Here is a 144,179-nt window from a genome sequence, read left to right as displayed (position 1 = left end):
GCTCATCACTAGTAAACAATGTAAATAGAAAAAAAATCTAAATGCCAAAATTATTATTTTTTGACAGCGTAACTACAAAAAAATGTATAAAAAAGCGATCAAAACATAAAATCTACCCAAAAATGTTACCAATAAAAAAATCAGCTCAGGGCACAGAAAAACAAGACCCATACAGCTACATATTCCAAAAATTGAAAATGTTACAGCTCTCAGAAAACAGCGATAGGATCTGTTTTTTTAATTTATTTTTAACAAGTTTTTGAATTTGTTTTCAACATTTAAAAAAAAACAAAAAAACAACTAACTAAAACTATGCATGCTTGGCATCTTCATAGTCGTACTGACCTGGAAAATCATATTGCCAGGTCATTTTTACCATAAAATTAATGTTGTAAATAAAAACCCAAAAAACAATTGCTGAATGGCACCTTTTTTGCTATTTCTGTACACGTGGAATTTTTTTTTCTCTGATTTTCACTATATGACATGATAAAAACGATGATATGATTCAAAACTACAACTCGCTCCATAAAAACAAGCCCTCTCATGGCTATGGGGATGGTAAAAATAAAAATGTTATTCCTCTTGGAATAAGGGGAGGAAAAAAATGATAGCGCAAGAACTAAAAAGATCTGCACAATTTCTAAATATCCTCTTTTATCTTCTTTTGCTTCCTTATTCAAGTAACTTGACACATAGGTTCAGGATCTGGACTTCTGAATGCAGGCAGGTTGCATAAATAAGGAAGCAAAGTGAGTTCTGGAATTTCTTGTATGTCAACCAAGATTATAGACTGGTCTATATACGTCTTACATTTCCTGTTGACCTCCCACAAATACTTTACATGAGAACATTTTTTTTAATAATTTTACTGTTTATTAGTCCATTCAGGTATCTACAGTAATGTGGAAACGAATAATATCCTGAATAATAACAAGCGATGCCTAACTTTACCTTGTAAAATACAGGATAAGTGAAAGACTTTTTTTGTATGATAATCTAATATCGACTTCAAGTCATAACCAGTTTTGGTCTTACTGAAAAGCACATTTTCCTAATCTTTATATCTTTATGTGATAATAACAACTTTAGATTGCTACTGCATATCGTAGTGATTCTGAGATGTCTTTTCTTGATACATTGTACTTTATGTTAGCATCAAATTGTTAAATTTAGCTAGACAAGGTGTTTACTCATGAAAAAAATCAAAATTTTGCCAAAAATGTTTAAAATTTGCTATTTTGAAATTTTTGGCAAATTTTAAAGTTTCGTATTTTCCTGCATCAAAACACGGCGTCTTTTAGTTACATCAAAGTAAATGGGATTTATAGAATCTCCTGCCCACTTGGATTTTTATGTACACAGTGTAATCTAACCTGCGGTGATTGTGTCAAATCCGCAACATGTCAATTTCTCTTGTGGGTTTTATGTACAGATTTTTCCCATAGAATTGCATAAGATGCAGAAAAAATCAAGTAAATATTGCACAAAAAATGCTGCGGAAACGCATAAAAAACACATGACTAATATGCACATGTCTATATCAATAAAGTTTTGTCAAAGCCAAATAACAGCAAAAATCAAAAAACAAAGCAGCTTTATATAAAAAAATGACAGATCAACAAGAGACTAAACCGCAATATCAAAAATGCGACAAAAATGCATGTAAATAATCGCACTCATCAAATCGCCCAATCAAAAACTGCAAGAAATCTAATTTTCTTAATAGGTACAGAAATTTTGCTGAAAATTCCTGAGTCAAGATGATTATTTTTTCTTGTTTTTTATTTTGTTTCTATTTTGTTATTTTAAGTATTTTTCTATCCCCATTTGATTGCAAGAAATTTATCCTGCTCTTACCCACATTTTGTTTCATTTTGCAGCTCCCTTGCCCTTAGTATGATAAGTTTACTGCCATTTCAGTCCCCACTGACTTCTATTGGGTTTGGGTTCGGGGTCAAGTTTGGGTCAAGTTCCGAGGTCCTAACTGAACTTTGAAACTGACAAACTCAAAACATCCATGGGTCCGCTCACACCTAGTTTCTATTATACTTTTCCTCTGATTGTTCCACTCCTTCTTTTCACTTAGAAATACTGATGTAAAATACTGACCAAATATTGAACGTGTGAAAAACAATTTTTTATAAAATACTTTTAAATACTTTTAGTTTGAAAAAATAGCAAAAGAGAAAAACTGTATAAATCTGGTGCCACTGTATTCAAAGTGATCCAAAGAATACAGCCATCATATATAAAATAAAGCAGTTCTTGTACCGCTGTTTACCTGTTAATTTTCCTAAAAATCAGCAAAAGGCTTGAATCACATTTATCTTGTCCTCTTTGCTGAGCATTTATGTTGGTTTTCCATTGAAATCCCCAAAGAGCACAAACCCACAATGGATCCATTTGCTATAAAGAGGCAGATGGCCACACTTAGGATTCCGTATGGCCCCTATTCTTGCAATGTCCATTTTTTAAGATGTCTTTTTAACGCACCAAAGTGTGGTCGATCACAGTTGTGTGCAACCCTAAAAAGACAGGATACCAATCAAAAAGAAGTCAGGCAAGAGTCCAAAGTGATTCCATCTGGCTCATTTTAGTGAATGGATCCATTTAGTCTGAATATTACTTTTTACGGATATAGACAAAATTCCTGATGTACATGCTTAGAATACAGCACAGGATAGATGTCTTTTAGAGATTGGGCGGACACCTGGATGTTCGGGTCCGGCAAGTTCGGCCGAACAGTTAAAAAAGTTCGGATTCAGGTACCAGAACAGTACCCAGACCCGAACCTGGATCCCATTCACTTGACTGGGGGGCCCAAACATCCAGTGTTTGCCATGCTGTCATGTGCATGACAGCGTGGCAAATATAGCTTCTGATCGGCTTGAAATCATCCTCGACGGTCATAAAGCCACGGTTCCCACACTGTCAAAAGCTTACCTCTGGTCACTGGTGTCAGCTGATGGGACTACTTATCCCATCATCCAACACCATCTACCGCTAATTACAGTAAGAGCAGGAGCGGCTGATGGGTGTATCATCCGCCGCTCCTGCGCTGTAAATAAATAATTTGTTTAAAAAACGGCGTGCGTTCCCCTGTATTTTTGCTAACCAGCCAGACAAAACTCACAGCTGAGTGCTGCAACTCTCAGCTGTCAGCTTCAGCAATGTTAGTTATCAAGAATAGAGGGGTCCCCACACTGTTTTTTTAAATTATTTAAATAAATAATTTAAAAAACTGCATGAGGTCCCCCCATTTTTTACAACCAACCTTGCTAAAATAGGCAGCTGGGGGCTGGTATTCTCAGGCTAGTAAGGGGCCATGGATATTTCCCTCCCCAGCCTAAAAATACCAGCCCACAGCTGCCCAGAAAAGGCACATCTATTAGATGTGCCAATTCTGGCGCTTAGCCCGGCTCTTCCCACTTGCCCTGTAGCGGTGGCAAATGGGATTCATATTTGTGGGATTAATGTACCTTTGTATAGTCAGGTGACATCAAGCCCACGGCTTAGTAATGGAGAGGCATCTAAAAGACACCTATCCTTTACTAATCCTAGAGTTACATGGTAAATAAAGACACAGCCAGAATAAAGTCCTTTATTAGAAATAAGACTAAATACAGTTTTCCTTTAATTAAAAATCCTAATTCGACCGAAGCCCTCATTCTCCTGTAATAAACCTAAAATAATAAAACAACAATATACCATACCTGTACGTCATTCTGTCCCACGCCATAATCCATGTTTGGGAAATAAACAGTTTTTAACCTGGAGGTGCCAAGATGCGACCGTCCAGGCTGAGAACCACTGGTGATTGAGCGGCTGTGAAAGCGGCCTCAGTGACATGTGATGATGTCATAGAGGTTACGTCCACTTACTGAGGCTCCGTTCCCAGCCAGGCTGAACTGCGGCGACCTCGGTGAGATCCCCACTAGCACCGTGAGCAAAAATATCTAAAAAGTGACATGGGTCACCCTACCAAATACCATCCAGTAAAATATTCATTCCCATATCCATATGTGTATTGCAGTGCATGAGACCAGTGATCAGAGACATAAAAGTTTAAAAGTTGACGTCCCATACTAAGTAAAAAAGTTAAAAAAAATCACAAAATAAACCAAAATAAATTAATATATATGTATATTTTTGTATAAGCAAAAATAAACCAAGAAAAGTACACATATACGGTATCGCCATGTCTGGAATGACCCGATCTACAGTGGGTACGGAAAGTATTCAGACCCTTTTACATTTTTCACTTTAAATTTTTAACGATCTTTTTAATTGCAGCCATTTGGTAAATTCAAAAAAGTTCATTTTTTTCTCATTAATGTACACTCTGCACCCCATCTTGACTGAAAAAAACAAATGTAGAAATTTTTGCAAATTTATTAAAAAAGAAAAACCGAAATATCACATGGTCATGAGTATTCAGACACTTTGCTAAGACACTCATATTTAAGTCACATGCTGTCCATTTCCTTGTGATTTTCCTTGAGATGGTTCTACTCTTTCATTGGAGTCCAGCTGTGTTTAATTAAACTGATAGGACTTGATTTGGAAAGGCACACACCTGTCTATATAAGACCTCACAACTCATAGTGCATGTCAGACCAAATGAGAATCATGAAGTCAAAGGAACTGGCCAAGGAGCTCAGAGACAGAATTGTGGCAAGGCACAGATCTGGCCAAGGTTACAAAAGAATTTCTGCAGTACTCAAGGTTCCTAAAAGCACAGTGGCCTCCATAATCCTTAAATGGAAGAAGTTTGGGACCACAAGAAGTCTTCCTAGACGTGACCATCCAGACAAACTGAGCAATCGTGGGAGAAGAGACTTGGTAAGAGGGGTAAAGAAGAACCCCAAGATCACTGTGGCTGAGCTCCACAGATGCAGTAGGGAGATGGGAGAAAGTTCCACAAAGTCAAATATCACTACAGCCCTCCACCAGTCAGGTCTTTATGGCAGAGTGACCCGACAGAAGCCTCTTCTCAGTGCAAGACATGAAAGCCTGCATAAAGTTTGCTAAAAAACACATGAAGGACTCCCAGACTATGAGAAATAAGATTCTCTGGTCTGATGAGACAAAGATAGAACTTTTTGGTGATAATTCTAAGTGGTATGTGTGGAGAAAACCAGGCACTGCTCATCACCTCCCCAATACATTCCCAACAGTGAAACATGTTGGTGGTGGCAGCATCATGCTATGGGGGTTGTTTTTCAGCTGCAGGGACAGGACGACTGGTTGCCATTGAAGGAAACATGAATGCGGCCATGTACAGAGATACCCTGGATGAAAACCTCTTCCAGAGTGCTCTGGACCTCAGACTTGGCAGAAGGTTCACCTTCCTACAAGACAATGACCCTAAGCACACAGCTAAAATAACAAAGGAGTGGCTTCAGAACATCTCTATGCCATTCTTGACTGGCCCAGCCAGAGCGCTGACTTAAACCCAATTGAGAATCTCTGGAGAGACCTGAAAATGGCTGTCCACCAATGTTCACCATCCAACCTGACGAAACTGGAGAAGATCTGGAAGGAAGAATGGCAGAGGAACCCCTAATCCAAGTGTGAAAAACTTGTTGCATCATTCCTAAGAAGACTCCTGGCTGTACAAGCTCAAAAAGGTGCTTCTATTCAATACTAATCAAATGGTTTGAATACTTATGACCCTGTGATATTTCAGTTTTTCTTTTGTAATAAATTTGCAAAAATTTCTACATTTCTGGGGTTTTTTTCAGTCAATATGGGGTGCAGAGTGTACATTAACCCCTTCACCCCCAAGGGTGGTTTGCACGTTCATGACCGGGCCAATTTTTACAATTCTGACCACTGTACGTTTATGAAGTCATAACTCTGGAACGCTTCTATGGATCCCGGTGATTCTGACATGGTTTTCTCGTGACATATTGTACTTCATGTTAGTGGTAAAATTTCATTCAAATAACTTGCGTTTATTTGTGAAAAAAATGGAAATTTGGCAAAAATTTTGAAAATTTCGCAATTTTCCAACTTTGAATTTTTATGCCCTTAAATCACAGAGATACGGCGCACAAAAAACTTGATAACTAACATTTCCCACATGTTTACTTTACATCAGCACAATTTTGGAACCAAAATTTTTTTTGTTAGGAAGTTATAAGGGTTAAAAGTTGACCAGCGATTTCTCATTTTTACAACACCATTTTATTTTTAGGACCACATCACATTTGAAGCCACTTTGAGGGGTCTATATGATAGAAAATACCCAAAAGTGACACCATTCTAAAAACTGCACCACTTAAGGTGCTCAAAACCACATTCAAGAAGTTTATTCACCCTTTAGGTGAGTCACAGGAATTTTTTTGAATATTTAAAAAAAAATGAACATCTAACTTTTTTCACAAAAAAAATACTTCAGGTTCAATTTTTTTATTTTACCAAGGGTAACAGGAGAAATTGGACTGCAAAAGTTATTGTGCAATTTGTCCTGAGTACGCTGATACCTGATTTGTGGGGGGAACGACTGTTTCGGCGCATGGCAGAGCTCAGAATGGAAGGAGCGCCGTTTGACTTTTTCAATGCAAAATTAGCTGGAATTCAGATCGGACGCCATGTCACGTTTGGAGAGTCCCTGATGTACCTAAACAGTGGAAACCCCCTACAAGTGACCCCATTTTGGAAACTAGACCCCCCAAGGAACTTATCTAGATATGTGGTGAGAACTTTGAACCCACAAGGGCTTTACAGAAGTTTATAACGTACAGCGGTACAATTAAAAAATCATATTTTTTCCACAAAAATGATCTTTTCACCCCAATTTTTATTTTCCCAAGGGTAACAGGACCCTAAAAGTTATTGTGCAATTTGTCCTGAGTATGCTAATACCCCACATGTGGGGGTAAACCACTATTTGGGCGCATGGCAGAGCTCAGAAGGGAAGCAACGCCATTTGACGTTTTTGGCTGGAATTGAGATCGGACATCATGTCGCGATTGGAAAACCCCTGATGTACCAAAACAGTGGAAACCCCCCACAAATGACACCATTTTGGAAACTAGACCCCCTAAGGAACTTATCTAGATGTGTGGTGAGAACTTTGAACCCACAAGGGCTTCACAGAAGTTTATAACATAAAGCCGTACAATTAAAAAATCATATTTTTTCCACAAAAATGATCTTTTCACCCTCAATTCTTATTTTTCCAAGGGTAACAGCACCCTAAAAGTTATTGTGCAATTTGTCCTGAGTATGCTGATACCCCACATGTGGGGGTAAACCACTATTTGGGCGCATGGCAGAGCTCGGAAGGGAAGCAGCGCCATTTGACGTTTTTGGCTGGAATTGAGATCGGACACCATGTCGCGATTGGAAAACCCCTGATGTACCAAAACAGTGGAAACTCCCCACAAATGACACCATTTTGGAAACTAGACCCCCCAAGGAACTTATCTAGATGTGTGGTGAGCACTTTGAACCCCCCAGTGCTTCACAGAAGTTTATAACGCCCGGGCGTGAAAATAAAAAATTCGTATTTTTTCCACAAACATGATCTTTTAGTCACCATTTTTTATTTTCCCAAAGGTAACAGGAGAAATTGGACCCCAAAAGTTGTTGTCCAATTTGTCCTGAGTATGCTGATACCCCATATGTGGGAGAAAACTACTGTATGGGCACACGTCGGGGATCGGAAGGGAAGTAGTGACGTTTTGGAATGCAGACATTGATGGAATGGTCTGCGGGTGTCATGTTGCCTTTGGAGAGCCCCTAATGTACCTAAACAGTGGAAACTCCCCACAAATGACCCCATTTTGAAAACTAGACCCCCTAAGGAACTTATCTAGATGTGAGGTGAGCACTTTGAACCCCCAAGGGCTTCACAGAAGTTTATAATGCCAGGGCATGAAAATAAAAAAATCGTATTTTTTCCACAAACATGATCAATTATTCCCCAATTTTTTTATTTTCCCAAGGGTAACAGGAGAAATTGAACCCCAAAAGTTGTTGTCCAATTTGTCCTGAGTAAGCTGACACCCCATATGTGGGAGAAAACTACTGTATGGACACATGTCAAGGCTCGGAAGGGAAGTAGTGTCGTTTTGGAATGCAGACATTGATGGAATGGTCTGCGGGTGTCATGTTGCCTTTGGAGAGCCCCTAATGTACGTAAACAGTGGAAACCCCCCACAAATGACCCCATTTTGAAAACTAGACCCCCTAAGGAACTTATCTAGATGTGAGGTGAGCACTTTGAACCCCCAAGGGCTTCACAGAAGTTTATAATGCCCGGGCATGAAAATAAAAAAATCGTATTTTTTCCACAAACATGATCAATTAGTCCCCAATTTTTTCATTTTCCCAAGGGTAACAGGAGAAATTGGACCGCAAAAGTTGTTGTCCAATTTGTCCTGAGTACGCTGACACCCCATATGTGGGAGAAAACTACTGTATGGGCACACGTCGGGTCTCGGAAGGGAAGTAGTGACGTTTTGGAATGCAGACTTTGATGGAATGGTCTGCGGGTGTCATGTGCGTTTGGAGAGCCCCTGATGTACCTAAACTATTGAAACTCCAAACAAGTGACCCCATTTTGGACACTAGACCCCCCCACGGAACTTATCTAGATGTGTGGTGAGCACTTTGAACCCCCAAGTGCTTCACAGAAGTTTATAACGCTCGGACGTGAAAATAAAAAAATCATTTTTTCCACAAAAATGATATTTTTGCCCCCAATTTTTTATTTTCCTAAGGGTAACAGGAGAAATTGGACCCCAAAAATTGTTTTGCAATTTGTCCTGAGTAGGCTGATACCCTACATGTGGGGGTAAAACACTGTTTGGGCGCATGGCAGAGCTTGGAAGGGAAGGAGCACCATAGGACTTTTTCAACTCAGAATTGGCTGGAATTGAGATCAGACGCAATGTTGCATTTGGAGTGCCCCTGATGTGCCCAAACAGTGGAAACCCCCAATTCTAACTCCAACCCGAACCCCAACACACCTCTAACCCTAATCTCAGCCCTAACCCAAGCCCTAACCCTAGCCCTAACCCTAACCCTAACCCTAGCCCTTACCCTAACCCTAGCCCTAACCCTAGCCCTAACCCTAGCCCTAATGGAAAAATGGAAATAAATACATTTTTTTAATTTTATTATTTTTCCCTAACTAAGGGGGTGATAACGGGGGGTTTGATTTACTATTTATGGCGGTTTTTATATTTGGCAGCTGTCGCACGCTAAAAGACGCTTTTTATTGTAAAAATAGTTTTTGCATCACCACATATTGAGAGCTATAATTTTTCCGTATTTTGACCCACCGAGTCATGTGAGGTCTTATTTTTTGTGGGACGAGTTGACGTTTTTATTGGTACCATTTTCGGGCACGTGACATTTTTTGATCGCTTTTTATTCCGATTTTTGGGACGCAGAATGAACAAAAACCAGCGTTTCATGAATTTCTTTTGGGGGAGTGCGTTTACACCGTTCCGCGTGCGGTAAAATTGATAAAGCGGTTTTATTCTTCGGGTCAGTATGGTTACAGCGATACCTCATTTAGGTCTTTTTTTATGTTTTGGCGCTTTTATGCAATGAAAACTATTTTATATAAAAAATAATTATTTTTGCATCGCTTTATTCTGTGAGCTATAACTTTTTTATTTTTTTGCTGATGATGCTGTGTGGCAGCTCATTTTTTGCGGGACAAGATGACGTTTTCAGCGGTACCATGGATATTTATATGTGTCTTTTTGATCGCGCGTTATTACACTTTTTGTTTGGCGGTTTGATAATAAATCATTATTTTTTGCTTCGTTTTTTATTTTTAATTTTTTAGGAGTTTGCTAAAGGGGTTAACTAATGGGACAGTTTTATAGGGCGGGTCGTTACGGACGCGGCAATACCTAATATGTGTACTTTTATTGTTTTGGGGTTTTTTTATTTTCAAAAAATGAATTTATTGGGGAATATTTTTTTTTTTTTTTCTAATTTATTTGGCGATTTTTTTAAAATTATTTTTACACTTTTTTTTAATTTTTTTTTTACTTTATTACATAGTCCCAGGTGGGACATCACTGTCCTGTGACAGATCGCTGATCTGTCACATCACAGATCGCTGTGACAGATCAGCAATCTGTCACAGGCAGTGCACAAGGCTTCCTCATGCCTGCGCTTTGCAGGAAAGGAGTCCCCCGCAGCAGCGCTGCACATTGCACTGCCGTGGGGGGCTCAGGGAAGCACGGAGGGAGCCCCCTCCCTGCCGATGCTTCCCTTTAACTCCCGGTACACCGCGATCATGTTTGATCGCGGTGTGCAAGGGGTTAACGTGTCGGGGGCGGTCCGTGACCGCCCCTGACACATAGTGCCGGGTGTCAGCTGTGATAATCAGCTGACACCCGGCCGCGATCAGCGGCGCTCACCACGTGGGCGCCGCTGATCGCGCTAGACGTACTATCCCGTCCATGGGCATAGGGGCCCGCGTCCCATGGACGGGATAGTATGTCTGATGTCAGGAAGGGGTTAATGAGAAAAAAAATGAACTTTTTTTTAATTTACCAAATGGCTGCAATGAAACAAAGAGTGAAAAATGTAAAGGGGTCTGAATACTTTCCGTACCCACTGTATAAAATTGTCACATTAATTAACCCTTTCAGTGAACAATGTAAAAAAAGTTGCAAAAATTGATGCTTTTTCATCATATTGCCAAACATAAAGTGCAATAAAACACAATCAAAAAGAGAAATGTAAACTAACATGATACCATTAAAAACATCATCTTGTTCTGCCAAAAACAAGCTGCCATACAGCTCTGTCAGCAAAGAAATAAAAAAGTTATACATCTCAGAATAAATAGATGCAAAAAGATTTTTTTTTCCATAAAATAGTTTTTATTGTGTAAAAGCAGCAAAATATAAAACAATTGTATAAATGTGGTATGGTTGTAATCATACTGACCAGAAGAATAATGCGGTCTTATAACTTTTACCACAAAGTGAATGGCATTAAAAAAACAACAACCTGAATTGTTGGTTTTTGTTCATACTATCTTCCAAAAATCTGAATAAAAAGCGCTAAAAAAAATTATGTGGCCGAAAATGGTACCAATGAAAAATTCAACTCCGCCCGCAAAAAACAAGCCCTCACATGATTATAACTACATAAAGAATACATAAATTAGCAGAGAAGAAGGCAAAAATTCAGAATCAGATAAACAAGAGGAATTACCAGTATAAATTACCAATAAAAACTAAAGTTTATTATTCATCATTAAACAAAATAACAAAAAATAAATGTAAAGACAGGCTTGCTGCTAACCAAGCAGGGACATATCACATGTGGCCACAGATTAAATAAAGTGCATATAAATCTGATAAGATCTAGGCATGTAGTGCAAGTATGTGTGCAAGGGATACTATGTTCCCAATAGTATTTGTTAATTTTGGTTCCCAAAGATCGCAGTAAGACTCGGTGCACATTTATCCTGTGCTCTATGCTGAGCGCATACACTGGGGTTTCCGTGTAAATCTCTGAAATACGTGATTCAGACACAACATCTGGTGGAAGATTCCCTATAATGATGCAGAAGGAGTCAATATGGACGCAATCTCCCCTTTGATCGTGTGGTGTCCTTCTTTTTAAGTGTGCATAAAAGCGTGGTTGGCCATAGTTTTGTGCACCTCTGAAAAGGACACCGCTGAACAGATGCCAGATGGAATCCAGAGTAACTCTGCTGCCTCATTATAGTGAAAGGATCCCTTTGGGGTTTCATTTGAATCTCATCATTCAGAGATTTAGATGGAAACCCTGATACAAGTGCTCAGTGTAGAGTGGAGGAAAAATGTTATCGAAAATGTTATGTAAAATGTTTCCAACAGAAGCATATTATTTATTTTTAAAGCGCTATTTATTCCATGGTGCTTTACATGTGAAAAAAGGTGTACATAACAAAAAACATGTACAATAATGTTGAACAAAGTGAGTCACCGACTGGTATGCAAGGAGAAAGGACCCTGCTAGCAAGGGCTCACAGTCTACAGGGGATATGTGAGGATAAAGTAGGTGAGGGCAGAGCTGGTCATGCAGTGGTATGGTGGAATGAGGGTTACTGCAGGTTGTAGGCTTCTCAGAAGAGGTACGTCTTCAGGTTCCTTTGTTCCTTTTGAAGGTTTCCACGGTAGGCAAGAGTCTGATATCTTGGAGTAGAGAGTTCTAGAGTAGTGGGGATGCACAGGAAAAATCTTGTATGAGATTATGGGAAGAAGAGATAAGCACAGAGCAGAGAAGGCAAACTTGTGAGGTAATTACGGGAGACTAGGTCACAGATGTATGAAAGATAGGGATGCACATCACTCTGTGTAAAAATCGGGTGCTCAGATAGGATACCACTCCTTGATCAAATAGAAAATAGTACTTGGCACTCTTTCACAACTGTAGAATATATTTATTTAGTGAAGCAATCCCAATAAAGTAACATTTCGGTCATAAACATCGATCTTGATCAGACTGTAATATACAATAAAAACAGACAAATGGGAATTTATATAAGAAAAGAAAAAATTAAAAATAAACAATAATGGTAATAAATACCATATTAATCCATAGGGAAGGCAAAATAGTCATAATATTGATTATATAGAATAGAATCAATTGATGCGTATTTAGGCATAATTATATTTAACGAACAAGTCACACAAAAAGAGTGGTATGAAGGTATGGAACAATTGATGGTTCAATAAAGTGTTTCAACTCAGTACAGATATAAGATGCCTAGGGTAGAAAAGATATAAAAAAAATATAAAAAAAAATTAATAAAAGAAAAAAGTGAATGATCATATGCCTCTGAATGAGGATCTTCTCACCAAAAATGCAGGACTAAGTTAAGAGAAGATATATAAACCCCCCATGATGTACCAGTCCCACAGGGATTACAACCATACCCAGCTTTCACTGTGCTGTCTCTCTTTGGAGCATTGTGTTCTTCAGCAATCTGGTAAGCTAAGCACACTATGGGCATTTCTTTACAATGGTCCTTTTCATACTGTTATTTCTGTACCATTTTACCACAAGTATCTTACCCTCTTTTAGATAGTAGTACTTCATGGGGGTTTATATGTCTTCTCTTAACTTAATGCGGCATTTTTGGTGGGAAGAGCCCCATTCAGATGCACATGATCATTCACTTTTTTTGTTTATTCATTTTTCCTTTTTTTATTTTATTTGTTTTATTATTATTTTTTAAAATATTTTTCTTTTTTTTCTTATTTTTTACATCTTTTCTACCCTAAACATCTTATTTCTGTACTGGGTTGAAACACTTTATTGAACCATCAATTGTTCCATACCTCAATACCACTCTTTTCGAGTGACTTGTTCGACATATTAAATATAATTATGCCTAAATACGCATCAATTGATTCTATTCTATATAATCGATATTCTGACTATTTTGACATGGGAGGACAGTTCAAAATGGACGTGTTGTGCCAGTAGTCTTGAGGCATAGGGAAGAAATGAAATTGGGCAACAGCTAGACAGAGAGGATGGGTCAAGAGAGGGCTTTTTGAGGATGGGTGTGATTGATGCATGTTTGAAGCATGAGGGGAAGACAACACTTGTTAGTGACAGGTGGAAGAGACGGGTTAGGTTAGCTTCAACTCAATCCACAAATAAACAAGTCCCCACTCAGGTCCATTGGTCCATTATCTGTTAACGGAAATATACGGGGCTTCCATCTTACTAGTCACACAAAGTTCTGGAAAAGCACTATGGCTCCTTCCCCCTAAAAACAAATCTTACGAATTCTGTGCTCCCGAATCCAAATGCTCCCCTCTCTTCTGAGTCCCACACTGTGCCTAAACCACATTTAGCATGCACATGTTTGGCATTTCTGTAACGACGAGAGCCCATCTAATTTGCGTGTCTCCGCAAACAAGAACTGGTCACAATCTATGGGCAATTCAATGCAATGTGCACTACAACCTATTGGGCACTACAATGTACTGTGCACTACAATGGCAGATTTGCAATTATCACTAAGCATTGCTGTTTGTTTCTGGACAACATTTATTGAGTCAAAATCGTCACTACACCTGTAGATATATTCCCGGAGGGGTATAGTTTCCTAAATGAGGTTACGTGAGGGGGGATTTTGCTCTTATCGCAGTTAGGGACTTTCTATATGGAGTCTGCAAACTATTCTACAAAAATGTGTTCTCCAAGAGTCAAATAATGCTCCTTCCCTCCCGAGTCTTGCCTTGTGGCTAAGCAGTACTGTACAGCTACAAATGGAGTATTGCCAAGTTGAGAAGAAATTGTGTGACAAATTTTGGTGCCATTTTTACCCATTTTTCCTTGTGAAAATGTAAAATCTGTGGCTAAAACAATTTTTGGTGGTAAAAATGTAATTCATTTTTTTCTTCACCAATGGTATGAATTTCTGTGACACACCCGTGATGTCAATATGATGGCTGCACCCCTAAATGAGTTAATTAAGAGGTGTACGGTAGGGGGGCTCTGCTGTTTTGCGACCTCAGGGATTCTGCCAATGTGATATTAAACCAGGGCTGGCTCCAGGTTTTTATGGGCCTTCGTCGAAAGAGTCTCAGTGGGCCCCTTTAGCACATACCATGATTCATGATGCACAGTTAAGAAATATAGGTATAGTACTGTACAATACCCAAGATTTCACTTACTTCTTACATTACATGAGCGATATCTATTGTAAGTTCTACAATAGCTCAGAAAATGGCGAATCCTCGCAGCACACAAAATGTGTGCTGTTTTTTTCCCCAAAGTCTGCAGTCACACAGAGTGACTGCAGACTCTTCATTTTAGACTGAACAGTATAGCTGTCACGATTCATTTTTGTATCTGCGGCAGACCTGGCTTCATGTCAGTTTTTCCCCGCTGTCCTGCTGGTGTAATTGCATTGCTGCTGGGTCAGCTGATGTGGGTGGTGACCCCTCCCACCATCCTTCAAGAGGTCACCTGATGCATCAGCTGACTGTTGGTGTTAGAGTAATCTGCAGTGACTGTGCTGGAGACAGGAGTTTCCTGTGTGCAGTGGTGCTTCAGCTTTAAACGTTGTATCTGGTGTCTTTATTCTGCTGTGCGGTGCTTTGCAGCAGAGAAAGCTAAGTGTTGCATTTTTTGTTACGTTGTCTGTTATGAACGGGTCACCGAGGAGGATAGCAGGCCCAGGCTAAGCCACAGAAAACCAGAGAGGTTGGTAACTAAGCGGATGCAGACCCCTGATCCTGTCCACACAACTATCAGTAGCCGTGGATTGAACCTACGGTGATCCTAGACGCCTCAGCACAGCCGGAGAGCTAACTAAGCCTAAAGCAAGAAAGGGGAAATCTAAACTGCCCCAGAGCAGACCCCAAAGGAATAGATAGCCCCCAAACATATATTGTCGGTGAGAAAAGATGAAACCACAAACGCAGGTAGAAAAATAGACTGAGCAAACGATGGGGCCCACACTGACTAGACAGGACAGGAAAGGAAAGACACTGTCTGCAATCACGCAAAAAACCCTGCAGAAGTCCAACACGTCTGATGCAAAAAATATGACTTCGCCCCCCACTATATCAGCACTATGGTATATCCTGAAAGCAAAGCAAAAAGAGACCAATATAAAAGGGGACAAAACAAACTGGCACATCCAGTAAGATATGGGTGGTGATTCAGCACAGCCCCAGCCGGAGCTAGCTGACCTGCACAAAGCAGAGATAAACAAAACCAGATCAAATGCAAACAGAATAGCAAATGAACCACTTAGCTGAACATGCAGGGAAAGAGCAGGAGACATCAGACCTCAGGCGCACAGGAAAAAAATCACCAGCAAGGATAGAGGGAGTCAGCTGTCTTAAATCCCAATCAGAAACCCCAGATCTCCAATCGTCTACCTCATTATCAGGTGGCAAGCCTCTGTCAATCAGATCAGCTCCACTACCTCCAGTAACCACCAGAGGGAGCCCAGAAAGAGAACTCTCAATCTGACCAGCTCCACTATCTTCAGTAATCACCAGAGGGAAGCCAGAGAGAGAATTCACAACAGTTGTCCCTTTTGGTGTCTGTCTTTTCATCCCTTCTTGTTGTATTAGTGCAGCGGTGGGAAGTGCTCTCACCTGTCAGCTCCCTTCTTAGGGATAAGAGCAGGGCAAGTGAGGGATTAGGTATCCTGATTGGTGACAGGGTTAAAGGACCCATATAGGGGTGATAGGGAGATCGGGGCACATCCTCAGGTGAGTGCAGGAAGCATCCATTCCCCCATTCCCTATCAACAGGGCCCACCGTTGTTATTGTTTGTTGGGTGGTGTCACACTGGGTCAGTCACTCTGTGACAATAGTAATCCATACAATAGTATGGGTACCACATAGTCCTCCATACAGTATTATGGGCACCACATAGTCGTCTCTGTAGTATTGTTGACACCATATATTGCTCCATACAGTTAAATGTGCCCCATATAATGCTCCATACAGTATATTTGACCCATAAGGTTCAATACAGAATAATGGGTCTCTTATATTGCTGCACACAGTATAATGGGCCACATATAATTCTCCATACAGAATATTGGGTATCATATAATGCTCCATACAGTGTAATAGGCCCCATATAATGCTCCATACAGTATAATGGGCCCAATATTTTGCTCTATAAAATATATATAGGCCCCATATAAAGTTTCATACAGTATAATGGGCCACAGATATTGCTCCTTACAGTATAATGGGCTTCATATAAAGCTCCATACAGTATAATGGCCCCATATATTGCTCCATACAATAAATAATATCCACATATAATGCTACATACAGTATAATGGGCCACATAGGATGCTCCATACAGAATAATGGCCCCATATATTGTTCCATACAGTATAATGGCCTCATGTAATTCTCCATACAGTATAATTGCCCCATATATTGGTAAATAAATAAAAATATAAATAATAAAATACTCACCTCTCCTCATTCCCCGCTGCTGCAGCTGCCTCAGCATCTTCTGACTGTCTGCACTGCTCGGCAGAGGGCGCGCTGTAGTAACGTCATTGCGCCCTATGCCCTGAGACATCACAGAGAGTCAGAAGACACTGAAAAGACTGGAGCAGCATGGAATGAGGAGAGGTGAGTGAGTTGGGGGGCATGTTTGAGCGCTGGCACCGGGCTTCCCTGGCTAACGCTTGTCCAGGGCCCCGACATTTGCTCGGGAGCTCCAGGTGGTGATGCCAGCCCTGTATGGCACCCACAAACCTTTCAAACAAAATATTCAACCTAATATGGTGCTCCTTCCCTTCTGAGCTTTGCACTGTACCTCAAAAGTAGTTTTCAACCACGTATGGGGTATTGGCATGCTCAGGATAATTGGCGTAACAAATTTTACTGTTCATTTTCTCCTATTACACCCTTTGAAAATTACAAACATTTTAGTTGAAAAAAATGGTAATATTTCATTTGCTCAGCCCAATGTTATACAATTCTGTGAATAGCCTTAGGATTAAAAAATACTCTAGGCACTTCTAGATGAATTCTTCTAGAGGTGTAGTTTCCAAAATGGGGTCACTTGCTGGGGTTTTCTCCTGTTTTGGCATGTCAGGGGCCCTACAAATATGACATGGTGTTCACAAACTATTCAAGCCAAAATTGTGCTTTATCCATTCCGAGCCCTGCTGTGCGCCCAAGCAGTAGTTTTCTACCACATATGGGTATCGGTGTACTCAGGAGAAATTGCACAACTAGCTAAATGGCCTGTTTTCTCCTGTTACCCTTGTGAAAATAACATTTTGAGGGCTAAAGTAACATTGTTGTGTCAAAAAATATAATTTTCATCTTTACCTTCCACATTGCTTTAAGTCCTGTGAAGTATCTGAAAGGGAAAGTAAACTTCTTGAATGTGGCTTTGAGCAGTTTGAGGGGTGCAGTTTTTAGAATGGTGTCACTTTTGGGTATTTTTTGTCACATAGGCCAGTCAAAGTCACTTTAAATATGATGTGGTCCCTTAAAAAATTGTTTTGTACATTTTGTTGGAACAATGAGAAAATTGTTGATCAACTTTTAACCCTTCTAACTTCCTAATAAAGAAAAATTATGTTTTAAAAATGATGTTATAAAGTAGACATGGGAAATGTTATTTATTAACCATTTTGTGTGACAAAATTCTCTGGTTTAAGGGCATAAAAATTAAGAGTTTGAAAATTGCAAAATTTTAAAAATGTTAGCAAAATTTCTGATATTTTCACAAATAAATGTAAAAAATATAATCTTAATTTTACCATTAGCACAAAGTACAATGTGTCAGTAAAAAACAAACAATCTCAGAATCTCGGGGATCCGATGAAGCATTCCAGAGTTATTACACCATAAAGTGACACTGGTAAGAATTTAAAAAAATTGGCCTGGTCGTGAAGGCGAAAACAATCTCCGGTGTGAAAGGGTTAAGATGTTCCAAGGACTTTTAGCATTGTGAATTGCATGTAAAACAAAATGGGTACAGTAAACTAGCTGAGAATAAGCTGCTCAGCACATATGTAAAATACAGTCCTCCCACTTAGCTGGAATTATATCAAGCTGCTGTATCCATGTAATTAGTAAGGAAAGAAAATTACATTTTTGTTCTGTCCTTTATTTTCACTGTGACATGCGGCATTAATTGCCCGCCCTACCCACCAGCAATATAAAAATAGATCTAGCTTTGTATACTGATTGAAAGGCGCATCGTGAAACACAAGACTAAAAACGGCCCAGCACCCTTCTCCCGCAGCCAAAGAAAAATTACTACCAAAGTATTGAATGTTCATAAGCAGCAGGTACATCACATTGTTTTTCTTCATTATTCAAATTGTTACGTAAGTTTGCTGTCAGAAACGTGTAACAACATCATTCCTATATTTAGAAATGCAGTGGTATAAAAATAATCTGATTTCACGTTGTGGAGGTGAATGCGTCACACAGCCACAAGTTTTCTTTTTTCATTGCATACCTGTATATCAGCTGTACCAGCTTACACCTGCCAGTGCCTGCTTGTATACCAGCTGTACCAGCCTGTATCTGCCAGTTCCTGTGACACGCCCCAGAGGCCGTGGGATACTCGGTACCGGGCCGGTCGTCTTAAAGGGATGTATCACAGTGGCGGTGACCCGGTCCGTGGCCCCAGGCGGTCATGTAAAAGGGGAGTATTTATTAGGGGTAAAGTTTATGTAGTGATTCGTGATGACAGTTGGAGTGTTCGACTGTAGTATAGCCAACACTGCAGATGATCCCTGGGGGAGTAGATGGTGATGGCAGTGCAGATGTTTAACCCTCTCCAACCAGGGCTGACCCCCAGAGATTGTGATGGAAGTAGAAAGCACGGAGTAATAGATCAGAGGAGATATTACAACTCTCACCAGGTTACAGTCTGTTCTGCAGAATGGGAGTTATCCTTCGCTCTGCTGTGACTCAGTGTATGCTTCCTGCTATTCTAATCCTTTCAGGGACCAAGGCTTCCTGGAGTTTAGAAACTTCCAGTATAGCACTACTCACTGTGTATTTCCCCTTTGGCAACTTGCAGTTTGGGTCCTGTGTGAAGCAGCTCAAGTTCCCTGTTGCACAATCCTCCACTGATCCTAGTCGCTGCATTATTCCCGGGGAAAAACACTCTGCTGTTGGTTGCATAAATCCACACAGTGTAGGGGCTGATTCCCTGATGCTTCTTAGCTTTTACTCCTGGATGAAGCACATGTGTAATGGCTTCCAAGAGCGTTCGTCTTCTCCTCCTTCTTCACTGAAAACAACAACTCTCAACTCCTCCCCCTCACAGTTAGGGTTTGTCTGCAAAGTTCTAAGCTTCAGACAAGTAAGGGAGTGAAGTAAAATTGTGTGTGTGTGTTGTGGTCTCTAGCAGAGAACGCATAACTCCCATTGCTTACAAAACACATGCAAAACAGTAGATATTTAACCCTTTTGTGGCGGCAAAGACGCAGGGCGCCACCCCTGCCTGTACATCAGCCACACCTGCCAGTGCCCACCTGTATACCAGCTGTACTTGTCTGCACCTGCCTGTGTCTGTCTATATACCAGCCGTTTCTACCAGCACGTGCCGTGCCTGACTGCACCAGCTGAAATCTCCTTCTGGGATGTTCCAGCTTCCTGCCCATTGGGGGTCAGCTGCCATGTGTCCGAGGTCCATCCTGGTGTAGCACCTGGTGTCCATCTGGAGCCAAGTCTATCTTCACCATTAGGGTGAAGAGTCAGGTGTTCACTTAGTTATGCCCCTCCAGGCTCTCATGAGACCATGGCACAGAGGTTCTACCACCCCCATTACAGTTTGCTCAGGCAAAGGAATTCGCTGGCTCTCAATCTTTCTCTGTCTACAACCTGTGCCAGGAGGTCTGTCGCTAGAACCAGTGGATTTATCCGGAAGTGTTCCTCCATGACTGGAGCAGGATTCTTCTTGGCAAATAAAAAAGGACTTCTCACGTCATACCTGTATAGACTATAATGGTCTCAATCACATAACCATCAAACATAAATATCCTCTGCCTCTCATATCTGAGCTGTTTGATCATCTCAAAGGCTCCAGAGTCTTTACTAAACTTAACTGGTGGGGGCCTATATCCTGATCCGAATACGCCAGAGGGACCAATGGAAGATTGTCTTTAACACCTGGGATGACCATTATGAATATCGCATAATGCCATTTGGACTCTGTAATGCCACAACAGTCTTTCAAGAACTGGTGAACGATATCTTCCACAACCTTCTCTACTCCTGTGTGTTGGTTTATCTGGATGGCATAGTAGTGTTCTCTCTCGATCTACCCACACAAAGGAGGGATGTTTGCCAGGTATTGCAGAGACTGAGGAAGAATCATTTGTACGCCAAGTTTGGAATATGTGTCTTTGAGCAAACCTCTCTTCCGTTCCTTGGGTACGTCATCTATGAGAGAGGACTAAGGATGGATCCCGAAAAGGTATTCACAGTCCTGAAGTGGCCTCATCCTGATGGTCTGAAGGCAATCCAGCGGTTCCTCGGATTTGCTAATTACTATCGCCAGTTCATTGCGTGCATTTCTCCTCTCGGACCACTTCAATCTCTGCCCTGACCCGCAAGGTAACCAACCTAATCCCAGGGTGTGGACTTTGGAGGCTGAAAACACCTTTGTCTCCTTAAAACAGACCTTTGCCTCTGCTCTGGTGCTACACCGACTGGACAACGAAAAGCAAATCTTTTTGGAAGTGGATGACTCTTTCTTCGGTGCCAAAGCCATCCTCAGCCACAAGTCTCCTTTCGGTCATGTGGTGACCTACGGTTTCTTCTCTAAAGCCTTCTTGGCTCCAGGATGCAACTACTCAATAAAATTGGCTCTGGATTAGTGACGCTTTCTACTTGAAGGACAGATTCATCTTGTAATTATCAACACAGACCACAAGAACTTGGCCTACCTGCAGTCTTTACAGCTCCTAAATCCACGTCAAGCCAGGTGGTCTTTGTTCTTTGTCTGCTTTGATTTTGTTCTGCACCTGCCATTCTTACCTATATGAGTATATCAGTTGTATATCGTATATCAGTTGTACCAGCCTTCGCTCTCCAGTGCTCACCTGTATATCAGCTGTACCAGCCTTCACCTGTCATTGCTTACCTGTATACCAGCCTGCACCTCTCATTGCCTGCCTGTATACCAGCTGTACCAGTCTGCACCTGCCAGTGTCTACATATATAACAGCCACACCATCCTGTACCTGCAAGTGCCTGCCCCATATACCAGCCATACCTGTCTGTACCTGCCTGCTTCCTGTGTTCTTGCGTGCCTGTTTGTATCAGCTGAACTCTCCTTCTCGGCTGCTCCAGCTTCCTGCCCCTTGTGGGTCAGCTGTGTGCATCCTATGTGTCCAACTGGAGCCAAGTCTAACCCTCACCGTCAGGCACTCTAGTGAAGAGTCAGGTGTTCCCGTAGTTATGCCCCTCCAGACTCTCCTCAGACCACAGCACATTGGTTCCAACATTCCTGTTACTAAAGGAATCACGAAATCTGAAGATTGCAAAAGGATTTTTGGTCGCTGTGTATTGCCCACTGTCAGAAAACTGGATTTGCGTCCTATGTCCTGGGTCTTCCAGCAGGACAATGATCCCAAACAGATCTCAAGAAACACCCAGAAATGAATGGAAACAAAGTACTGGAGAGTTCTGAAGTGGCCAGCAATGAGTCCAGATCTAAATCCCATTGAACACCTGTGAAGAGAACTTAAAATTGCTGTTGGAAGAAGGCGCCTTAAATATGAGAGACCTGGAACAGTTTGTAAAAGAAGAGTGCTCCAAAATTCCAGTTGAGAGGTGAAAAGCTTGATGATGGTTATAGGAAGCAATTGATTCCAGTTATTTGAAAGGGTGTACAACCAAACATTAAGTTGAAGGTGCAACAAGCTTGTCCTGCACATTTTTGGGGCTTTGTGTAAACTTATGTCCATTTTGCCTTTTTTGTGTTGTTGCAATACACACACAAAAAATAAACGTGTATAACAAAATATGCGTAATTGCAATAATTTTCTGGAAGAAATACTTAATTTTCTGGAACAATTTCAATGGTGCCAACACTTTTAGCCAACACTTTCAGTCATTATATGTACAGTGGGGCAAAAAAGTATTTAGTCAGTCAGCAATAGTGCAAGTTCCACCACTTAAAAAGATGAGAGGCGTCTGTAATTTACATCATAGGTAGACCTCAACTATGGGAGACAAACTGAGAAAAAAAATCCAGAAAATCACATTGTCTGTTTTTTTTTCATTTTATTTGCATATTATGGTGGAAAATAAGTATTTGGTCAGAAACAAGCAATCAAGATTTCTGGCTCTCACAGACCTCTAACTTCTTCTTTAAGAGTCTCCTCTTTCCTCCACTCATTACCTGTAGTAATGGCACCTGTTTAAACTTGTTATCAGTATAAAAAGACACCTGTGCACACCCTCAAACAGTCTGACTCCAAACTCCACTATGGTGAAGACCAAAGAGCTGTCAAAGGACACCAGAAACAAAATTGTAGCCCTGCACCAGGCTGGGAAGACTGAATCTGCAATAGCCAACCAGCTTGGAGTGAAGAAATCAACTGTGGGAGCAATAATTAGAAAATGGAAGACATATAAGACCACTGATAATCTCCCTCGATCTGGTGCTCCACACAAAATCCCACCCCGTGGGGTCAGAATGATCACAAGAACGGTGAGCAAAAATCCCAGAACCACGCGGGGGGGACCTAGTGAATGAACTGCAGAGAGCTGGGACCAATGTAACAAGGCCTACCATAAGTAACACACTACACCACCATGGACTCAGATCCTGCAGTGCCAGACGTGTGCCACTGCTTAAGCCTGTACATGTCCGGGCCCGTCTGAAGTTTGCTAGAGAGCATTTGGATGATCCAGAGGAGTTTTGGGAGAATGTCCTATGGTCTGATGAAACCAAACTGGAACTGTTTGGTAGAAACACAACTTGTCGTGTTTGGAGGAAAAAGAATACTGAGTTGCATCCACCAAACACCATACCTACTGTAAAGCATGGTGGTGGAAACATCATGCTTTGGGGCTGTTTCTCTGCAAAGGGGCCAGGACGACTGATCCGGGTACATGAAAGAATGAATGGGGCCATGTATCGTGAGATTTTGAGTGCAAACCTCCTTCCATCAGCAAGGGCATTGAAGATGAAACTTGGCTGGGTCTTTCAACATGACAATGATCCAAAGCACACCGCCAGGGCAACGAAGGAGTGGCTTCGTAAGAAGCATTTCAAGGTCCTGGAGTGGCCTAGCCAGTCTCCAGATCTCAACCCTATAGAAAACCTTTGGAGGGAGTTGAAAGTCCGTGTTGCCAAGCGAAAAGCCAAAAACATCACTGCTCTAGAGGAGATCTGCATGGAGGAATGGGCCAACATACCAACAACAGTGTGTGGCAACCTTGTGAAGACTTACAGAAAACGTTTGACCTCTGTCTTTGCCAACAAAGGATATGTCACAAAGTATTGAGATGAAGTTTTGTTTCTGACCAAATACTTATTTTCCACCATAATATGCAAATAAAATGAAAAAAAAACAGACAATGTGATTTTCTGGATTTTTTTTTCTCAGTTTGTCTCCCATAGTTGAGGTCTACCTATGATGTAAATTACAGACGCCTCTCATCTTTTTAAGTGGTGGAACTTGCACTATTGCTGACTGACTAAATACTTTTTTGCCCCACTGTATATATTTATATATATATATATATATACTAGCTGTTTCCAGCCAGCTAACGCTCGGCACGCTCATTGCTATCTAATTAATGCTGCTGGTGATTAAACTAAAGTAAATAATGACAAAATTCAATAGTGCTTACGCAGGTGGTAAATTATATTAAAATGAAGTTAATAACAATAATAATCATCAAAAATCTGAATAATAGTAATGATACATTTTATTCACAGTGTAAAATTGAAAACAAACTGGATTCAGTAAGATGTGCGCTTTGGGGGGGCGGGATTATGAGTGGTAATGTGGTGGGGGGTGGGATTATGTGTTGTAATGTGTTGGGGGGCGGGATTATGTGTGGTAATGTGGTGGTGGGGCGGGATTATGTATGGTGATGTGGTGGGGGGCGGGATTATGTGTGGTAATGTGGTGGTGGGCGGGATTATGTGTGGTGATGTGGTGGGGGGCGGGATTATGAGTGGTAATGTGGTGGGGGGCGGGATTATGTGTGGTAATGTGGTGGGGGGCGGGATTATGTGTGGGAATGTGGTGGGGGCGGGATTATGTGTGGTAATGTGGTGGTGGGTGGGATTATGTGTGGTGATGTGGTGGGGGGCGGGATTATGAGTGGTAATGTGGTGGGGGTGGGATTATGTGTGGTGATGTGTTGGGGGGTGGGATTATATGTGGAAATGTGGTGGGGGGAGGGATTAGGTGTGGTAATGTGGTGGGGGGCGGGATTATGTGCGGTAATGTGGTGGGGGCGAGATTATGTGCAGTAATGTGGTGGGGGTGGGATTGTGTGCGGTAATGTGGTGGGGGACGGGATTGTGTGTGGTAATGTGGTGGGGGGCGGGATTATGTGTGGTAATGTGGTGGGGGGTTGGATTATGTGTGGTGATGTGGTGGGGGTGGGATTATGTGTGGTGATGTGGTGGGGGCGGGATTATGTGTGGTAATGTGGTGGGGGGGGCGGGATTATGTACGGTAATGTGGTGGGGGGCGGTGTTATGTGTGGTGATGTGGTGGGGGTGGGATTATGTGTGGTGATGTGGTGGGGGGTTGGATTATGTGTGGTAATGTGGTGGGGGGCGGGATTATGTGTGGTAATGTGGTGGGGGGGCGGAATTGTGTGTGGTGATGTGGTGGGGGGGCGGAATTGTGTGTGGTGATGTGATGGGGGGCGGGATTATGTGTGGTAATGTGGTGGGGGTGGGATTATGTTTGGTTATGTGGTGGGGGGCAGGATTATGTGCAGTGATGTGGTGGGGGGCGGGATTATGTATGGTAATGTGGTGGTGGGCAGGATTATGTGCGGTAATGTGGTGGGGGGATTATGTGCGGTAATGTGGTGGGGGGCGGGATTATGTGTGGTGATGTGGTGGGGTGTGGGATTACGTGTGGTGATGTGGTGGGGGGCGGGATTATGTGTGGTAATGTGGTGGGGGGGCGAGATTATGTGTGGTGATGTGGTGGGGGGGCGGAATTGTGTGTGGTGATGTGGTGGGGGGGCGGGATTGTGTGTGGTGATGTGGGGGGCGGGATTGTGTGGTAATGTGGTGGGGGGTGGGATTATGTGTGGTGATATGGTGGGGGGGCGGGATTATGTGTGGTGATGTGGTGGGGGACAGGATTATGTGTGGTGATGTGGTGGGGGCAGGATTATGTTTGGTAATGTGGTGGGGGGCGGGATTATGTGTGGTGATGTGGGGGGGCGGAATTGTGTGTGGTGATGTGGTGGGGGACGGGATTGTGTATGGTGATGTGGTGGGGGGCAGGATTGTGTGTCTTAATGTGGTGGGGGGCGGGATTGTGTGGTAATGTGGTGGGGGCGGGATTGTGTGTGGTAATGTGGTGGGGGTGGAGCTACTGTGCAGGGGGCGGGATTAGCGAGTGTAAGGTACTCCTGGGGTGGACCCACTAGACCGTGGCAACGAACCTCCCGAGGGTGAGCTGACCAGGTGGACCACCCCCTATACAGGGAGTGTATGGGGCAAGCCCGCGGGTAACTATCACCACGGCAGCTGGTACCCAGGGAACGTATCAGCGGACAGACAGGTAGATCCGGATTGGAGACACTGGACAGACGGCACGGCTTGGCGGCACAGAAGAGACGGGCACGGCTAGGAGACAAAGGAGAGACGGCACGGCTTGGAGACACAGGAGTGACGGGCAAGGCTTGGAGACACTGAAGTGGCGGGCACGGCTTGGAGACACTGAAGTGACGGGCACGGCTTGGAGACACTGAAGTGACGGGCACGGCTTGGAGACACTGAATTGACGGACACGGCTTGGAGACACTGAGCCTAGGAGAGAGAACAAGGAGGAATGAGTAACGGAAGGTCAGGAGGGTGGGAAGCACAAGGAGAGCGGGCCAGAGTCACTAGCAAGGTCTAGTGATAGTCAGGCATCACCAGCAGGAGGAGGCGGCCTGATATAGGGAAGTGGGAGGCCTTCCGGGTCGTGACCTCCAGTTGGAGGAGGAGGCGCGCGTCCTCAGGAGGAGGAGAGTGCGCGCCCGGCCATAGAGTGGACGCGCGCCCGCCGAGGAGGAGGAGCGGGGGCGCGCACCTGGCGCGATCCAGAGGGCAGGACGGAGGCGGTCGCCGGCCGAGGAAGGATGGCCGGGAGAGACCGCGCCGTGGACCGCAGCAGCCGGCGCCGAAGCGAGGAGGCCACCGGCGAGCGGGTGAGCTGGGGCCGGGAGGAGGTAAGGGAAGGAGTGCGCGGCAGCCGCCGCGTGACAGCGAGTAATCACGATGCCTCTTATATATATATAGATTCTCCTCATACAGACGTGTACATACAATATATATATTTCTCCTCATACAGACGTGTATATATATATTTCTCCTCATACAGATGTGTATATATATATATATTTTTCCTTATACAGACGTATACATATATATTTCTCCTCATACAGACGTGTAGATATATATTTCTCCTCATACAGACGTGTATATATATATTTCTCCTCATACAGATGTGTATATATATATTTCTACTCATACAGACGTGTATATATATATTTCTCCTCATACAGACGTGTATATATATAGATAGATTTCTCCTCATACAGACGTGGTAATGTGGTGGGGGGGCGGGATTGTGTGTGGTAATGTGGGGGGTGGAGCTACTGTGCAGGGGGCGGGATTAGCGAGTAATCACGATGCCTCTTGTATATATATATACAGTGTCTTGCAAAATTATTCGGCCCCCTGGAACTTTTCAATCTATTCCCACATATCATGCTTCAAACATAAAATACCAAATGTAAATTTTTGGTGAAAAATCAACAACTAGTGGGACACAATTGTGGAGTTGAATGAAATTTATTGGTTATTTTAAATTTTTGTGGAAATTCAAAAACTGAAAAGTGGGGCGTGCAATATTATTCAGCCCCTTTGCTTTCAGTGCAGCAAACTCACTCCAGAAGTTCATTGTGGATCTCTGAATGATCCAATGTTGTCCTAAATGACTAATGATCATAAATATAATCCACCTGTGTGTAATCAAGTCTCAGTATAAATGCACCTGCTCTGTGATAGTCTCAGGCGGGATTATGTGCGGTAATGTGGTGGGGGGTGGGATTGTGTGAGGTAATGTGGTGGTGGGGTTATGTGTGGTAATGTGGTGGGGGCGGGATTATGTGTGGTAATGTGGTGGGGTGGGATTATGTGTGGTGATGTGGTGGGGGGGCGGGATTATATGTGGTAATGTGGTGGGGGGGCGGGATTATATGTGGTAATGTGGTGGGGGGCGGGATTAAATGTGGTGGGGGGGCGGTATTATGTGTGGTAATGTGGTGGGGGCGGGATTATGTGTGGTGATGTGGTGGGGGGGATTATGTGTGGTAATGTGGTGGGGGCGGGATTATGTGTGGTGATGTGGTGGGGGGTGGGATTGTGTGTGGTAATGTGGTGGGGGGCGGGATTATGTGCAGTAATGTGGTGGGGGGGTGGGATTGTGTGCAGTAATGTGGTGGGGGCGGGATTATGTGTGGTAATGTGGTGGAGGGGCGGGGCGGGATTATGTTCAGAACAGCTGACATGTCCCAGGAAAGATGTGGGCTCACCGCCAGAGTCCACATCAAAGGGAGGGAGTCCAACAGTGGCGTACTATTACACCCGATGTCAGAAAGAGGTTAAGGGCTATGTGACCAAGAAGGAGAGTGATGAAGTTCTGCGTCACATGACCCTTCCTCAACAATCACCCAACCTCAACCCTATTGAGATATTTGGGATTAGTCAGACTGCTGAGTAAAGATAAAGCAGCCAACAAGTGTTTTACACCTCTGGAAACTTACTCAATACTGATGGAAAGACATACCAAGTGCCCACCTGATGGAGCTGTTTAAGAGAATGCTAAAGGGATGTAAAGCTGTCATCACAGTGAAAAAAGGTATACTTTGAGGAATCTAAGAGTTAACAAATTCTAGTTTGTTTCAAATGTGTTTTCTTTACTCCATGTTTTCATATGTGTTCCTTTGTAGTTTGCCGACTTCTGTCTGAATCTACAATGTGTACATTATAGATTTAAGAACAAGATGTATAAACAAGTGTGTCCAAATGTCTAACTAGTAATTTACATTCTAAGAATATAAAACCAATGCCAATTAACAATCATCTGCAGTTATTCTACCTGTGAGGCAGTGACCGGTGTAAGAGGTAGAGGTCGCTGTTTATTCTCCCCAGGATATGCACGGAGGCGTATTGAGATCATAAGGGGGCATTGCAGTCATGGGCATAGCGGTGACTGCAATGCAGACCAGAAATAAAAATAAGTGTAGTCTTGGACATGCTAGTGTCCAAGGCAAATGCAGGGAAAACCTGCTCTGGGATGTTGCAGTCCATTTCATTCTAGGCCCAGGTTTTCCATGTGGCTGAAGGCCGCATGTTTCTTTGTTAAAAGCCCTAGAGTGAAGGGTTTGGGTGTGTCAGGGTCAGAGTCAGTGTCAGTCTGGTGATGGGAGAAGGACAGAGCAGTCAGCTCTGCAAAGCTCCACCTGTGGGAGGTAACACAGACTAGTGGAGCCAAACAGCCAAGGGAGCTGAGATGCCTGGCACCTATAGCTTGCGCAGTGGTGCAGTCGCCCACGACAACTGGTCAGAGGAGGACTAGCATGATTGGTGAATGTAAACTGGAGGATATCGTGGACTGTATAATTGTTATGAATGGGTCACCGAGAAGGATAGCAGGAACAGGCTAAGCCACCAGAAAACTAGAGAGGTTGGTAACTAAGCAGATTGCAGACCCCTGATCCTATCAACACAACTAGCAGTAGCCATGGAGCATTCCTACGATGCCCTAGACGCCTTGGCACAGCCGGAGAACTAACTAAGCCTAAAGCCAGAAAGGTGAAATCTAAACTGCCCCGGAGCAGATCCCCAAAGGAATAGACAGCCCCCAAACATATATTGTCGGTGAGACAAGATGAGACACAAACACAGGCAGAGAGCAGACTGAGCAAACGGTGGGGCCCAAGCTGTCTAGACAGGACAGAAAAGATACTGTCTGCAATCAGGCACAAAACCCTAAAAAAATCCAACACATCTGATATACAAAAAAACCTGAGGCCACACGACCTCACCCCCGCTACATCAGCACTCTGGTATGAACTGGAAGCAAAGCAAAAGATACTAACATAACAGGGGACTGAACAAACTGACACAAGCTGTAACATATGAGCGGGGCCCAGCGCTGCCCCCAGCAGGGAGTACGCTGAACCCTAGCAACAAACCAGAAAGCAAACAAAATGGCACAACCAGATTAGATACAAAGGATTAGCAAAAGAATCACTTAACTGAACCATGCTGATCAGGCAGGAGACAAAGAACTCCAAATGCACAAGGAGGAAACCACAAGCAACCACCAAGGGAAGCCTGCTCAATTATAAGCTCCCAGCCAGTAATCCCAGATTCCCAATTATCGTTGTCAGGTGGCAAACTTCCATCAACCTGGCCAGCTCCACTATTCCCAGTAACCACCAGAGGGAGCAGAGGGAGCTCCGGCTCAGAAGTCCGAGCAAGGGAATTCACAACAGTACAACCCCCTTGAGGAGGGGTCACTGAACCCTCATCCACACCAACAGGCCGATCAGGATGGGCCCAGTGAAAGGCACGAATCAATTTCTTGGCATGGATGTCAGAAGCAGAGACTCAAGAATTGTCCTCCTGGCCATACCCAAATCTGCTGCATTCTCTCTACCACAGGATCCACATTTGGGCAGGCAGAAGCTTCCACCTGCCCCAAAGAAAATCGAGGATGAAACCCAAAGTTAAAAAAGAAAGGAGACATCAAAGTGGCAGAACTAGCCCTATTCTTTAGCGCGAATTCGGCCAAGGGCAAAAATGAGACCCAATCATCCTGATCAGCAGATATGAAACATCTCAAATAGGACTCCAAAGCCTGGTTTGTTCTCTCAGTCTGCCCATTGGTCTGAGGATGAAATGCAGAGGAGAAAGATAACTGAATTCCCAGCTTGGAGCAAAAAGCTCTTCAAAATCTGGAAACAAACTGGACCCCTCTGTCCGACACAATGTTCTCAGGAATCCCGTGCAAATGAACCACTTGTTGTAAAAACAAGGGCACCAACTCAGAAGAAGATGGCAACTTTGGGAGTGGTACAAGATGGACCGTCTTAGAAAATCCATCACAGATCACCCAAATAACAGTCATTCTCTGAGAGACAGGGAGATCAGAGATAAAATCCATTGAGATATGGGTCCATGGCCTCCTGGGCACTGGCAGGGGCATCAACAACCCACTAGAACAAGAACAGGGCTTGGACCGAGAACAAGTCCCACAGGACTGCACAAAATTCCTGACATCACGAGATAAGGTAGGCCACCAAAAAGACCAAATCACCAAATCTCTGGTACCAAAGATACCTGGATGACCAGCCAATGCGGAGCAATGAATTTCAGACATTACCTCCACTGGTCAGGGACATACAATTTTCCCATAGGGTATCATTCAGGTTTATCCGCCTGAAATTCCTTCAGGGCATGTCTCAAATCGGGAGAGATGGCAGAAAGAACTACACCATCATTTAGAATGGTAGTAGGCTCGGTCACATCAAGAGAATCCGTAAAGAAACTCCTAGAAAGGGTGTCCGACTTAACATTCTTAGTACACGGAAGAAAGGTGATCACAAAATTAAAACGCGTGAAAAACAAGGCCCACCTAGCCTGTCTAAGATTCAAGCGCTTGGCTGATTCAAGATAAATCAAATTCTTGTGATCGGTGAGGACCACAGCTTGATGTCTAGCTCCCTCCAACCAATGTCTCCACTCTTCAAATGCCCACTTCATGGCCAACAATTCCTGATTCCCCACGTCATAGTTAGGTTCAGATGGAGAAAATTTTCGAGAAAAGAAGGCACAGGGATTCATCTTAGAGGTTACCGGATCTCTTTGAGACAAAATGGCTCCTGCACCAATCTCAGAAGCATCTATTTCCACCTGAAATGGGAGTGAAACATCAGGTTGCTGTAGAACCGGAGCAGAAGTGAATCTCTGCTTAAGCTCCTGAAATGCCGAGACTGCCTCTGGAGACCAATTCACCACATCAGCGCCTTTTTGGTCAAATCCGTCAGAGGTTTATCAATACCAGAAAAATTACTTATAAATTTATGGTAGAAATTAGCAAAACCCAAAAACTTCTGAAGAGCCTTCAGAGAAGTGGACTGAACCCAATCATAAATGGCCTGTACCTTGGCCGGGTCCATTTCAATAGCAGACGGGGACAAAATGAATCCCAAAAATGAAATCCTCTGTACACCAAAAAGACATTTCGATCCCTTAACATACAGAGTATTTTCCCTCAAAATCCGGAACACAGTCCGGACATGTTCCACATGAGAATCCCAATCACTGGAAAAAATCAAAATATCATCCAAATAAATGATCAAAAACTTATCCACAAGGTCCCGGAAAATATCATTCATAAAGCATCACCAGGTACTCAAAATGTCCCTCCGGAGTATTAAACGCCGTCTTCCATTCATTCCCGTGCTTGATGCGAATAAGATTATATGCCCCCCTGAGATCAAGTTTGGTAAACCAACAAGCACTTTTAACTCTGGAAAATAAATCAGAAATCAGGGGTAACGGGTACTGATATTTAACAGTGATTTTGTTAAGGGAACGATAGTCAATACATGGCCTTAATGAGCCATCTTTTTTGGCCACAAAAAAAAAACCCAGCACCAAAAGGCGAAGAGGATGATCTGATATGACCCTTCTCCAATGATTCCTTGATATAAGATCGCATAGCTCATGTTCAGGTACCGATAAGTTGAAAAGCCGACCCTTGGGAAATTTACAACCGGGCATTAACTCAATTGCACAGTTATAACTCCTATGAGGTGGCAAAGACGCGGACTTACTCTCACTAAATACATCAGAAAAATCAGCCAAATAGTCAGGAACATCTTGAGACTGGGGAGAGGTGGAGAAAACAGGAGTGTCACTAAGAACACATTGACATCCCCAACTCACCACAGACACAGATTTCCAATCCAAAACAGGATTATGGGTTTGCAACCAAGGAAAACCCAGTACAATAATATCATGTAAATTGTGCAACACCAAAAATGTACAATTCTCTTGATGCTCCGGGGCGACCCGCATTATTACCTGGGTCCAAAACTGGGGTTTATTCTCCGCCAAAGGGGTAGCATCAATCCCCCTCAAGGGAATAGGGGTCCGCAGGGGCACCATGGGGAAACCACAACGTTTGGCAAAGTCAAGATCCATCAGATTCAAGGCTGCTCCTGAATCAACAAAGGCCTCAGCAGAAAATGTGGACAAGGAGCAGATCAAGGTAACTGCCAACAGGAACTTAGGCTGTACACTGCCCACGGCAAATGAGTGAGCAAAACATTTTTCTCGTTTAGGGCAGACAAAAATAACATGAGGGGCGTCCCCACAAAAGAAGCATAGCTTATTACGCCTTCTAAACTCTTGACGCTGCGTCCTAGACAAAACCCTATCACATTGCATGGGTTCAGAAGTTTGTTCAAAAGGCAGCACCGCTTCTCGCGTACTTTTACGTTCACGTAAACGTCGATCAATTTGAATGGCTAATGACATGGAGTCGTTAAGACCAGAGGGGACAGGAAATCCCACCATAACATCTTTTACAGTTTCTGCCTGTTAGGAACGGCAGAACGCACTAAATAAAAATAATATTAAAGTGTGTTCGCCGCTCAGGGTCCACCGTTCAGTAGGTGATATAACCGCTGCTAAGTGGTGGCAGGAGCAATATGGTGGTAATGCGCACAGGGTTAAACTTCACCCAGTTGCGCAGAGCAATCTCAGTTAATTCACAGAGATGCCAAATAAACACAAATACAAAGACTGAGCCTGTTGAGGTCACAGTACTCAGTATAAATACACACACGGTATCTGATCACAGGAGTAGCCCAAGACTGCGGGAAAAACCAGGGGAAGAGTCTTGAGGAGATCATTTGCATATTCCCAGTGCCTTCTGGGATAAGTGAAGAGTCTCCGCGAGCTCAACGATCACTGGGTTTTGGCCGTTGCAGCTGAAAAGAGGAAATTGGAAATTTGGCTCATCTTTCATCGTTTTTAAGAAATCTCAAGATGGAAGAGGCCAGGAGCCATTTGGTGAGCTGCATTTCGTGCTACATGTTCACAGATTTACCAGTGGAAAAGCCAAACTTCACATGCCACAAATGCAAGCTTGTGTCCCTGTTGGAGGAAAAGTTGCAAAATCTCGAAGAGAGGTTAGCTACGTTGAAGATCATTAAGGAAGGTGAAGAGTTCTTGGACAGAGCAGAATTATCTCTTCATGTTACAGAAAGAGAAGAAATTCGAAGTGCACCTGAAGAAACAGAGGAATGGAGACATGTGACCCGGAGAAGCAGGAGGATCAGGAGGCAGTCAGCACCCATACTGCTCAGGAACCAGTACCAGGCTCTCACGCAGGAAAACGATGAAGAAATACATCAGGATAAGACTTTGCCAACAAACAGCAACCTTGTACGCCCTCAGAGTCCTCCTGGATGGAGAAAGAAAAATGTTGTGAAGAAGAAACGGAGAGTGGTGGTCATGGGGGATTCCCTGCTGAGAGGAACAGAGGCCGCTATCTGCAGACCGGATATAACTACAAGAGAAATGTGCTGTCTTCCAGGTGCAAAAATTAAAGATGTGTCTGACAGGATATCAGGACTCTTCAGACCTACAGATGACTACCCATTCCTGCTACTACATGTGGGGACAAATGACACCGCAAGAAACGACCTGGAAATCATCTGCAGAGACTTTGAAGACTTAGGCAAGAAAGTGAAAGAACTGGGAGCGCAGGTGGTCTTCTCTTCCATCCTCCCAGTGGATGGCCATGGAACAAGGAGGTGGAATAAGATTCTGCAGGTGAACAACTGGCTACGTCGATGGTGCCGTCAGCAATGATTTGGATTTCTGGATCACGGAGTGAACTACTTATACGATGGACTACTTGCTAGAGATGGGGTGCACCTTACGAAGACTGGAAAGCATGTATTTGGAAGTCGCCTTGCTACACTTGTAAGGAGAGCTTTAAACTAGAACAACATGGGAAGGGAAGCAAAAGACCAGAAAAAGCCATACACCTGACAAATGCTATTGAGAACTCTGCTATTAGAAGTGGAAAGGAAGAACAAAGACGAAAGAATCTAATTAATAAAAATATTGGAGAAAGAGAAACCAATCACAAACTAAAATGTTTCTATACTAATGCACAAAGCATGGGCAACAAACAAGGAGAATTGGAACTACTAACACAGGAACAGAAATATGATGTAATTGGAATCACTGAAACTTGGTGGGACAATACACATGATTGGAATACAAGACTAGAAGGATACAACTTATTTGCAAGAAACAGACTTGATAAACGAGGAGGGGGTGTCGCATTGTATGTTCGAAACGCGTATATCTGCACAGAGATTGAAGCTTCAGAGACTGGGAGTTCTGTGGAAACTGTTTGGGTAAGAATACAAGGACAGAACAATGGAAAGGACACCATTGTAGGCATTTACTACAGGCCGCCTGTGCAAGCCGAAGATATAGATGAACTCTTTATGCATCAGATGGCCAAGTTCTCCAAAAAATATGACATAGTTGTCATGGGAGATTTCAACTATCCAGACATTTGTTGGGAATCTCTCTCAGGCAAAACTAACAGGTCAAGGAAATTCTTATCCTCTCTTGCTGACAACTTTATCTTCCAAAAGGTAAGGGAGAAAACAAGGGGAACTGCTACCTTGGATCTAATCCTTATAAACAGGGAGGAAATGGTTGAGGAGGTAAAAGTGGCTGGGACCCTAGGAGGTAGCGACCATGCTATTTTAGAATTTTGGATTACTAGAGGTGGAAGACCTGTGAAGACTCAGACATCAAGGTTAGATTTCAGAAAGGCAGATTTTAAGGGATTCAGAAAGAGAATTGGAGGGATCCAATGGCTGGATATCCTTAAAGACAAAAATGTCCAGGAAGGATGGGAAATCTTGAAAAATGAAATTCTCAAAGCACAGTTGTTAACAATTCCGAAAAGAGGGATGAATAGGAAGCATTTAAGGAAACCAGGATGGATGAACACAGAACTTAAGCACATGCTAAAAAGGAAGAAAAAAATGTTTATAAAATGGAAAGAGGGAGGCATATCTAAAGAAGAATATAATGCTGTATGCAGAACCTGCAGGGCACAAATCAGATTATCTAAAGCTGAAAATGAACTGAGGCTTGCAAGAGATGTCAAAAGCAATAATAAAGGATTTTGGGGATATGTCAAAAGTAAAAGAAAAGTCAAAGATGCTATAGGATTTTTACAGGATGAAAATGATGAAATGGTAAGACAGGATGTTGAGAAGGCTGAACTTTTAAATTCCTATTTTGCATCTGTTTTCTCTCAGAAAGGAAATGCAACATCAACTGTTATTCACTGTCCTATTAAGGGAATAGAAGAATCCAGGATATCTATAAACAGAAAGATAGTGAGGAAACACTTAGCTAACCTAAATGAATTCAAGTCTCCAGGTCCAGATGAAATACACCCCAGAGTACTGAAGGAGATAGCAGAAGAAATTTTTGAACCCCTCTCCATAATCTTTGAAAATTCTTGGAGAACAGGAGAAGTGCCAGAAGACTGGAGAAGAGCAAATGTTGTTCCTATCTTCAAAAAGGGGAAGAAGGTGGACCCAGGCAACTATAGGCCGGTGAGTCTGACTTCTATACCAGGAAAGATCTTTGAACAAATTATTAAACAACATGTATGTCAATACCTGGATAAGAATGAAGTGATTAAACAGAGTCAGCATGGGTTTCTAACTAATAAGTCATGTCAGACTAACTTAATTTCCTTCTATGACGGTATCACTGATTGGGTGGATCAAGGAAATGCTGTAGATATAGTATATCTTGACTTCAGCAAAGCATTTGACAAAGTCTCTCATACAATCCTTATTGAAAAAATGACTAAGTATGGAATGGACAAGGCAACTGTTAGGTGGATTCATAACTGGCTTAGTGATCGGACCCAAAGAGTGGTCGTAAATGGCTGCACATCCAGTTGGAAGAATGTCTCAAGTGGGGTACCACAGGGCTCTGTCCTGGGCCCTGTATTGTTCAACATCTTTATCAACGATTTAGATGAAGGAATTGAGGGTAAACTGATTAAATTTGCTGATGACACAAAGCTAGGAGGGATAGCTAATACTAGAGAAGAGAGAGAGAGGATTCAAAAAGATTTAAATAAACTGGAGAAGTGGGAAGCAACTAACAGAATGGTTTTTAACAGGGGGAAATGCAAAGTACTACATCTGGGCAATAAAAATGAAAAAAGCATATATAGAATGGGAGGAATAGGGCTAAGTGACAGCACATGTGAAAAAGACTTGGGTATACTAATAGATCACAGACTGAATATGAGTCAACAGTGTGATGCAGCAGCAAAAAAGGCAAATGCAATTCTAGGATGTATTAACAGAAGCATACAGTCTAGATCACGTGAAGTCATTATTTCCCTCTACTCCTCTTTGGTCAGACCTCATCTGGAATATTGTGTCCAGTTTTGGGCACCACATTTTAAAAAAGACATCAACAAACTGGAGCAAGTTCAGAAAAGAGCGACCAGAATGGTGACCGGTCTGCAAACCCTGTCTTATGAGGAAAGGTTGCAGGATTTGGGAATGTTTAGTTTGCAAAAGAGAAGACTGAGAGGAGACTTAATAGCTGTCTACAAATATCTAAAGGGCTGTCACATTGTAGAAGGATCAACTTTATTCTCATTTGCACAAGGAAAGACTAGAAGCAATGGGATGAAACTGAATGGGAGGAGACACAGATTAGATATTAGAAAAAACTTTTTGACAGTTAGAGTGATCAATGAGTGGAACAGGCTGCCACGAGAAGTGGTGAGTTCTCCTTCAATGGAAGTCTTCAAACAGAGGCTGGACAGACATCTGACTGGGATGATTTAGCGAATCCTGCTTTGAGCAGGGGGTTGGACCAGATGGCCCAGGAGGTCCCTTCCAACTCTACGATTCTATGATTCTATGATTCTATGATTCTACGTCCATCTAGACCTACCGTGTGCGGCGTCGCAGCTGCGGACACTAAGGAGAGCTGCTACTGCAGCGTGGCGTGGACACTGCCGCTAAACGACAAAGCTATGACGCAAGCGCAATGTCGGACGCTAGCAGCTGTGGATGTTGCAGCAGAAGAGCGCTGGCACTGATTCTAACTCAGTCCCTAACCACATATGTAATATCAGAGGGAAGGGGTTTTATATTGAGTCATTCACTAGAATCATACATCCGTCCTCATACACACAGCAGCAAGTAAGTCTATACTAGCGCATGGCGGAACAGCCATGCGTGCCTTTTATAGCAGCCGGGACCTTCTGCAAGCCTCCAGATCTCTGAGATGGACCAATGAGATCTGGAGCAGGACCTGAGCACATGACTCCCGATCTCCAATGGGAGATCGTCCCATGAGCATGCTCAGTAGGAGGGCAGAAGGACTTAGCCTCAGGAGAGATTTGCTGCAAGGCAATCTCCTCTGCAATCTCCTCTGCAGTAGATAAACAGCAGGAGACTGCAGAATGTGAGGGTCTGGATCCCTGCAGAGTAAACGTAGAAATCTGACACCTAACACTGCCAGACCTTTCTGAAAGAGAGCTGCTAGGGCATCATCATTCCATTTAGTAAGGACCACCCCCTTTTTCCGAACTTCTGGCAATATAACTCTGCAGCATCCTGAACCTGGTTCAATGCCAATAAGGTTTTCTCAGCTTGATCAATAGCATTAACAACCCCAGGGCCTGAAAAAACACATCTACATTAGCCAGAATAGGATCTCCAGGTGTCAGTGAAAAAACCCAATCCTGGGAATCGCTGCGCAGCAGGGAGATGACAATTTTAACCTGCTGCACAGAGCTCCCAGATGAGTTAGGTTTCAAAGCAAGAAATAATTTACAGTTATTCTTGAAATTCAAAAATTTTGTCCGATCCCCCGAAAACACATCAGGAGTAGGGATCTTTGGTTCTACAGCAGATGATTGAGTGAGATAGGCAGAAATTCCCCGCACTTCAGCGGCGAGCTGCTCAACACGATCAAACAAACTCACCTGACCTTAGCCCCATGGAGAATCTATGGAGTATTGTCAAGAGGAAGATGAGAGACACCAGACCCAACAATGCAGACGAGCTGAAGGCTGCTATCAAAGCAACCTGGACTTCCATAACACCTCAGCAGTGCCACAGGCTGATCACCTCCATGCCACGCCGCATGCATGCAGTAATTGATGTCAAAGGAGCCCTGACCAAGCATTGAGTACATTTCCTGAATATATATTTCAGTATGCCAACATTTCGGATTTTAAAATCATTTTTTCAAGCTGGTGTTATAAAGTATTCTAATTTACTGAGATAATGGGTTTTGGGTTTTGCTGGCTGTAAGCCATAATCATCAACATTAACAGAAATAAACACTTGAAATAGATCACTCTGTTTGTAATGACTATATAATATATGAGTTTCACTTTTTGTATTGAAGAATTGAAATAAATTAACTTTTTGATGATTTTAATGCAAGAAAGCGGATGGCACCGCTGTTACCGTACTAAGGTCCGTGGCTGGCAGCAGGCGGAGAGCTCACATCCAGGACTCCCGGGTGCTTGACCTCGTAGCAAGACGAATGTAGTTTCCAAGAGAAAAAGGTCACACTCTGCGGGATAATGATGAATGTTTATTGACACTGAATTACATGTCACGACGGAGATGTGAAGGAGAGTGTGTCAAATGGCTGACTATGGCCGTTTCACGCTACTCGAGCGTGGGGACCCGTGGAAGCGCTCGAGTAGCGTGAAACGGCCGTAGTCAGCCATTTGACACACTCTCCTTCACATCTCCGACGTGACATGTAATTCAGTGTCAATAAACATTCATCATTATTCCGCAGATTGCGACCTTTTTCTCTTGGAAACTTTTTGATTATTTTCTAATTTTTTGAGATGCACCCCTATATAGTGTACAGGTAATACAGTGATCACCAGTGACATTATACACAAGAGCTCTGCATATAGTGTTTAGTGTACAGGTAATAGAGGGATCATTGATGATATACACAGGAGCTCTGCATATACAGTAGTGTCAGTGTACAGGTAATATAAGGATCACCAGTGACATTATACACAGGAGCTCTGTATGTAGTGTCAGTGTACAGGTAATACAAGGATCACCAGTAACATTACACACAGGAGCTCTGTATATAGTGTAAAGGTAATACAGTGATCACCAGTGACATTATACACAGGTGCTGTGTATATAGTATGTAGTGTACAGGTAATACAGTGATCACAACTGACATTATACTCTGGAGCTATGTATATAGTATATTGTCTATAATGTACAGGTAATATAGTGATCACTGGTGACATTATACACAGGAGCTCTGTGTAAAGTGTACAGATAATACAGTAATACAGTAATCACTATTGACATTATGTACAGTACAGTACATTATGTACAGTACAGTGTACAGGTAATACAGGGATCTCCAGGGACATTATACACAGAAGCTCTGTATATAGTGTCAGTGTACTGGTAATGTGACAATACTGTAGTAGGATTCCCCCGGGGCAATTAGCTCCTTCCCTGTCCCTCAGGCAAGTAGGACCCTAGGCTATACCTGTAACCCAGATTACCCCTGAAGGTGGAGATGCTGTGGTCTCGTACCTTGCAATACTCCTATATGCATGCTGATCTGTTTCCTCCCCCACTCAGGGAGGTTTGCAATAGAAGTGTATAGGAAAGCACAAACCTGGCAGATGGGAAACAGACGGGGATAAAAGAAAACTACAATCATACAAATGCACTCACCAAACAACCTAGTGGAAACTAAGGGAACAGTAGGAAGGTTAAGCCAAATGGGAGAGGATTAGGATAAACACACAATACCAAATCCATGCAGCTATCTCCTGTAAAGTATACCAACTGACAACTACTAATGCAGAACTCTCCTTTATCAACAAACCAGGAAGTTGAAACTATCACTAGAAATTTCCCTAGTGCAAGAGGTGAGCATATGTACCTGAGAGCAGTGGTCAACACAGAACAACGGAGGGAATTCAGGACAGAGAGCTCCAGGAGATAGACAGAACTTATGCAATCCTTGCAATATCAGAGCAAGGAAAAGCTGTACTGCTATTAGGAAGGTGAAATAGATGTAATATGTAAGTTGGGATGTATATGGGTCGCCCTCCCAGGGCTGTGGGGGGTACTCGGTACCAGGCCCGATGGTTTCAATGGGAGATGTCACGGCAGCTGTGATCCTGTCCGTGGCCCTGGGCACCCATTGTAACAGGGGTTGAGTGATGGAATAAAGTTTATGAGTGAATGATTCGTGACGCCACCTGTGGTGTTCGGCAATGAAGGGGTTAAGCCGACGCTGCACACAGATCCTCTGGGACAGATGGTGTGGTGCAGCAATGATGGTGTAGCCCTCCACAGGTAGGGCTGTAGTCCCAGGGCAGTGTAGATGATGAGATAGGGGAGAGACGTGGATGGTGCAGTGATAGGCACAAGGATGTAGCAGTGCTGGGTGTGTTGATGCAGGAATAAGCGGAGGACACCAGGGCATGTAGTTCCAAGGCTTTACTCACAGTCTGTGATGGTACAGGTGCCCGCATCTGCACCGTGTCCTCCAGGTCAGGAGTCCAGTCAACCTCCAGGCAAGATGAAGCACTCCCTTCCAACACTCCGCCAACATATGCCTTTTCTGAACATCTCCCTTTTGCACCTATAGTGAAGTACTCACAGTGCTGAGCTACACTGGAGTTCCTCCTGTCAGATGTTCCTATGAACTCTACTTGTACGGCAGACAGCTGTAGCCTGCTTCGGGGACTCCTTGCTACCTAGTTCTGGCTCACTCACATTGCTGTTGTGCCCCCAAGTCTTGTGTGGGAATAAAGTGGTGACAACTTCTATTCCTCCGGTTTCTGCTGCAGGACCAGGGGATCTTCACTCATCCTCTGACTCTGTCAGACTGACTAAATCCTAAACTCTTCCCACTCTTTTGGTGCTAACTAGACTCCACCCGCCTCCCAGCATGCTTCATGTTCCAAGCAGGGAGCCACCAAAGGGTGCTTTGCTACACTACTGTGTTGTGTGGGATGCAGGTGTTGGAGCATGGTCAGGTGTCTCCACCTTACCTGGATTGTGGGGTATCAAACCTCAGGAGGAGGTGCAGTACCTATGTGGCGACTGAACCCTCAGGGGCGTCACATATATGTTACAGCATAACTGTCATCAGGTTTCTGAATACAAATTGTACATGGTTCGATAGATCTCTTAGACTAAGGCCTCTTTCACACATCAGGTTTTCGCCGTCAGGCGCGATCCGGCGCTTTTGACAAAAACCGGATCCGGCGAAATGCAATGCCGGATCCGGTTCCCCCCCCCATTGACTTGCATTTGCGCCGGATCGCGCCGGATGGCCATGCGTTTCATCCGGTTTTCGCCGGATCCGGCAATGTGTCGCGATCCGGCGTCTGGAAAAAACGGCTACTGTAACGTTTTTTGTCTCCGGCGAAAAAGCCGGACACGCCGGATCCGGCGCGTCCGGCTTTTTCATACAATGAAAGCCTATGAGCGCCGCAATGCGCCTGATCCGGCGACAGCCGGATCCGGTGGCCGGATCCGGTTTTTTTGGTCTGTGCATGCTCAGTAGCTCTGCCCACAAGACATATATAAAAGCAAGACAGTGGGACCCTCAGCCACACCCAACATGCCACCCAAGAAAGCAACCAAGCGCAGGAGAAGGCAGGAGACCACTGCAGCACCATCAGCACCACCACCACCCCAAATGGAGCAGCAAATGGAACATGCTGAGGAGGGGAGGCCAGCAGCAGATGAGAGACGGTAATTATCAAATCCCCCATTCCTCCAAACTAGGGCTATTGAATATCAAGATATTCATTGGCCCTTTGTTTCTCTTTATTCAACAGCCGCCCAATAGATGCAGCAGCAGCAGCAGCAGCAGCAATGGCAGCAGCTGAAACACCACCCACAGCCATGGAGTCTGGCCACCAGGAAGACAGCACATCATCTTCTGGGAGCCCTCCCTCGCATCGTCAGCGTTTGACGGTAAGTTTTTATTTCAAAAATCCATCATCTCTGTAATATATGTCTATTCATTGCCTTTTATTTCAAAACAGGAATCACAAGATGAAGAGGAGCTCCCAGAAGAAGAAGGAAGGGGTGGACAGACACCTGGAGTGGGCTCACAATTGGTAAGTTTTTGGCATCAAACGCAGAAACACAACATCACACTACACACAACACATAGAAAACAATGTTCTGCAGACCACAAACAGCAAACAAATGCCAACATCCAAAGACCTAACATTTTTTGTTTTCTTCTCTAGTCTTCCCAATCTGGTGCTTGGCCAAGAGGTCCTTGCAGTGCCTCCCAGGGTCGTCGGCTACAGCAACGCGGCGGTCACCAGCGTGTAAGTATAAATATTTTTGCTTTGTTTTTTTGGCTTTTTTATTTCATTTCTTTGGTGGAGGCTAATTATGTTATTTTTGTCTTTTTCTTTAACAGCCTTCACAGCGTGCTCCCGACTCTGACGGTGAGGATGGAGGACTCGATGTGGACCACCTCTTCGATCTCGTCAGAGAAAGGGAGCCGCTCTGGAATATGGCTGACCGCCGCCACGCTGACCTGATCGTTACCCGACGACTCTGGGAGGAAATCTGTTCGCTCCTTGTGGACCGCTGGGAGGACCTCGATGCTCGGGCCCAGATTAAAGAGCGTAAGTATATACAGTACCGGTTGCTTGATGTAAACCAGTGTTTCCCGAACTCCAGTCCTCGTGGTCCCCACGGATCATGTGTTCAGGATTTCTATTTACTATGGAAATCCTGAAAACATGACCCCTGGGGACCATGAGGACTGGAGTTTGGGAAACACTGATGTTGTATACTAACCACTCCTTTCTCGTTTCAGGGAACAGAATTGTGAAGCGGTGGCGGTCTGTGAGGGATCGGTTCAAGAAGGAGTTCAATAAAGAGATGCGGGCCCCGAGTGGATCTGGAGGACGCAGGAGCAAGTACAAGTACGCCCAAGCCCTGTCGTTCCTCCGGGATACAATGGTCACCAGAAGGTAAATATTACACACCACATGTGACAAAAAAATGTTTAGATGTAAATTTTTTTTTTCAGCCAGGGCCATACCATGTCACTATTTTAATTGTTTTTTTTTCTCTTTATTCCACAGCACGGTGAGCAGCATTCGGGAGCCTGCACGATTGAACCCTTCTGAGGCGATCCCTGAGGAGACCGGCACCGAGGGACACTTTGACCGCCCCGGTACATCTGCACCTTCCCAGCCTTCCCACACATTCGACCCATCTGTCCCATCCACCAGCACAGGAGCATCGTGGCCGCCTACATTACATGAAGCTGCTGGTGAGGAGATCGCTTTCCCTTTACCCCACCCTTCTGCCCCTGCCACCTCTAGTACACCTGCGGGTACTGGGCGGCAGCGGCAGAGGGGTCAGGAAAAGACTTATGCGCCAGAGTTCTTGCATCTGAATGCATCTTTCCAGAACTGTCTAAAAGTCTTGTCAGAGCAAATCTCTGCAGGCTATCAGCAGATCAACTCCAGCATTCTGGAGGTGAAGACACTTCTGCAAACCATGCATTCAGAAGCAAGATCTTCGCCAAACCACACCTTTTTCAGGTCTGTTGTGGAGCGCATGGAAACGCTCTCTCCTGCCCAGCAGATGCATGTAATGCATTCATGCCACGCTGCTCTCCAGCAAGTTACCTCCCAACCTCCTCCTCCCACCACAGTAGTTCCTCCACCTGCACCCCCTCCAGCCACTTTCCATCCTCCCCCTCCTATTACATCTACACCCCCTCCAGCCACTTTCCATCCTCCCCCTCCTATTACATACCATCCACCTCCCCAGCACCAGCAACCTCCCCAGCACCAGCAACCTCCCCAGCACCAGCAACCTCCCCAGCACCAGCAACCTCCCCAGTACCAGCAACCTCCCCAGTACCTGCAAACTCCCCAGTACCAGCAACCTCCCCAGTACCAGACATCTCCCCACTTCCAGCCACCTGCCCCGTACCAAACTCCTTCCCCGTACCAAACTCCTTCCCCATACAACTTGCCATCAACATCATCTGCTCCTACAGTCCCTGCCCAACCCTCCACTCCACCGCCCACCACCTCTTCTGCCTCCCACATGTCCACCCATTCTGTAGCTTTTTCCACACCTTCACCTCTAACTGTTCCTTCCCCACCACGATCCCAGTCCTCTCTCCACACTCCCAGTGTCGAAGTGTCCCGCAGCCCCTCCAGCAGTATTTCCACCCCACACTACACAGATTTATAATATGTGTGTATTTTAATAAAAATGACCAGTTTTATGGTTTCAAAGCTTTATTAAAAAAGTTTATTAAAATTTAAAAACAGTTTACTAAAAAAAACATTTTTCAATAAAAGTTAAATTATTTTACACTGGTTGTCTGTCATTTCTTTCTGCGGCCAAAAAGGTTAAATACAGGGTATTTAAAAAGTAAAATGGTATTCAAAACTAGGTATATAACTGTGGGTAAATTTTAGCTTTTTGCCACAGTTGTGTTCCTGGTTGTGTTTGAAGCAAAGTATTTCACCTAAAAAGTTGTGTTTATTGTTGGTGATTTCCTAACAATGTACACAACTTTTGTTAAAAGGTGAAATACTTTGCATAAAACACAACCAGGTACACACCTGTGGCCTAAAGCTAAAAATAGTAAGACCATGACAAGATAGCCAACTTTGGTTGGCAAAGGTATATACTGTTGGTACAGAAGGTACATAATTTTGGTTAAGGGCACAAATCTTTCACACTCTGTCATCCTGCCAGTGTACTCTGCCTTGAGGTGACATAAAGTATAGTGCAAAATTGTCCCTCATTACTGAAACCGTCACAGAACTTCTAGTGGTAATGTCATGGTAATCTTGCAAGGTGGTTTCTTCAGAGGTGTCCTCAATGGAAATGGGTTCCTTGCAGATAACAAAATTGTGCAGGACCACGCAAGCTTTGATCACCTCATCAACAGTTTCTGTCTTGAGGTTGATCGCAGTCAATAGGACCCGCCATTTGGCTGTCAGAATACCAAAGGTACATTCAACCATACTTCTTGCTCTTGTGAGGCGGTAATTAAAAATGCGTTTTGGTCTTGTCAATCCTCTGCTAGAGTACGGTTTCAAAAGGTGTTCTGACAGCTGGAAGGCTTCATCCCCTACACAGACAAATGGCATAGGTGGACCAGATGTTTGCGGCAGCGGTCTAGGTGGTGGGAACTGGAAGGTGTTTCCATACAGTTTACGCCCCATGGCAGACAGTTTGAAAACTTGAGAGTCATTGGAGCGGCCATAGGCCCCAATATCAACCGCAATAAATTTGTATTCCGCGTCAGCGATGGCCATGAGGACAATTGAAAAATATTTCTTGTAATTGAAATATTCCGATCCCGATCCAGCTGGCTTTACAATGCGGATATGTTTCCCGTCCACAGCGCCCAAGCAGTTGGGAAACTGACATATCTGTTGAAACTTGTCAGCAATTTCAATCCACCTCTCTGTTGTGGGCTCTGGTAAAAACTCTTCAGCTAAGGAGTCCCACAGTGCACGGCATGTGTACTTCACAATTCCAGATATGGTGGAAATCCCGAGTCTGTACTGGAAATGCAGTGACGAAAGGGATTCTCCAGTTGCAAGAAATCTGTGGGGAATTAAAAAACAATCAATTAGTTTTAAATCACAGCATTACATACCAAAACTGAGCTATAACACTTGGAGATACAAACTACCACCAACAAGATTGCAGTGAAAGTGTGCTCTGATGCGATCACATCCAATAAATGTGGCTTACCTTAAAGTCACCATCAGACGCTCTGTGGGTGAAACAGAGAAGCGGCAATAGGTGTCCGCTTTTCTTATGAGGTGTGCAATGCGCTCCACCAAGTAATCAAAATTCTCTATTTTCATCCGAACATATCCAAAAAATTTATCCGGGTTTCGTCGAAGGTCCATGCAGAGTGTAGAATAGACCCCACGCGTCATTCTCTTGGCTGTGATGGGGTGGATCCACAAACGTCGTCTACGATGCCTGATGCGCTGCTGTCTCGCTCTCTCCTTCTCCAGAACAATCACCCTCAAACGATTCGCCTCCGCTATAAAATCCGCCAAATTCTTCAAAATATTTCCAATCACAACATCCATCTTCGCCAGTAACTTGCTCTTCTCTCCAACCTGCACTTTCTCCTCTACAACCTGTCAAAGAAGGGCTGTAGGAACATGCTATATATAGTTTTCCAGTAGCCAATCCCGTTCGGAAGGCCACAAGGGTCAATTTTAAAAACCGGATCCGGCGTAATCCGTCGAAAAACGGATAGAAAAACGGATGAACAGGATGAGACGGATCCGGTTTTGTCTGTCAAGAAAAAGACGGATCCGGCAGAAAACCGGATCCGGCACATCAGGTTTTACAAAACATTTGCCGGATCCGGCATTCCGGCACGACGCCGGATCGCGCCTGACGCCGAAAACCTGATGTGTGAAAGTAGCCTAACTTTAAAAATCTATATCAGAAAAGCAGCATAATCCTCAAATTAAAATGAGCATTTTCTGAGTCCAGCAAGAGCTCATTTTAGTATTATGTAGGGAAGATTTCACAAAGAATTATACAGACTTTCTTAAATGAAGTTTCAAAGTTAGTACACCAGCTTCATCAGGTCTAAGATATCTATATAATAATGTGTGCAGTTTGTTTTGTGAAATCTAGTGACAGATCTGCTTTAATGGGTCACTCATGGACTTGGATACATCATCAGAAAGAAGAAAGAAATTGGTCACTTCTAAAATGAGACACATAAAATGAGTGATCCCAAGAGGATTTTTTTTTCATTGATATGATTTTTTCATTAATATCACATATTGATACAGCAGGAGCCCAGTGAGTGCAGGCACACACAGTGTCAGAGTGTGCTTTCAACTTACATTCCAGTCCAGTCAGCATCGGCCGCCCAGTACTGTGTTAGGGGGATAAGAACGTACTTGCATACACTGTGTGCTCTTGGCTCCTGCAGTGTCAGTGTGTGCAGGGTTGGGAATTCAAATCAGAAAGTGATCCGAAGCAAGCACTGTTAATCAATACTAGGGGTGGTGCAGGGGGTGGTAATATATGGGGCAGAATACTCCACCGAGCCCTTGAACATGCCGAGGGCACACTGATGACCTCTCATTTATATTATATGTCTCATAAAACAGTTTTTTGGGGGAAATTACATAAGTAAAATCTTCACTGCAAGTATAATTTTTATAGGATCAATGTCCCCTATATGAACAAATAGTTTAATTTGGGTTTTAGAGGTGACAGATTCTCTTTGTCTAGATTGTCCTGCAAATCCGTCTCCTCCATGCTGACTTTAATAGAGTAATATTACTTCTTATTACATCTAGATTTATGGTTCCACTACGCTGCATTCCTTTGCTACATTAACAGCTAGAACAGAAGTAATAAATGGCAGGGAAATAGAACAAGGAGACAGGAAGGAAACACAGGAAGGAAACTGAATAAGGCAACAGAAGCAGGCGTCACTATGTTCCCTCTCCCAGTATCTCTGTACATTGGGAGACGGTTTTTGAAGTACAGACCAAAAATTGGGTTTGATTATCCAAATAAAGTAAGGTTGAGTTTATTTCAGTCTTTTCTTTACCCACCTCCAATGTATTATGTTTTGGTAATTTAAAAAACAGCCACTAGATGTCGGAATTGTACAAATGGTTACATTTATCAAAACTTTTATTATTATTTTTATACACAATTCACTCTATGGTGTTGTAAATGTTGTAAATGGGAAAAGGGATTGCATACATATAATGCATATTAAAATATGATTTTTAATGAATATGTATTAAAGTAGACACAATATTAGAACTATCACAAATGCCATAAGGCAAAAAGACACCAAACTGAGGTCATAAAAAAATAAAAGCAAAAACAAAAAAAGAAAAGAAAAAATGAAAAAAGTAATGATGAAGAATATATATCAAACTTTATTAGATCAAGATAAAATTACATGTAGTGGGGAGAAACAACCAGAAAGTAGGGGCTAATCAAAAGTGGGTACATATATATACAGTGGGGCAAAAAAGTATTTAGTCAGTCAGCAATAGTGCAAGTTCCACCACTTAAAAAAATGAGAGGCGTCTGTAATTTACATCATAGGTAGACCTCAACTATGGGAGACAAACTGAGAAAAAAAAATCCAGAAAATCACAGTCTGTTTTTTTTTTCATTTTATTTGCATATTATGGTGGAAAATAAGTATTTGGTCAGAAACAAGCAATCAAGATTTCTGGCTCTCACAGACCTGTAACTTCTTCTTTAAGAGTCTCCTCTTTCCTCCACTCATTACCTGTAGTAATGGCACCTGTTTAAACTTGTTATCAGTATAAAAAGACACCTGTGCACACCCTCAAACAGTCTGACTCCAAACTCCACTACGGTGAAGACCAAAGAGCTGTCAAAGGACACCAGAAACAAAATTGTAGCCCTGCACCAGGCTGGGAAGACTGAATCTGCAATAGCCAACCAGCTTGGAGTGAAGAAATCAACTGTGGGAGCAATAATTAGAAAATGGAAGACATACAAGACCACTGATAATCTCCCTCGATCTGGTGCTCCACGCAAAATCCCACCCCGTGGGGTCAGAATGATCACAAGAACGGTGAGCAAAAATCCCAGAACCACGCGGGGGGGACCTAGTGAATGAACTGCAGAGAGCTGGGACCAATGTAACAAGGCCTACCATAAGTAACAAACTACGCCACCATGGACTCAGATCCTGCAGTGCCAGACGTGTCCCACTGCTTAAGCCTGTACATGTCCGGGCCCGTCTGAAGTTTGCTAGAGAGCATTTGGATGATCCAGAGGAGTTTTGGGAGAATGTCCTATGGTCTGATGAAACCAAACTGGAACTGTTTGGTAGAAACACAACTTGTCGTGTTTGGAGGAAAAAGAATACTGAGTTGCATCCATCAAACACCATACCTACTGTAAAGCATGGTGGTGGAAACATCATGCTTTGGGGCTGTTTCTCTGCAAAGGGGCCAGGACGACTGATCCGGGTACATGAAAGAATCAATGGGGCCATGTATCGTGAGATTTTGAGTGAAAACCTCCTTCCATCAGCAAGGGCATTGAAGATGAAACGTGGCTGGGTCTTTCAACATGACAATGATCCAAAGCACACCGCCAGGGCAACGAAGGAGTGGCTTCGTAAGAAGCATTTCAAGGTCCTGGAGTGGCCTAGCCAGTCTCCAGATCTCAACCCTATAGAAAACCTTTGGAGGGAGTTGAAAGTCCGTGTTGCCAAGTGAAAAGCCAAAAACATCACTGCTCTAGAGGAGATCTGCATGGAGGAATGGGCCAACATACCAACAACAGTGTGTGGCAACCTTGTGAAGACTTACAGAAAACGTTTGACCTCTGTCATTGCCAACAAAGGATATATCACAAAGTATTGAGATGAAATTTTGTTTCTGACCAAATACTTATTTTCCACCATAATATGCAAATAAAATGAAAAAAAAAACAGACAATGTGATTTTCTGGATTTTTTTTTCTCAGTTTGTCTACCATAGTTGAGGTCTACCTATGATGTAAATTACAGACACCTCTCATCTTTTTAAGTGGTGGAACTTGCACTATTGCTGACTGACTAAATACTTTTTTGCCCCACTGTATATATATATATATATATATATATATATTGTAAGGTAGCGCTTGTCAGTCAGGTAGGGGATACTCGCTAGGCAGCCGATAAATCAAGTCCAGCACAGGTTTCTCATATAACACGAACAGTCCATGCGGTTTATTAGGCATCATAAACCAGCAACAGCAACAGAAAGTTCATATCAACAGCATAACGTCCATGACAGAGCTCTGCTCTGTTAATCCTGTGGTCACACTGGCTTTGCTATGTCCGGTACGCAGGCTCTCTAGCCTCACAGTTATATCCCCTGTCCGGGTTACCTCATGGCTGCTTCTCAGTGCAGACATTCATTCCCTCCAGGGACCTATCAGACACACGTCTCCACGTGCACTCAGGAAGGCAGACACTTCAGCCAGACGAGACTTTCCATACGGACCAACCGGATCCAAGCATTCACTCATGTGACCTACCCTGGCCACCTTATATGGTCCATAGCCACGCCTATTGGATCACATGGCTATGACCTCATCACAGGTCCTTCAACCACTCATACACATACTTTACTATAGCGTTTTAGACACCCACCCCTAGGTGGGTTTGTAGGTGATTGATCCCACCCGTCTCATCAATCACCTGAAGGCTTCTCCCTAACACATTGGAACAAAAGATCAGCTCTGCTGATCAGCACATAATCAAGCCTTCATCCCAAGGCCACCCACTTTGGGATACATACTGGTCATTTAGGACCCTGCTCCTGTTACCACTCTAGACATGGCTATCCATCCGTCCTGGAACACCCACAAAGCACCCCCTAGCGGACACAGTGGTTACTATGTAGGGAAGGTGACCTGACGGACGGACTTGTCAGCAAGTAGGAAGGAGGGTTTGCACATTTTAGGCAGATAGCAGTTATAAATTTGACAGGAGGGTTCCAGAAAGTTCCAGTCCTCAGGAGGTGCTCAAGAGACGAGAAGTCCGTGACAGTTTGTGTGCTGTGAGGAGAGCCAAGCCAGGGGACTGAGGAGAGAAGAAGTTAGGGGGGTGGTCCTGACAGAGAGTACCGCAGTGCAGACGAGGCCATTGGGAAAAGCATACCGTATCGAAGACGAAACTGACCAGTGAAAGTGCTGTTGGTGTACGGGCCTAAGGCGGCCACAGTAACTGGGCTGACAGGATCGTCACTAAGTGAGAGAGGGACGGTACATGTATATACGTCCCTGGTGTAACAGTACGGTGTGTGTAGCGGGCCTGGACACGGAGGGCCGTGAAGAGAATTGCAGTGTATTGCGAGGGCCGTCAGTCGGACGTCGGGAAATAAACTTGGACCTGTTGCACCTGAAATCTGCCTCCATCTTGTGTCTGTACGTCACTGCGTGGTATACAGAGGGACCACCCCCCAGCCCGGCTCACCGACCCTACACTTGGCATAGTCAGCAGGATCACTGCCGCTAATACATTATCTTCTATGGCAAGCCTGCCTCTGAGAGATGTAAAAGGAACTGGACTGCTTTGTTTGGACCTTAAACACCTGTGGATTACAAATCACTAACCTGTGGATTATAAATTGGGAACGCTGTGGTGGATCTGCAGTGCTGGAGGAGGACCCAGGGCAGTACCAGGTTCTGTGCAAGATGGCGGTGTTGCTCCAACGCAGGAGAGAGATCCAGGTGTTTGCCGTTGTCCCCGATGGACTGGGACCCCCTCCAACGTACCCCTGGGGGAAGCGATATGAACCCGGAGGCCGACGCTCCCACATACTGGACCCAGGATGCTGGGTGGAAAAGCCTGCTATCGCCCCACCCAGCAGAGGGAGTGGCACTGAGGAAAAGATTGGCTGCGGCTGCTTGGCGCCATTTGATTGCTGCCCACCGGACGGGATGCGACGCTGTGATTGTCGAGACATCGGGCGCCTGGAGTGGCGATGGCATCGGGAGGTCGAGCTTCGCCAGAAGACTTATTCTTCAGAGTCACGGGCAGGCAGTCAGATCTCGGGTGGAGGAGCGGAGTCCTTGCGGACCCCGCAGGATCGGCCGCCAAAGATACCATCAGAGAGTCTCCCCGCGGAGCCCCTGAGCCTGGAGGCTAACCCCGTCGGACGGTGGGGTGAAGAACGGAGGCTGTGGGAGGAGCCGCGGGAAGATATGACGGAGGTCGCGGCGCCGGGAAAGGTGAGAGTTCTCCCGGCTCCGCCAGCGGCTCCGCAAGCAGCTCCCACCACTCAGCCGCAACATGCGGACCAGTGTCCCCGAAAGCCTGGCCAAGGAGGCCCTTACTGTCTACGCTGAGCTGAGCAGGGCCTCCGCTCTCGGCCCTGAGCTACCCCGCCCGGTGTCGCCGGTGCGGAGCCTGTCTCCAGAAGGCGCTGCTGCGTTTCCCCTTCCAGAAGCAACTTCATCCCAGAAACTGTGGCCAGCTATGCTGGCGCTGGAGCCGGCTGCGGCCTACATGTCGGGTCCTATGGCCCAATCTTCGGTAAAGACGGCTGTCCCTGCCCGCCGCCCGGCCCCAGTGGCTGCTGGGCCGATGACATCAACGACCGCCTCTGCCTCGCTTTCACCCCTGGCTAAGTCCCACCCATCAGACTCTAGGGCCTATACCGGACCCTCCGTTTGGGTCACGGAGGTCAAAAAGAAGAAAAAAAACGGAGCAGGAAGTGTGGAACCTGCTCCATACAAAGGGAGAGGCTGGCATGGCAACTACACGATCTCTGGGACGGCTCGTATACGCAAATATAGCAAAGCGATGCGGGTTTATTCGAGATCTTGCTACCGGCCAGAAAGTTTATCTAAATGTGACCTCTATTCGCCATGGCCGAGCTTTGCAAGAGGGGGACTTGGTGCCCTATTATAAGGAGTACTGCCCCGCAGCTACTATGCGATAGCTGTGCTCACCGAACCTGAAGATCACGAGCCCCCGTAGATAGGACTTTAAGGACACTCCCTGCATCCCGGGAGCTCCATGGCTGTGGGGTCCCTTGCTACCAGCCACCAGGAGATGGCGTGGACTGTCGGGAATTCGCTGCAACGTTATGCAGAATATGGGGACAGTTTGCGCCCTGAGTGACGGAGAATGTTGTTTTTTTTTTTTCTTGTTTTGCCTCACATCACGGGGATGCTATAAAGAAAAAGAAAGGGAGTGTCAATGTCTAAGGAAGGGGGGGGGAAACTTGTTATGTTTTTGTGGTTTTTGTTGCATGCTGGTTAAAAAAAAACCCACAGTAAATGAAAAAAAAATAGAAAAAGGGGTACTTGTGCTATTATAGAATTGTTTTGTTGTATAATATGCAAAAGTAAAATGTAACAGGTCCAGGTACGGGAAGGTCTGTGTGACCGAAGGAAGTGTGAGACCAAAGGGGTCTACGAGATGAGAGGGTCTGTGTGACCGAGACGCCGACCATGACTTGTGACCAAGAGGAAGGTAAAGAGATGGAAGATGTGAGACGGACAAAAGTCCCAAGTCAGGTCCCTAACACCACGGACATTCCCGAAGAAGGAAGCGGACGCTGACAATGATCTGGTAGGCGTAAGGCCACGATCATGGCGTGCTGGATAGTGGGAGGTGACAGAAGGGGAGAGTAGGGGAAGGTACACGCCGTAGAGAGAATCCGGGTGTAACTAGCCCAACTTGAAAGGAGTTGTCATGTGGCGTGCGTGCTGGTAAGTGGCGGTAGGCTGCTCGGAGCATGGTGCTCCCGGTTTGGTTCGGCCCCCGCAGATGGTGGGTATGGCCCAATCACCGGTCTGACAACAGAAAGTAGGGGAGGTTTCAGGACGACTAAGGCAGGGACGACGATTGTCGAGGACACCAATAGACAAAGGAAGGGAGAGTGTAGGGATGGTGACCTGACGGACGGACTTGTCAGCAAGTAGGAAGGAGAGTTTGCATATTTTAGGCAGATAGCAGTTATGACAGTGGGGAAACAGCTAGGAAAGTGTAGGTGATGTCCAGTACCTGGGGTTGACCACAAGATGGCAGGGAGGAGTGTGAGTTCAGGACTTGACAGCAGCTTAGGGCTTTAGAAACCGTTGGTCATGGGGGGCGGAGTTACAGGGAACCGGGAAAGTTATAAATTTGACAGGAGGGTTCCAGAAAGTTCCAGTCCCCGGGAGGTGCTCAAGAGACGAGAAGTCTGTGACAGTTTGTGTGCTGTGAGGAGAGCCAAGCCAGGGGACTGAGGAGAGAAGAAGTTAGGGGGGTGGTCCTGACAGAGAGTACCGCAGTGCAGACGAGGCCATTGGGAAAAGCATACCGTATTGAAGACAAAACTGACCAGTGAAAGTGCTGATGGTGTACGGGCCTAAGGCGGCCGCAGTGACTGGGCTGACAGGATCGTCACTAAGTGAGAGAGGGACGGTATGTGTATATACATCCCTGGTGTAACAGCACGGTGTGTGTAGCGGGCCTGGACACGGAGGGCCGTGAAGAGAATTACAGTGTATTGCGAGGGCCGTCAGTCGGATGGTGGGAAATAAACTTGGACCTGTTGCACCTGAAATCTGCCTCCATCTTGTGTCTGTACGTCACTGCGTGGTATACAGAGGGACCACCCCCCAGCCCGGCCCACCGACAATACAACTACACCACAATATATCTAAAATATATGCATACAGTATATATATATATATATATATATATATATATACACAGTATATATGATCTACAATCTATATCAAAATCAATCCAAAATATATATTAGATAGACAATTCTAATATTCAACTTAGATGTTGAAAATATATTTATGCCATCATAAATGGAAGTCCCAAGATTGCATAGTGTTTAGTAATATATATAGGAGGTCTGGACATCTACACCATCTCATAAGAGGTAAGAAAAGTGTTAGCGCATAGGATGCCTGTAGTGAAAGGGAAGATATAGACTCATTGTGTATATTATAGCTGAATGGTCACCAATGTAGATAAATGTTATAGATGTGATAGAGAGTATCTGTATACCTGGGTGACAATCTGGTGCCAGGGGACACGCGATCATGCGCCTATCTCGTCGTGCATTTCGGTGTCTGCCTTCATCAGGGATTGCTAAGTATCTCCATTTTTTTATTATCTATAGCAGTAATGCTATTCATATTTCATAGAATCATAGAATCATATTTCATTTATTTCATATTTACAGTCATGGCCAAAAGTATTGACACCCATGCAATTCTGTCAGATAATACTCAGTTTCTTCCTGAAAATGATTGCAAACACAAATTCTTTGGTATTATTATCTTCATTTAATTTGTCTTAAATGAAAAAACACAAAAAGAATTGTCCTTAAGCCAAATTGGATATAATTCAACACCAAACATAACAAAGAGGGTGGACAAAAGTATTGGCACTGTTCGAAAAATCATGTGATGCTTCTCTAATTTGTGTAATTAACAGCACCTATAACTTACCTGTGGCACCTAACAGGTGTTGGCAATAACTAAATCACACTTGCAGCCAGTTGACATGGATTAAAGTTGACTCAACCTCTGTCTTGTGTCCTTGTGTGTACCACATTGAGCATGGAGAAAAGAAAGAAGACCAAAGAACTGTCTGAGGACTTGAGAAACCAAATTGTGAGGAAGCATGAGCAATCTCAAGGCTACAAGTCCATCTGCAAAGACCTGAATGTTCCTGTGTATACCGTGCGCAGTGTCATCAAGAAGTTTAAAGCCCATGGCACTGTGGCTAACCTCCCTAGATGTGGCCGGAAAAGAAAAATTGACAAGAGATTTCAACGCAAGATTGTGCGGATGTTGGATAAAGAACCTCCACTAACATCCAAACAAGTTCAAGCTGCCCTGCAGTCCGAGGGTACAACGGTGTCAACCCGTACTATCCGTCGGCATCTGAATGAAAAGGGACTGTATGGTAGGAGACCCAGGAAGACTCCACTTCTTACCCCGAGACATAAAAAAGCCAGGCTGGAGTTTGCCAAAACTTACCTGAAAAAGCCTAAAACATTTTGGAAGAATGTTCTTTGGTCAGATGAGACAAAAGTAGAGCTTTTAGGGCAAAAGCATCAACATAGAGTTTACAGGAGAAAAAAAGAGGCATTCAACGAAAAGAACACGGTCCCTACAGTCAAACATGGCGGAGGTTCCCTGATGTTTTGGGGTTGCTTTGCTGCCTCTGGCACTGGACTGCTTGACCGTGTGCATGGCATTATGAAGTCTGAAGACTACCAACAAATTTTGCAGCATAATGTAGGGCCCATTGTGAGAAAACTGGGTCTCCCTCAGAGGTCATGGGTCTTCCAGCAGGACAATGACCCAAAACACACTTCAAAAAGCACTAGAAAATGGTTTGAGAGAAAGCACTGGAGACTTCTAAGGTGGCCAGCAAGGAGTCCAGACCTGAATCCCATAGAACACCTGTGGAGAGATCTAAAAATGGCAGTTTGGAGAAGGCACCCTTCAAATATCAGGGACCTGGAGTAGTTTGCCAAAGAAGAATGGTCTAAAATTCCAGCAGAGCATTGTAAGAAACTCATTGATGGTTACCGGAAGCAGTTGGTCGCAGTTATTTTGGCTAAAGGTTGTGCAACCAAGTATTAGGCTGAGGGTGCCAATACTTTTGTCCGGCCCATTTTTGGAGTTTTGGGTGAAATGATCAATGTTTTGCTTTTTGCTTCATTCTCTTTTGCGTTTTTTTATTTAAGACAAATTAAATGAAGATAATAATACCAAAGAATTTGTGTTTGCAATCATTTTCAGGAAGAAACTGAATATTATCTGACAGAATTGCGGGGTGTCAATACTTTTGGCCATGACTGTACATGCTTTACCACTACAGAGTGCAAATTTATTTGTTTGTTACAGAGAATTGTCTGTTGTATTTTGTGGTTAGTAAGTCGTTATTAATTTTGGTTAGGGCAATTTCAGTGGAGTGGTGGGGATGGAAGCTGGATTTTAGGTTGTGTGGAATGAGAGGTGGGAGGAAAATTCAATGTGTACGTGCTCCTCAAGGAGATTTGAGGTAAATGGGAGCAGTGATATTGGAAGGTAGCTGGACGTTGACGTTGGGTCAAAGGATGCCTTTTTTAGGATAGGTGCAATAGTTGCATGTTTGAAAGAGTAAGAGAAGGTTAATAAGTTGAAGAGATGGGTTAGGGCTGAAGTAAGCATGGTTGTAATGTTGGGAAGGAGCTGGGATGGTATTGGGTCAAATGCACAAGTGTGATTTGGAAAGAAGAGTGGCAAGCTGCAAGGAGTTTGTATATTCTTCTCGCGTTTGTGTGCCATAGACTGTAATGATGCACACAGATCGAACGTGTGCTCTGATGTCCACATTCCCGAAAATGATGCACGTCAGAGCTGCACGTTCTTAAACAACATGAAAGTACAAGTCCTCATATGTATTATCTTTTAATAATAAACTTTATATAAATTAGATTTTCACTTTTTGTTTCCACTTTCATCTGCTCCTTCCATATTAAATATTAGGTTTTGACAAATGTGGCACATGTTTTGTGCAGTTAGCTTTTTCAAGACACTTTTTTAAAACTGACATGAAAACTAAATGCATTAGATTTAAAATATACCAAGCACCAGATTGATAAATTTGAACAAAAAAAAAAAAGACTGGCAAGAAAAGGATATAGCAAGTAAAAGAATGACACCAAAAATATCACAGTGGGTCTAACTGGATGATAAATCTGGTGCATTGTTTAGGACTGTCTAGTCTAAGTTTACACCATTTGTTAAAGGGAACAAGTCATGTTCCCAAACGCTATTAACTTGCAGATATATTGTAAAACTGTAGGTTACAGTACTACAATACCGTACAGCCTCCTTACTGAAAGCTACCGAGAGAAAATTAGTTTTATTCTTTTCAGTCTTAGAGGTGTGCCCAGAGCGGCTACTGACACCGCTCAGTACATAGTGACCTGCAGATGTAAGCATACACAGCACTTTGATGCAGTGCATCTGTGCAGTGGAATGACAAAAATGAGTATGCAAGATAACACTAGAACATTAGAACTTAGTATGCAAACAGGCACCTTGGATCAGCAGAATCAAGTATGCAGACAGCTACTTTAGAACAGAGTACCAATGTGCCCTTGGAGAAACCCTTGACTCTTCCCTGTCCTTCAAACTGCACATCCAAGCTACTTCAACCTCCTCTTGCCTCCAGCTCAAAATATTTCTAGAATCCATCCTTTCCTCAACCCTCACTCTACCAAAATACTTGTGCATGACCTAATCATCTCCCACCTCGACTACTGCAACATCCTCTTCTGTAGCCTCTCTGCTAACACTCTCGCACCTCTCCAGTCCATTTTTAACTCTCCTGTCTGACTAATTCATCTCCTCCTCTTCTCCCCTCTGCAAATCTCTTCACTCACTTCCAATTCCCAGGTGTATCCAGTTAAAACTACTGATACTGACCTACAAAGTCATCAATAACCTTTCTCCTCTGTATATCTTCAAAGTATTCTCCCGATAACTACCCTCATGTAACCTTCAGTCCTTCCAAGTCCTCTGTCTTGCCTCCACACTTATTCGTTCCTCACCCAATCACCTCAAAGACTTCTCCCGAATATCTTCCATCCTCTAGAATTCTGTACCCCAACCCGCCCGATTATCCACCATATGCAGATCCTTCAGACGGAACTTGAAAATCCACCTCCTCAAGAAAGCTTACAGCCTGCAATGACCCTGCCACCTCATCACTTCCGGAGCTGCTGCCTCACCAATAACAGAGTCGCAACAACCCTCCCAACCTACTGTGTCCTTCCCTACCATCCTGTAGAATGTAAGCCTGCAAGAGTCGAGTCCTTTTTCATCGGTGTGAGTCTATCACTGTTAGTTTGTTTACTGTAAGTAATATTTGTATCTTGTATGTAACCCCTTCTCATGTACAGTGTAGGTAGGTGACCGGCTGGGGGATGGTCCTCTTACCGCCGCAAACAGACTAAGACGGAGACTGAAGTGCATCCAACAGGTCCTCTTTATTGGCCGTCCTCTTGACGACCGCAGCAACATACAGCAGCAGTTAGACACTCTCACACATAGGCCCGGGTACCTTCGATCCTCCTTACTTCTGTATGACGGCCCTCGCAGCTCTTTCACGGCAGCTGCCCTATGCCTACCACTACAGCGCTTCGCCAGCCCGAGTCGTCCGTCTTGTGGTACCCCCAGGCTCTCTCAGTCTGCGGCTTCTCTTGTCTCTCCGTCTGCGGCTTCTACTGTCTCTCCGTCTGCGGCTTCTCTTGTCAGGGCCACCCCCCTGACTGTCTCAAATGTCAGTCCCTTCTGGAGCTTCTCCACTGTACTTCTCTTCCTCAGGTATACTCTTCTCCTCAGCTCCTCTCCCTGGACAGACTGCTTCTAGAACTCTCTACCTGCCTTTTATCACACTCCTTGAGGATTCCTCCCAGAGTTCTGGTAATCCCGCCCCCCATGACTGAGCGGTTTCGTAGCCATAAGCTGATGTTAAGTCCATTTCTCACAACTCTCTCTACTCCCATCTTGTGGCCAAACTTCAGTATTGCACCCATCTCCACTATTTCAGCTGTCTCCCATCTATAAATGCAACAATCCACCTAAGGCACACTATACCTTTATCTTCCCACTCCAGACAAGTCCGTGCGTCAGTCCACCTCCCCTACATACAGCAACATGGAATCAATGGTGCTATATAAATAAATTATTATTATTAATAATAATATTTATATACTGTATATTCTTTGGAAGCTGCAGCACTGTGATTTATTCATTTCTAAGTGTTGTGCCTCACACAACCCCTTAAGGTGAGCACCCCCTACCTTTTTGTTTTCTCTTTTATACTGGAATAAGACCCTATTGCGCATTTGCATTATTTATCTAGCAGAACCGAGTAGGGTAGACAGGCACCTTGGAACATTAGAATCGAGTATGCGGACTGGCACCCTGGAATAGCAGAGATTAATATGAAGATCTAGATCAGGATACAAATGATGAACAAATGTAGGTGAGCCCAGCAGCATGGCAGAGATGGGTTTGTCAGGAAATACAGTTGGTTTGTGGCAGCAGAACCTAATGACATGGTAGTACCTAGGAGGCCAACAATCTGAACACTGATCTGGAGGAAATCTGTTGAGCAAAACTGTCGGTTTTGCTGCACCTTTGGGTTTTATGGCCTGAGTATTTTATTAAATCATACCAGTAAGGTAGATCCTCAAAGCCTTTGGTCCTGATGAGCAGTTGTCTGATGTCTGTGCTTGGAAAAGGCTGTTTTCATTTAAAGAGCTGTGTAAGTTAATGGAGTTTAAAAAAACTTACACTGCTTTAACAGAAGAATCAGGTGCCTGTGTGAGCGCTAGTGCCTACCTGATTAATCCGTACAACTAACAAGTGCTGTCCATCCTTGGTGCCTACTGTGCGCCTGCTAGTCCAGCACCTCTGCTTTTGATTGATGTTGATCAGTCAGGAGGATGGTTCTTAGACGCCAGTCAGACCACCCAGGGTTAGATAGCAAATAGTGAGGGTATTGTTCAAGGATCATTTTTGCAGGTATTTTGGGTGATAACTAGATGGAACTATTTTTTAGAAGAAGGAAGAATGTTGATGGGTTCCCTTTAGCCCTTTCCCAACATGGCTATTTTCAGTTTTTTTAATTAGTTTAAGTTTTTTACTCCCCTGCTTCCGAGAGCCATAACTTTTTTATTTTTTTATCCATATAGCCGTATAAGGGCTTATTCTTCTATGGGACAGGTTGTACTTTTGAGTGACAATATTCATTTAACCACAGAAAACAGGAACAAAATCAAAGTGCTGTGAAATTGTGAAAAAATGCAATTGTGACATTGTCTTTTGGGAATTGTTTTTACAACGCACAATAGGTAGTAAAGATGACCTGTAAATATGATACTCTTCATCATTACGTGAACATGAACAACAGAGAACTACAGTATACACTCACTGGCCACTTTATTAGGTACACCATGCTAGTAACGGGTTGGACCCCCTTTTGCCTTCAGAACTGCCTCAATTCTTCGTGGCAGAGATTCAACAAGGTGCTGGAAGCATTCCTCAGAGATTTTGGACCATATTGACATGATGGCATCACACAGTTGGCGCAGATTTGTCGGCTGCACATCCCTGATGCGAATCTCCCGTTCCACCACATCCCAAAGATGCTCTATTGGATTGAGATCTGGTGACTGAGGAGGCCATTTGAGTACAGTGAACTCATTGTCATGTTCAAGAAACCAATCTGAGATGATTCGAGCTTTATGACATGGCGCATTATCCTGCTGAAAGTAGCCATCAGATGCCTGTTCTTAGCTGAGAGGAGTGGTACCCAGTGTGGTCTTCTGCTGCTGTAGCCCATCTGCCTCAAAGTTCGACGCACTGTGCGTTCAGAGATGCTCTTCTGCCTACCTTGGTTGTAACGGGTGGCAATTTGAGTCACTGTTGCCTTTCTATCAGCTCGAACCAGTATGCCCATTCTCCTCTGACCTCTGGCATCAACAAGGCATTTCCGGCCACAGAACTGCCGCTCATTGGATTTTTTTTCTTTTTCGGACCATTCTCTGTAAACCCTAGAGATGGTTGTGCGTGAAAATCCCAGTAGATCAGCAGTTTCTGAAATACTCAGACCAGCCCTTCTGGCACCAACAATCATGCCACGTTCAAAGGCACTCAAATCACCTTTCTTCCCCATACTGATGCTCGGTTTGAACTGCAGGAGATTGTCTTGACCATGTCTACATGCCTAAATGCACTGAGTTGCCGCCATGTGATTGGCTGATTAGAAATTAAGTCTTAACACACAGTTGGACAGGTGTACCTAATAAAGTGGCCAGTGAGTGTATAGTGCCAATTAAAAGATAAGTTTGTTTAAACATGATTAAAATATATGTACATAACATTAGAGTATCCAAGGTGACTGCATTCCAAACAGGGATAGCCACCACACTTAATATGGTCGTGGGTCGCCCTCCCAGGGCTGTGGGGTACTCGGTACCGGGCCGGTATCAGCGGGATGTGTCACAGCAGCGGGGACCCGGTCCGTGGCCCTGGGCGCCCAAGTAATGGGGGGGAATGTAATGGCTTGAATGAATAGTTTGTGACGCCACCTGTGGTGTTCGGCAAGTGAGATGTTAGGCCGACGCTGCATGCAGATCCTCTGGGGCTGGTGGTGTGTTGCAGCCAAGAAGGTGAAGCTCCCCACAGGTGGAGCTGTAGCCCCAGGGCAGTGTAGATGAGGGGGAAGAGGAGAGGCACAAGTGGTGTAGAAGCTGGTACCCAGAGGTAGCAGGGTTGGATGCGTTGGCGCAAGAATGAATGGAGGACACCAGGGCTTGCAGTTCCAAAGCTTTACTCACAGTCTGTAGTACACACAGGTGCCTGCCTCCATGCCGTGTCCTTCGGGTCAGGGACTCAGTCAACCTCCAGGCAAGATGGAATGCTCCCTTCCAACGCTCCGCCAACATGTGCCTTTCTGAACGTTTCCTCTATAGCGCCTTTAAGTGTGAAGTACTTCCAGGACTGAGTTACACTGGAGTGCTTCCTGACAGATGTTCCCAAGAACTCTACTTGTACGGCAGACAGCTGTAGCCTGCTTCGGGGACTCTACTCCTGAGTCCCGGCTCGCTATCCAAGTTGCTGTTGTGCCCCCAAGTCTTAGATGGGAGTAGTGCATTTAAAGCCCACTACTCCACCGGTGTCTGCTGCAGAACCATTAGTGTCCATACAACCTCGGGGACCGGGCCCCGGCCTTGCGCTTAGAACTTCTAGGCAGGGTTCTTCCTCTAACCCACATCCTCTCTGTTCCCTTTTACTCCTACGATCCGTACTTGTCTTTCTTTCTTATGGAAGCTCAGGCTTCAGTTCAATGTCTTTCTCCTTCTTTCCTTTCCCATGCCAGCAGACCCAGGTCACTGAGATCTGCTGCAGCACCTCCTTCCTCCATCCCTCTTCCAGGGATCTTCTTTCCTCACTCCTCTCTGAGTGGCTTCCTCTCTCAGACTGACCTGTAATCCTAAACCTTCCCGCTCTTTTATGTATTCTAAACTCCACCCGCCTCCCAGCACGTTTTGTGTTTCAAGCAGGGAGCCACCAAAGGTGCTCTGCTACTCTCTAAGCAAGGAGCCACAATGTGGCTTTGCTGAAATACCATGTTGTGTGGGGTGTGAGTGTTGGAGAGTGGTCAGGAGCCTCCAACTTACCTGGATGGTGGGGCACCACACCTCAGGAGGAGGTGCCGTACCTCTGTGGCGACTGAGCCTCAGGGGCACCACAGTCGAGTAATAGAAGTGCTTGTACAGCGCAGTGTAGTTAAAGCCACTTAGTATCTAGTATTTAGTAAGGGAATATACCATTCACAATGAGGTCAAGCTATTAGTAAAAGTAAAAGGCAGCACTTACATAAATGGAAAGTCTGTGTGTGGCGTCCCCGCCGCCCCAACGCACGTTTCGCTTCTTCGTCAGGAGGCGTGTGCTGCATGTATGGACCGTATTAAGTGTGGTGGCTTTCCCTGCTTGGAATACAGTCACCTTTGATACTCTAATGTTATGTACATATATTTTAATCATGTTTAAATAAACTTATTTTTTAATTGGCACTATAAACAGTAGTTCTCTGTTATTCATATATCTGATTCAGTTTTTGTGCCCTCTCAATTTAATTTATGGGTCTAATTGTGTAGTTATGTTCATCATTACGGCGATATCAAACTTGTCCAGTTTTTTATATTTTAGTGGTGAGACACAAAATCAGAAATTTGAAAAACAAACATTTCTTTGATGTGTCGATACATCTTTTGAGACGTGAAACGTTTTCGTTTTTGACAGAGCTGTGTGAGGACTTCATTTTTAGGATAGACATGTCATTTTGATAGCTTATTACATGAATTTTGCAGTATTGTGATGACAAGAAAAACTCAATTTTGGCGTTTTTATTTTTTTTCTATTTTCGATATTTACCAATCAGGTTAATTATGTTTATATTTTGATAGATTGGACTTTTCTGGACTCAGCGATAATGCACATGGATTTTTTAAAATTATCTTTATTATTAATAGGAGACAATGGGGGTGAGAAGAACTTTTGTGTTTTGTTTTTTTTCATATTTTTTAAAAGTTTTTAAATTTTTTTTACTGTATTTATTGGTCCCCTGTGGGTACTTGAACCTGCAATCATTGGCTAACTTATATTACACTGTATTGTATTGTATTGTACCACAGTATTGTTGCATGTAGTCAAAATCATGGTCACCTTTCAAGCCTGGCCTGTGGCTGGGTTTCAAAGGATCTCCGTGATGAGAGGCATGGAGGTTGTCAACAGAGCGTACACTGTTTTAGTTTTAATTAGGGTTCTGAATAATGAAGAGTGAGTGTGCTCTGAAGGTTCTATACCATCACGCTCGTATGCTAATAGAGTAGAATCATAGAATCATAGAATCGTAGAGTTGGAAGGGACCTCCTGGGCCATCTGGTCCAACCCCCTGCTCAAAGCAGGATTCGCTAAATCATCCCAGTCAGATGTCTGTCCAGCCTCTGTTTGAAGACTTCCATTGAAGGAGAACTCACCACTTCTCGTGGAAGCCCGTTCCACTCATTGATCACTCTAACTGTCAAAAAGTTTTTTCTAATATCTAATCTGTGTCTCCTCCCATTCAGTTTCATCCCATTGCTTCTAGTCTTTCCTTGTGCAAATGAGAATAAAGTTGATCCTTCTACAATGTGACAACCCTTTAGATATTTGTAGACAGCTATTAAGTCTCCTCTCAGTCTTCTCTTTTGCAAACTAAACATTCCCAAATCCTGCAACCTTTCCTCATAAGACAGGGTTTGCAGACTGGTCACCATTCTGGTCGCTCTTTTCTGAACTTGCTCCAGTTTGTTGATGTCTTTTTTAAAATGTGGTGCCCAAAACTGGACACAATATTCCAGATGAGGTCTGACCAAAGAGGAGTAGAGGGAAATAATGACTTCACGTGATCTAGACTGTATGCTTCTGTTAATACATCCTAGAATTGCATTTGCCTTTTTTGCTGCTGCATCACACTGTTGACTCATATTCAGTCTGTGATCTATTAGTATACCCAAGTCTTTTTCACATGTGCTGTCACTTAGCCCTATTCCTCCCATTCTATATATGCTTTTTTCATTTTTATTGCCCAGATGTAGTACTTTGCATTTCTCCCTGTTAAAAACCATTCTGTTAGTTGCTGCCCACTTCTCCAGTTTATTTAAATCTTTTTGAATCCTCTCTCTCTCTTCTCTAGTATTAGCTATCCCTCCTAGCTTTGTGTCATCAGCAAATTTAATCAATTTACCCTCAATTCCTTCATCTAAATCGTTGATAAAGATGTTGAACAATACAGGGCCCAGGACAGAGCCCTGTGGTACCCCACTTGAGACATTCTTCCAACTGGATGTGCAGCCATTTACGACCACTCTTTGGGTCCAATCACTAAGCCAGTTATGAATCCACCTAACAGTTGCCTTGTCCATTCCATACTTAGTCATTTTTTCAATAAGGATTGTATGAGAGACTTTGTCAAATGCTTTGCTGAAGTCAAGATATACTATATCTACAGCATTTCCTTGATCCACCCAATCAGTGATACCGTCATAGAAGGAAATTAAGTTAGTCTGACATGACTTATTAGTTACAAACCCATGCTGACTCTGTTTAATCACTTCATTCTTATCCAGGTATTGACATACATGTTGTTTAATAATTTGTTCAAAGATCTTTCCTGGTATAGAAGTCAGACTCACCGGCCTATAGTTGCCTGGGTCCACCTTCTTCCCCTTTTTGAAGATAGGAACAACATTTGCTCTTCTCCAGTCTTCTGGCACTTCTCCTGTTCTCCAAGAATTTTCAAAGATTATGGAGAGGGGTTCAAAAATTTCTTCTGCTATCTCCTTCAGTACTCTGGGGTGTAATTCATCTGGACCTGGAGACTTGAATTCATTTAGGTTAGCTAAGTGTTTCCTCACTATCTTTCTGTTTATAGATATCCTGGATTCTTCTATTCCCTTAATAGGACAGTGAATAACAGTTGATGTTACATTTAATTGGTGTACTCGAGTACTATGCTCGAATCCCCGAGGCTGCTGTTAAGGCCCCTTCTCACATAACGAGATCGCTAACGAGATCGCTAAAATGTCACCGATTTTGTGACGCAACAGCGATCTCGCCTGCGATCTCGCTACATGTGACACATAGAGGCGACCGGCCCCCCTACTGGATATCGCTGATCATGCTCGAACGTCCTGGACCATTTTTTCATCGTCGGCGTCCACCTGGCCAGCATGCATCACTGTGTTTGGCGCCGACATGCGACCTCGTTGGCGACGCAAAACTCAAGGATGCAGGCTGGAATCGTTCAGAATAGCTGCTGTGTGACAAGGTACCAATGACCGCCGAGGTCGTTATATGGATCGCCGGTTCGTTGCTGCGTCGTTGAAGAGATCTGCCTGTTTGGCAACTTTCTAGCGACCATTTAGAATCATAGAATCATAGAATCGTAGAGTTGGAAGGGACCTCCTGGGCCATCTGGTCCAACCCCCTGCTCAAAGCAGGATTCGCTAAATCATCCCAGTCAGATGTCTGTCCAGCCTCTGTTTGAAGACTTCCATTGAAGGAGAACTCACCACTTCTCGTGGCAGCCTGTTCCACTCATTGATCACTCTAACTGTCAAAAAGTTTTTTCTAATATCTAATCTGTGTCTCCTCCCATTCAGTTTCATCCCATTGCTTCTAGTCTTTCCTTGTGCAAATGAGAATAAAGTTGATCCTTCTACAATGTGACAGCCCTTTAGATATTTGTAGACAGCTATTAAGTCTCCTCTCAGTCTTCTCTTTTGCAAACTAAACATTCCCAAATCCTGCAACCTTTCCTCATAAGACAGGGTTTGCAGACTGGTCACCATTCTGGTCGCTCTTTTCTGAACTTGCTCCAGTTTGTTGATGTCTTTTTTAAAATGTGGTGCCCAAAACTGGACACAATATTCCAGATGAGGTCTGACCAAAGAGGAGTAGAGGGAAATAATGACTTCACGTGATCTAGACTGTATGCTTCTGTTAATACATCCTAGAATTGCATTTGCCTTTTTTGCTGCTGCATCACACTGTTGACTCATATTCAGTCTGTGATCTATTAGTATACCCAAGTCTTTTTCACATGTGCTGTCACTTAGCCCTATTCCTCCCATTCTATATATGCTTTTTTCATTTTTATTGCCCAGATGTAGTACTTTGCATTTCTCCCTGTTAAAAACCATTCTATTAGTTGCTGCCCACTTCTCCAGTTTATTTAAATCTTTTTGAATCCTCTCTCTCTCTTCTCTAGTATTAGCTATCCCTCCTAGCTTTGTGTCATCAGCAAATTTAATCAATTTACCCTCAATTCCTTCATCTAAATCGTTGATAAAGATGTTGAACAATACAGGGCCCAGGACAGAGCCCTGTGGTACCCCACTTGAGACATTCTTCCAACTGGATGTGCAGCCATTTACGACCACTCTTTGGGTCCAATCACTAAGCCAGTTATGAATCCACCTAACAGTTGCCTTGTCCATTCCATACTTAGTCATTTTTTCAATAAGGATTGTATGAGAGACTTTGTCAAATGCTTTGCTGAAGTCAAGATATACTATATCTACAGCATTTCCTTGATCCACCCAATCAGTGATACCGTCATAGAAGGAAATTAAGTTAGTCTGACATGACTTATTAGTTACAAACCCATGCTGACTCTGTTTAATCACTTCATTCTTATCCAGGTATTGACATACATGTTGTTTAATAATTTGTTCAAAGATCTTTCCTGGTATAGAAGTCAGACTCACCGGCCTATAGTTGCCTGGGTCCACCTTCTTCCCCTTTTTGAAGATAGGAACAACATTTGCTCTTCTCCAGTCTTCTGGCACTTCTCCTGTTCTCCAAGAATTTTCAAAGATTATGGAGAGGGGTTCAAAAATTTCTTCTACTATCTCCATCAGTATTCTGGGGTGTAATTCATCTGGACCTGGAGACTTGTATTCATTTAGGTTAGCTAAGTGTTTCCTCACTATCTTTCTGTTTATAGATATCCTGGATTCTTCTATTCCCTTAATAGGACAGTGAATAACAGTTGATGTTACATTTAATTGGTGTACTCGAGTACTATGCTCGAATCCCCGAGGCTGCTGTTAAGGCCCCTTCTCACATAACGAGATCGCTAACGAGATCGCTAAAATGTCACCGATTTTGTGACGCAACAGCGATCTCGCCTGCGATCTCGCTACATGTGACACATAGAGGCGACCGGCCCCCCTACTGGATATCGCTGATCATGCTCGAACGTCCTGGACCATTTTTTCATCGTCGGCGTCCACCTGGCCAGCATGCATCACTGTGTTTGACGCCGACATGCGACCTCGTTGGCGACGCAAAACTCAAGGATGCAGGCTGGAATCGTTCAGAATAGCTGCTGTGTGACAAGGTACCAATGACCGCCGAGGTCGTTATATGGATCGCCGGTTCGTTGCTGCGTCGTTGAAGAGATCTGCCTGTTTGGCAACTTTCTAGCAACCATTTAGAATCATAGAATCATAGAATCGTAGAGTTGGAAGGGACCTCCTGGGCCATCTGGTCCAACCCCCTGCTCAAAGCAGGATTCGCTAAATCATCCCAGTCAGATGTCTGTCCAGCCTCTGTTTGAAGACTTCCATTGAAGGAGAACTCACCACTTCTCGTGGCAGCCTGTTCCACTCATTGATCACTCTAACTGTCAAAAAGTTTTTTCTAATATCTAATCTGTGTCTCCTCCCATTCAGTTTCATCCCATTGCTTCTAGTCTTTCCTTGTGCAAATGAGAATAAAGTTGATCCTTCTACAATGTGACAGCCCTTTAGATATTTGTAGACAGCTATTAAGTCTCCTCTCAGTCTTCTCTTTTGCAAACTAAACATTCCCAAATCCTGCAACCTTTCCTCATAAGACAGGGTTTGCAGACTGGTCACCATTCTGGTCGCTCTTTTCTGAACTTGCTCCAGTTTGTTGATGTCTTTTTTAAAATGTGGTGCCCAAAACTGGACACAATATTCCAGATGAGGTCTGACCAAAGAGGAGTAGAGGGAAATAATGACTTCACGTGATCTAGACTGTATGCTTCTGTTAATACATCCTAGAATTGCATTTGCCTTTTTTGCTGCTGCATCACACTGTTGACTCATATTCAGTCTGTGATCTATTAGTATACCCAAGTCTTTTTCACATGTGCTGTCACTTAGTCCTATTCCTCCCATTCTGTATTCTCCCATTTAGTGACACACCAGAGATCCATACCAGGTCGCATCGTTGTCGGGATCGCTGGTGCGTCGCTATGTGAAACGGGACCCTTAGACAGCTTCACATGGAGGGTTTGCCTAACACACACGAAACCCTTGCATGTTTTGCAGCTGTTGAACATCAGCGAGACATGCAGCCTCACGGACTCGAACATAGTTTTTAAGCACGCCAAAGACACTCAGTTGGCACCCGAGCATGTGATAACACCTTATCTCAGCACGCTCGCTCATCACTAGTCCTGAATTGATCAAGGTGAGGTTGTCCAATAGTGACATTAAAAGTGGCCATCCACATTAGTTAGACATAAGTTGATGGCTGGGTGAATGATGATAGTCTAGCATGACCACTGAGGCCAGTTAATAGCTGTGCATGTGACATGTAACGCTCCAGCTTGGTCAACCAAGATCTGTGGGGAGCAGCAGGGAGGAAGCCCCATAGCAGCAGGGGCTTCAACGCATAAGTGATTCTTGTTGTTGTTTTTCTCAAGCATTGCCTGAATTTTGCCCATCGTCATTATCTTCACCACATATTTAGGGGATGCATCACTTTTCAAGAACTCAGCCTGGAGAAGCACCATTGGATAATAGGAAACTGATTTGTTCTTCTGTAAGGAGGTGGCGGGGACCCTCACCTGCCTCCTCACTTCTGAACACTGCACACATATATCACGTGCAGTACCTTGACATCTATTCATGCTCATTACTGTGAATGTATTTGATATGTCTCATGTACTGTAATGTGGATATGTTTAATTTGTGTTCTGCATAGAATTAGGGTTAGGATAAGATCTCAGTTGGTATAGGACTGTAGGGGGATTGGATTAGAGTAGTTGAGGCATCATATAGCTAGAGAATAGAATAGACAGGAGTGTTAGTAAAGAATAGGTAGCATGAGGGTTGTTCAGTGGGGAGGAGTTAGAGCAGGGCAGAGCCATAGTGATATAGGAGAGGCACTTCCTTGATAGGCAGCAGAGCCCGGGTCGCACGTCCTTAATTGGACTGGTTGTGCCAGTTGCACTGAGAAACCGTTCTGCAGTTCTGCATCTCTAGAAGGGCAGTGAGCCCTGGACGGCACCAAGACTGGGTGTCGGTAGGCGACCAGTACGGTCACGGTTAAAGTGACTTTGTTTTGTTCCCCCTCATCCAAGTTTTACATGTGCATGTTTGCACACCACCTCCTGGATTATAGGACTGAAACTCTGAAAGGGTTAATCACCCTTGAAAAAATGGACTGTGTGCAGCTGTTTTAATTATTGAACTGTTTTAACCCTGAACTTTACTGGTTTTAGCCTTGAACTGTCCCCTGACAAAAGCAGCCCACTTGTATTTAGGGGTCCGTACTCCACTCAATGAGGGAGGGGGAAAGCCTGTGCAGGAGGACCCGAGGAGCGAGCTGGGTCAAGACTAAATGGATTGTTGCTAAGCTGGCTGCCGGGCCAGTATGTTTGTTTAAAATGGGTGCCATATGTGTGCGTGTCCAGGAGCCAGGGGACCGGGGTCAGTTGGACCCACACTAAAGGGACTTGAACTCTTTGGCTCCAGGGCTCCAACCAAGTGGAGCCGAGGTCATGGTTGACCCACAAGGAGCATGGAATACAGACTGTATTAATTGTGTAGATGTTTAAAAAAAGATTCTAACAATTTGAAGTTTTCAGGTGCCGTCATGGTTGGAGACGACCATATTTTAAGACATAGGAGTGTAAGGAGGTGGTAGGCACCCTCATGTGCCTCCTCTCTCCTGAACACTGCACACATATATCACGTGCAGCCCCTTGATGTCTATTCATGTTTATTACTGTGAATGTATTTGTTATGTGTCATGTACTATAATGTAGATAATGTAGATGTACATAGAATTAGGGCTAGTATAGGATCTTAGGTAGTATACAACTGTAGGCAGATTGAATTAGAGTAGTGGGGGCATCATAGAACTAGAGAATAGAATAGATAGTATTGTTAGTAAGGTATAGGCAGCATGAGGGTTGTTCAGTGGGGAGGAGTTAGAGCAGGGCAGAGCCATAGTGATATAGGAGAGGCACTTCCTGGATAGGCAGCAGAGCCCAGGCAGCCTTGCCAAGGGCAAGGTGTGAGGAGCAGATAAAGACGCTACGGCAGTAAGGGACCCCTGGCGGAGGATTGTGCAGTTGGGCACCAGCTAAAAAGGACCATCTCAAGAAGGATCCGGGGTCTACGACTGGGACGGGAGTAGCTGAGATAGCGTTCCCGTCACCTTTCCCTATTGAAACTGGACAAGGGGCTGGCAGGGAGCTGGCGACATTGAAGGCACGGATGGAACATTTATTGTCTAGTGATATGGCAGGGATTGCCAGTAGAAGGGAGACAGAGCTGATAGAAAGGATAGAGGCTGCCCAGATGGTAGGGAAAGATCAGAAGATGTCTCTTTGAATAACCTGTGCTGCCAGTGTGATGAATGCCTTGCTGAATAGTAAAGTTAAACTGTTGGAAAAGAACTGTGACTCAGATGTTTTGTGGAGCTCGGGTATGTGGACCCGGGATGACAGAACTTGAAGGGACTCTGACAGTGAACACAAGTGTACTACTGCGCAAACTGCATGGGCAGCAGAAAGGACATTGTGTTTTATATGTAGGTTTCCAGGGTGTGGGAACAGTACAGTCAGTTGTCACGACTACCACCCTTGCCGCCTTACACTTCTTCTCAAGAAAGTTTTGTAAACTTTCTTAAGAAGAGAAGAGACTAGTTAACAATTCCAGCAAAGACACATGTCAAACTGCACCACTTGCAATTTGTTTTGTGCCTTATGTGTTCGGTTCCAATTAATGTGAATTATGTCCACAAGGTGGCAGTATACTGCAGCTTATTTGCATTGAATTCATAGAACTACTGTGGACACATTTATGAACATAGTAGATCATAATGGTATTCGTACTATGTGAAGCCCTAGATCTAGGAACTAGTAGTTCAGTAACTGTAGAGTGCACTTTTCTGAATAATGGGAGGTGCAATCTGAAAAGTGGTAAAGAACATTAATAAGAATCAGTTGCATTAGCCCCACTGTTGGAAATCATAGGAAGAGGCTCTGTATAAAAGTGGCAAAATTGCATTATTAAATCTGCTCTAATATACATTGCTTCTTTTTCTTAGAAAAGACGTATTCCGAAATCAGAAGAGTCAAAATGTCTTAAAAATGTAAGAAGTGATACCTTGTCAATCATCTACTGTTTTTGTTCCCAGTGACCAGGGGAAAGGAGAGGAAGTGGTGGGCGATCAGTTAGGGGATTTTGACTTCACTTATTTTTTACATCATTATGAGCTTTTAATGAGCAAAACAAAAACTACGTAAAAAAAATTTGTACACATTTTAACCCAAGTTGACAATGTTTTTTTTAGAAACGAAGCACGTCCTATGAGTTATTATTTTATTATGCTGTCATAAATTAAAAATAAAATGTTCAAAAGTTAATAGACTTATCAGGAAGTGTAAAAGTCCATTCTGCCACAATATAAAATTTCATTAAACTGCACGGCAAATGCCATAAAGAGAAAAAAAAATCAAAACATCAGTTTTTGTTCGTCACCACTACTCCCTGAAACAATGTTACAAAAAATGTTTGATTATACCCCAAATTGGTATCAATAAAACTGTAAGCTGAGCACTCCAAAAACAAGCCTATTGAAAAAAAATTAAAATGTTACCAATTTTTTTTTTCACTTCAGATTTTTTTTTTCAGTGATGACTCCCTCCTTCACTTTTATATTCACCGGTACCAACATCCTGACGATGCAGATACCAGAGAAACCAAGAAGCCGTGCACGGGTGGTTGAGTGGTGCGTCCTTAGAGCCACTTTCATTGCTGTCCTTGTCTGCAGACTGCACAGGAAAGCCCAATGACTGGATGCAGCCTACAGGCCACAATTTGTTCAGGCCTGTTCTAGGTTAAACGGTGTCATTGCAAACTACAACTTGTCCTGCAAAAAAAACTAGTCCTCATATGGCTATATGTACAGAAAAATAAGTTATGGCTCTTGGAAGATGGCGGAAAAAAATGAAAGCTTAAAAAAAGAAAATCACCTGATCCTTATGTGTTAAAGGTAGTCTCTAGTGATAGGATGTTATCTGAGCATGACCATGTGCTGAGTGACTTCGGCGTGCTCGAAAAATATGTTCGAGTCCCCGCGACTGCATGTCTCGCTGCTGTTCGACAGCAATACATGCTGGGATTACCTAACAAACAGGCAATGTCTGAAAGTGAGAGACATGCAGCAAGGGGGACTCTAACGTATTTTTCTAAAACGCCGAAGACACTCGGTTAGCACATGAGCATGCTTAACATCTTATCTCAGCACATTTGCTCATCACTAGTAGTCTCTGCTCAAACTGACATTACAAACTAAGCACACAGCCTTGTAAGTGATATAATCCCTACAGAAATCTAAAAACTATCCTCTACTAGTCTATATGCTTAGCTTACACGCTCAGTTTAGGCTAATTTTAAAGGGAATAGCTCCTTTTGGAAGTGCATTGAGCAGCAAGGTGGTGTGCTGGTAAAAGGGGAAAAAAAAAAACTTTTAAATCTTCTGCCTGGAGCGAGTGTGAACTGAGAGTAAGTGCGAACTGTGGTAAGTGTGTGACTTGAGATTCAGTGAAGAGGTGTTTGGAAAACCTATAACAAATACCTGTGTGAGTTGCTGAATTGTAGGTTGCTGAGTGCTTTCTACCTGTTCAATTTTTGGGGGGCTTGGGGGCTTGTTTAACCTATTTTTTCTCTCTACAGGGTTAATCTCATTTTACTATCTGTGTTTTTAAGGGTTAACTATATTGCATTTAAATCTTGAGGTGTAACTATATTCACAAGGGGTTATTTAAGGGTGGGAGTTCATAATTAAGTGTTTATAAGGGGCAGCTGGTTGGGGCTCAACTCCTTTTCGAAGTGCATTGAGCAGCAAGGTGGTGTGCTGGTAAAAGGGGAAAAAAAATCTTTTAAATCATCTGCCTGAGCGAGTGTGACCTGAGCGTAAGTGTGAACTGTGGTAAGTGTGTGACTTGTGATTCAGTGACTTTGGATTCAGGGAGTTTCCAAGGGAGGTATTACTGAATTACTGTTATATTTTATTAATACTTTTTATTTATTTTTGCTTATCTTATTGTCTGGTGCAATCCCCATTAGGATGTGCTCCACTATTGCCAATGCCATCCAGTGCACGTCTTGCCGCATGTATGAAATCCTTGAACAGCCGGTCGAGGGTGCATACTGCTGTGCGAGTTGTGAGCACGTTGTGGAATTGGAAGCCCAGACACTGGATTTAAATGTGCCACTGGCAACACTGAGATCCATAGACAATATGGAAAGGAGTCTTCTGCTCACTGAGCAGGCGCTCAATGGGATAGATGAGGGGGGGATGCTAGGTTGGAGCTGCAGGACAATGAAGCAGCTAGCTGGGTGACAGTTAGAAGGCGGGGTAGAGGGAAGAGCACCAGGGAGGCTAGTCCTGATCTGGCACACCCCAATAAGTTTGCTAAGTTGGCAGATGAGGGGAGTGTTAGTGCAGAAGTAGCACTGCTGCAGCAAGGCATGTCCTCTGAAAGCCGGAGGAGTGTCTGCTCCATTAAGGGGGAAATAGGAGAGCAGGGCAGGCCAGACAGGTTCTGGTAGTGGGAGAATCAATTATTAGGGGAACAGATAGGGCAATCTGTCACAAAGACAGGCATCGTCGAACGGTGTGCTGCCTACCTGGCGCTCGAGTCCGACACATTGCTGATCGGGTTGACAGATTACTGGGAGGGGCTGGTGAGAATCCAGCGGCCATGGTGCACATTGGCACAAATGACAGAGGTAGGTGGAAGGTCCTTAAGGCTGTGTGCCCACGATGCGATTTTTAAGTGTTTTTGCCGCAATTTTCGGCGTGAAAACATTTAAAAATCGTGTACAGAACTCACCCCATGCATTCCTATGGCATTCCGCACATGCTGTGCTAATGCTGCGCTTTTTTCCGCGGCGGAATCTCATCACGGAAAAAAATCGCAGCATGCTCATTCTTTTGTGCAGAATCGCAAAGAATTGCACCCATAGGAATGCATGAGAATCGCTTACTTCCCGCATGGCTTACTTCCTGGCTATGCCCACCATGCGCGAAGTTAAGCGTCTCTTCTCATGTGCGGTTGGTACCCACGGTGTGGAGGCGAGGAGACTGTCCTCCAGGCCCTGGGTACCATACCCCTGTAAAAAAAATAAATAAAAATTTGGGGTATATTTACCTTCCGACGTCCCGCGCTGCATTCCCGGCCTCAGCGTTCCCAATAATGCCTTGCGGCAAGGTCCTGTGATGAAGTAGTGTCGCGTGACTCTAGCGGTCTCGCGAGATCGCTATAGCAACGCGAGACCAACGTCATCACAGGTCTCGCAAGGCATTACTGGGAACGCTGAGCCCGGGAATGCAGCGCGGGACGTCGGAAGGTAAATATACCCCGATTTTTTTATTTTTTTAGCATTTTTTAACATTCGAGGCGGCCTCAATAGTAAAAAGCTGCTCACACTTGTCAAACACTATGTTTGATGAGTGTGACCAACCTGTCAATCACTTTCCAAGCGATGCTTCAAATCGCTTGTAAAGTGCTTGAATATCGCACGCGAAAATCGCGGCAAAATCGCTGTAAAATCGCGGTGAAATCGCGTGGAAAAAACCACGCGATTTCTGGGAAGGAATCCGGTTTTCAGTGTCCGGATTTAAATGCTACGTGGGCACATAGCCTAAAGATGATTTCAGGGAATTAGGCTGTAAGCTTAAATCAAGGACCTCCAAGGTAGTGTTTTCGGAAATACTTCCTGTACCACGTGCCACGCCAGAGAGTCAACGGGAGATTAGGGAGGTTAATAAGTGGCTCAGGAATTGGTGTAGGAAGGAGGGGTTTGGGTTCCTGCAGAACTGGGCCGACTTCTCAGTTGGCTACAGGTTCTATGCTAGGGACGGGCTGCACCTCAATTGGGAGGGTGCAGCTGTGCTGGGGGAGAAAATGGCTAGAAGGTTGGAGGAGTGTTTAAACTAGGGATGGGGGGAGGGTATTCCTTTTATAGGAGGAGAAGACAGTGCAGCTAGAGACCTGGGCACAAATAATGAAATTGGGGTGGGGGTGGCATGGGGGGTGGAGTTAGAACAGTTAATAATTTAAGAAAGAATAGAGGTACAGAGAGATACATAAAGTGCATGTATACTAATGCCAGAAGCCTCGCCAACAAAATGGAGGAATTGGAGTTAATGTTGTTGGAACATAATTATGACATGGTGGGGATATCTGAGACATGGCTGGACGAGAGTCATGACTGGGCGGTTAATTTACAGGGCTATAGTCTGTTCAGAAATGACCGTACAAATAAGCGAGGGGGAGGTGTGTGTTTATATGTAAAATCATCCTTAAAACCCATCCTTCGTGATAATATATATGAATCTAATGAAAATGTAGAGTCCCTGTGGGTGGAGATAAGGGGAGGGGGAAAAATAATAAATTACTGATAGAGGTTTGTTATAAGTCTCCAAAAATAATGGAAGCAACAGAGAATATCCTCATAAAGCAAATAGATGAAGCTGCGACTCAAGGAGAAGTCGTTATTATGGGGGACTTCAACTACCCTGAAATACATTGGGGAACCGAAACCTGCAGTTCCGGCAAAGGTAATAGGTTTTTGACAACTATGAGAGACAATTCCCTTTCACAACTGGTTCAGGACCCAACAAGAGGGGGGGCACTGCTAGACCTAATATTAACCAACAGGCCAGACCGCATATCAAATGTAAAGGTTGGGGGTCACTTTGGTAATAGTGATCACAAATTAATAAGTTTTCATGTATCCTTTAATAAGATGAGTAGTAGAGGGGTTACAAGGACACTAAACTTCAGGAAGGCAAATTTCCAATGGATGAGAGATGATCTTGGTGCAATTAACTGGGACGATATCCTGAGACATAAAAATACACAAAGAAAATGGGAGACGTTTATTAGCATCCTGAATAGGACCTGTGCACAATATATACCGTATGGGAATAAACATGCGAGAAATAGGAGGAAACCACTATGGCTAAATAGAGCTGTAAGGGGTGCAATAAGGGACAAAAATAAAGCATTTAAAGAATTAAAGCAAGTAGGTAGTGATGAGGCATTAAATAAATACAGAAAATTAAATAAATTCTGTAAAAAGCAAATCAAAATAGCAAAGATTGAGACAGAGAGACTCATTGCCAGAGAAAGTAAAAATAATTCCCAAAATATTCTTTAACTACATAAATAGTAAGAAACTAAAAAATGATAGTGTTGGCAACCTTAAAAATAGTCTGGGTGAAATGGTGGATGAGGAAAAAGCCAATATGCTAAATGACTTTTTTTCAACAGTATTTACACAAGAAAATCCCATGACGGATAACATGATCAGGGATAAAATTTCTCCATTAAATGTCACCCGCTTAACCCAGTAGGAAGTACGGCGGCGTCTAAAAATCACTAAAATTGACAAATCCCCCGGCCCGGATGGGATACACCCCCGAGTACTGCAGGAATTAAGCATAGTCATAGGTAGACCATTATTTTTAATCTTTAAAGACTCCATAATAGGGTCTGTACCACAGGACTGGCGTATAGCAAATGTGGTGCCAATATTCAAAAAGGGGACATAAACTGAACTTGGAAATTATAGGCCAGTAAGTTTAACCTCAACTGTGGGTAAAATCCTGGAGGGATTTCTAAGAGATACTATACTGGAGTATCTGGAGAAGAATAACCTCATGACCCAATATCAACATGGGTTTACAAGGGACCATTCCTGTCAGACTAATCTGATAAGCTTTTATGAAGAGGTAAGTTCCGGACTGGACCAAGGGAATGCAGTGGACATGGTGTACATGGACCTTTCAAAAGCTTTTGATATGGTGCCACACAAAAGGTTGATACATAAAATGAGAACGGGGATAGGGGAAAATATGTGTAGGTGGGTTAAGAGCTGGCTCAGGGATAGGAAACAAAGGGTGGTTATTAATGGAGCACACTCGGACTGGGTCACGCTTAGCAGCAGGGTACCACAGGGGTCAGTTTTGGGCCTGCTTCTTTTTAACATATTTATTAATGACCTTGTAGGGGGCATAGAGAGTAGAATTACAATATTTGCAGATGACACTAAACTCTGCAGGGTAATCAATACAGAGGAGGGCATTTTTAAATTACAGGAGGATTTATGTAAACTAGAAGCTTGGGCTGATAAATGGCAAATGAGCATTAATGGGGATAAATGTAAGGTTATGCACTTGGGTAGAACTAACAAGATGTATAATTATGTGCTTAATTGTAAAACACTGGGCAAAACTGTCACTGAAAGACCTGGGTGTATGGGTGGACGACAAACTCACATTTAGTGGCCAGTGTCAGACAGCTGCTGCAAAGAAAAATAAAATAATGGGATGCATTAAAAGAGGCATAGATGCTCATGAGGAGAACATAATTTTACCTCTATATAAGTCACTAGTGCGACCACACTTAGAATACTGTGTACAGTTCTGGTCTCCGGTGTATAAGAAGGACATAGCTGAACTGGAGCGGGTGCAGAGAAGAGCGACCAAGGTTATTAGGGAACTAGGGGTTCTGCAATTTCCAGATTTGTGGATTTTGGGAAGCATGTAGAATGTCCCTATTCTTGGACTCTCTGGTATCAGGTCATCACCGGCTCTTATGGACTGGTCAGGCAGACAAGATACCAACTTGTTTAGTTCCTTGTAATAGTACTGTGTAGGATCCGACTCCAATTTTCTATAGTAGCGTGTGTCCATAAGTTGCCTGTTTGCTTCCTTCATATAGTCTGACGTATTCATCATGACTATTGCACCTCCCTTGTCAGCATGTTTAATGATGATTTCTTTGTTGGTTTTTAAAGACCGTATGGCCTTTCTCTCCTGGGCACTGATGTTGGATGCTTGTCTCCTGTTAGTGTCTATGATTTTGGATTTTATCAAATGTCTGAAGGAGTCTATATATTTATCCAAATGAGGGAGGTGTCCAGTCTGACCTTTTCCTAGTTGTTAGGATCCCTTTTCCTTCGGTCTGAGTGTTTTCTGAATCTTCTGTATCATTGAAATATTCCCTCAGGCGCAGTCTCCTGAAATAATGTTCCATATCACTGCAGAGTTCAGTTTTATCTAGGGCCTTAGTGGGACCAAATGAGAGTCCTCTAGAAAGCACAGCCAGCTCCACTTTGTTGGGTTTATAATCTGAGAGATTGACACAGATGCTTTTGTGTCTGGAATGGAGTGGTTGTCCAAGTTGTCAGGTTTTGTATCTGTTTGTATAGAGTCCTGAATTGAGGCACAATCTGTGTAGTTTCTTTTCCTTGTTATGAACCAGAAAGGTCCGTAGTTTGTTGTAGTATTGTTGTAATTTTTGCTCTGTGCTTTCTGTAAGTGTTTTCCTCAGAGTTTCAAATTGCCCCTGGACTGGAGTGGCAAAACATTTTTGTATGATGGACCACAACACCAGGGATATGAAATTACTGATATTGAAAGGTAACTTCACATCTCAGAGAGAGAGAAGAATCTGTGAGTATAAATTTATGACTACCTTTGACACTCTCAATGCTGGAATGAATGTGTCGCATGGATTTATGTCTTTTTACATCAATTAAGGAATTTGCTCCTAAGACCTTGTGGGGGCATTAGGAGCATTAGGAGACCCCAATCAGAGGACAATAAAACATCCGGACTCCTTATCTATGAACTGATCCAATATTTATGCTTCTCCCTCTCCCATAATCATAATTCTGCTTCACGTCACTTGTCTCATCTATTGCATTTTTTCTGTGCCTTATTGTGCATAAATGTGACTCTTCAGATTTTGTATTAGTCTATGCCTGATGAAGAGACCTGAGTAGTCTTGAAAGCTTGCAATGTGTTACCATCTTTTCAGTTAGCCATTAAAAGGTATCAACCACTGAGGAACAACATGGGAAGGGAAGCAAAAGACCAGAAAAAGCCATACACCTGACAAATGCTATTGAGAACTCTGCTATTAGAAGTGGAAAGGAAGAACAAAGACGAAAGAATCTAATTAATAAAAATATTGGAGAAAGAGAAACCAATCACAAACTAAAATGTTTCTATACTAATGCACAAAGCATGGGCAACAAACAAGGAGAATTGGAACTACTAACACAGGAACAGAAATATGATGTAATTGGAATCACTGAAACTTGGTGGGACCATACACATGATTGGAATACAAGACTAGAAGGATACAACTTATTTGCAAGAAACAGACTTGATAAACGAGGAGGGGGTGTCGCATTGTATGTTCGAAACGCGTATATCTGCACAGAGATTGAAGCTTCAGAGACTGGGAGTTCTGTGGAAACTGTTTGGGTAAGAATACAAGGACAGAACAATGGAAAGGACACCATTGTAGGCATTTACTACAGGCCGCCTGTGCAAGCCGAAGATATAGATGAACTCTTTATGCATCAGATGGCCAAGTTCTCCAAAAAATATGACATAGTTGTCATGGGAGATTTCAACTATCCAGACATTTGTTGGGAATCTCTCTCAGGCAAAACTAACAGGTCAAGGAAATTCTTATCCTCTCTTGCTGACAACTTTATCTTCCAAAAGGTAAGGGAGAAAACAAGGGGAACTGCTACCTTGGATCTAATCCTTATAAACAGGGAGGAAATGGTTGAGGAGGTAAAAGTGGCTGGGACCCTAGGAGGTAGCGACCATGCTATTTTAGAATTTTGGATTACTAGAGGTGGAAGACCTGTGAAGACTCAGACGTCAAGGTTAGATTTCAGAAAGGCAGATTTTAAGGGATTCAGAAAGAGAATTGGAGGGATCCAATGGCTGGATATCCTTAAAGACAAAAATGTCCAGGAAGGATGGGAAATCTTGAAAAATGAAATTCTCAAAGCACAGTTGTTAACAATTCCGAAAAGAGGGAAGAATAGGAAGCATTTAAGGAAACCAGGATGGATGAACACAGAACTTAAGCACATGCTAAAAAGGAAGAAAAAAATGTTTATAAAATGGAAAGAGGGAGGCATATCTAAAGAAGAATATAATGCTGTCTGCAGAACCTGCAGGGCACAAATCAGATTATCTAAAGCTGAAAATGAACTGAGGCTTGCAAGAGATGTCAAAAGCAATAATAAAGGATTTTGGGGATATGTCAAAAGTAAAAGAAAAGTCAAAGATGCTATAGGATTTTTACAGGATGAAAATGATGAAATGGTAAGACAGGATGTTGAGAAGGCTGAACTTTTAAATTCCTATTTTGCATCTGTTTTCTCTCAGAAAGGAAATGCAACATCAACTGTTATTCACTGTCCTATTAAGGGAATAGAAGAATCCAGGATATCTATAAACAGAAAGATAGTGAGGAAACACTTAGCTAACCTAAATGAATTCAAGTCTCCAGGTCCAGATGAATTACACCCCAGAGTACTGAAGGAGATAGCAGAAGAAATTTTTGAACCCCTCTCCATAATCTTTGAAAATTCTTGGAGAACAGGAGAAGTGCCAGAAGACTGGAGAAGAGCAAATGTTGTTCCTATCTTCAAAAAGGGGAAGAAGGTGGACCCAGGCAACTATAGGCCGGTGAGTCTGACTTCTATACCAGGAAAGATCTTTGAACAAATTATTAAACAACATGTATGTCAATACCTGGATAAGAATGAAGTGATTAAACAGAGTCAGCATGGGTTTCTAACTAATAAGTCATGTCAGACTAACTTAATTTCCTTCTATGACGGTATCACTGATTGGGTGGATCAAGGAAATGCTGTAGATATAGTATATCTTGACTTCAGCAAAGCATTTGACAAAGTCTCTCATACAATCCTTATTGAAAAAATGACTAAGTATGGAATGGACAAGGCAACTGTTAGGTGGATTCATAACTGGCTTAGTGATCGGACCCAAAGAGTGGTCGTAAATGGCTGCACATCCAGTTGGAAGAATGTCTCAAGTGGGGTACCACAGGGCTCTGTCCTGGGCCCTGTATTGTTCAACATCTTTATCAACGATTTAGATGAAGGAATTGAGGGTAAACTGATTAAATTTGCTGATGACACAAAGCTAGGAGGGATAGCTAATACTAGAGAAGAGAGAGAGAGGATTAAAAAAGATTTTAATAAACTGGAGAAGTGGGCAGCAACTAACAGAATGGTTTTTAACAGGGAGAAATGCAAAGTACTACATCTGGGCAATAAAAATGAAAAAAGCATATATAGAATGGGAGGAATAGGGCTAAGTGACAGCACATGTGAAAAAGACTTGGGTATACTAATAGATCACAGACTGAATATGAGTCAACAGTGTGATGCAGCAGCAAAAAAGGCAAATGCAATTCTAGGATGTATTAACAGAAGCATACAGTCTAGATCACGTGAAGTCATTATTTCCCTCTACTCCTCTTTGGTCAGACCTCATCTGGAATATTGTGTCCAGTATTGGGCACCACATTTTAAAAAAGACATCAACAAACTGGAGCAAGTTCAGAAAAGAGCGACCAGAATGGTGACCGGTCTGCAAACCCTGTCTTATGAGGAAAGGTTGCAGGATTTGGGAATGTTTAGTTTGCAAAAGAGAAGACTGAGAGGAGACTTAATAGCTGTCTACAAATATCTAAAGGGCTGTCACATTGTAGAAGGATCAACTTTATTCTCATTTGCACAAGGAAAGACTAGAAGCAATGGGATGAAACTGAATGGGAAGAGACACAGATTAGATATTAGAAAAAACTTTTTGACAGTTAGAGTGATCAATGAGTGGAACAGGCTGCCACGAGAAGTGGTGAGTTCTCCTTCAATGGAAGTCTTCAAACAGAGGCTGGACAGACATCTGACTGGGATGATTTAGCGAATCCTGCTTTGAGCAGGGGGTTGGACCAGATGGCCCAGGAGGTCCCTTCTACGATTCTATGATGATTCTATGATGATTCTATGACTCTCAATTCTGAATATTTTTCTATCTACTGGCTAACACGGTACAAAGGTATACATCTTTCCTGTATCATGACTGCTCTGCTCATTTCACAGTAACTACCAGTGAGCACATGTCAAGGCACCAAGGCTGTGATGGTGATTCCATCCTGCGATGAATACACTTCACTGGATAAAATCAGCGCCGGAGCCCTGGAATGATATGACTGCTGTGCTCAGATCACAGCAATTGTCCACTGAGTCGTGTATCTAATCTTATCATGTGTGATACAGTCCACAGAGTCATGTACAGCATGTAATGAGATCATGGGTGATACAGTTTCAAATCCTATCTTGTGTTTTGCAGTCCCAAGAGCCATGTGTCTAATCCTGTCGTGTGATATATTCAGCTGTGCATATAATCCTATCTTGTGAGATACAGTCCGCTGGGCTGTGCAACTAATCTTATCACTGATACTGACTGCTGAACTGTGTATGTATCTAATCCTTTCATGTGTGGTATAGTCCACTGAACTTTGAATCCTTTTATGTGTGGTCCTGACTGCTGGACTGTGTGATTTCTGTGATCTGAGCACTGCAGCCGCAATGAGATGACTGCTCCACTCTGATTTCAGTTAGGCTGTGTGCCCACGTTGCGTTTTTTAAGCATTTTTGCAGCTTTTTTCTGCACCGGAAATGCTTAGAAAACGCTAATAAAACGCATCCCGTGCAATCCTATGGGATTCCGCAGTTGCTGTGCCAATGCTGCGGATTTTACCACTGCAGAATCACATAGCCGTAAAATCCGCAGCATGTTCATTATTTCTGTGGAATCGCGGCGATTCTGCTGCCATAGGATGGCATTGAAACGCTCACTTTATGCATGTGGCTATGCCCACCATGCGTAAAGTGAGCACTTCATGTGCGGATGGTACCCAGGGTCTGGAGGGGAGGAGACTCTTCTCCATGCCCTGGGTACCATAATCCTGTAAAAAAACGGTAATTAGACCTACCGGTAATTGTGTTTCCAGGAATCCATCCTGACAGCACGCTGGAGGACGTCCTTCTTATCCACAGTGGGACAGGAAACCACGAGAGTTTAAAAGGACCCTCCCCTCACCACCCTTCAGTGATTTCTCAAAGTAACACGTCTGGATGGATGCAAAAAGATTTTTATTTAACAAAATTTCCTCATACACATGTTACATCACAATAGTTTGGATGAATGTCATATGGAGGGAACTAACAGTGCTGTCAGGATGGATTCCTGGAAACACAATTACTGGTAGGTCTAATTACCGTTTTCCAGGTCACCACCTGACAGCATGCTAGAGTAGTACCAAAGGAGACTGGTCCTAGGGTGGGACTACTGCATGGAGCACTTTTCTGCCAAATGCCATTTGTGTGGATACCACATCTAATTTCTAGTGCTTAGAGAAGGTACTGAGACTAGACCAGGACGCGGCCCTGCAGATCTGTTCTGCCGAAGCTCCCCCCCTCTCTGCCCATGACGTGGCCATGGCCCTAGTTGAGTGGGCTTTAAGGTTCCCTGGGGGATTCTGCCCCTGTGCCCTATAGACTAGACTAATTGTGGATTTAATCCATCTTGCGATTGTGGATTTAGATGCTTTTCTCCCTTTATTCGGACCTCTATATTGGACGAAGAGATTATTATCTTGTCTCCAAGGCCTGGTTGCGTCAAGGTACCTGAGTACTGACTCCCTGACGTCTAGGTTATGGTAGGTGTTTTCCTTTTTATTCTTAGGGAACTGACAGAATGAAGGGAGTACCACCTCTTGATTCATATTTGAATCTGAGATGACCTTTGGAAGGAAGGCTGGGTCAAGTCTTAAGATTAATCTATCGCCAAACACCTGTAGATAAGGATCCTGGATAGACAGGGCCTGGAGTTCTCCTAGCCTCTTCGCTGACGTGATCGCTACTAGAAATGCCGTTCTGATCGAGAGATTACCAATCCCTATGTCTGCCACTAGCTGGAATGGGCGTTTACATTGAGGACTAGGTTAAGGTCCCAGGGGGGAACCGACTTCCTTATTAAGGGTTTTAGCCTCTGAACAGCCCTGGAGAATCGGGCTATCCAAGGGTGTGCTGATAGGGCGCAGTCGTAGAACACGCTAAGGGCTGCGATCTGTACTCTTAGCGTACTGGATCTAAGGCCCTTTTTGAACCCTGCCTGCAAGAAGTCCAGAATCTTTGGGATGTTGGGGTGGTCAGTCTCAACTGTCGCCTCTCCACCGAAGCTGCAGAATCTCTTCCAGATCTTGTTATATATCGCGGCGGTTACAGGTTTCCTACTCGCCTGAAGGGTAGAGATGACGTCATCCGACATGCCCCTCGATTTTAAGACCTGCCACTCAGGATCTAGGCTGAGTGCCTACTGGAGTGCTTCTGGCGCCAAACCGGACCCTGGTGGAGGAGCTCCCTTCTTTCTGGTAGAAGAATGGGTTCTTCCTCTGCCATCTTCCGGAGCAAGGGGAACTAACTCCTCTTCAGCCAGAAGAGCATTATATCCTGAGAGTCCGCGGTATGAGAGCGAGAGGCGGGAAGGCGTATAACAGGCCTTCGCTCCATGATTGTGATAGGGTGTTGATTCCTGCTGGGCTCCCCAGAGGGTTCAGAGAGTAGAAGGTCCTGACCTTTGTGTTCTGCTTGACTGCGAACAGGTCTATCTCTGGTGTTCCCCACTGGCTGCATAGGTCGTTGAATACCTCGTCGTTCAGCTCCCATTCCGTTGCGACTACTCTTCTCCTGCTGAGGAAGTCTGCGACCTGGTTTTTGTCGCCTTCTAGGTGCACTGCTGAATCGATAGTCTTCTTCTCTGCCCACCTGAAGATCTGTTCGGCTAGGCGTTGTAGTCCTGGGTGTCTTGGACCTCCTTGGTGACGAAGGAAAGCGACTGTCGTGGTGTTGTCTGACAGTACCTTGACGTGCTTGTTTCTCACCAGGGACTGGGCGGACAATAGTACCTTCCATACCGCATGAAGCTCCCTGAAGTTGGAGGACTCCTTGCTGTCCTCCCGACCCCATCATCCCTGGAAGTATCTTCCCTGGACGTGTCCGCCCCAACCCTGTTGGCTTGCATCTGTGGTGACTATGACCTCCAGGGACAAGATCCATGAGACACCGGCACGTAGATTTCTTGGAACGGTCCACCACCCGAGGGATTTCCTGACTCGGTGAGACAATTGAATCTTATTGTCTAACGAGCTTTGTCTTCTGTCCCAGGAAGATAGAACTGCCTGTTGTAGCTCTCGAGAGTGGAATTGGCTCCATCTGACGCAGGGAATGCAGGACGTCATCAGGCCTAGAATTCTCATGGCCTCCCTGATAGAAACTCGTTGTTTTGCAAACCCGTGAATTCTTTCCTTCGTGCTGGTCTGTTTTACTTCTGGAAGGTAGGACATTCTTTCTTCTGAGTCTAGCATTACTCCCAGGAATTTTATCCTTGGTTGGGGTATTAGATCTGATTTTGGCCAGTTTATAATCCAACCCAACCTCTGCAGCGTGGCGATCAAAGACTGACAGTCGAGTCTGAGCTGGGCCACCGAATCTGCTATGATTAGGAAGTCGTCTAGATAAGGGACCACCGTGATATTTCTGATTCTTAGGTAGGCCACTACCTCTACCATCAGTTTCGTAAAGACTCTCGGGGCTGACGCTAGACCAAAGGGGAGGCAGCGAAACTGATAATGAGAAATCTTGCCCTCTTTTCTGACTGCAAACCTGAGATACCTCTGAAGGTCCGAATGGATGGGAACATGGTAATACGCACTCTTTAACTCTAGAGTACACATTACCACCCCCCTCCCTAGGAGGGGAATCGTAGATCTTATCGATTCCATCTTGAACTTTTTGTATCTTAGCCACCTGTTTAGGGGTTTGAGATTTATTATAGTTCTGGATTCTCCTGATGGCTTCTTTATCGAGAAGAGGCTTGAGTAGTGCCCTTTGCCTTGTTCTCGAGCGGGTACTGGGATGACCACGGCCATTGCCAGGAGGTCCTGAATGTCCAACCACATAGAGGAGGCAGAATGGAGGTGGGAGCTGGTTACCAGAAATCGGCTTGGAGGAAGGGAGTCTAACTCTATCCAGTACCCCTGAGAGATTACCTGTAGCACCCAGAGGCTGCTGGAAATTTGCTGCCACTCCCCTAGGAACCCGAGCAATCGCCCCCCTACTCTGGTGGCGTCATTATCTTCGGGAGTTTGACCCGGACCCGGAGAAGATGGTGTCTCTATTTCTGCCCCTGCTCTCTCCCCCTTTGGGGTAGCTCCTTCAGCCTGTATTGCCCTTCTCTCTGTAGTCCGTTCTTTGGTTAAAACGGGATCTGCGAAAGGGCTGATATTTTTTGCATTTCTCTTCCGTTAACCCTTTCTTCTCGTCAGAGGCGTTCTCTAAAATATTGTCAAGAACAGGCCCGAAGACCTTGCCTCCCGAGAAAGGGAGCTTATTTTTTGACTCTATATCTCCTGACCAGCTTTTTAGCCAGATGGCTCTCCTGGCTGCATTGATCAGGGATTGACTCCTGGCCGTGAATCTGACTGTCTCCGCTGAGGCGTCAGCTAGAAACCCAGTGGCTAATTTCAATAAGGGAAGGGATTTTAGAATAGTCTCCCTTGGGGTTCTATCTGTAAGGTGCTCCTCCAAATCATCTACCCATAGGTGCATTGAACGTGCTACAGATGTTGCCGCTATATTAGCCCGTATGACTGCAGCTGAACTTTCCTAGGCTCTCTTTAAGAGGCCATCTGCCTTCTGATCCATGGGCTCTTTTAGGTTAGAAGAGTCCTCAAAGGGAACAGCTGTCTTTTTAGACCCTTTTGCTACCGGGATATCTATTTTAGGGATTTCCTCTCAGGCCTTGACCTCCTCTGGGTCAAATGGTAGGCGAAGTTTAAAGTCTCTACGGACAGTCAGTCTCTTCTCCGTCTCTTCTCCGCCTCTTCCCATTCCTCTAAGATCATCTCCCGTATATGTGTATTCACTAGGAAGACCATCGAGGCCTGTGACCGCAGCCCCCCAAACATCTCGTCCTGTACCGATAGTCGCTGGGGGCTCCTCGATCTGCATAGTGTGTCTTACTGCTCCCAGCAGTTTGTCCGTATCCCCGGACGAAAAGAGATATCTTTTCCCCTTCTCTGTGGGTTCTCTCATGACTTCCTCCTCTAGCCCTGATTCGGACGGGTCCTCCTCTGACGAGGAGTCTGACTCCCTTGGCCTTTTACTGGATACCTGGGGAATCGGCTGCAGAGTCTGGGGGCACCTCAGGCCTGACACTGAAGCCTGCACCTCCTCCCTTATAATGGATCTCGTGTTAGACATGATAGTGGCTTGCTCATCCCCCCACTATGTGTCTGGTGCATGCGTCACATAAGGGCTTTTGCCACGTGTCCTTTAGTTTTTTTGGCGCAAATTGGGCACTTTTTCTCCTTCCTCCTAGAATCCTTCTCCGCTGGGGTACCCTGGAATACATAGAATGTGTCCTGTGGGATCTGCCTTCTTAGGGCCCTGCAGTGACCTTTTGTGAGGTACTCACGTGACCCTGGCTCTCCGGCCCCGTCTCAGTTTTAGCCTGATCCTCCATGCTCCTGTAGGAATGGCTGTCTGGGGCTGCTGCTCCACCTGCCGTTGGTCAGCGCACCTGGATTGGCACGCCGCGATGTCCGACCTGCTCCGAGATCCTCTTGGAGGAGACGTTGCCTGTCTTGTCATCAAGCTCCGGGAGCGCGCAGTTCAGTTTGAATCGGCCGTGACTGAACCGCTATCCTGGAAATGGTGCAGTCACCGGAGCCAGCCCCCGGAAGTGACGCGGCCGCCCGGGTCTCAATCCAGCCGGCCGAAAAAAACGGAAATGACGCGGTTCCGGCGACCCGGAAGTGGCGCCGAGGCCTGCGATGCCGCCACCCGGAGAGGCGCGGCCGCCCTGAGCCGGTCACTATCTGCCCGCTTCGCCTGGCTGTGGCCAGGATCCGATGCCGCATCTGGCATGCGGGGATGCCCTGCGGCGGCGATGTGTTGTCGGGACCGCTTACTAGATGTAGCTTCTGTAGAGGCGGCCCGGCAGAGGGACATCAGAGGCGACGCCCGGAGTCGAGAGCCCCCTTCAGGGAGAAGCGACCCCGTCTCCCAGGAGCAGCGCTACACTGGGTATGCTGAGGGACCCTCAGGTGGATGTCAGCTTGCAGAATTCTTGAGGTGGGAAGGGAAAGGCTGGGCCCCCCGACCTTCACCATTTGCTCGGAACGGTCGGATCCGCTCGTCGTTCCTATCCGCAGTGGGACAGGAAAAACACTGAAGGGTGGTGAGGGGAGGGTCCTTTTAAAATTTCGTGGTTTCCTGTCCCACTGTGGATAAGAAGGACGTTCTCCAGCGTGCTTTCAGGTGGTGACCTGGAAAATAGAATTAAAATAAAAAAATAGCGATATACTCACCTTCTGATGGCCCCCGTAGCTCTCCCACCTCTCACTAGGCTGCCGGCATCTTCCGTTCCCAGGGATGCATTGCGCAAATCACCATAGATGACGTAGCGGTCTTGTGAGCGTGACGTCACAAAGGTCCTTCGTGCAAAGCATCCCTGGGAACGTAACGTACCAGGAGCACCGCTGAGGAGATCGGGGGTCATCAGAAGACGAGGATAACCTTTTTTTTTTTTATTATTTTTAACATTCTATCTTTTAGTATTGATGCTGCATAGGCAGCATCAATAGAAAAAAGTTGATCACACTTGTCCAGCACTATGCCAATCACTTTTCCAAGCGATGCTTCAAATCGCTTGAAAAGCGCAAGCATTCCGCAAGCCAAAAACGCTTGCAATACGTTTGTGTTTTGTGGGACATTTCCGCAGCATTTCTGCAATGTGGGCACTTAGTTCTGCTGATCACTGACCCTTAGGCTAGCAGAATTGGCACTACCAGCCATCCACATATCAGTATCACATTGTAATCACTGTCATGCCTTTATACAAATGCATATAATCAGTTATGCTATGCTTTGTATTGAATTGTAGTGTGTTGATAACATTGGCGTGTACTGTATTGTGATAACTTGTCCAACAGCGCCATCTGTTGACAATATTCTAATTACAGTTTACTCTTTCATTGCTTACTGTGCAATTTAATATTTAGGCTCATCAAGGCTTCCGTAGTTCCCCATTAGCCTCTGCATTAGCCTTGCCCCCTTCTTCTTCAGCAGCCTTTTTGGCCTCATGGATACTGACATGCTGATCATCTATCCCTGAGTTTCAGCCCATCTGGTTGTTTACCTCCACATAGCACAGTCGGTGAGTTATTTCCCCCTAGTTAGAGCTCACCATATTGCATTATATAGCTACTCTGTTCTATATGTTTTATATCAAAGTAGTCTTTGCCAGTACAGATGTTTATACTACCGCAATGTTGTGCAATTACACTGTGAATGTCTTGTACGATACATAATGCTATGTATTTAGATATGTTGTATGCCTTGTAATGAGTACTTTCATTTTTCTCATAGTTTTACACTGATCCTATCAATAAAAGTTGTAAAGGACCCCCTGCGTCTGTCTTAATGCATCGATAGGAAAGAGTTTAGCTGTCTGTCAACTCGCTTTTCTTAAGCACAAAATTGAGGGTGCCAGAACAATCACCAACAAAATGTTTCCGCACTGTGATCCTAAACTTCATCCTCCTTTATCCTTTTGAAAACACTCAAAAGGGGAGGAGGATAGTGACATCACACACATGGAGAAGATCCCGCCCACATTTACTGCAGTCGTAATGTGAGCGAGCGCTGCACAAGGTTTTCATTGGAGAAAAAAGGATTTAGTTCAGCTCAGCCCTCATTGATGCTGCAGCGAGGTCCGAGCAAGGACACGTCTCCATTTGGACGTCTTGAAATACTTCATAGAAAAAGGAAAGTCCAGCTCAAGGAGTAAAATCCAGAATTTTCTTTATTTATTTATTTCATTAAAATACAAGCATGGCTGCTATAGTCATCATTGCGGTTTTTACCCTGACATGGGATAGCCGCACAGAAAGTGCCCAGGAGGTTCTGTACGCGTTTCGAGCGGTATACGCTCTTGGACTCAGAATAACCTCAGAGAGCTAACACAGCAGAATATCAAGAAAGTGCACAGGTGCACATAATTATTTAAAATGGACACAGAGAGAAAAAAAGAAACAGGAATGTATCCAAAAAGGACAAAAAACACAAATATAAGTGAAGTATACATGACCTAGAGTTGAGCGAAACGGGTCGAAAAAATTCAAAAGTCGCCGACTTTTGGCAAAGTCGGGTTTCATGAAACAAAACCCGACCCTAGGATGAGGTCGGCCACGAGGTCGGCGACTTACGCGCCAAAGTCGCGTTTCAAAAGTTTGTTTTGCGCTCTTTTTCAGCCAATCAGGATCCACGGACACTGTGGGCAACGTGATGACCTAGGCACGGGTCACCACCATCTTTCAGAAGGGCATGCAAGTGATTGGCTTGCTTTGGTGGGCGTCACAGGGGGTATAAAAGGGCGTGCACGCCGACCGCCATCTTACTTCTGCCGATCTTAGTATAGGGAGAGGTTGCTGCTGATTCTGTAGGGAGAGCGTTAGGCAGGGAAGAAGACAAAAAAACTGCTTCTGCTGCTAGCGATTTGGCCTGCACAACACACAAGTCACTGCGTGTGCAGTGCAAGGGGAGGCTATATAGTGGTGTATCAGTGGTGTTGGTTGTTGGGCTGCCTTTTAAGGCTTCCTGACACACTGGCATTGCTGTTTACCCACTGCTCCGCAAACTGCTTTTTTAAAAGCAATCCAATCTCCCTTATCCTCTAGTCACTTTTGTCACAGCTGTGCCATCGAGCCTGTCACATAGCGCTCAGATATCAGTGGGCCTCACACAATCCACAAGTGTCCAGTGTCCAAAAGTGTGCGCAGAGATTCAAAATCTCCATTATCCTCTCGTCACTTTTGTCACAGGCAGCTGTGCCATCGAGCCTGTCACATAGCGCTCAGATATCAGTGGGCCTCACACTATCCACAAGTGTCCAGTGTCCAAAAGTGTGCGCAGAGATTCAAAATCTCCATTATCCTCTCGTCACTTTTGTCACAGGCAGCTGTGCCATCGAGCCTGTCACATAGCGCTCAGATATCAGTGGGCCTCACACAATCCACAAGTGTCCAGTGTCCAAAAGTGTGCGCAGAGATTCAAAATCTCCATTATCCTCTCGTCACTTTTGTCACAGGCAGCTGTGCCATCGAGCCTGTCACATAGCGCTCAGATATCAGTGGGCCTCACACAATCCACAAGTGTCCAGTGTCCAAAAGTGTGCGCAGAGATTCAAAATCTCCATTATCCTCTCGTCACTTTTGTCACAGGCAGCTGTGCCATCGAGCCTGTCACATAGCGCTCAGATATCAGTGGGCCTCACACAATCCACAAGTGTCCAGTGTCCAAAAGTGTGCGCAGAGATTCAAAATCTCCATTATCCTCTCGTCACTTTTGTCACAGGCAGCTGTGCCATCGAGCCTGTCACATAGCGCTCAGATATCAGTGGGCCTCACACAATCCACAAGTGTCCAGTGTCCAAAAGTGTGCGCAGAGATTCAAAATCTCCATTATCCTCTCGTCACTTTTGTCACAGGCAGCTGTGCCATCGAGCCTGTCACATAGCGCTCAGATATCAGTGGGCCTCACACAATCCACAAGTGTCCAGTGTCCAAAAGTGAGCGCAGAGATTCAAAATCTCCATTATCCTCTCGTCACTTTTGTCACAGGCAGCTGTGCCATCGAGCCTGTCACATAGCGCTCAGATATCAGTGGGCCTCACACAATCCACAAGTGTCCAGTGTCAAAAAGTGTGCGCAGAGATTCAAAATCTCCATTATCCTCTCGTCACTTTTGTCACAGGCAGCTGTGCCATCGAGCCTGTCACATAGCGCTCAGATATCAGTGGGCCTCACACAATCCACAAGTGTCCAGTGTCCAAAAGTGTGCGCAGAGATTCAAAATCTCCCTTTTCCTCTCGTCACTTTGGTCACAGCTGTGCCATCGAGCCTGTCACATAGCGCTCAGATATCAGTGGGCCTCACACAATCCAAAAGTGTCCACTGTCCACAAGTGTGTGCAGAAATTCTAAATCTCCCCTGTCCTATAGACACCTTGTACCTTGTTTTACATTACTATATAGTTTGTTGGATTTTGTCTACATTTCTACCAAAAATGAGGAAGGCTGGTGGAAGAGGCCGTGGAATTGGGCGGGGGTTGGCAGCTGGTAATGATGGTGTTGGTGGTGGATCTGATGGTAGTGGCAAGAGCAAAATAGGACCGAATGCAGGAGGTGCTGACCCTGCGTCATCGTCTGGCTACATAAGGCCTCGAACGCTTAGTTTTCTAGGAGTTGGCAAACCGCTTTTAAAGCCAGAGCATCAGGAAAAAGTTTTGTCTTACATTGCTGACTCAGCCTCCAGCTCTATCGCCTCCTCTTCTTCAGTTGTAAAAAGTAAAAGCACTGAGTCGTCATTGGAGGCTCATGTTCATGAACCACACCTTTCCTTGTGTCCTTCACCCCAACCAAGATTGAAGGATGACGCAGGCCATACTACTGATTACTCCATGGAGCTGTTTTCACATACCATGGCTGGATTATCAAGTGAAATGGTGAATTACCCAGGCCAAGATGAATCTGACATGGAGTGCACTGATGCACAGCCGCTGATGGATGATTCTGCTGGTACATTCACTCAGAGCACTACATTGTCCTCGCAGTGTACAGAGCCAGATTCTGACCCTGATGAGACTCAGGTGCCCCTTCCCGCACACTATACCACCATACACGGTGACACAGAGGAAGGTGCACATGACATAGAAGAGGAGGTGATGGATGACCCAGTTGTTGACCCAGATTGGCATCCATTGGGGGAAGAGGGTGCTGCTTCCAATAGCTCAGATGAGGAGCATCCACAGCAGACATCGACATCGCAACAGCTGTTATCTGGCAGGCCCGGAGCACTCCAAAGACAGGTTCCAAACATCAAAAGAGTTGCTGGACAGCTTGTCCAGAAGGTCAAAAGATCACAGCGTGCTAGGCCGCAAAATGTCTGCCAAAGTAGGAAGAGTGCAGTGTGGCACTTTTTTGAACAAAATCCTCATGATCAGGCCAAGGTTATCTGTAAGAAGTGCGCAAAGACCTTTAGCCGAGGGAAAAATCTGAAAAATTTGAATGCCAGTTGCATGCTTAGACATTTAACCAGCATGCACTTGCAAGCGTGGACACAACACCAAACCTCAAGTGCCACATGTGCAACTGATCACAACGAAGGTAGTCAGCAACGCTACATTGTTTCCCCCACTGTAAGCCCACCAGTTAGCACAGCAGCAAATGTTGAGGTGTCGTTGCAAGACCACAGCAGTCAGGGAATCCCACTGTTATATCAACGAAAGACTGATTCTAGGCCATCAGAAAGAACACCAACTCCATCACCATCATCAACCCTCTCTCAGTCCGCCCTGTCCACCGCTACTTCCACCATATGCAGCTCTCAAGTCCAGCTCACCCTCCCAGACACTATGAGTAGGTCAAGAAAGTACTCAGTCTCTCATCCGCGTACACTGGGTTTGAACGCCCACATTGCCAAACTAATCTCGTTTGAGATGATGCCCTTTCGGTTGGTGGAAAGCACAGCTTTCCGCGAACTCATGGCCTATGCAGTACCACGCTATGACCTACCCAGTCGCCAGTTCTTCTCTCGCAAAGCCATCCCAGCCCTCCACCATCATGTGAAAGACCGCATTGTCCATGCACTCAAGCAGTCAGTGAGCGGAAAGGTGCACCTCACAACTGATGCATGGTCCAGTCGGCATGGCCAGGGCCGTTACGTGTCCATCACTGCGCACTGGGTTAATGTGGTGGATGCAGGGTCCACAGGGGACAGCGGTGGTGGGACAGTGCTGCCTAGCCCACGGTATAGGAAACAGTTGGCTGTAGGCGTTCGACCCTCCTCCTCCTCCTCCTCCTCCTCCTCCAGAAGCGAAAGCTCGTCCACAGAGCGCAGTCGTACGAGCACTCCATCTGCAGCTGCCACTGTTGCACACGATGTGTCCCCCTATCGAGCAGCTAGTGGAAAGCGTCAGCAGGCTGTGTTGCAGATGATGTGTTTGGGCGACAGACACACCGCCGAGGTGCTGGCCGAGTACTTGAAGCGACAAACTGAGTCATGGCTGGGCAGTGTACATCTTGAGGCAGGCAAGGTAGTTAGTGATAACGGCCGTAATTTTGTGGCAGCCATAGCCCTTTCAAAACTCAGCCACATACCTTGCTTGGCTCACACCTTGAACCTGGTGGTGCAGTGCTTCCTCAAAAATTATCCGGAGTTAACAGCCCTGCTCCAGAAGGTGCGAAGACTGTGCGCGCACATCCGCCGGTCGCCTGTACACTCCGTTCGTATGCAGAAGCTGCAGCGATTGCTCCACCTTCCCAACCACCGCCTCATTATCGACATTGCAACAAGGTGGAACTCCACCCTGCACATGGTGGAGCGGCTGTGCGAGCAGAGGCAGGCCATAATGCATTTGTGTGAGGATACACGGCCAGGCACTTTGAGAGCAGACATGGAGTTGACAGGCGTGCAGTGGTCGAAGCTGAAAGACCTTTGTAAAGTCCTTCAGTGTTTTGAGGAATGCACACGGCTGGTAAGCGCAGACAACGCCATCCTAAGCATGAGCATCCCACTTATGCGTCTGCTCATGCAAACTTTGACGCACCTTAAGGAGCAGGCGTCTGCAGCCAATGTTGATGAGGAGGAAGAGGAGGAGGGAATCCTTGATGACATTCAGCCATTGTTTGCTCAGGGACATCTCCTGGACGAGGTGGAGGAAGAAGAGGAGGAGGAGGAGGATGATGGGGATGATTACTTAGGGGAGGAGGATGCATCTCGTGGGGCAAGTGAAAATGTTGGCGTGGCAAGGTCTGGTACAGGGTTTGTGCGTGACTGGAGGGATGTGGATTTGCCAGAAAGTGCTCCTCCACCCAGCACTCGCAGTGCATCATTGACACCGGGAACATTGGCCCACATGTCAGATTATGCCTTGCGGATCCTAAAAAGGGACCCCCGCATTGCCAAAATGATGAACGATGACGACTACTGGTTGGCCAGCATCCTGGATCCACGCTATAAAGGCAAATTACAAAACATCATGCCACAGGAGAACCTTGACCTAATATTGGCTAATAAACAAGCAACTCTGGTAAATCGGTTGCTTGAGGCATTCCCAGCACACAGCAGCGGTGATGGTTCTCACACGAGCCGTACGGGCCAGGGGCAGCTTGGCAGAGGTGTTCGTGGTGCACACAGCAGAAGTGGCGTTGGAGACAGGGGTTTCATGACAATGTTGTGGACTGATTTTTCAAATACCGCTCACACAACTGGTAATACTGCATCGATGGAAAGTGACAGGAGACAGCAGTTGTCAACTATGGTTACAAACTACTTTTCCTCCCATATCGAGGTTCTCCCACACAGGTCATTCCCCTTTGACTATTGGGCCGCTAAACTGGACACCTGGCCTGAATTGGCCCAATATGCCTTACAGGAGCTCGCTTGCCCAGCTGCAAGTGTGCTATCAGAAAGAGTCTTCAGTGCAGCTGGATCAATCCTGACAGAAAAAAGGACCCGTCTGTCAACCCAAAATGTGGATGATCTAACCTTCATTAAAATGAACCACACATGGGTTTCCAAGGATTTTGTCCCACCTTCCCCTGATGACACATAGGGTGACAGAAAAATGGCTTGCTTTGGTCCACCTCTTCCTGGTACTTCACTTATTTCGCCTTTTGCATCAGCTGAATGTCCAACATCAACATATGTCACTTTCTAAAACTCCCTAACTGTGCTGCCTCCCCCCCCATGGCCGGGGTCAACACCTAGCGCACGACACCGTGCGAGTGCCGTTGCCCTGGACAGGTGGGTAGGCCGACTCTTGGGCGCGGGCACTGGCACAGGGTCCCTCATAGTGCAATCAAGTGTCTCTGACGGTGGTGGTGCACACCCGCCGTCAGACACACCGCTGTACTATGAGGGGCCCAGTGCCAGTACCGACGCCCACGAGTGGGCCCCCCTTGCTTGGGCAGGGCCCCAGCATTTGCAATCTTTACCTCTCCCTGCTCCTCCGCTGTGTAATCTGGGCCGTCAAATCCATACTGGGCCTAACACCGTCTGAGCCTGCCTCCTGAGACATATCTTTTGAATGTGTACGCTATCCATACATGTTATCCAGGGATACGGTACCCTTTCTAACCTTTGTGCAATCACGTGCAATCCATACTGGGCCTAACACCGTCTGAGCCTGCCTCATGCTGTATAGACATATATTTTGAATGTGTACGCTATCCATACATGTTATCCAGTGATACGGTACCCTTTCTAACCTTTGTGCAATCACGTGCAATCCATACTGGGCCTAACACCATCTGAGCCTGCCTCATGCTGTATAGACATATATTTTGAATGTGTACGCTATCCATACATGTTATCCAGGGATACGGTACCCTTTCTAACCTTTGTGCAATCACGTGCAATCCATACTGGGCCTAACACCGTCTGAGCCTGCCTCCTGAGACATATATTTTGAATGTGTACGCTATCCATACATGTTATCCAGGGATACGGTACCCTTTCTAACCTTTGTGCAATCACGTGCAATCCATACTGGGCCTAACACCGTCTGAGCCTGCCTCCTGAGACATATATTTTGAATGTGTACGCTATCCATACATGTTATCCAGGGATACGGTACCCTTTCTAACCTTTGTGCAATCATGTGCAATCCATACTGGGCCTAACACCGTCTGAGCCTGCCTCATGCTGTATAGACATATATTTTGAATGTGTACGCTATCCATACATGTTATCCAGGGATACGGTACCCTTTCTAACCTTTGTGCAATCACGTGCAATCCATACTGGGCCTAACACCGTCTGAGCCTGCCTCCTGAGACATATATTTTGAATGTGTACGCTATCCATACATGTTATCCAGGGATACGGTACCCTTTCTAACCTTTGTGCAATCACGTGCAATCCATACTGGGCCTAACACCGTCTGAGCCTGCCTCATGCTGTATAGACATATATTTTGAATGTGTACGCTATCCATACATGTTATCCAGGGATACGGTACCCTTTCTAACCTTTGTGCAATCACGTGCAATCCATACTGGGCCTAACACCGTCTGAGCCTGCCTCCTGAGACATATATTTTGAATGTGTACGCTATCCATACATGTTATCCAGGGATACGGTACCCTTTCTAACCTTTGTGCAATCACGTGCAATCCATACTGGGCCTAACACCATCTGAGCCTGCCTCATGCTGTATAGACATATATTTTGAATGTGTACGCTATCCATACATGTTATCCAGGGATACGGTACCCTTTCTAACCTTTGTGCAATCACGTGCAATCCATACTGGGCCTAACACCGTCTGAGCCTGCCTCATGCTGTATAGACATATATTTTGAATGTGTACGCTATCCATACATGTTATCCAGGGATACGGTACCCTTTCTAACCTTTGTGCAATCACGTGCAATCCATACTGGGCCTAACACCGTCTGAGCCTGCCTCCTGAGACATATATTTTGAATGTGTACGCTATCCATACATGTTATCCAGGGATACGGTACCCTTTCTAACCTTTGTGCAATCACGTGCAATCCATACTGGGCCTAACACCGTCTGAGCCTGCCTCATGCTGTATAGACATATATTTTGAATGTGTACGCTATCCATACATGTTATCCAGGGATACGGTACCCTTTCTAACCTTTGTGCAATCACGTGCAATCCATACTGGGCCTAACACCGTCTGAGCCTGCCTCCTGAGACATATATTTTGAATGTGTACGCTATCCATACATGTTATCCAGGGATACGGTACCCTTTCTAACCTTTGTGCAATCACGTGCAATCCATACTGGGCGTGAGAACGGCTGGCGAGCTGTTAAGCAAGCTACAGCACCTGTCCAGACAAGTACAGGGATTCCCTAGCGAGGAGACTTATTTGATTGTTTTCAATGTTGGGACAGCAATTTTTGGGGAGCACTATACTCTGGAGAATGATAGATGGGGCCCACCATACACTGGAACATTCCAAAGGTGGACATCAGACACTGGAGCAGCATTTACAGGGCCCATTATTCACTAGAGCATTAGAAATGGGGCCCATTATGTTTGGAGCATTATTTGGGCCCATAAGACAGTGGAGCTTCATCCATGGGGACCAACATATACTGTAGCATTATGTGGAGCTCATCATATACTGTTTCAAACATTATATGGGACCAATGATTCTGTATGGAGAAATAGATGGGCCTCGTCATGAGATGTAAAAAGTGAGGTATTTTTCATTGTACTATACCGCTATTTATCTGCCGTATCGGAGCATGATGAGTTGTGGTATGTGTTAAAGGGGCGCTCTTTTGCCCAGGGCACATGAAAACCTGCAGCCAGCCCTCCCCCCCCCACAACTTTAGCCAAATAACCCCCATTTTTCAGTGCGTAACTTGTATTATGAAGTTAATTAAGGTTGACAAGCTTAAGTAAGAAGAATTGATGCTTTTGGCATTCAAATGGGCACTGTAGGTGTGTTTCCTGTCCTCCTCTCACTGCCGACTTTTATTCCCCATTGACTTACATTGGGTTTCGTGTTTCGGGACGACCCCGACTTTTCCCTATAATCGGACGATCTTGCTCGACCCGACTTTTGGAAAAGTCGGGTTTCACGAAACGAAACGCGACCCTAAAAAACCAAAAGTCGCTCAACTCAACATGACATTAAATTAATACATCACATCACCAACAAAAAAAAACTTTATATGAATATGATTAATAATAAGGAAAAAACACCGTGTGCACAACTGTAGTGGTGCCGAGGTAGGCTCCCAAACCATATATAGTATAATGAAAACCTGGCACTCAACTTAAATGCTTAAATGGAGCAGTTTATGTGTAGTACCAAACAAAACGTTTCGTCAGTGCAGACCTTCATCAGTTACGTGCTCAAAGATTGTCTGTACTTAGATTGGAGGGCGCTTTTTGTATGTCCCTGTAAAGCCAAATGTCAGTGTGCTGCTGGAGCGCAGTTAAGTCTGGTCCAGGAGGACCGAGCTCGCGCTTTCTCTGCCAGACAACTAAGACTTAACTGCGCTCCAGCAGCACACTGACATTTTATTAGTACTGTATAAACTGGGAGATAAAAAATTCCCCAAAGTTGAGGCTCTCCTAGAAACAATCCTGATCCCATTTTTTAATAACTTGTCCATAACATCGTCATTACGGAGTAAATGTAAATGATCATTACCGTATTTTTCGGACTATAAGACGCACCGGACCATAAGACGCACCCCAATTTTCAGTAGGAAAATAGGGAAAAAAAATGTGTCAAATGGGGGTCCGTCTTATAGTCCGAATTCAGCTTACCTGGGAAGGGATCCGGCACAGGTGGAGAAGTAGTCACAGGGGTCATTCAGTGGTCCAGGCTCGTGCGGTGGCGGCTCTGTGCTGGGGCAGCTGCGCTGGGGCAGGGGCAGCTGTGCTGGGGCAGGGGCAGCTGTGCTGGGGCAGGGGCAGCTGTGCTGGGGCAGGGGCAGCTGTGCTGGGGCAGGGGTAGCAGTGCTGGGGCTGCTGAGCTGGGGTTGGGGCAGCTGTCCCGGGGCAGAGGCAGCTGTGCTGGGGCAGAGGCAGGTGGGCTCTGCGGTGGTGGCAGCGGGTGGCACGCTGCGGTGCGGTGGTGGCAGTGGGCTGTGCTCCGGTGCAGGGGCGGCGGCTCCGCCGGCATTTCTTTGCAGCCCAGAGGCCTCCGCACTTCCCTTGCTGGCCGCCGCCATGTTGCGGTGGCTTCCGGGAGCATGGACACCGGGAAGATGGCCGCCGGTCCGGGGACGGCGCATGCTCGGTATCAGATCTCGTCCCGAGATCTCGGGGGACGAGATTCAAATCTCAGCAACGAGATCTCGTCCCCCGAGATCTCGGGACAAGATCTGAAGCTGCGCATGCGCCGTCCCCGGACCGGCGGCCATCTTCCCGGCGTCCATGCTCCCGGAGGCCACCGCAACATGGCGGCGGCCAGCAAGGGAAGTGCGGAGGCCTCTGGGCTGCAAAGAAATGCCGGCAGACCCGCCGCCCCTGCACCAGAGCACAGCCCGCTGCCACCACCGCACCGCAGAGCGCCGCCCGCTGCCACCACCGCACCGCAGAGCCCCGCCCGCTGCCACCAGCCACCAGCCAGAAGGTTAGTACCGTGTATTGCGACCATAAGATGCACCCCCCACTTTCCCCCAAAATTTTTTTGGGAAAAAAGTGCGTCTTATGGTTGGAAAAATACGGCAATTATTTTACTGATTTCTTTGAAGTATGGACTGTAAGTAAGAACCAGTGTGGGACGATCATTCTGTTGAGTTCTATTTCTATGATGACATTTCGGTTTGAGTAATGTTTCCCTTTTTTTGTTATTTACGATATTAGCTGCTCTATTTATAGTCCAATTTGGATAGCCACGTTTATTTAAACGATTTTTTATAGAAAAAAATTCCCTGTCAAAAGGCGAAGTTTCACTGCAATTTCTCTTTGCTCTAATTAATTCACCCACAGGAATCGCCTTAATTGTGTGAGCGGGGTGGAAGGAATGTGCATGCAAGATTGTATTGCCAGCAACCTCTTTGCGATATGTGGAGGAGGAAATGCACTGTTGCGGTATCCCAATTAAACGAAGATCTAAAAAACAAATTGTAGACCTATCAAAACTATGTGTGAATTTCAAATTAAATTGATTAACATTAATGTAATCAATAAAAAGAGGAATGAGGCAAACGTCACCCTTCCATATACAGTAATGAGCAGGTCATCTATGTATCTTATATACCATTCAATGTTTTCCAAGAAAGGATTATTTACATCAAAAATAAACCGCTCCTCCCACCATGCCATCACCAAGTTAGCGACCGAAGGGGAGAACTTGGCCCCCATCGACACACCACTATTCTGTAGATAGAATTTCTCATTGAATAAGAAGTAATTGTGGGACAGAAAAAATTGTAACACCGCAACAATGTAGTTCTGTAGTTCCGTACAATATGAACTATATTTGCATAGATGATAACGTACTGCTGACATTGCAATGTTATGGGGAATACACGTGTATAGGGAAACTACGTCACATGTAAGCCATGTCCAATTAGTGTGCCAAGAAACATTGTGAAAAATACCTAAGACGTCTTTTGTATCTTTTACAAACCCTGGAATACGATGCACTAGAGGCTGGAGAACCGAATCCAACCACTGACCCAAACGTTCATTCATTGAGCCTATGCCTGCCACTATTGGGCGCATGGGAGGGGGAAATACATTCGTATATGTTTTAGGTAATGCATGTAGAATTGGAATGACAGGATTGTCAATCAAAAGATATTCTGACTGTTTTTTAGTAAAAATAACCTTGTGTAACCCCGTCATCAATGATTGATTTACATTTGCTGAGAAAAGGAACAGTAGGATCTACTTGTAAATCTAAGCCTGATATCATAATTAAAATATCTGATAAAGGGGGCTCGGTTGTGATTGATTATCTTACAGCAGTGAACGAGATGATCTCTAAGGATACTATTTACACTGTTTTATAAGGAGATCCTACCGTTCCTTTTCTCAGCAAATGTAAATCAATCATTGATGACGGGGTTAAACAAGGTTTTTTTTACTAAAAAACAGTCAGAATATCTTTTGATTGACAATCCTGTCATTCCAATTCTACATGCATTACCTAAAACATATACGAATGTATTTCCCCCTCCCATGCGCCCAATAGTGGCAGGCATAGGCTCAATGAATGAACGTTTGGGTCAGTGGTTGGATTCGGTTCTCCAGCCTCTAGTGCATCATATTCCAGGGTTTGTAAAAGATACAAAAGACGTCTTAGGAATTTTTCACAATGTTTCTTGGCACACTAATTGGACGTGGCTTACATGTGACGTAGTTTCCCTATACACGTGTATTCCCCATAACATTGCAATGTCAGCAGTACGATATCTTCTATGCAAATATAGTTCATATTGTACGGAACTACAGAACTACATTGTTGCGGTGTTACAATTTTTGCTGTCCCACAATTACTTCTTATTCAATGAGAAATTCTATCTACAGAATAGTGGTGTGTCGATGGGGGCCAAGTTCTCCCCTTCGGTCGCCAACTTGGTGATGGCATGGTGGGAGGAGCGGTTTATTTTTGATGTAAATAATCCTTTCTTGGAAAACATTGAATGGTATATAAGATACATAGATGACCTGCTCATTACTGTATATGGAAGGGTGACGTTTGCCTCATTCCTCTTTTTATTGATTACATTAATGTTAATCAATTTAATTTGAAATTCACACATAGTTTTGATAGGTCTACAATTTGTTTTTTAGATCTTCGTTTAATTGGGACACGGCAACAGTGCATTTCCTCCTCCACATATCGCAAAGAGGTTGCTGGCAATACAATCTTGCATGCACATTCCTTCCACCCCGCTCACACAATTAAGGCGATTCCTGTGGGTGAATTAATTAGAGCAAAGAGAAATTGCAGTGAAACTTCGTCCTTTGACAGGGAATTTTTTTCTATAAAAAATCATTTAAATAAACGTGGCTATCCAAATTGGACTATAAATAGAGCAGCTAATATCGTAAATAGCAAAACAAGGGAAACATTACTCAAACCAAAATGTCATCATAGAAATAGAACTCAACAGAATGATCGTCCCACACTGGTTCTTACTTACAGTCCATACTTCAAAGAAATCAGTAAAATAATTAATAATCATTTACATTTACTCCGTAATGACGATGTTATGGACAAGTTATTAAAAAATGGGATCAGGATTGCCTCTAGGAGAGCCTCAACTTTGGGAAATTTTTTATCTCCTAGTTTATACAGTACTAATAAAAATTAGTTATCGGTAATGGGCTACCACAGATGTGGTCAGTCTCCCTGTAAAACGTGCACTTTTTCATTCTAAACCCTGTCTTTTTTTGATTCCTCAAACAACAAAGAATATAAAATAAAAAAATATTTGAACTGTTAGGCTGTGTGCCCACGATACGATTTTTAAGCGTTTTTGCCGTGATTTTTGGCGCGAAAACGCTGCGAAAACGTTTAAAAATCGTGTACATAACGTCCCCCCATGCATTCCTATGGCATTCCGCACATGCTGTGCTAATGCTGCGCTTCTCTCCGCGGCGGAATCGCATCGCGGAAAAAATCGCAGCATGATCATTCTTTTGTGCGGAATCGCAAAGAATTGCCGCGATTCCGCACCCATAGGAATGCATGAGAATCGCTGACTTCCCTCATGTGGCTATGCCCACCATGCGGGAAGTTAAGCATCTCATGTGCGGTTGGCACCCACGGTGTGGAGGAGAGGAGACTGTCCTCCAGGCCCTGGGTACCATACCCCTGTAAAAAAAAAAAAAAAAAATCGGGGTATATTTACCTTCCGACGTCCCACGCTGCCATCCCGGGCCTCAGCGTTGCCAGTAATGCCTTGCGGCAAGGTCCTGTGATGACGTAGTCTCACGTGACTCTAGCGGTCTCGCGAGATCGCTATAGTAACGCGAGACCAATGTCATCATAGGTCTCGCAAGGCATTACTGGGAACGCTGAGGCCCGGGATGGCAGCGTGGGACGTCGGAAGGTAAATATACCCCGATTTTTTATTTTTTTATAATTTTTAACATTTTATCTTTCACTATTGATGCCGCATAGGCGGCCTCAATAGTAAAAAGCTGCTCACACTTGTCAAACACTATGTTTGACGAGTTTGACCATCCTGTCAATCACTTTCCAAGCGATGCTTCAAACCGCTTGGAAAGTGCTTGAGAAAATCGCGAACAGAATCGCTGTAAAATCGCGCGGAAAAAAACTCGCGATTTCTGGGAAGGAGTCTGGTTTTCAGTGTGTGTTTTAACACGCAACGGGGCACATGGCCTAACTCAAACTTTGTTGTTTATATTGTGGAATGTACACATTGTAACTTAAAATATGTGGGTTCGACCATTCGTAGATTAAAGGAAAGGATTCGGGAGCACCTGTATGACATTGTTCAGCCCACAACCCGCAATGTATCCAATGTATCGAGGCATTTTGTGTCTGTTCACAATAGGGATCTTTCTTTCATTAAAATTTATGCTATAGAACAAATCAAAAGAAGAACCAGAGGTGGAAATAGAGAAAAATTTCTAAGAGACAGAGAGGCATTTTGGATTTACCTTCTTGATACACGAACACCGATGGGTAAGAATTTGAGGAAAGAGTTTATGCTTTATTATTAATCATAGTCCATATAAAGTTTTTTTTGTTTGTTTTATTGTTGATGTGATATATTAATTTAATGTCATGTATACTTCACTTATATTTGTGTTTTTGTCCTTTTTGGATACATTCTTGTGTTTTTTGTTCTTTGTTTTTTTTCTCTCTGTGTCTATTTTAAATAATTAATCATGTGCACTTTCTTGCTATTCTGCTGTGTTAGATCTCTGGGGTTATTCTGAGTCTAAGAGCGTATGCCGCTCGAAACGCGTACAGAACCTCCTGGGCACTTTCTGTGCGGTTATCCCATGTCAAGGTAAAAACCGCAATAATGACTATAGCAGCCATGCTTGTATTTTAATGAAATAAATAACGAAAATTCTGGATTTTACTCCTTGAGCTGGACAAGGTTTTCATGGCAAATGTAAGCACCTCCTCCCCCTAGTGTTTAAAAGTTAAAAAAAATATAGAAACTCTTAAAATCATACTATTGTTTTTCTTTTTAAAATTAAAAAGTATAAAAACTTTTTTATTTTTAAACTCTTTTTATTGAAAGACTCCACAGATTAATACAACAAGCATATGACATTGCAGTATAAATTATGGACCATGATATCAGTATCATCCAAAGTGGATATAGAACCATACCTTCAATAGTAGAGTAAACAAGCGCTATAAACAAAGTATAACATTCCTTCAAAGCATTGCATCATCAAACAACAGGTTCTCTATCAGAGTTTGAGTCTGTATTTATTCAGGCTGTAATTGATATTTATTCTTAAGATCATTCTTAACATCACTTCCATACATAGAAGAAGGTGTGTTTTAGGGGTTATACCGTGAAATTGATGAGGTTATTATAACATCAGAGGCCATATGTGTCAAGGGTGAGTCGCACCATTTTTCCCAAATCCTGTGAAGTTTTTGGGAAAAAGTATAAAAACTTTTTAAATCATATTATTTTCTTTTTTAAAATAAAAAAGTTATATATATTGTTGAAAAATACATTTTTTATACTACATGCCCCTTACAAGCAAGTTAACCTATGGCTATGTGCCCACGTAGCGATTCTGAAGTAGAATAAACCTGAGCAGGATCGCACACCCTGCTCCCGGGAAAACGCATGCGTTTTTTGACGCGCTTTTGTAAGCGTTTGTCAAGCGTTTTTGCATGCATTTTCCTAAGCGTTTTTGCCCATACAATTGATGGTATGCGGAATCGCGTGCGATTCCACAAAATTGACGAACACGCTGCGTTTTTAATCGCTAAGCGTTTCCGCAGCAGTTAAAAATGCACCATTGGCACAACATGTGCGTTTTTCTTTTCCAAAGATTTTATTCTTTTAAACAATGGGGAGAGGGGAAGACGGGGGGGGGAGGGATGGGAATGGGAAGAGAAGGAAAGATAAGAGGAAGTAGGGAAATTACAAGTTGACATCATGTAAAGAAAATGCAAAACATGCATTAATGATGTCATTTTACAAACGTATCTTGCCAACGCCTAAATATGTAGAATACAAGATTGTACAATAGAATAATAGCAATAAAGAACATAAAAACACACAAATGAGTATAACGAGTGTCATTACAGATATAACCCTATGTCAAATAGTAGATACAAGATCAGTTATGTCAGAGGCAAAACTAAAACAGCTTTTCTTATATCGAGATTACTAAGTGTTAAAGGATTCATTCAAGTAATAGGAGTAGGGAAAGTTTGGTCCCATTTAGACCATTTCCTGTAGAAATTACTGAATTGGTCATTAGCCAATGCGAAATGCAACTCATGGGATCTATGTTGTGCGATCAACTGTACGATATCATCAACTTTGGGAAGGAAACGGTTCTTCCAATGGAATGCAATGGAATTTTTTACCACAAGACAAACATGGATGACTATATCTTTTAAGGCAGGGTCCAATTCCTCTAGATTAAGGGAAAGTAGGGCCGAGTGAGGTGTGAGGGTTGTGGTTTTGCCTGTAAGTTTGCTAATGATGCGGGAGGAGATCTGCGACCAAAAGATATTAACCATTGGGCAACTCCAGAAAACATGTAGGATGTCTCCCTTCTGGCCGCAGTCCCTCCAGCATAGAGGCGAGTTCGTAGTCCCAATATGGGCAAGTCTATTGGGGGTATAGTACCAACGTGATACAACCTTAAAATGGGTCTCCTGCAATGACATGGAGAGTACGGAGTGATATGATAAAGAGAGAGAGTCCTCCCAGTCTTCTACAGTGAAGGAAGAGTTTAAGTCTTTCTCCCAACTCAGCATTGAAGGGCTTTTTGTCAAGGCCGTATCTTGGTTGTAGTTATCATAAACAAAGCCATGACTCCAGAAAATACGATGACCACAATTATTTAGTATTTTTATGGATGACTCAGTGAAGTTTATTTTCTTGTCAAGAAATATTTTTGTATTATCCTTAAGAGTAAGGTATTCGAGAAACAGGGACGAGGAGATATTATATGTAGTTTTTAGTGTTTGAAAGGATAAAAATTCCATCCCGTTAAAAATGTCTTCTAAGTTTGATATTTTTAAATCTGCCCAGATGGGGGATAATGAATGGTTAGTCATAGAGTAAATGAGTGTTAGGGGGAGTTTCTTAAGGATGGTCGTTTTATGGGATCCTCTCTTTGGTTTAGAGATCTTAAACCAGGCGAGTGCAACAGCTTGAAAGATTGGATGAGCAACAGAGTTTGGAAGGTTGTTAGCTATGGCATTATAGATTATGGATCTATGGTGCTTATTGTTATTAAGTGTAGACTCTAAGTCAAGCCAGGCCGGGGGATCTGAATCTATTAACCAATGGGCACTTTGTTTAAGTAACAAAGAATAATAGTGGGCTGTGATGTTAGGGATGCTTATACCGCCATTCAATCTTTTCTTAAATAAGGTTTGAGTGGCCGTTCTGGGCTTCTTATAGCCCCAAATGAAAGAATTAATCTGTGCCTGTAAGTTAGAAAGATGGATAGAAGGGATAGGGAGTGGTATACACCTTAAAATGTATAATATTTTGGCAAAGTAAAAAGCTTTATTGTAAGGATCCTTCCCCACCATGATAGAGATCTATCCCTGAAAATCACGCAATCCTTATTTATTAATTCAGATAGTTTTTTAAGGTTGGATTTAACTAACCCAGTGAGGTTACTGTTCACCGTGATTCCCAAATAAGCAAATTCCTTGTCACACCAGTTAAGAGAGGTTACAGTTTTAATACATCTGGTTTGGTCCTTACTGATGTTTAACGGGAGAATGTTAGACTTGCGTTCATTGATTTTAAAATTGGACAATGATGAGAATTTGTTAATTTCTGAGAGAGCCTCAGGGATGGAGATCTCGGGTTTGGTTAAAGTTAGGATAACATCATCAGCAAAAAGACTGATCTTATGATGACGATTTAAGGTGTTTAATCCTACTATTTTGGGTTTTTTTCTGATCTGTTCGGCCAGAGGTTCCATAGCTAAATTAAATAGAATGGGGGAGAGGGGGCAGCCTTGTCTAGTGCCATTTGATATGGTAAGTGGCTCTGAGACATGGTTGTTACAAATTACACTGGCTCTTGGGTCTGAATATAGGGCCATGATGGAGGATGTCAGATTATCATCGAACCCGAATTTTTTGAGTGTCTGCTTGAGAAAACACCAACTAAGTCTGTCGAATGCTTTCTCGGCATCGAGTGACAACAGAGCCATGGGTGTTTTCGAAGAGTTAGCCCATTTTATGGTACTGATGATTCGCCTTGTGGCATCGGCTGGTTGTCTCCCTTTTGTAAAGCCCATCTGATCATTGCTTGTCAGTTTAGGAATTATCAGACTTGGCCTATTCGCTATGATCTTAGAATACAACTTAATGTTTGTGTTAATTAGTGAAATAGGGCGGAAGTTCTCTATGGCTTCGGGATCCCCTTTCATTTTGGGGATGACCGAGAACGAAGCCATCAGCATTTCGGATGGAAAAGCTCCCTTTCCTGAGGCATAATTGAACATCTCGGTAAGGTGAGGGGAGAGAGAATTGTTGAAGGCTTTGTAATAGGCATTGGTTAGTCCATCGGGACCTGGGGATTTGTGAAGATTAAGTTTCTTGATGGTGTCTTCAATTTCAATAGAAGTAAACGGGGCTGACAAGAACACTATATCATCGGAAGATAAAGAAGGCATATTTATTGTTGATAGATAGTTATCAATTTTTTCTAGGTTTTGGGAAAGCGGCTTAGGGTCAGGGTTTAAATTATACAGCTTGGCGTAGAAGTTCGCAAATTCATTTGCTATTTCCTGGGGATGCGAAAGTTTAGAGCTACCATTAATCGAGTTAATTCTATTAATTTTATTATGAATTCTTTTGTTTTTGATTCGGTTGACCATGTACCTCGTGGGTTTATTGAGAGACGTGTAATAGTTATACTTAGAAGATTTTACTATTGCTTCATAGGGGGAATTCAGCTGAGTCCTGAGTTCTTGTCTTAGTTTAGCAAGTTCTAATTTTAGGGTGGGAGATGGTGAGGCAAGGTTCACTATGGTACTTTCAAGTTTACGGATTGATAGTAGAGTGGTGTTAATTTTTTCTCTATTCTCTTTCTTTAATTTAGACGTAATGCTAATAATGACGCCTCTCACAACTGCCTTGTGAGCACACCAATTAGTGAATGGGTTTGTCACTTCAGTTCTATTCTCTCTAAAGAAGTTATCTAAAGCTTCCTGGATGACAGTCTTGTGGATTGGATTATGTAAAATGTTTGCACTACACTTCCAGAGTTTGGCATTCTTCAAGGGAGGACCCAATAAAAGTTTGCCTAAAACCGGAGCGTGGTCAGAGATGGTTCTGTTTCCAATGGAGATTTCCTTAAATCTAGTGAGAGAAAATACATTTGTAACAATCAAATCAATCCTGGATGTGGATTGATGCACCTCAGAGAAATGTGAATATTCCCTCGATGTGGAATTTAAACACCTGAAAGCATCCAGTAACTCATTTTTATCTAACCATGCATTGAGGTTATCATGATTAGGTCTTGAGCTTGAAGAAGAATCCATAATATTGTTGGGAGTGATGTTGAAGTCACCTAAAAGGAATAAATCACCTCTTTTCACAATAGACACTTTTTTCATGACTTTGTTGAGGAATGACACTTGATCTCGGTTAGGAGCATAGATATTGACCAGTGTACATACCTGATCATTCAGTCTGCACACCAAGATGTGGAATCTACCCCCCTCGTCCTTGTGTTCCTCCAAGGCTTCGAAGGGGATAGAACTCCCAATCATTGTCAATACTCCAGCTTTCTTTTTCGATTTACAGGACTCGAAAATATGCGGATATTTATGATGATTAAAGTAAGGGTGATTCTCGTGTAGGAATTTTGATTCCTGGATACAGGCAATGTCTACACGAGAATCTAGGAGTTCCTTCCAGAGGATATGCCTCTTTCTTGGACTATTCAAGCCCCTGACATTGTACGATGCCACTTTGAAGCTCATGGTTACAATGCGGTGTGACTGACTAAGGTTAGTCTGCAGCGGAGTCACGCTGGATGCTCAAGGAGAAGGTTGAACTAGCAACACCAAAACTTATAGAACTTTGCTAACTACCAAACCTTTAGTTAACTTGTCGTCAACTTTGAATTTAGCTGCAACGAAAGGGTTAACACAATAAAGAAATTGTTCAAGTAGTTCAATTACGAAACTACCTCCTTACAACGGGGTCCAGAATGTGGACGGGAAGAGAAAACCTCCAATACGAGGTTAATCAGGCCAAAGCTGCCTGTTAAAACAAGGTAATCTTCCATGGCGAAGGCCTAAGTCATTTGCCGTGGTTAGGTTGAGCTTCTTTAATAGACCTGAGGAAGTCTGCTCCTTCTTCCGGTGAGAACAGAGGTATTGTCCTCCCTCTGTAGAAAACCAGCAGCTTCATGGGGAATCCCCATTTGTAAAGGATGCCTTTCTCCTTCAGTGCTGATGTTATGCTTTTGAATGATCGGCATAGATCCAGAGTCTCCTTGGAAAGGTCAGGAAACACTTTAAGATCCTTGTGTGGATCCAGGAAAGTTTTGTTGGATTTCAGATAGTTCAGAATCTTCTCTTTAGTTTGATAAAAGTGCACCCTGAGAATGGTATCTCTAGGGACCTCTATAGGGAGCTTAGGAGGACGGGGTAGCCTATGGGCTCTGTCGATGATAAGGTCAGATGGTGTTAGATCAGGGATGGCCTGCTTAAAGATATCCTGAATATGGCCCGAAAGTTCATCTTGGGAAATGCTCTCCGGGATTCCTCTAATCTTTAGATTATTTCTACGGCCTCTATCTTCGAGATCCGCCATCTTGGTCCTGAGCTTATGTATTTCCGCAGATAGGTATTCCAGGTCCACTGAGTATTCTGACGATCTCTGCTCGAGCTTATGTATCCTCTCCTCCTGGTTTACTAATTTTTTCTCCACCGTCTCACGGAATTCTTGAAACTGCAGGTCAAGTCTTTGACTTTGAGTGTCAAGTTTTTTGTCAAGTAGGGCACTTAACTTATTGAATAGGACCTCCATGTTATCCGAGGTTTGTGATTTCGGAGGAGGAATGTCGAGATCCAAATTAGACCCAAGTGTTTCCATCTTGGACCTGCTTTTGGCTGGAGTTGTGTTTGGGGAGTAGTCACTAGATTTCTCCTCAGACTCAGATATCCCTGCCGTATTTGAGCATTTTTCACCATAGGTTCCCGGCATTCTCTGCTTGGCGTTTATGGAGGAGTCCATGCTTTCTTGTAATTGGACTTCTGGTACAAATGTAACTTTTCTACCACGATCCGCTTGGTGATAGAGGTCTCTCGGAGGAGATCTAGATCTAATGGGGCTCCGAGCATTGACTTGGTCCCTTGAATGATGTCGGTTGTTAAATGATTTGTCAGATTTCAGAGGGTTTTGAGCTTTATTTAAGGGCGAGGTTAAATTTTTCCCCCTGGTTTTAATGCCGCTCATGATGCTGTAAGAGGATCCACTTAGATGCTGAACCGCAAAAACTTCACCAGCGATCTCAGAGGGATAATAAAGTTGGTCGAGATCTCTGTTGTGACTCCAAACGAGGATGCGCAGAGGGGTCTCAGGATGCGTTCTGCCGGGATCACAGCTGCGATCCTAATGGAAGACGCTCAGGAGAGGTCGCAGGTGTGGTGGAATTGGAGACTGAGATGCATTCTGAGACTTTTGCAGCGTCACCGTTTATAACGCAGCTGCGATCTCGCGTCTTTGCTGATAAAGAGCGCCGACTCTAGGCAGAAAGTCTATATAAGCTAAGGGGAGGAGGTCAGGGCGATCTGTCATGTAATACTCACAGCCCCTATGATCTCCCGTGGTGAGCTTCTTTTTGCAGGCTGCAGCGTCTGGACCGGGGTCTCAAGGGAGACGCAGCTGCGTCCCTGATTATGGAACCAGAGGGGAAGGCTGGGTAAGCCTTACAATAAAATGCTGATTCCCACTTGTAGGTTGAGGGTCCTGACTAGCGTCGCTAGTGTGGGTGAGCTGGGAGCAGGTCCTGAAGGGTTGTGGAGTGTTGATTGAGGCTCTGGAAGCAGGGAGGCTGCAGCCCTGGAAGTCCAGGTGGCTGCACAGTGGTAATTTAGTCCGAGGCTTTGCAGCCCAGTGGTGTGGAAGGCCTCAGTTGGTTTCTATGCTCCAGGAGGTCCAAAAACGTCGGTTTTGGTGTCAAAATGTTCCTTATAGGGTCAGGGGTCCTTCCTAAAAGGTATCAAGGCAGAATGGCATGAAATAGTCGAGTTGAGAGTCGGATTGGGAGGTTTTTCTCAGGAGCTCCCTATTCCTAAGTCTCACATGCTAGTGAGCTAGGCCACGCCCCCATGTGCGTTTTTCATTAAAAATCAATTGGATGCTTTTCTTAAGCGTTTCTGCAGCAGAATCGCTTGCCTAAAAGCGCTGCAGAAACGATTAAAAAAAACACTACGTGGGCACACAGCCTTAAGAGCAATTTTTAGTTTTTCTAACATAGAAAATATGTATTTCTTCATTCGTTTTTCCTCTCCCTCTAGTGGTTATAGAATGTATAAGATGGTTTGGCATTGAGCACTAGATACATTTCACATTATTTTACTGTACATTTTAAGAAAACTTTTATTCCTATTGTTCTAAGTTCTTACATTTTTCATTGTAATGCAAGGGGGACGACCGTAATGCGGGTACCTGCGTGTTGGCGCTGGAACTGATGAGGCTGTGTCCCCTGTTGCCGGGGTAAGCTTTAGCCGGTGGGACGTTCCTCCTGACCTAGGGGGCGTGGCTAAGCATTACCAGGGGCAGCAGGCAGGAACAGACAGAGTTGGCGGGTAGGCGCAGCACACGGCTGAGGGGAGAGAGAGCTCCTGCTTTGGGGACCGTCAGGAGTGGAGACGCACGCCCGGCCATGAGAGAGACGGATTGTAGAGACTCTGACGAGAGGCCCACCGTGTACAGGTTAGCTCCCAGACATCAAGGTGCCAATCGCTACGTAACAGTCAGTGCTACGCGTGTGCCGCCTCACAGGGACTGAGACGTTGACCGGGTACTGCTTCCTGAATCCCCGGGAGGGGATATTTGTCGAGCCTCGCTTAATTTTGACAGGACTGTGGCCTATACATTGCCGGCCACCGGAGTCTCTCACACACCAGAGGATACATTTTGTGAGGTAAAATATTGTTTAAAAACAGTCAGTGAAATATTTTACCTCACAAAATGAATCCTCTGTGATTCCCTGCTGTAATGTCAGTATTCTCTTTTGCTTCCTCCCCTTCCCAGGAGAAGTGGTATGCTCCGTACACGGTCAGACACAGACAATTTTTTAAATGGACTTTGGTTCATAGGAAACCCCTTTAATGTGACTGGCTTCCTCTGCCTGTAGATACATCGCGCATCTGCCACTGGGATCAGCTGAATGAATTCACTGCGGAATTCGCGCAGGTGCAGTGCGACGGTGTTTTGCTGGTAGTATCGCGCAAGAGGCTGTGTGACTGTGTGACTTGAGCATGAGTGAGAGTGTGAATGTGAGTGTGAATGAATGTGAGTGTGAGAGTGAGTGTGTGTGGTGCACACAGCCTTAAGAGCAATTTTTCATTTTTCTAACATAGAAAATATGTATTTCTTCATTCGTTTTTCCTCTCCCTCTAGTGGTTATAGAATGTATAAGATGGTTTGTCATTGAGCACTAGATACATTTCACATTATTTTACTGTACATTTTAAGAAAACTTTTATTCCTATTGTTCTAAGTTCTTACATTTTTCATTGTAATGCAAGGGGGACGACCGTAATGCGGGTTCCTGCGTGTTGGCGCTGGAACTGATGAGGCTGTGTCCCCTGTTACCGGGGTAAGCTTTAGCCGGTGGGACGTTCCTCCTGACCTAGGGGGCGTGGCTAAGCATTACCAGGGGCAGCAGGCAGGAACAGACAGAGTTGGCGGGTAGGCGCAGCACACGGCTGAGGGGAGAGAGAGCTCCTGCTTTGGGGACCGTCAGGAGTGGAGACGCACGCCCGGCCATGAGAGAGACGGATTGTAGAGACTCTGACGAGAGGCCCACCGTGTACAGGTTAGCTCCCAGACATCAAGGTGCCAATCGCTACGTAACAGTCAGTGCTACGCGTGTGCCGCCTCACAGGGACTGAGACGTTGACCGGGTACTGCTTCCTGAATCCCCGGGAGGGGATATTTGTCGAGCCTCGCTTAATTTTGACAGGACTGTGGCCTATACATTGCCGGCCACCGGAGTCTCTCACACACCAGAGGATACATTTTGTGAGGTAAAATATTGTTTAAAAACAGTCAGTGAAATATTTTACCTCACAAAATGAATCCTCTGTGATTCCCTGCTGTAATGTCAGTATTCTCTTTTGCTTCCTCCCCTTCCCAGGAGAAGTGGTATGCTCCGTACACGGTCAGACACAGACAATTTTTTAAATGGACTTTGGTTCATAGGAAACCCCTTTAATGTGACTGGCTTCCTCTGCCTGTAGATACATCGCGCATCTGCCACTGGGATCAGCTGAATGAATTCACTGCGGAATTCGCGCAGGTGCAGTGCGACGGTGTTTTGCTGGTAGTATCGCGCAAGAGGCTGTGTGACTGTGTGACTTGAGCATGAGTGAGAGTGTGAATGTGAGTGTGAATGAATGTGAGTGTGAGAGTGAGTGTGTGTGGTGCGTAAGGCGTATAGAGTGTGTGTGTGTTGGGATGGTGTTCTGCTGGTGGTACCACGCAATAGGTTGGTACCAGCAGTTTCCATATTGAGACAACCATCACGTGGATGTCTCAATATGGCGGTTGGTGAACTTCCTCCGCTTGGAATTCTGGGATTCGGTGACATCTGGACAGAACAGGAAATGAAAACATTACAAGACAATTACATACCTCCCAACTTTTGAAGAAGGGAAAGAGAGAGAAAGGCTGCGGCTCGCTGAGCACTCTGCAGCAAATTTTAGGCCACGCCCCAACCACACCCATTTCACAACTAGACACACCCATGTCCACACTCAACCACACCCATTTAGCACTGCTGATCACACTGACTGGTACTGAGGGCACAGTGGCTGGCATTATGGGCACAGTAGTTGGTACTGTGGGCACACTGACAGGTACTGAGGAAAAGTAAGAAAGAAAGAAAACAGAGAGAGAGAAAAAAGAAAACAGAGAGAGAAAGAAAGGAGAGCAAGAGCGAAAGAAAGAACAGAGAGAGAAAGAAGAAAGAAAAGAGAGAGAAAGAAATAGGGGAAAGAAAGAAAGAACAGAGAGCAAAAGAAAGAACAGAGAGAGAAAGAAAGAGGGGAAAGAAACAAAGAAAAGAAAGCAAAAGAAAGAGGGGAAAGAAAGAACAGAGAAAAAGAAAGAAAGAGAAAGAACACAGAAAGAAAGAGGGAACAGGAAAAAAGAACATAGAGAGAGAAAGAAAGAAAGGAAATAAAGAAATGAGAAATAGAGAAAGAAGGGGGAAAAGAACAGAGAGAAAGAAAGAGGGGAAAGAAAAAAAGAACAGCAGGACAGCAAAAGAAAGAAAGAGGGGAAAGAAAGAACAGATAGAGAAAGAAAGAGGGGAAAGAAAGAAAGAAGAGAAAGAAAGAAGTAAAGAAAGAAAGAGAGAGAGAACAGAGCGAAAGAGGGGAAAGAAAGAACAGAGAGAAAGAATAGAGAGAGAGAATGAAAAAAGAAAGATCAGAGAGAGAAAGAAAGAACAGAGTGAAAGAAAGAGGGGACAGAAAAAAAGAACAGCAGGAGAGCAAAAGAAAGAAAGAGGGGAAAGAAAGAACAGATAGAGAAAGAAAGAGGGGAAAGAAAGAAAGAAGAGAAAGAAAGAAGTAAAGAAAGAAAGAGAGAGAGAACAGAGCGAAAGAGGGGAAAGAAAGAACAGAGAGAAAGAATAGAGAGAGAGAATGAAAAAAGAAAGATCAGAGAGAGAAAGAAAGAACAGAGAAAGAAAGAGGGGAAAGAAAGAACAGACAGAAAGAAAGAGGGGAAAGAAAGAACAGACAAAAAGAAAAAGAAAGAAAGAACAGAGAGAGAAAGAAAGAAGGGACAGAAAAACGAACAGAGAGAGAAAGAAAGAACATAGATAGAAAGAACAGAGAGAGAACAGAGAGAGAAAGAAAGAACAAAGAGAGAAATAAAAAGGGAACAGAAAAAAAGAACAGAGGGGGAGCGAAAGAAAGAGGGGAAAGAAAGAAAGTACAGAGAGGGAAAGAAAGGGAAAAGAAAGAAAGAATAGAGAGAGAAAGAAAGAGATAAAAGAAAGAATAGAGAGAGAGAAAGAAAGAGAAAAAAAAGAAAGAACAGAGAGAGAAAGAAAGAAAGAGGGGAAAGAAAGAACAGCAATAGAGAGAAAGAAAGAGGGGAAAGAAAGAACATAGAGAGAAAGAAAGAACAGAGAGAAAGAAAGAGGGGAAAGAAAGAGCAAAGAGATAAAAAAGAAGGGACAGAAAAAAAGAACAGAGGGAGAGCGAAAGAAAGAGGGGAAAGAAAGAAAGAATAGAGAGAGAAAGAAAGAATAGAGAGAGAAAGAAAGAAAGAAAAAGAAAAAAAAAGAAAGAACAGAGAGAGAAATAAAGAAAGAGGAAAAAGAAAGAGCAGCGATAGAGAGAAAGAAAGAGGGGAAAGAAAGAACAGAGAGAGAAAGAAAGAGAAAAAAAAGAAAGAAAGAACAGAGAGAGAAAGAAAAAGAGAGGGAAAGAAAGAACAGAGAGAGAAAGAAACAGAGAGAAAGAAAGAAAGAAATAAAGAAAGATTCTATAAAGATTCTATAGCAGCCCGTCTCCCATTGTAATGCCCACCTGAGCCTCCCGGTGCAGGACATATCATGATCTGCTCACATGGCCGGAATCCCCGATTCCAAGGCGATCCCGCTGTCTGCGCTGTCGGAGGAGGACATGGTGATGGATCTGAAGCATTCCCTGAAGTGTCTCCATGGTTCTGTCACAATCTCCTCATGAAATTACCTAATTTCCCATCAGCACATCATTTCCGGTGGAACGTCATGTGCGAGTTTTAAAGTGCTCCTCAGGGCTCCACCATGTACTCCTGTGTCCGCGGGAAAAAGCCCGCTTTGTATGCCTCATACACACTTGGCTCCGCTCTGTACATCCCGTACACACATGGCTCCACTCCGTACACACACGGCTCCGCTCCACACACCCTATAGACACGCAACTCCATTCCGTACACTAAGTACACACACACAACTCCGCTCCGCACACCTCATACACACACGGCTCCGCTCCATACACCTCATACATACGTGGCTCCATACGCCTCATACACTCGCGGCTTCACTCCGTACACCTTGTACACACGCAGCTCCGCTCCGTACACCAAGTACACATGCGGCTCTGCTCAGTACACCTCGTACACACATGGCTCTGCTCCGTACACCTCGTGCACACGCGGCTCCGCTTCGTACACCTTGTGCACATGCGGCTCCGTTCACCTCGTACACATGCGGCTTCGCTCCGTACACCTCGTACACACACAGCTCCGCTCTGTACACCAAGTATATACACGGCTCCGCTCCGTACACCATGTACACGCGTGGCTCCTCTCTGTAAACCAAGTACACACACGGCTCTGCTCCGTATACCTCCTACACACACGGCCTCCGCTCCGTACACCTCATGCACACGCGGCTCTGCTCCGTACACCTCGTACACACACGGTTCCGCTCTGTACACCAAGTACACATACGGCTACGCTCCGTACACCACGTACACACGCGGCTCCTCTCTGTAAACCAAGTACACACACGGCTCTGCTCCGTACACCTCGTACACACTTGGATCCGTACACCTCATACACACAAGGCTCTGCTCCGTACACCACGTACACACAGCTCTGCTACATCCACACTGTAAACCCCTCCTGACCCCACACAGAAACTACACACCATCCAGAACCATGACAACCAGCACAGCAGAGTCCTGCAGAGTGCAGACACGGAGGCCTCTGATCATGTGACTCCTGACTCCTCCCCTCCTGTGACCTCATCACAGGTCCTGTGCGCACAGCCACAGAACAGCCTAGGACGTCATTGCAGGCTGCGGGGGGTCTCTGGGAGGGCAAGGATGGGGTCGGTGCATGGGGGGGCGTGGTGGCACAGTGCAGTGTGGGAAAAATAGAGTCCGGGGCGGGACGCGAGTGGGGTCAAAAACGGGGCTGTCCCGCGAGAATCGGGATGGTTGAGAGCTATGCAATTATATAAATAGCATCGGGCCTCCGTCTAGTCTATCGCATCGGGAGGACGGTAATGTCACGATGGGGGCAGGCTTTAAAGCATTGAGAATCTCTCCCCGTCATGTGCTCACCCACCTATCCACTCTCTCTTTTCCCATGTGCTGACTTCTCCCATCTGTGCTCTCTTCTTTGACCTGTCTACCCCATGTGCTATCCCCCTTGTCTGCTGTCTCTCTCCTTTCTGTGCTGTGTTCTCCCCTCATGTGCTGTTCCGTTTGAGCTGTCTCTCCCCTGTGCTCTGTGTCTCTCACCCCTGTGTCTGACCGTGTAGAGAACATACCACAGCTCCTGGGCAGGGGAGGAAGCAAAAGACAATACTGACATTACAGCAGGAGATCGCAGAGGATACATTTTGTGAGGTAAAATATTGTTTAAAAACAGTGAAATATTTTACCTCACAAAATGAATCCTCTGTGATCCTCTGCTGTAATATCAGTATTGTCTTGCTTCCTCCCCTGCCCAGGAGATGTGGTATGCTCTGTACACGATCAGACACAGAAAACTTTTAAAATGAACTTTTGTTCGTGGGAAAACCCCTTTAATGTGACTGGCTTCCTCTGCCTGTAGACAAGTCGCGCATCTGCTGCTGGGATCAGCCGAACGATTCACTGCACCTGAGCAGAGTACGCGCAGGCGCAGTGCGACGGTGTTCTGCTGGTGGTACCGCACAAGAGGCTGCGTGAGTGTGAGAGTGTGAGGTGTGTACGGTGCCTAGAGTGTGTGTGTGTGTGTGTGGTGCGTACGGCGTATAGTGTGTGTGTTTTGCGTACGGCATATAGAGTAAGTGTGTGTGTTTGTGTGGTGCGTACCGCGTATAGAGTGTGTGTGTGGTGTGATGGTGTTCCGCTGGTGGTACCACGCAATTGGTTGGTACCAGCAGCAGTTTCCATATTGAGACACCCATCACTTGGGTGTCCCAATACGGCGGTCGGTGAACTTCCTCCACTTGGAATTCTGTGATACGGTGACATCTGGACATGAAATGAAAACATTACAAGGCAATTATATTAATATATTAATAGATAAGTGATACCCTTTGTATCCAGTGCAGGGTCCTACAAAATTCTGCACACTGCTCCTACTTGAGGCATAAAATGATCTGTGATCGCTTGACGTCAAGAACCTTTGAATAAGCGCCTCTCCGATAAGCGAGAAGAATGTCATCTTTGTCACCTCTGCTCTTGTTAGGCACTAAGAAGAACAAGTAGTGCTTCATCTTCTCATAGCTCTATTTATAGGTAGTCCACAAGAAAATAACCCAGGTCAGGCATCTGTTCTGCAAGAGCCCAGAGACTGGTATCACATTGAGGAAAACGGTTGCGTTCACCCTGGCAGGAGGCCATCGGCAGTCCTGAAATAAATACTGCTTGCAAATGGTGCTGAAATGCCTTCACACCCTGAACTTCATAATTCATCTTATCTTAAGCCACTCATCGAGCATAACCCTATCCCGATAAAATGGCGCAACCTTCAGGACAAATTACTTAATCAAGTCCCTCGGCATTTCACAGCTATTTTCAGATTGTTGGAATGAACAATCTCTGACCATGTTGACAATGGATCGTAATCTGAGTGTAACATGTGGGCTAATCCAGTGCAGATAATATGGACCTGGTGACGTCCATATGTTGCATAAATAGGGTTAGCAAAAGACAGGTCTATTAGTATTAATGATCAGTGAAATTCAGACTCTTTCATGGGTAAAGTCTGGTGTGGAACTGAGCTGCAATACATACACAACCTGTGAACAAAAGTGGCACTGTTTTCTTTTTTTAACCTCCTTCCTGACATCTGCCATGTACATATGTCTCATATTTTATTGGTTGTAGCTGTAATGAGCAAGCACAGGCGCTGAGTCTGCTTCATACACAGAGGATGCTGCCGCTAATAACAGTGATAGGAGCTAGCTCTGCTTGCTGTTGTTTAAACTTTTAAATGCCACAGTCAATCACTAACAGTGGCATTTATATGGCACCATGCACACCATTTCAGGGCATTATTGCTTGGGGCACAAAAGGGGCATTATTGTATAGAGGGTGCAAAAGGGGCATTATTATTGTATAGAAGCACAAAAAGGCATAATTATTCTATAATGATGCAAAGTGGAATTATTTTTCTGCTGGAGTGCAAAGGTGCATTATTATTCTATGGATGCCAAAAAGGGCATTCTTATTATACAGTATGTGTCACCAAAGTTGCATTATTATTATATAGGAGCACAAAAGGGGCATAATTATTGTATTGGGGTGTCTAAGAGATATTAACCCCTTCACCCCCAAGGGTGGTTTGCACGTTCATGACCGGGCCAATTTTTACAATTCTGACCACTGTACCTTTATGAGGTCATAACTCTGGAACGCTTCCATGGATCCCGGTGATTCTGACATTGTTTTCTCGTGACATATTGTACTTCATGTTAGTAGTAAAATTTCATTCAAATAACTTGCGTTTATTTGTGAGAAAAACGGAAATTTGGCGAAAATTTTGAAAATTTTGCAATTTTCCAAATTTGAATTTTTATGCCCTTAAATCACAGAGATACGGCGCACAAAAAACTTGATAACTAACATTTCCCACATGTTTACTTTACATCAGCACAATTTTGGAACCAAAATTTTTTTTTGTTAGGAAGTTATAAGGGTTAAAAGTTGACCAGCGATTTCTCATTTTTACAACACCATTTTATTTTTAGGACCACATCACATTTGAAGCCACTTTGAGGGGTCTATATGATAGAAAATACCCAAAAGTGACACCATTCTAAAAACTGCACACCTTAAGGTGCTCAAAACCACATTCAAGAAGTTTATTAACCCTTTAGTTGCGTCACAGGAATTTTTTTGAATATTTAAAAAAAATGAACATCTAACTTTTTTTCATAAAAAAATACTTCAGGTTCAATTTTTTTTATTTTACCAAGGGTAACAGGAGAAATTGGACTGCAAAAGTTATTGTGCAATTTGTCCTGAGTACGCTGATACCTGATATGTGGGGGGAACGACTGTTTCGGCGCATGGCAGAGCTCAGAATGGAAGGAGCGCCGTTTGACTTTTTCAATGCAAAATTGGCTGGAATTCAGATTGGACGCCATGTCACGTTTGTAGAGTCCCTGATGTACCTAATCAGTGGAAACCCCCTACAAGTGACCCCATTTTGGAAACTAGACCCCCCAAGGAACTTATCTAGATACAGTCATATGTAAAAGTTTGGGCACCCCTATTAATGTTAACCTTTTTTCTTTATAACAATTTTGGTTTTTGCAACAGGTATTTCAGTTTCATATATCTAATAACTGATGGACTCAGTTATATTTCTGGATTCAAATGAGGTTTATTGTACTAACAGAAAATGTGCAATCTGCATTTAAACAAAATTTGACCGGTGCAAAAGTATGGGCACCCTTATCATTTTCTTGATTTGAACACTCCTAACTACTTTTTACTGACTTCCTGAAGCACTAAATTGGTTTTGTAACCTCATTGAGCTTTGAACTTCATAGCCAGGTGTATCAAATCATGAGAAAAGGTATTTAAAGTGGCCACTTGCAAGTAGTTCTCCTATTTGATTCTCCTATGAAGAGTGGCATCATGGGATCCTCAAAACAACTCTCAAATGATCTGAAAACAAAGATTATTCAACATAGCTTTTCAGGGGAAGGATACAAAAAGTTGTCTCAGAGATTTAACCAGTCAGTTTCCACTGTGAGGAACATAGTAAGGAAATGGAAGAACACAGGTACAGTTCTTGTTAAGTCCAGAAGTGGCAGGCCAAGAAAAATATCAGAAAGGCAGAGAAGAAGAATGGTGAGAACAGTCAAGGACAATCCACAGACCACCTCCAAACACCTGCAGCATCATCTTGCTGCAGATGGTGTCACTGTGCATCGGTCAACAATACAGCGCACTTTGCACAAGGAGAAGCTGTATGGGAGAGTGATGCGAAAGAAGCCGTTTCTGCAAGCACGCCACAAACAGTCGCCTGAGGTATGCAAAAGCACATTTGGACAAGCCAGTTACATTTTGGAAGAAGGTCCTGTGAACTGATGAAACAAAGATTGAGTTGTTTGGTCATACAAAAAGGCATTATGCATGCGCTGTATTGTTGACCGATGCACAGTGACACCATCTGCAGCAAGATGATGCTGCAGGTCTTTGGAGGTGGTCTGTGGATTGTCCTTGACTGTTCTCACCATTCTTCTTCTCTGCCTTTCTGATATTTTTCTTGGCCTGCCACTTCTGGGCTTAACAAGAACTGTACCTGTGTTCTTCCATTTCCTTACTATGTTCCTCACAGTGGAAACTGACTGGTTAAATCTCTGAGACAACTTTTTGTATCCTTCCCCTGAAAAGCTATGTTGAATAATCTTTGTTTTCAGATCATTTGAGAGTTGTTTTGAGGATCCCATGATGCCACTCTTCATAGGAGAATCAAACAGGAGAACTACTTGCAAGTGGCCACTTTAAATACCTTTTCTCATGATTTGATACACCTGGCTATGAAGTTCAAAGCTCAATGAGGTTACAAAACCAATTTAGTGCTTCAGGAAGTCAGTAAAAAGTAGTTAGGAGTGTTCAAATCAAGAAAATGATAAGGGTGCCCATACTTTTGCACCGGTCAAATTTTGTTTAAATGCAGATTGCACATTTTCTGTTAGTACAATAAACCTCATTTGAATCCAGAAATATAACTGAGTCCATCAGTTATTAGATATATGAAACTGAAATACCTGTTGCAAAAACCAAAATTGTTATAAAGAAAAAAGGTTAACATTAATAGGGGTGCCCAAACTTTTACATATGACTGTATGTGGGGTGAGAACTTTGAACCCACAAGGGCTTTACAGAAGTTTATAACGTACAGCGGTACAATTAAAAAATCATATTTTTTCCACAAAAATGATCTTTTCACCCCAATTTTTATTTTCCCAAGGGTAACAGGACCCTAAAAGTTATTGTGCAATTTGTCCTGAGTACGCTGATACCCCACATGTGGGGGTAAACCACTATTTGGGCGCATGGCAGAGCTCGGAAGGGAAGCAGCGCCACTTGACGTTTTTGGTTGGAATTGAGATCGGACACCATGTCGCGATTGGAAAACCCCTGATGTACCAAAACAGTGGAAACCCCCCACAAATGACACCATTTTGGAAACTAGACCCCCCAAGGAACTTATCTAGATGTGTGGTGAGAACTTTGAACCCCCATGGGCTTCACAGATGTTTATAACATAAAGCCATACAATTAAAAAATCATATTTTTTCCACAAAAATGATCTTTTCACCCTCAATTCTTATCTTTCCAAGGGTAACAGGACCATAAAAGTTATTGTGCAATTTGTCCTGAGTACGCTGATACCCCATATGTGGGGGTAAACTACTATTTGGGCGCATGGCAGAGCTCGGAAGGGAAGCAGCGCCATTTGATGTTTTTGGCTGGAATTGAGATCGGACACCATGTCGCGATTGGAAAACCCCTGATGTACCTAAACAGTGGAACCCCCCCCACAAATGACACCATTTTGTAAACTAGACCCCCCAAGGAACTTATCTAGATGTGTGGTGAGCACTTTGAACCCCCCAGTGCTTCACAGAAGTTTATAACGCCCGGGCGTGAAAATAAAAAATTCGTATTTTTTCCACAAACATGATCTTTTAGTCACCATTTTTTTATTTTCCCAAGGGTACCAGGAGAAATTGGACCCCAAAAGTTGTTGTCCAATTTGTCCTGAGTATGCTGATACCCCATATGTGGGAGAAAACTACTGTATGGGCACACGTCGGGCTCGGAAGGGAAGTAGTGACGTTTTGGAATGCAGACTTTGATGGAATGGTCTGCGGGTGTCATGTTGCCTTTGGAGAGCCCCTAATGTACCTAAACAGTGGAAACCCCCCACAAATGATCCCATTTTGAAAACTAGACCCCTTAAGGAACTTATCTAGATGTGTGGTGAGCACTTTGAACCCCCAAGGGCTTCACAGAAGTTTATAATGCCCGGACATGAAAATAAAAAAATCGTATTTTTTCCACAAACATGATCAATTAGTCCCCAATTTTTTCATTTTCCCAAGGGTAACAGGAGAAATTGGACCCCAAAAGTTGTTGTCCAATTTGTCATGAGTACGCTGACACCCCATATGTGGGAGAAAACTACTGTATGGACACACGTCGGGGCTCGGAAGGGAAGCAGTGACATTTTGGAATGCAGACTTTGATGGAATGGTCTGCGGGTGTCATGTGCGTTTGGAGAGCCGTTGATGTACCTAAACCATTGAAACTCCCCACAAGTGACCCCATTTTGGACACTAGACCCCCCACGGAACTTATCTAGATGTGTGGTGAGCACTTTGAACCCCCAAGTGCTTCACAGAAGTTTATAACACTCGGACGTGAAAATAAAAAAATCATTTTTTTCCACAAAAATGATATTTTTGCCCCCAATTTTTTATTTTCCTGAGGGTAACAGGAGAAATTGGACCCCAAAAATTGTTTTGCAATTTGTCCTGAGTAGGCTGATACCCTACATTGGGGGGGTAAAACACTGTTTGAGCGCATGGCAGAGCTTGGAAGGGAAGGAGCACCATTTGACTTTTTTCAACTCAGAATTGGCTGGAATTGAGATCAGACGCCATGTTGCATTTGGAGAGCCCCTGATGTGCCCAAACAGTGGAAACCCCCAATTCTAACTCCAACCCGAACCCCAACACACCCCTAACCCTAATCTCAGCCCTAACCCTAACCCTAGCCCTAACCCTAATGGAAAAATGGAAATAAATACATTTTTTTTATTTTATTATTTTTCCCTAACTAAGGGGGTGATAACGGGGGGTTTGATTTACTATTTATGGCGGTTTTTATGTTTGGCAGCTGTCGCACGCTAAAAGACGCTTTTTATTGTAAAAATAGTTTTTGCATCACCACATATTGAGAGCTATAATTTTTCCGTATTTTGACACACCGAGTCATGTGAGTTCTTATTTTTTGCGGGACGAGTTGACGTTTTTATTGGTACCATGTTCGGGCATGTGACATTTTTTGATCGCTTTTTATTCCGATTTTTGGGACGCAGAATGAACAAAAACCAGCGTTTCATGAATTTCTTTTGGGGGGGTGCGTTTACACCGTTCCGCGTGCGGTAAAATTGATAAAGCGGTTTTATTCTTCGGGTCAGTACGGTTACAGCGATACCTCATTTAGGTCATTTTTTTATGTTTTGTCAGTTTTATGCAATGAAAACTATTTTATATAAAAAATAATTATTTTTGCATCGCTTTATTCTGCGAGCTATAACTTTTTTATTTTTTCGCTGATGATGCTGTTTGGCAGCTCATTTTTTGCGTGACAAGATTACGTTTTCAGCGGTACCATGGATATTTATATGCGTTATTACACTTTTTGTTTGGCGGTATGATACTAAATCATTATTTTTTGCTTTGTTTTTTATTTTTATTTTTTAAGGGGTTCGCTAAAGGGGTTAACTAATGGGACAGTTTTATAGGGCGGGTTGTTACGGACGCGGCGATACCTAATATGTGTACTTTTATTGTTTTGTTTTTTTTTATTTCCAAAAAATGGATTTATTGGGGGAATATTTTTTTTTTTTCTAATTTATTTGGCGATTTTTTTTTAATTATTTTAACACTTTTTTTAATTTTTTTTTAACTTTATTAAATAGTCCCAGGTGGGACATCACTGTCCTGTGACAGATCGCTGATCTGTCACATCACAGATCACTGTGACAGATCAGCGATCTGTCACAGGCAGTGCAGAAGGCTTCCTCATGCCTGCGCTTTGCAGGCACTGAGGAAGCCAACTTCCTACAGGCCCCCCGGACGCCCCCGTCGCCATCTTGGATTCGGGGGCCTGCAGGAAAGGAGCCCCCCGCAGCAGCGCTGCACATTGCGCTGCCGTGGGGGGCTCAGGGAAGCACGGAGGGAGCCCCCTCCCTGCCGATGCTTCCCTTTAACCCCCGGTACACCGCGATCATGTTTGATCGCGGTGTGCAAGGGGTTAACGTGCCGGGGGCGGTCCGTGACCGCCCCTGACACATTGTGCCGGGTGTCAGCTGTGATAATCAGCTGACACCCGGCCGCGATCAGCGGCGCTCACCACGTGGGCGCCGCTGATCGCTGAGACGTACTATCCCGTCCATGGGCATAGGGGCCCAGGTCCCATGGACGGGATAGTACATCGGATGGCAGGAAGGGGTTAATATTGTATAGGATGCAAATGAGTAGTATTATTGTTTGGGGTACACAATGGACATTATTATATAGGGAGCACAAAAGGGACAATATTATCTAGGGGGCACAGAAGGGTCAATATTATATAGGGGACACAAAAGGGACATTATTTTTATAGAGGGAACACAAAAGGGACATTATTATTATATAGGGGGCACAAAAGGGAAATTATTATTGTAAAAAGGCAATTATTATTGTAAAGGGGGTGTAAAGGGAAATTATTATTGTATGGGAATATATAGAGGTATATAATTATTGTATGGGGGTGATAAGAAAGATGTTGCAAAGGGGACATAACTTCCCCAAGTGGACAATATAATTGTATTAATTGTGGAGTGTGCTGATAGTTGTGTGGTGCACAAAACTGGTGTGCGGCATATGGGGGGGTTGAATTATGACTCTGCAGGGTACTGTGTAGAAAAAATAACTCAAAGGTGGATGGGAATAAAAAATCCCACAGGATAAAAAAGATGCAGCATGAATGATGATAAAATAATAACAATAATAATAATGAATGGCACAATCTTTTAAAATAAAAATGCCTTTATTGAAATATTGGCACAACAATTAAGTGCATTAAAAATATATATGTGTATATATAATGAAATAAAATAAAATATACAACCACGTTAGCAATGTGTTTATGGATGATGGAAAAACCAATCCACAACAAAAAGGCTTAATTAATGATCCAGGTACAAAAGTGCATATATATAGTGATACAACGATAATTACATATATAATTTAATGAATGTGCCCAAAGTGCAAAAGTGCAGCTGTGTAAGGAATTCAATGCAACTTATTATTGTATGGGAATATATAGAGGTATATAATTATTGTATGGGGGTGATAAGAAAGATGTTGCAAAGGGGACATAACTTCCCCAAGTGGACAATATAATTGTATTAATTGTGGGGTGTGCTGTTAGTTGTGTGGTGCACAAAACTGGTGTGCGGCATATGGGGGGGTTGAATTATGACTCTGCAGGGTACTGTGTAGTTTGCTTAGAGGTGGTTAAAAGTGATGAGCTAAAGATTTCTGTGTGTTACTGTGGTGCCCCTGCGGTCTCAGTCACCACAGGGTACTGCACTTCATCCAGAGGTGTGGCACTCTGGTCTCAGGTAAGGAAGGGGCACTGCCAGGACTCACACACCAGCACCCAACATTAGTCCCCATCTGGCCAGGGGGGAGTTAATTAGAGGGTGTGGGTGGAGAAAGTAGAGAAGGGGTGAAGCTTAAGGAAGTGACCGTTGGTGGGAGGAGTTAGTGCTGAGGTAAGGAGATTGTTCTGGAAAGAGTCAGTCAGTCACAGAGTGGTGTGAGAGGACAGAAGTCAGTCAGGAGGGAGAGAGAAGGAGTCACTTGTGGAGATTGAAGCTGAGTGCAGCTTGTCTCCAGACTAAAGAGAGTGAGAGAGACGGAGTGAAGATAGAGAAGAAAGCAAGGAAAGCTCCATAGGAGAGGAAGAAGAGGTCATAGGGGGCACGGATAGTGAGCAATCCATCCGTGGGGCCCGCATCCACCGACATGGTCGGTGGAGAGACCAGGTCGCAGTTAGGGGACCAGCCCCAAAACTAGTGGGGAAACTAAGGACTCAGCTAGAAACTGGATGCAGCAGTATCTTTAAGTGCTGCAGCCGACCCCACACTCATTCGCCAGAAAGGCAGACATATAGGATCCAGGGGTCTGACTAACGTCACTGGACAAGACCTGATTCTGCTGGCTCTGGACACTGTGTGAAGATGCAGGGCAGGCGAGGTGGTAGCCAGCGTAGTGAAATGGCCAGGAAAAGAACATCAAAAGGAGCCCTGTCAACATGCACCCCAAGCTGCCTGAGAGCTGTCTGGACCACAATCCTGGAGGACACAGCACCCCGGCTGGGGACTGTAACAATTGAACTGTGAGTAAAAGTGTGAAAACTGCACTCTGCTGTGTCCTCAGAATCATTTACTGCGTCATCCACCCTGCACTGCACTACCACCATCTTAAATGATATCGCTACAACTGCCCTGGGGCCCAGCTCTGTCTGTGGCAGAGCTGAATCATCTCTTCTGCGTCAACTCACATACCATAGAAGAGAAAAAGCAGGACAAAGGAACAGCTGTATGACCTCGGGTTAATGAAGCTGCACACACATCAGGGAACACGGGCGCCACTTCCAAGGAAAATAGTCTGTATATCCATAGAGAAGAAAGTGGATAGGCACATTCCGTCCCGTGCAAAATAATCCTTTATTGTGGCATCAAGTTACCAACAGCAGGCAGATAAAACCATGGAGCAAGTACAGACAACGATTGTTTCGCGCTTAAATTGCGCTTCAACAGGTCCTTCAACCTGGACCCAACGGACTCTCGTTCCGCCCCTGACCATCGCCTCCATTGGCAAGTTTAATCTTATGTAGGTGACATGATTTATTACAATGAGAGACATCATTGATACATAAACATTAGGGAATTGCTATATATGCTGGTTTGTAAATATGTAAAACTACCAAAAGTAGCTAATCATATTATATCCATACTTCTATTAAAGTGCAAAACTGTCCAGCTTAGAGGGCACTGTGTGCTACCACGGAGGATAATAATGCTGAAGATTGTTTGTGGGAATTGGTGGAATGTTGTGACGTTAAGCAGATGGGATTAGTGATTGAACCTGTGTCGTTTTAATCTCTGTTCCTCCAGCTGGAAAGCCAATCTGCTCTCTCTCTTGCTCTGACCTTGAGCCGCTTGTCGCTTTTGTCTTGGCCGACTCAGAACATGCACTTTTTGTGAGATGATAGGTACTAGAGATAAGCGAAAACCATTACCAGCCACTGACAGGTGATCTGACTCTAGGAAGGAAAATGTGATAATATGGCATAATGTTAGATCTGTTCAGAAACTGTACTGAATATTTGTGCCCATTACAATCCCATGACTGAAGGCGTGAGGATTCACCATGCTCCTTCCTAGCCCTCGGTCCACCGTGGAGAGTAAAGTGAGCAAATCTCTGCTTATCATGTTACCCTGCTTTGTGTTGCTGTTTGTCTCATCTTGTTATAGGGATTATACAGCCATCGTGACTTGAATTTTCAAAGTCAGTACACCAGACACATGACGGATAAGAAAGCTATGTAATAATGTATGTATTTTTTAAATTAGGAAATCCACTTTTAGAGGAACCTGTCACTAGATTCGTGCTAAATGAGCCACATAAATCAGAGCTTGACTGTGCGGTTCCAGACAGGTATGTTTTAAAGTGGTTGTCCAGGACTATTTAATTTTTTTTTACAATGGGCAACTACCTGACTGTTGTACCCAGTGCTGGCTCAGAGCGCTCATTGACTGATCCTGCCGTAAATTCAGCTGCTCCACATTAACAGAGCGTCTTCATCTTCTGGGCTGCTCTGTCGAAAGGGTATGACTGCCGACTCCCTACAGCTAAGCAGCTAGGAGTCGGCTGACAATCAGTTTGACAGAGCAGAAGAGAAGCTGCAGCTCTGTCGAAGTGACGTCAGTAGCTGTAACAGATCCTGTTCTGGGAATACTTTTTTAAAGATTTGGGAGGTGTCTGAGAGAATTTTGTCCCTTCATTCAGAAAATCATTTGAGGTCAGACCCTGATTTTGGGGAGAGACTGGGCTCACAATCTCTAGTCTAGTTCATCACAAAGGTGTTGGATGGTGTCAGGGCCGGATCCAGGTTTTCATAGGCCCTGGGCAAAAGAGTCTTAATGGGCCCCTTTAGCACATACCATGATTTATGATGCACAAATACTCCAGAGAAATATAAGTATAGTGCAATGCCAAAGATTTCACTTACTTCTTACATTACATGAGTGACATCTATTGTAAATTCTAAAATAGCTCAGAAACCGGCGAATCCTCGCAGCGCACAGTGTGTTCCCTGTGGGGATTCAAAAGTCTGCAGTCACACAGAGTGACTACAGACTTTTCATTATAGACCAGACAATATACAGGGTGGGCCATTTATGTGGATACACCTAAATAAAATGGGAATGGTTGGCAGGGCTGGATTAAGGGTAGCCAGGACTCCGGGCTGTTCAGACTCTGTGGGTAGAGTTGAACGAAACGGGTCGGTCATATTCAAAAGTCGGCGACTTTTGCTGAAGTCGGGTTTCATGAAACGAAACCCGACCATAGCGTGAGGTCGGCCACGAGGTTGGCGACCAGAGCGCCAAAGTCGCGTTTCAAAAGATGCTTCCAGGGCCCTTTTTCAGCCAATGATGGAGGACACACACTGTGGGCAACGCGATGACATAGGCATCAGTCACCACCATCTTTGAGAAGGGCATGCAAGTGATTGGCTGGCTTTGTGGTGTCACAGGGGCTATAAAAGGGCGTGCACACCGACCGCCATCTTACTTCTGCCGATCTTAGCATTAGGGAGAGGTTGCTGCTGCTGATTCAGAAGAAGGGAGAGCGTTAGGCAGGGAAGAAGAACAAAAAAACTGTTTCTGCTGTTAGCGATTTCCACTTACAACACAACACTTTGTATGCAGTGACAGGGGAGGCTCTATTTTTGTGCATCAGTTCTGTTGGTTATTAGGCTGCCTTATAAGGCTCCCTGATAGCTGCATTGCTGTTTGCACACTGCTGTGCAAACTGCTTTTTTAAAAGCAAAAACACTTTTCTTCCTCTTTTCTGCACAGTTACCAAGCGTTCATTTTTCCACTCTTTTGTGTGTGCAGCAGTCCTGCTTATTAGGCTGCCTGCGTCCATACTTGGACTGAGAGCATCATTGTCAGCGTCCTCAAATCAATTGTGAGATTCAAATTCTCACCAATCCTATAGACACCCTCCACCTTGTCATACACCATCCAATTTCAGTCTGTTACATTGAGGTGTAATCTCTCCTGTGCCTGAGACAATAGTTCAGCGTCCTCAAATCTATAGTGAAATTCAAATTCTCACCAATCCTATAGACACCCTACTCCTTGTCATACACCATCCAATTTCTGCCTGTTACATTGAGGTGTAATCTCTCCTGGGCCTGAGACAATAGTTCAGCGTCCTCAAATCAATTGTGAGATTCAAATTCTCACCAATCCTATAGACACCCTACTCCTTGTCATACACCATCCAATTTCTGCCTGTTACATTGAGGTGTAATCTCTCCTGGGCCTGAGACAATAGTTCAGCGTCCTCAAATCTATAGTGAGATTCAAATTCTCACCAATCCTATAGACACCCTACTCCTTGTCATACACCATCCAATTTCAGCCTGTTACATTGAGGTGTAATCTCTCCTGGGCCTGAGACAATAGTTCAGCATCCTCAAATCTATAGTGAGATTCAAAATCTCACCAATTCTACAGACACCCAACTCCTTGTCATACACCATCCAATTTCTGCCTGTTACATTGAGGTGTAATCTCTCCTGGGCCTGAGACAATAGTTCAGCGTCCTCAAATCTCTAGTGAGATTCAAATTCTCACCAATCCTATAGACACCCTACACATTGTCATACACCATCCAATTTCAGCCTGTTACATTGAGGTGTAATCTCTCCTGGGCCTGAGTGTTACGGCGGCGGAACACGCTTAAAAAAATATAAATAAACGGGTTCGCCGCCCGGGGTCCACCGTGCGGCAGGTGATATAACCGCTGCTACAGAGGCAGAACACTATGGCGGTAATGTGAACGGGGTTAACTGCACCCAAAGTGCACAGAAGCGAGCTCTGTTATGCTCACAGAGCTGCAGACAAAAGAATATAGTAATACGCTGTCTGTTCGGGGACACAGACTAACAGCGAAACTGTCACGGTATAAATAGTCACAGAAGTAGCCTTAAGCAGTAGGACTACTCCCTCTAGACCTACCGTAAAATCAGACAGGAGGCGTCGCAACTGCAGACGCGGAAAAACTGCAACTGCAGCGCGGTGTGAACGGAGCCACAGAGGAGGCACCGCAATGTCGCTGGCGCGATGCAGGACGCTAGCTGCTGAGAACGTATAGCTGGAGCGCGCTGACGCTAGCGCTGCTACTGGCAGCTGCCCAATCACTCACACAGTCGTAATATCAGAGGGAAGGGGTTTCATAATAAGTCAGCCACCAGTCCAAGCATCCATCACCATACATACAGCAGCAGTTTGAAAATATTAGCGCATCGCATAGCGGCCATGCGCACTTTTTATAGCGTACGGGACCTGCCAGAAATCTCCAGAGCCCTGAGCTAAGCCAATGGAATCAGGAGCAGGACCTGAGCACCTGACTCCTGAACTCAAATGGGAGCTCATTCCAGGAGCATGCTCAGAAGCTGGCTGAAAGGACTTAGCCTCTGGAGACAAATGTGAGGATCTGGATCTCTGCATAAGTATGGCAGGACACAGGTTCCTAACATTACCCCCCCTCCTAAGGCCCCCTCCTCCCCGAGCCCTCCGGGCGAATACCCTGTGCCCTGCGGTGGCATAGGGCTCAAATTCGTCCAAGGGCGAGCTTGGTGTCCAGGTAGGGGTTACATTAACCCGAGACACCTGGAAGGCATCAGAGGAACCGAGGTCACCAGGTTTCAAGAGGGACACTTGGGAGATAGTAGGAGCGGGAGTGACAGAGGCACGCTGCCGCGTGTCGGCAGATGTCGCCGCCCTCTGTCTAGGAGGGTTAGGCCGAGCACATAATGTGCAAGCCTGAATAAATTTTTTTATGTCCCGAGCTCTATGGGGCCACCAATACGCACCAGCCAACAGTTTTGAGACCTGCATATAGCCCCGATGGTGATGCGTGTTAGGCGCATGTGCCCAGGCGAGCACCTGAGCCCTGAGATGAGGAGGGACAAAGGTCTCGATAGCTGGTTCAGACTCCGACCTTTGCGGGGAGCCGGCTTCCGGAGAAAGCGCACTGACATGGTGACAACCGCAGATGGATTCCTGGTCAGAGTCTGTATTAAAGTTAGTGCGAGACACCTCCATGGGCTCAGGAGGTAGAACCTCCGGCTCGTCTAGCTCAAGGGGTACAAAAAATTTGGGAGCAGAAACGGATTTGCGCTTGGAGTGAGCTCGCTCCATACCGCGCTCCGAAAAACGGAGATCGATGCCTGAGGAGACTGAGATTAGCTCTTCCAAGCTAGTGGGAATCTCTCTAGTAGAGAGAGCATCCTTCACATGCTCCGCTAGACCTCGCCAAAAAACGGGGATTAGGGCCTTGTCGGACCATTCCAACTCGGACACCAGTGTCCGAAAATGGACGGCATACTGGCTAACCGAGAGTGACCCCTGAGTAAGGGCGAGTAGCTGCAGGGACGTATCATGCGTGACCCGAGGACCGAGAAAAACTTGCCTGATGGCAGTCAGCAAGTTAGCCGCGGACCGAATCTCGGGGTCACCACGCTCCCACAGAGGCGTAGCCCATTCCAGCGCCTTGCCCGACAGTAGGGAGATAACAAAAGCCACCTTAGCCCGCTCCGTAGGGAATTGCGCAGCCAGCAGCTCTAAGTGTATCGAGCACTGGCTGATAAAACCCCTACAGGAGGCGCCATCCCCAGCATATTTATCGGGCAACGGGAGGCGGGTAACTGTCGGCGCAAGGGCGGACATGGACATACGCCCTACCGCGTCCGTAAGTGCCTGGACGGCAGCATCTGTAGCCTGTGCAGCTGCGAGAGACCTCTCAAGGGAAGCAAGACAAGCCTCGAGCTGACGCACAAGCTGTAACAGCTGCTGCTGATCTGCCATCTCTAGCCAGACCCTGGCGCTAGTATTATGTTACGGCGGCGGAACACGCTTAAAAAAATATAAATAAATGTGTTCGCCGCCCGGGGTCCACCGTGCGGCAGGTGATATAACCGCTGCTACAGAGGCAGAACACTATGGCGGTAATGTGCACGGGGTTAACTGCACCCAAAGTGCACAGAAGCGAGCTCTGTTATACTCACAGAGCTGCAGACAAAAGAATATAGTAATACGCTGTCTGTTCGGGGACACAGACTAACAGCGAAACTGTCACGGTATAAATAGTCACAGAAGTAGCCTTAAGCAGTAGGACTACTCCCTCTAGACCTACTGTAAAATCAGACAGGAGGCGTCGCAACTGCAGACGCGGAAAAACTGCAACCGCAGCGCGGTGTGAACGGAGCCACAGAGGAGGCACCGCAATGTCGCTGGCGCGATGCAGGACGCTAGCTGCTGAGAACGTATAGCTGGAGCGCACTGACGCTAGCGCTGCTACTGGCGGCTGCCCAATCACTCACACAGTCGTAATATCAGAGGGAAGGGGTTTCATAATAAGTCAGCCACCAGTCCAAGCATCCATCACCATACATACAGCAGCAGTATGAAAATACTAGCGCATGGCATAGCGGCCATGCGCACTTTTTATAGCGTACGGGACCTGCCAGAAATCTCCAGAACCCTGAGATAAGCCAATGGAATCAGGAGCAGGACCTGAGCACCTGACTCCTGAACTCAAATGGGAGCTCATTCCAGGAGCATGCTCAGAAGCTGGCTGAAAGGACTTAGCCTCTGGAGACAAATGTGAGGATCTGGATCTCTGCATAAGTGTGGCAGGAAACAGGTTCCTAACACTGAGACAATAGTTCTGCATCCTCAAATCTATAGTGAGATTCAAAATCTCACCAATCATATAGACACCCTACTCCTTGTCATACACCATCCAATTTCAGCCTGTTACATTGAGGTGTAATCTCTCCTGGGCCTGAGACAATAGTTCAGGGTCCTCAAATCTATAGTGAGATTCAAAATCTCATCAATCCTATAGACACCCTCCACTTTGTCATACACCATCCAATTTCAGCCTGTTACATTGAGGTGTAATCTCTCCTGGGCCTAAGACAATAGCTCAGCGTCCTGAAATCTATAGAGAGATTCAAATTCTCACCAATCTTATAGACACCCTTCACCTTGTCATACACCATCTAATTTCAGCCTGTTACATTGAGGTGTAATCTCTCCTGGGCCTGAGACAATAGTTCAGCGTCGTCAAATCTATAGTGAGATTTAAATTCTCACCAATCCTATAGACACCCTCCACCTTGTCATACACCATCCAATTTCAGCCTGTTACATTGAGGTGTAATCTCTCCTGGGCCTGAGACAATAGTTCAGCGTCCTGAAATCTGTAGAGAGATTTAAATTCTCACCAATCCTATAGACACCCTACTCCTTGTCATACACCATCCAATTTCAGCCTGTTACATTGCGGTGTAATCTCTCCTGGGCCTGAGACAATAGTTCTGCGTCCTCAAATCTATAGTGAGATTCAAATTCTCACCAATCCAATAGACACCCTCCATCTTGTCATACACCATCCAATTTCAGCCTGTTACATTGAGGTGTAATCTCTCCTGGGCCTGAGAAAATAGTTGAGCGTCCTCAAATCTATAGTGAGATTCAAATTCTCACCAATCCGTAGACACCATACTCCTTGTCATACACCATCCAATTTCAGCCTGTTACATTGAGGTGTAATCTCTCCTGGGCCTGAGACAATAGTTCAGCATCCTCAAATCTATAGTGAGATTCAAATTCTCACCAATCCTATAGACACCCTACTCCTTGTTATACACCATCCAATTTCAGCCTGTTACATTGAGATGTAATCTCTCCTGGGCCTGAGACAATAGTTCAGCGTCCTCAAATCTATAGTGAGATTCAAATTCTCACCAATCCTATAGACACCCTACTCCTTGTCATACACCATCCAATTTCAGCCTGTTACATTGAGGTGTAATCTCTCCTGGGCCTGAGACAATAGTTCAGCATCCTCAAATCTATAGTGAGATTCAAAATCTCACCAATTCTACAGACACCCTACTCCTTGTCATACACCATCCAATTTCAGCCTGTTACATTGAGGTGTAATCTCTCCTGGGCCTGAGACAATAGTTCAGGGTCCTCAAATCTATAGTGAGATCCAAAATCTCACCAATCCTATAGACACCCTCCACTTTGTCATACACCATCCAATTTCAGCCTGTTACATTGAGGTGTAATCTCTCCTGGGCCTGAGACAATAGTTCAGGGTCCTCAAATCTATAGTGAGATTCAAAATCTCACCAATCCTATTGACACCCTCCACTTTGTCATACACCATCCAATTTCAGCCTGTTACATTGAGGTGTAATCTCTCCTGGGCCTGAGACAATAGTTCAGCGTCCTCAAATCTATAGTGAGATTCAAATTCTCACCAATCCTATAGACACCCTACTCCTTGTCATACACCATCCAATTTCAGCCTGTTAAATTGCGGTGAAATCTCTCCTGGGCCTGAGACAATAGTTCTGCGTCCTGAAATCTATAGTGAGATTCAAATTCTCACCAATCCAATAGACACCCTCCATCTTGTCATACACCATCCAATTTCAGCCTGTTACATTGAGGTGTAATCTCTCCTGGGCCTGAGAAAATAGTTCAGCGTCCTCAAATCTATAGTGAGATTCAAATTCTCACCAATCCTATAGACACCCTACTCCTTGTCATACACCATCCAATTTCAGTCTGTTACATTGAGGTGTAATCTCTCCTGGGCCTGAGACAATAGTTCAGCGTCCTCAAATCTATAGTGAGATTCAAATTCTCACCAATCCTATAGACACCCTTCTCCTTGCCATACACCATCCAATTTCAGCCTGTTACATTGCGGTGTAATCTCTCCTGGGTCTGAGACAATAGTTCTGCGTCCTGAAATCTATAGTGAGATTCAAATTCTCACCAATCCAATAGACACCCTCCATCGTGTCATACACCATCCAATTTCAGCCTGATACATTGAGGTGTAATCTCTCCTGGGCCTGAGAAAATATTTCAGCGTCCTCAAATTTATAGTGAGATTCAAATTCTCACCAATCCTATAGACACCATACTCCTTGTCATACACCATCCAATTTCAGCCTGTTACATTGAGGTGTAATCTCTCCTGGGCCTGAGACAATAGTTCAGCATCCTCAAATCTATAGTGAGATTCAAATTCTCACCAATCCTATAGACACCCTACTCCTTGTTATACACCATCCAATTTCAGCCTGTTACATTGAGATGTAATCTCTCCTGGGCCTGAGACAATAGTTCAGCGTCCTCAAATCTATAGTGAGATTCAAATTCTCACCAATCCTATAGACACCCTACTCCTTGTCATACACCATCCAATTTCAGCCTGTTACATTGAGATGTAATCTCTCCTGGGCCTGAGACAATAGTTCAGCGTCCTCAAATCTATAGTGAGATTCAAAATCTCACCAATTCTACAGACACCCTACTCCTTGTCATACACCATCCAATTTCAGCCTGTTACATTGAGGTGTAATCTCTCCTGGGCCTGAGACAATAGTTCAGGGTCCTCAAATCTATAGTGAGATTCAAAATCTCACCAATCCTATAGACACCCTCCACTTTGTCATACACCATCCAATTTCAGCCTGTTACATTGAGGTGTAATCTCTCCTGGGCCTGAGACAATAGTTCAGCGTCCTCAAATCTATCGTGAGATTCAAATTCTCACCAATCCTATAGACACCCTACTCCTTGTCATACACCATCCAATTTCAGCCTGTTACATTAAGGTGTAATCTCTCCTGGGCCTAAGACAATAGTTCAGCGTCCTCAAATCTATAGTGAGATTCAAATTCTCACCAATCCTATAGACACCCTTCACCTTGCCATACACCATCCAATTTCAGCCTGTTAAATTGCGGTGTAATCTCTCCTGGGCCTGAGACAATAGTTCTGCGTCCTGAAATCTATGGTGAGATTCAAATTCTCACCAATCCAATAGACACCCTCCATCTTGTCATACACCATCCAATTTCAGCCTGTTACATTGAGGTGTAATCTCTCCTGGGCCTGAGAAAATAGTTCAGCGTCCTCAAATCTATAGTGAGATTCAAATTCTCACCAATCCTATAGACAGCCTACTCCTTGTCATACACCATCCAATTTCAGCCTGTTACATTGAGGTGTAATCTCTCCTGGGCCTGAGACAATAGTTCAGCATCCTCAAATCTATAGTGAGATTCAAATTCTCACCAATCCTATAGACACCCTACTCCTTGTTATACACCATCCAATTTCAGCCTGTTACATTGAGATGTAATCTCTCCTGGGCCTGAGACAATAGTTCAGCGTCCTCAAATCTATAGTGAGATTCAAAATCTCACCAATTCTACAGACACCCTACTCCTTGTCATACACCATCCAATTTCAGCCTGTTACATTGAGGTGTAATCTCTCCTGGGCCTGAGACAATAGTTCAGGGTCCTCAAATCTATAGTGAGATTCAAAATCTCACCAATCCTATTGACACCCTCCACTTTGTCATACACCATCCAATTTCAGCCTGTTACATTGAGGTGTAATCTCTCCTGGGCCTGAGACAATAGTTCAGCGTCCTCAAATCTATAGTGAGATTCAAATTCTCACCAATCCTATAGACACCCTACTCCTTGTCATACACCATCCAATTTCAGCCTGTTACATTGAGGTGTAATCTCTCCTGGGCCTGAGACAATAGTTCAGCGTCCTCAAATCTATAGTGAGTTTCAAATTCTCACCAATCCTATAGACACCCAACTCCTTGTCATACACCATCCAATTTCAGCCTGTTACATTGAGATGTAATCTCTCCTGGGCCTGAGACAATAGTTCAGTATCCTCAAATCTATAGTGAGATTCAAATTCTCACCAATCCTATAGACACCCTACTCCTTGTCATACACCATCCAATTTCAGCCTGTTACATTGAGATGTAATCTCTCCTGGGCCTGAGACAATAGTTCAGCGTCCTCAAATCTATAGTGAGATTCAAAATCTCACCAATTCTACAGACACCCTACTCCTTGTCATACACCATCCAATTTCAGCCTGTTACATTGAGGTGTAATCTCTCCTGGGCCTGAGACAATAGTTCAGGGTCCTCAAATCTATAGTGAGATTCAAAATCTCATCAATCCTATAGACACCCTCCACTTTGTCATACACCATCCAATTTCAGCCTGTTACATTGAGGTGTAATCTCTCCTGGGCCTGAGACAATAGTTCAGGGTCCTCAAATCTATAGTGAGATTCAAAATCTCACCAATCCTATTGACACCCTCCACTTTGTCATACACCATCCAATTTCAGCCTGTTACATTGAGGTGTAATCTCTCCTGGGCCTGAGACAATAGTTCAGCGTCCTCAAATCTATAGTGAGATTCAAATTCTCACCAATCCTATAGACACCCTACTCCTTGTCATACACCATCCAATTTCAGCCTGTTACATTGAGGTGTAATCTCTCCTGGGCCTGAGACAATAGTTCAGCGTCCTCAAATCTATAGTGAGTTTCAAATTCTCACCAATCCTATAGACACCCAACTCCTTGTCATACACCATCCAATTTTAACCTGTTACATTGAGGTGTAATCTTTCCTGGGCCTGAGACACTAGTTCAGCGTCCTCTAATCTATAGTGAGATTCAATTTCTCACCAATCCTATAGACACCCTCCACCTTGTCATACACCATCCAATTTCAGCCTGTTACATTGAGGTGTAATCTCTCTTGGGCCTGAGACAACAGTTCAGCGTCCTCAAATCTATAGTGAGATTCAAATCCTCACCAATAGTAGATACACCTTCTACCTTGTTTTACAGTACCATATACTGTAGCTGGTGGTATTTTGGGTACATTTTCAAAAAAATGAGGAAGTATGGTGGAAGACACCATGGAAGTGGGCGGGGGTTGCCAGCAGGTCCCGATGGTGGTGGTGTTGCATCTGTTGGTAGTGGCAAAAGCACAATAGCACCTAAGGCAGGAGGTGTTGAGCCTGCATCATCGTCTGGTTCCACAAGGCCTCGAAGGCTCTCTTTTCTTGGAGTAGGTAAACCACTTTTAAAGCCGGAACTTCAGGAACAAGTTTTGGCTTACATTGCTGACACAGCATCCAGCTCTGTCGCCTCCTCTTCGGAAGTTTCAAAAAATAAAAGCACTGAGTCATCAGTGGAGGCTCCTGGTCAGGATCAATACCTTTCGTTGTGTCATTCACCCCTACCAAAATTGAAGGATGTGGCAGGCCACACTACCGATTACTCCATGGAGCTCTTTTCACATACCATGCCTGGGTTAGCAAGTCAAATCGTGAATTCCCCAGTCCAAGATGAATCTGACATGGAGTGCACTGATGCACCGCCACTGCTTGATTTTTCTGCTGGTACATTCACTCAGAGCACTACATTGTCCTCGCAGTGTACTGAGGCAGAAGCAGACCCTGATGAAACTATACCACCTTACACAGTGACACAGAGGAAGGTGCACATGAAATTGAAGAGGAGGTGATGGATGACCCAGTTGTTGACCCAGACTGGCATCCATTGGGGGAAGAGGGTGCCGCTGCCAAAGCTCAGAAGAGGAGGAGGAGGATCCGCAGCAGGCAACGACATCGCAACAGCTGTTATCTGGCATGACCGTAGCAGTCCAAAAACGTGTTACAAAAACCAAAAGAGTTGCAGGACAGCTTGGCCAGACGGTCAAATTGGCACAGCGTCTCAAAATGTCTTCCATAGTAGGAAGAGTGCAGTGTGGCACTTTTTTGAACAAAATCCTAATGATCAGGCAAAAGTTATCTGTAAGAAGTGCGCAAAGACCTTTAGCCGAGGGAAAATTCTGAGAAATTTGAATACCAGTTGCATGCTTAGACATTTAACCACCATGCACTTGCAAGCGTGGACGGACTACCAAACCCCACGTACCACATGTGCACCTGCTCCGAATGAAGGTAGTCAGCAATGCTACATCGCTTCCCCCACTGTAAGCCCACCAGTTAGCACACCACCACCAGCAAATGTCGAGGTGTCGTCGCAAGGGCAAATCAGTCATGGAATCACATGTTATTGCTACAAAAGACTGAATCTAGGCCATCAGCAACACCACCAACAACACCATCACCAACCCTTTCTCAGTCCGCCATGTCCACCGCTAGTTCCACCATATGCAGCTCTCAAGTCCAGCTCACCCTACCAGAGACTCTGAGTAGGACAAGAAAGTACTCATCCTCTCATCCGCGTACACTGGCTTTGAATGGCCACATTGCCAAACTAATCTCGTTAGAGATGATGCCCTACCGGTTGGTTGAAAGCAAAGCTTTCCGCGAGCTCATGGCCTACGCAGTACCATGCTATGACCTACCCAGTTGGCACTTCTTTTCGTGAAAAGCCATCCCAGCCCTCCACGTGCATGTGAAAGACCGCATTGTCCATGCACTCAAGCAATCAGTGAGTGGAAAGGTGCACCTCACAACAGATGTATGGTTCAGTAGGCATGGCACACTGCACACTGGGTTAATGTGATGGATGCAGAGTCCACAGGGGACAGCGGCGGTGGGACAGTGCTGCCTAGCCCACGGTATAGGAAGCAGTTGGCTGTAGGCGTTCGACCCTCCTCCTCCAGAAGCGAAAGCTCGTCCACAGCACGCAGACGCACGAGCACTCCATCCGCAGCTGCCAGTGTTGCACACGAGTTGTCCCACTATCGAACAGCTAGTGGTAAGCGTCAGCAGGCTGTGTTGAAGATGATGTGCTTGGGTGACAACAGACACACCGTGGAAGTACTGGCCGACTACTTGCAGCGACAAACTGCATCATGTCATGGCTGGGCAGTCTACATCTTGAGCCAGGCAAGGTAGTTAGTGATAACGGCTGGAATTTTGTGGCAGCCATAGCCCTTACAAAACTCAGACACATACCTTGCATGGCTCACACCTTGAACCTGGTGGTGCAGTGCTTCCTCAATAATTATCCGGAGTTAACACCCCTGCTCCATAAGGTGCGAAGACTGTGCTCGCACATCCGCCGGTCGCCCGTACACTTCAGTCGTATGCATGAGCTGCAGCGATTGCTCCACCTTCAAAAGCACCGCCTAATTATCGACGTTGCAACAAGATGGAACTCCATGCTGCACATGGTTCAGAGGCTGTGCGAACAGAGGCAGGCTGTAATTCATTTGTGGGAGGATACACAGGCAGGCAGTTTGCAGGCAGGCATGGAGTTGTCTGTTGTGCAGTGGTAGAAGCTGAAAGACCTCTGTAAAGTCCTTCAGTGTTCTGAGGAATGCACACGGCTGGTAAGCGCAGACGATGCCATCATAAGCATGAGCATCCCACTTATGCGTCTGTTCATGCAAACTTTGATGCACATTAAGGAGCAGGCGTCTGCAGCCGAGGAGGAAGAGGATGAGGGAAGCCTTGATGACAGTCAGCCATTGTCTGCTCTGGGAAGTCTCGTGGACGAGGTGGAGGAAGAAGAGGAAGAGG

The sequence above is a fragment of the Dendrobates tinctorius genome, unplaced genomic scaffold, assembly GCF_039654945.1.
Source record: "Dendrobates tinctorius isolate UK_male_01 unplaced genomic scaffold, ASM3965494v1 ptg000028l, whole genome shotgun sequence".
NCBI lineage: Eukaryota > Metazoa > Chordata > Amphibia > Anura > Dendrobatidae > Dendrobates > Dendrobates tinctorius.
The sequence above is the reverse complement of the archived record's forward strand: the minus strand, read 5'-3'. Positions refer to the sequence as shown.